Below are 144179 nucleotides of genomic sequence, written 5' to 3'. Positions count from 1 at the left end.
AAGGGATGATTTGATGAGTGCTGTGACACAGTTAGGTGAGGTGACTGGCCCCCAATTGAGGTTCTCTGCAGCTAGGTTAGGCTTGTTACTAACTTGGCAGTCCTCTAATAAAACTTTACTACAAAACAGGTGGCAGATGGGATTTCTCGTGTGGCCTGGAATCTCTGCTATGTAATGTTATTTCCTGGCCTAACACATGAGACTTGCTTTATGAGTCACTGGAGTGATTAGCAAGCATCCAAAGGCAAGGTCTTCACCTCAAATTCCTTAGGAATCCGGGGGCAACCTTTTAGTAATGTGAAGGTACCAGGTTTGGTTTTGCTTTGATTTTTAGGAATAGGAGGAAACTGGGCCTTTCTGGTAGTCTAGAGGGTAAGTCTCAGCACTGTCACCACTGTGGCCTGAGTTGGATTCCTGGCCAAGGAGCTAACCCACATGGCGCAGCAGACCTCTCTTGTCTTCCGTGCTGTTCCCCTCAGCAGTTTATTTCAGTCATTCCACCTGATCTGCTCCCCACTCTGTCTCTGGTGACTTCTCTCACCCCCCCCAGAACCTCTGGCCTACACTGCAGTTCTTTTTTTTTTTAAAGATTTATTTATATAAGAGCCAGGGTACAGTCCAGATGCACGGGAGGGTGAGAGGATTCACCAGAGACAGAGTGGGGAACAGAACAGGCAGACTGACGAAATACACTGCTGAGGGGAGCAGCGGGCGAGACAGGAGAGGTCTGCTGCGCCATGTGGGATTTTCGCCGGCCAGCTGGGATCGAACCAGCGCTGCAGAGGCTGTGGACAGCTTCACAGTGCTGCGCTCAACCACCTGCAGTTCTTGCATGCATAAATAAATAAAAATAAATCTTTAAAACAAATAAGTAAAATAAAAATTATAATTCTACTTTTTCTTTGTATCTTGTTCTTGATTATTTGAAAATATCCTTAGTTAAAGAATCAGTTGTTAGTTGAGAATTCACTGACACATATGAAAATGTCAGACATTTTTATTAATATATTTTATTTTATATAATTCTTACATCCTTTTTCATTTTTGCACAATGTATGCATTTTCATTTTGGTTATATTCCCCATATGGTTCCGCCCCCCTTATTTTGACCCTAATTTTGACCCTAATCCCCCCCACCGCCTGTAGTGTGTCTCTAGTTTATAGTTGATTTTGATTTTTTCTTTATTATAATTAGTCTTTTTCCTGGTCCCTTATTTAGGTTTTCTAAATTTCTGGTATGAGTGAGACCATCCAGTATTTTTCTTTTTCTTTCTGGCTTATTTCACTGAGCATGATCCCTTCCAGTTCCATCCATGAAAAAATGTTCAACATCACTTGTAATGAGGGAAATGCAAATCAAAACCACAATGAGATACCACCTTACACCAGTGAGGATGGCACATATTAAAAAAGACTAACAACAACAATGTTGGCGAGGTTGTGGAGAAAAAGGAACTCTCCTGCACTGCTGGTGGCAGTGCAAACTGGTCCAACCACTATGGAGAGCTGTGTGGAGATTCCTCAACCTACTAAAGATAGAGCTTCCATATGATCCAGCAATTCCACTCCTAGGTATTTACCCAAATGACACAGAAACATTAATTCCAAAGGGCACCTGCACCCCTATGTTTATAGCAGCACTATTTATAATAGCTAAGCTTTGGAAACAACCCAAATGCCCAAAAATAGATGACTGAATCAAGAAGATGTGGTACATATACACAATGGAATATTACTCAGCAATCAAAAAAGATAAACTCATGCAATTTGCAGCAACAGACATATACATTTTTGTACAAATTGTACAAAGTGTCTACCAATATTATAACAGAACACTTTATAAGTAATAAATAAATAGTGTGAATAGATCTACAATCTTAACCTACTTATCTCATGTTAGCATTTTATTATGTATTTGCAGTGAGTGATAGTTGACATATAAGATTCTGTTCATTTCAGGTTTACAACATAATGATTTAAGATTTTTATATGTTGCAAAATGATCAATGCATTTAAGTCAAGTCAATGTCTTCTTTCTCTTGACAGATTCTTTGAAAATTCATTTTCCAACTGTTTTAGTCCCCTGTGTGCTTGCTTATTCAGCTGTAAACCAGGACAGGCAGAGAACCCCTACCCCGAGGAAATCTGATGGGAGAAGGTAAAGGCTGCTACCTGCCTCCCCCTCCACATCCAAGCCCAGTGCATCCCCATCAAGCAAGTGGGGTGGGGCTTTGCAAGGCAGCTCACCCAGGGCTGCAGCCAAGGCTGGGCTTAGCATAGCACCTGCCAGAGGGGCACTTGCCAAGGGACAAGGCAGAGGTTAGCTAATGATTGACCCATCCCAAATAATGGCAGAGCCCTGCCTCTGCCCAGTCAAATCAAATTAGACACACACACACACACACACACACACACACACAGAGGACTTCTTGCCTCCAGCCTGGTTCCATGTCACATAGGACAGAGCAAGGACTTTGGACATCTTAGGGAGACTTCTGATCCCCTCCTCCTAATGAAAATGCAACAGGCTATGAGAAGCCTGCTTGGTCAGTTGCAGTGCAGGTGATCAGCAGCCTCCCCTCAGATGACCTGTGACTGGCCTGTGGTCTCTCCCCTGGAGCCCACCTCCCAAGACAGCCTCTCCTACCCTGACACTTGACCTGTCTATTCTGGACATTTCCCTACCAACTCCTTCCACCCCTGCTGCCTTGCCACCTCCTCCCAGCCCTCTCTGGTCGTGCAGGCCTCAGTTAATTAGCAGCCTCACATCTGTCCTTCCCTGGATGCTCCCCCAAGCTCAGTTGGGGCAAGGCTCCCCCAAGAGGCAAAAGCCCCAGCCCTTGCTTGGAGCCCAGCACAGGGCTTCAAGAGCTGTGCTTCTGCTGAGAACTGAGCTCTTGTCAGGTTGCCGGAGATGTCCCTTCTTTACCAGGTTTCAGAACTGCCACCAGCGGCCTTGGACTTTGCTCAAAGGGATAAGGATAGAAGAGGGAGGAGAAACTTTCTAAGCGCAGCCCTCCAGGCACCAGGCCCTGCTAGGTTTCATTTTGTTTGCCCCTCAGCCACTCAAGCCATAGTTGTGTGGGATCCCAGGTTCTTAGACAAGGAAACAAAGGTTGGGGAAGGTCTGGGGGCCAGCGCCCAGCCCCCAGTGGGGAAGTGACCATGGCAATAAATACAAACAGAGCTGGGAGACTTTTGCTCTGTTTTGTGTTTTTTGTTTGTTTTGCAGCACAAACTTGGTGAAGATGGGAACTGACTGTTCTTTAGAAGTTTTATACAACTCAGCACACAGAGCACAACGTGGTGGAGGCCTGGGGGGAGGGAGAGTGCGGGGAGCAGGAGTGGTTCTCCACTGTCACTTAGATTTTCTTCTAGGGCCATTTTGTATTTTCTCAGGAACACATCTACCCCAGCTACATTTTCAAATATATTAGCTTATAAAACAATTCCTAATCCCTCTATTTTCATTCTTTTTCTTTTTAATCTGCGCTCCCCACTCGTCTTTGCTAGAGGTTTGCCCCCTCCTTAATCTTTTCAAACCAGGAGTTTGGGTTGTTTCTTGTCTCCGTTTCATCACTTCCCCTCCTATTGTTGCACTGATTACTGCCCCTTATTTCCTTCCTTCTTATTTCTTTCGGTTTGTGCTATTTTTCTAGCTTCTTAAGTAAATTATTATGTCACTTGCTGTATACATTTGCTAGAACTGTGACAAAATACCACAAATCTATTGGCTTCCTTTCTCTTGGCTCTGAGAGAGAATCTGTTCTGTGATTTCTATCAGCTTCTGCTGATTTGCTGGTGATCTTTGTGGTCCTCACCTTGATCTCTGACTTCATGTTCACCTGCCATTCTCCCTGTGTGCTCACATCATCTTCCCTCTGGATAATTCTGTGTTCAAAGCTCCCCTTTTTATAGGAACAACAGTAATATTAGGGGCACACCCTACCCCTATATTGCCTTAGCTAACTACATCTGCAATAGCACTATTTCCAAATAGGATCACTTTCTGAGGTTCTGTGAGTTAGGACTTCAACATATGAATTATGGGGGGACACAGTTCAGCCTGTAACATTTTGTTTTGGTTAATTTTATGTGTCAACTTAGCTGACACACATAGTGCCTAGATATTTTGTCAAGCATTATTTTGGATATTTCCTGGAAGAGTATTCTTGGAGGAAATTAATATATATAAATCAGGAGACTGAGTAAAGATGTGGGTGAGCCCCATCCAATCAGTTGAAGACCTTAATAGAAGGAACCTAACCTGACCTGAGCAAGAAGAAATTCTACCAGCAGAAATTCTTTGAACTAAACTCATTCCTGAGTCTCCAGCTAATCCCATCAGATTTTGGACTAATCCAACCCCCACAATCATATGAACCAACCTTAAAATCAGCCTCTTACACACACACACACACACACACACACACACACACAGAGTCACACACACACACACGTTGGTTCTAGTTCTCTGAAGAACCATGATGGATGGATGGATATATATATATATATATATATATATATATCTCTCTTTAAACTTTGTTTTGTTACTCAATAAGTATAGGTAAAGATATAATTTCCTTCTATGCAGGGTTTTAGCTATATTCTACAATTTAACATTCAGCTCTTACTATTTCTTAATTGTATTAATTCCTCTTATGATTTTTTCAATAATATGGTAGTTTGCAAGCATATGAAAAAAACATTTTTTGTGGACCCCCCTGGTGGCACAGAGGTTAAAGTCTCTGCGCTATTAAGCTATTGCCAGCCACTGTGGCATGAGTTCGATCACCAGGCAGGGAGCTGACTCACATATTGCAGCAGACCTCTCCTGTCTCGCCCGCTGCTCCCCTCAGCAGTGTATTTCAGTCAGTTGACCTGTTCTGCTCCCCACTCTATCTCTGGTGAATCCTCTCACCCCCCACATCTGCGGCCTGCACCCCAGAACTTGTATGCATAAATAAATAAAAAATAAATAAAATTGTTTTTAAAAACATTTTTTGTTATTAATTTGTAGTTTCATTGCCTTTGGCTAGAGGACATGTTCCATATCATGTTAAACCCTTGAAATTTATTGAGGCGTCTTTCACAGTCTAGTATATTTTTGTAAATTCTCCCAGTGAGCTAAAATGAAATCACTCAAGCTTATTGACTTTATTGTCCAGATCTTCCATATATCCACTTATTTTTTTAAAAGATTTATTTATGCATACAAGAACTGGGGTATAGGCCAGAGGTATGGGGGGTGAGAGGGTTCACCAGAGACAGAGAGGGGAGCAGAACAGGGGGATCTACTGAAATACACTGCTGAGGGGAGCAGCGGGAAGACAGGAGAGGTCTGCTGTGTCATGTGGGTTGCTCCCTGGCCTGGGATTGAACTCGTGCTGCAGAGGCTGCGGACAGCTTCACAGTGCTGTGCTTAACCCCTTGTGCCACCAGGGAGGCCCATATCCACTAATTTTTTAATGTTTAATTTATTGATTGCTGAAAGAGACTTTTTAAATATCCAAATGTAACTATTTCTCCCTGTCAATCATGGGTTTTTATATTTTGAGGGTATAGTTTAGAAGCACGTTATTTATTTTTCTTACATTGTTGTAGTCCCCATAGTTCTCCCCTTCGCAATATCACCTGTGAACCATCACCATTTCCCCTGAGTTCTTCCCTCCCCTTTTCACCCCCCTTCCTTCCCCTTCCCTTACTGTATGCTTCAGGTCTATGGCCAGCTTGCTAGTTTTGTCTTTTTCTTGACCTTTTGTTTGCTTTCTCTCTAGTCTGCATGTAAGGGAGACCATCCTATATTTATCTTTTACCTTCTGACTTATTTCAGCTAGCATAATCCCATTCAGCTCCATCCATGTTTTGGCAAATGGCATGAGTTTGTCTATTTTGACTGCTGAGTAATATTCCATTGTGTAAATATACCACAACTTTTTTGTACATTTGTTTATTTGGGGGCATTTAGGTTGTTTCCATATCCTGGCTATTATAAATAGAAGGCACATATTATTTTATGATGATTATGTCCTTATAAGTGACTGATTCTTTTATCAGTATTTCATGCCCACCTTGTTCTTTATGATATTCTTTCCTCGATTTCCCTCACTGCTTTAGTTTTTATTCAAATTTGTATGGAATTTCTGGCATTCTTTGTTTTCAAACTTTCAGCATTTTTTTTTTTGTTTGTTTCTAAAATGTCTGGAAATAGTATGGTTGGGTTTATTTATTATTTTGAGTGTTCTAGCTTTTAACTAGTAGATATAACCTAGTTGCATTTATCATTATTATTTCCATCTTATTATATATTTTCCATTAAACTAGAATTTCTTCTTGTTTCATTTTATAGTTTTAAATTTAAGTTCATTTTGCTTTAATTTTTTTATAATGTGTGAAACTTGGACCAAATCTTATTTTTTGGCATATGGACACCTCATTGTGTTTATACCATGTATTGGAAAGTCTCTCCTGCCTTAATTGAATTGCTTTTGTACCTTTATCAGAATTCAGATGGCCTCTCCTGCTGCGCCCGGTTTCCCGTTCTGGCTCTGGTGAATTCTCTCACCCTCCTGTGCTTCTGACTGTACCCAGTGCTTGTATAAATAAATAAATAAATCCTAAAAAAAAAAAAGGGCCTCCCCTGGTGCCACAGTGGTTGAGCGCTGGGCTGTGAAGCTGTCTCCAGCCTCTGCAGTTCTGGTTCCATCCCCAGCCACCTGCAAGGGTCCCACATGGCACACAGACCTCTCCTGCTGCGCCCGCTGCTCCCCTCAGCAGTGTGTTTCGTCAGTTGCCTGTTCTGTTCCCTGCTCTGGCTCTGGTGAATTCTCTCACCCTCCCGTGCTTCTCACTGTACTCAGTGTTTGCATAAATAAATAAACAAATCTTTAAAAAAATAAAAAAAGAATTCAGATGGCCACGGGTGTGTGGGTTTTCTCTTTTATTCCAGTGATCTGTGTGTCCTCACCCAACCAATATCAAAAGACATTTTGACCACCATAACTATAAGTCATAACACTGGGTAGAGTGATTTTTTCCTAATTTCTTCCTTTTCTAAAATATTTAGCAATACATATTTTATAGTAAGTTCATCTATATCTACAACAAAACCTTGCTGGGATTTCGATAGGAATTGTATTAAACCTATAGATAATTTTTGGGAAAAGTGGTATCATTACTGTGTTGAGTCTTTCAGTATGTCTCTCCATACATGTAGATCTTCTTTAATCCCTCTTAGCAGTATTTTATAAATTTTATCATACAGACCTGGTTCATATTTTGTTAAATTTATATCTGAGTACATCATTTTCTTTTTTTTTAGTTTTTTTAAAATTTTTTATTTTTTACATCATTGTTCATTTTTAAGCAATATTTTCTTCCCCCCACCCCCTGAGGTGTAGATCTCATTTTCTTTAGAGTGTTTGCAAGTGCTATTGTCTTGGGTGGTCTTGGTATTAGTGTGTAAGTCGTGTTATCTCTGGTGTCCACATACTCATTTTCAGTACATAGAAATGTAATTGATTTTTGTATGCTACCTATTTGTTTTTATTCTACTTCTTTGCTCTTTGTTGACAGATCATTGCATGAGTTAACTGGCAATAACATAAGAGTAATCAAAATAATATGAACAAATATGTTAGAACTGTATTTTCAACAAAGGACACCTAAAAAACAAGCAATATTGCTTTCTCAATAATTTCTCACTTCATTGATTATTTTTAGTTGGGAGACACTTTGAAGCAGAGTAATTTTATCTCCTTTTAGCATGACCAACCCAGTTGTTTTCTGGATTTTTAGAATGAATCTCATCCGCATCACCTAATACATAATACTTGTATTCATCAAAACCAATGATACAGCCCTCTATCCTTATATTCACTGCTCATAAAGCTGTATCTGAGTCTGAGATCTATTTTGCAAGTATCTGAAGATCAGGTTGATGCTATACTTTTAGGCTACACTTTTAGGCCCTGGCCATGATACAATTTAGGGGTACTTACAAAGACCACATTAACCTCCAAGCTATCCCAAAAGTAACCCTCAAGATTTCTTGTGTTGGTTTAAAGGTTGTATTTTTATTCTTGTTTTCTTTGCCCTTAGGACCATTTCCAGATACTTTATTATTATTTTTTTAATTAACCACACCAGCTCTCCTATGCTTGCTATTATTTATTTCTTTATATTTCAAGTGTTTTTTTTAAGATTTATTTATTCATGCATACAAAAGCTGGGGTATAGGCCAGAGATGTGGGGGGTGAGAGGATCCACCAGAGGGGGGAACAGAACAGGCAGACCGACTGAAATACACTGCTGAGGGGAGCAGCGGGCGAGACAGGAGAGGTCTGCTGCACCATGTGGGTTGCTCCCTGGCTGGCCCGGGATAGAACTCGTGCTGCAGAGGCTGCGGATTGCTTCATAGTGTGGTGCTTAACCCCTTGCGCCACCAGGGAGGCCCCATTTCCAGATACTTTAAATGCTTGTTTTTATAATTTCCACTAGTTGTACTGGGGAGCAGGGCAGTAGATCCCCTTGTATCTCCATGCCAGAAGTTAGCTCACTTATGCTGATTAACCACCTTGACAGGAAATTGGGGGCTTTTGAGTGGGACAAAAACCTCCATCACTCTAATGTGGGGGACACTGGCCTGTGCACTAATCAGTAGATAGCCCCAGTCCAGGGCCTGACTTTTTCTGTCTCCAAGTGGATCCCCTCTTTCCTTTTCCAGGTCCATATAGAGATGGATCAAGTAGGCCCTGTCTCACACAAAGCCCTTGTGTTTGCACCGAGACACCTACCTTAATGGGGCATGGTGTTTCCTCTGGTCTGTAAGCAGCAGCTGTGGCCCTGTCAAGCTGGGTATAATCTTAAGTGAGGCCTCTTTCTATTCACTGACTGTGCTGTCCTTTCTGAGATTGCAAGTCTTTATTCTCTAACACCCCTGAAGGTGTTAGAACTATTACCAACATCAGCAGAAAAGGCCCTTTGAAGTCAATTTTGTCAGTGGCATTCAACAGTCACACATTAAAGTGACCTGGGGCGTTTAGATTATCGGTGCGTAAACAAAAACAAAAAAGCAAATACAAAAGTGGAAATAAAAAGGGAAAAAATTAATAAAATAGCAGTGTCCGGATGCCCAACCCTAAATCAATTAAAGCAGAATTGGTGGGGGTGGGACTAGACAGAGTTCCCAGGGGATTCAATGAACAGCAAGGTTGAGAATCACAGCTCTCCTCCATTTACTGATGTCCAGAGAGGAGAGGCCACTTGCCTGAGGCCACACAGAGAAGCAAACAAATTTTATGACTTCAGACTAATTGTGTTGGCTTTGTCTCACCACCTTCCCTTTTGATCAGGTACAACTTTCCTGTTTTGTCCACCTTTGCCTATCAGGCCAGGTCAAGATGGAGACTCTTGCTCACTGCCATTCAAGGTTGTGTTCATTGTTCTCCAACCACTTTCCCAACTACATTGGGAGCTCATTCTGGCTGCCCTGACCCCCTAGGCCTAATGGTAGCTTCCACACCCAGCAGGTACCCAGAACAGATGCCTTCCTGGAACAGCAGAGAATAGAAAGAAATCCTGGGTTTGTGGATCAATCCCAGATTTGAATCCAAACTCCACTATGTAAACCTCCCTAAATCTCAGCTTCCTTCTCTATGAGTTAAAAATCTCTATCTCCACATCTGGATTTGCCATCAAACTTCAGCTTCAAGTTCCCTGATGCATACAAGCTCCTGCCAAGTACCTGGGATGTGCTCACAGTTTTGTAGTCACATTTTGAAATTCTTTCCATAATAAGAACCCCCACCACAAAATGTTAGCAGCTTCAGACCCTGTGAAATATGTCTCTACTCCTCCCTACCCCACAGAGCTGCTCTAAGATTCTGTTCATAAAGGGTGGACATGCAGTACATGATAAATAAATGTGACTGCCCTCTGGAACAGTGCAAGAAAGGAATGGAAAAACAGAACAGCTCTGCTGTGCTTATGGCATTCCCTTTTAATGTTCCAAACATCACTAACATTTCACAGCCCCCATTCCAAGAGTGGACTCTGGGAAGCAGAGCCCAGCCAGAGGGACACTAAGGTGCCTGGTTCTCTGGGACGGCCTCATTGGCTCTGATGTGGCTATGGATCCAGTCGAGGTAGCGGCTAACTTTGGTGTAGACGCCGTAGTTGTGGAGGCGCCCGCAGCCCTCACCCCAGCTCACCAGGCCCACCAGGAACCAGGTGTCATGGAAGGAGGCAACCATCGGTCCCCCACTGTCACCCTCACAGGCGTCCCGCGGGTCCCCCAGGATGCCGGCACACAGCATGTTCTCTGAGACTAGGTTGTTCATGGCCTGGACACACTCACTGTGCGGGGCCACAGGGATCTTGATGAAGTTGAGGACATAGGTGCGGTTTCTCTTGGTCTCACTACGGTAACCCCAGCCCGTCACCACAGTCTCCTGTCCCACCTTTGTGAGCTCCCGCTCTGACAGGCCACTGTCCGGCAGGCAGATGGGCACAATGGTCTGTGAGAGGGTGGCAGGCCGGTCCAGGCGGAGCAGCGCGATGTCATTGTCAGTGGTGCTCTTGCTGTAGTTGGGGTGAATGAGGACCTCCTTGATGCCCAGGTCCACCTCCGAGTTCTCCCAGCGCCGCAGGTCATATTCCCCTGTGGGGCAGAGGGGCTGTCAGAGGGGGAGGCCAGCACCACTGTTGTGTGTGTGCATGGGCCCTGGTGCAGGGCAGGTTGTGGCCACATGTGTGCCCCATATTTCTATCAGGAGTGTCGACTTGTGGGCATCCCTCCTAAAGAGGCAAAGGTGGTTCTGAATTCAGGAGTCACAGAAGGAGCAATGCCAAGGTCGTAGCCAGGAGTGGGCACCTGGCAGGGAAGCCCGTGCCTTCTGGACACAGGCCAGAGCCACAAAGGGAATGCGGAGCAGCTGCAGCTAGTCAGACAAGGCTCTCCAGCCAGCATGGTCAGAGTGCTGGCTAGACCCCTGGGAGGGACCTGCCAAACAGGGCAAGGCAGGAGCAGCCAGACCCAGCGAGGAAGAACAGCAGCACACAGGCTCTGCCAGGGAGGAAAGATCCGGATCTCACAAAGATCATGGTCCCTCTGTCTAGGCTGATGCTTCCTGGAGGGGGTCCTGGGGTGAAAATTCCCAGGGAGCCCTGCTGAAGGCCACTGGTTGTGCTGGAGGGATTATAGAGAGTGTGGATTTGGTCAATCTCAATATTTCTTTTCTTTCTCTTTTGCATGAAGTGTGGGGAGCCCCTTCCAGAAATTGGTAACGAGTGGGATCTTAGGGACCCCTGGACTATTGCAAGGAAGCAACTGGCTACGGCAGTAGGTGCCAGGGTCCCTGCATCACAGTTCCAGCCCCATTCATGTGCGAAGCCAGGCCCTGATGCCTGAGCACGCTGAGGTCCTACAGAGCCTGCTCTCCACCCGTAGGAGTGCAAAGGCAAGCAGGTGTGTAACCCCTCATTTGTAAGGCAAGGTAACAGCACCCAGGCCCACCTTTGAAGATAGCACCAGACGTCGGCAAAGCAGCAGATGTCAGAGATAAAATCCCACTACAGGAGTGGTGGAGTGGGTGCATATCAGCTTCGTCCCCCAAACACCTTCTGTGGAACCCAAGTGACCTCTTGCCCCAGCACCCCAGAGACAGGGTTCCAAATCTAGCCCCCAGCCCAGCGGCCCCTCCCGCCTGGTTTCAGCCTGTACCCAGCCTGGCAATGAGCTTCTTGGAGTCCTCCATGCAGTGTGCCGCTGTCAGCACCCAGGAGGTGTGGATGAGCACTGCCCCGCATGCCAGCTTCTTCTTGGAGTCTAGCAGGATCACCTGGAGAGGGAGTGGGGGTGACACAAGGCCCCTGGGTCTCAGCAGGGCACCAGGCACTGTCCTCAGACCTGAGCTGCTGGAAGCTTAAGCCGGTCTGTCCTGGGTGCCTCCATCACTTGGGCATGGGCTCAAAAGCCCTTTTTTGGCGTTTTCTATTTCTGCTTGTTAATGGAGTTGGCGCATGCAGGGCATCTCCCCGCTGTTGCCATGACATTCCTGCAGTCATCCTCAGTGCACTCAGAGTTCTCACCTTTGGGGGCTCTGGCTGGGCCTCAAGTCCTCTGCAAAGACTCTGAAGCCCTGGGGATTGCCTTGGGTGTCCCCTCAGAGTCCCCGCAGCCTGTTCTGCTGGCTCTGGTCCCGCTGGGCTGCCATGTGTTAGAGACCTGTCCCTGTCAGAACCCGTGAGCTCCCTATGTGCCAACCCCCAGCACCTGGCAGAAGGGGACCTAGTCGATGTTAGTGCCACGGTGAGGCTGAAGCAGCACCTCGGGGACAACCCTCTCTCCTAGCCCTCTCCCAGGCAAAAATGCCTCTCCTTTAGCTAGCCTCTGCCTCAGATCCCACCAGAGCATTATCCTTCCAGCTCCTTTTTTCCTTCCTGCACATTCCCCCAAGGGCCCCATGTCCACCACACACTGCCCTGGCCAGTTGGTGACTGCCATCTTCCCTCAACTGCCCCCCCAAGCTCCGCCCCCACCAAGAAACGGCAAAACTCTCTCCATGCACCCACCCACCCCTGCCTCCTTTGGACTTCTTGAGCAGTCCAAAGGAAGTCACGTGCTGCTGCCCCTCCTCTCACCTGCCAGGGGCTCTCTCCCCATCCAGTCAACGTCCCCATGACGAGCCGTGGATCTACTTTGTCTTCTTGTTTTGTATCACGTTTCAAGTTCTTGCGCCTCTTCTCTACCTGCTTTCCTGGCCTCCCACAAGGGAACTTCACTGAAGGTAGGGGAGGCAGTGAGGGTCTGCAGGTATGACTCCCAGCTCTGCCCGCTCATCTTTGTCTGTCTCCTACCTGCAAGCCAGTCTGCTGCATTGTGGGCTCAAGGGATAAATTATGCTTAGACACAAAATAGTGATGTCCGAATCCCCTTGTGCTAGTCAGCAAGTCAGTCAACAAACAGTGCCACAAAATGTCAAGAGTAAGACAAAGCAGCATTTCGACCTAGCCATGCCATTGGGCTAACTGTTGAGCTTCTGAGTTTAGCACACCCTGGGGCTGCTAGGTGTAATCCCAGACATTCTTGGAGGGTCCCAGACTAACTCTGAACACGGTATGAGGGCCCCCGCCGAGAGGAGCAGGTGTGTGATGGACACTGAGGGCTGGGGGTCTGCCAGGGTCTGCTCATGAGGCAGATCAGCTGCACTGAGATGACGCTGACTGTGGGAGCCCCAGCAGGGGAAGCACATAGCGGCAGACTGGAGATTGGCCAAGAAGAGAATTCCAGAAGCTAGACAGCAGATGGACCTGGTTTCTGACTTGGCCAAATAAGAAAGCCAAGGGCCTTAGCCCATAACAGGGGGTGGCAGATGCAGATGGTTTTGCACACAGAACCCCGGGAATCTCCGTGCTTCCGAAGGACAAAGTGCAGGTGGGACAGTAGACAGGAGTGTTGAGTTCGTAAAAGAAACTGCTGGAGCTCAAACCCTCTGTGCTGACCCTTATCAGTGGCTTAACTCTCTCCTCTCAGCCCTGGGGATTGTGGGTGTGCTCTCTGCAGAGGGCGGACCCAGACTGTGGCCCAGGGGCTCAGGCACAGCCATGGGGAAGAGTGCCACCGAGCAGACCAGAGGAAGCAGGAGACACCCCACAGTCTGGTGGAGGCCAGCTCCCCCACCCCAGGGACTGGGAGTCAGGGTGGGACAGTCAAGCGCCTGTTTGGAGGATTTCCCCAGAGAACAGCCAAAGGAAGTGACCGAGGCTCTGGGTAGTAGGGCTTCAGGGGGTGACCTGCGCCCAGAGCCAACCGCGCAGGAAAGCCCACAGGCCGTTGGTCCACCAGGCATTACTGGGCAACTTCCTGTGACTCTCCAAGGAGTCATGAAAAAAAAAAAAATTAAAGGAATATGAAATTGTGAAAACTTCCTTGTAAGAATATAAAGTTGATGAGACAGAAAATAGAGGACATGATAAAACCAGCGGATCAATGCAGAACAAAGACGTGATTAGCAAGGGGTCCTAAAGATAACAGAAAATTAGAGGGGCGCTCACCCAAGCGAGCACTAGAGAAGTGTCCCCTGAAATAGAAGACGTGCATTTCCACATGAAAAGGGCCCACCAAGGGCGCCGTGACATGGACGGAAACCTCCACTGGGGAACAACCGACTGCAATTCACTGGAGGAGTGTGAAACTACAGCTTCTTTGTACATCTATAAATTTGATAAAAATCAAAATATATAGAAAGGAAACTGGAAAAAAGGCAGAAGCATGGTTCCCGCCTCTCCTGCAAAGTCAGAGTAAGGTGGACCTGGACCAAGGTTGCTGTGTTTTAAGAAGTGGGGCGCAGGCCAGAGTCGCGGGGGTGAGAGGACTCCCCGGGGGCGCGGGGAGCAGGGGGGGCGGCGGTCCCGCCGTGCGCAGCTGGGTGGGGGTGGGGGTGCGGGCGAGGTGGCCATGCCGGGTCGGGGGCTCGAACTCGCGCCGCAAAGGCCTCCCTGAGCCGTCTCCCCGCTGCGCCCCGCGGAGGCGCCGGCCGGGGCTGGCGGGCACAAGGCCGGCGAGGCAGACGCGGGAGAGGCTGCGCCCCGACGCAGCCCGGCCTGGGTAGGCACCGCCCGCGGGCAGGGCCTGGGCGCCGTGGGCGGGGCGCGAGCCCTCCCCCCTCTCGGGCCGGCCTCATCGGGGTGCGGGGAGGGCCAGCTGCCTCTCCGGGGAGCCCCACGGCCGCCGGGGCCCAGTCGCAGGTGCTCACCCGCGGGCTGGCAGCGCCGGTGGTCGTCCCCCAGGCGGTAGCCGGGCGCGCAGCTGCAGCGCCGTCCGCCGGCCTCCTCCAGGCAGTGGTGCGCGCAGCCGCCGTTGTCCACCGAGCAGTTGGAGAAGCGCGCCTCTGCGGATCCCACGCCCGCAAGGTCAGGCGCCCCCGCGGCCCCCGCGGCCCCCGCGCCCCACCCCGCGGCGCCCCCCCCCCGCTGTCCTGTGGCGCCCCGCGCCCCCCCTCCCCCGGCCCCGCGCCCCCCGCGCCTCACCGTGCAGGCAGTAGCGGCCCTCCCAGCCCTGGCCACAGTCACAGGTGAAGGCGCCCAGGCCATCGATGCACCTGCCGTGCCCGCAGCACGGGCTGTCACAAGGGTGCTCCGGGGGCGCGGTGGAGCACTGGTCCTCGTCTGCGGGGGGTGGGGGGGGGGTTAGGTGGGGGGACAGGGTCTCAGGGCCACCATCCCCTCCCTGTCCCCGCCATCCCCTTCCTGTCCCCACCTGGCCCAGAGACCCCAGGGGCATGCCCTGCCAGAAGTGGAGAGCAAACTCACCGTGGTACTTGTACCAGAAGGCCAGCTGGGGAGAGAAGCGGGAGAGAAGGGGCCATTCGCCACGAGTGCATACGGACACACACGTGCACACACCCTCCCTGTGTGCCCTGGGTGGACAGGGCAGCCTCCAAGCCGGCAGGAGAGGAACGGGCTTCCAACCCCTGCTTGTGGCCTCTGGCAAGTAGAACTGCTGCGCCACCCTGCTCACTGGCATCCTTGTCTTCTGCTGCATGTCTCTGCCTGGCACCCCTTAAAAATGCGCAACCCCGTGTGACTGCAAGACTGCCTTCTGGACTGTGTGCACACAGCAGCGTCTTCATGGGAGGGGACCCACACTCCACCCCAGTATTCCTTCTTTTTCCAGCCCCATCGTTGTTCCTGGCTCTTCCCACCTCTCAGCTCAGACAACTGGGCTTCCTGAAACCAGAATCTCAGTGGAGCCTGCACCGGGACCATGTGGGGACACTGATTGCGGCTTCAGAGGCTCCTCACTGGGGCTGGCAGTGGAGGGAGTGGTCTGGGACCACACCTCAGGCTCCTGGCTGGGTGCCTGGCACATCCAGCTGTCCCCCAGCAGCACTTCTGCTCTGCGGGCAGGGGAGACTTTGGGTGAAGAGGCGGAGTCATTGCAGAGTCTGAAATTCTCTGACTTTGTGCCTGCCCAAAATTATTTGGGCGTCTGATGGAGCGGCCGCTTGGAAAAAGCGGCAGAGCAGATCTAGTCAAGGAGATGGGGGCAAAGGACAAGAGAGGGAGCAGACTGGGGGTTCTGCCTCAGTCTTGAAAGCTGGAACCCAGAGGGGGTCTCTAGAAACAGCCTTGAAGGGGGCTCCAGGGGGCCACACACCTAGGTCTGAGTAGCTGAGGTGAGACCTTGGGTTTAGAGGGGGGTCTGAGCCTCATGTCAGGAAGCTGCTTCCCTTGCCAAGTCCATCCTACCATGCCACGGTCTCCTCCCCAGAGCCCCGGAGGCCAGGACGCACCTGAGCTTAGGAGTTCTATTTCTGGGTCACCTGTGTCCTGACCAAGACCACCCAGCCAGCACCCCATTCGTCCCACGCCTGACGCTCCCCCCACCCCCTCGCCCCCTGCCCTTGGCAAACTGGACGGAAAGAGGCTAGCACGCCGTGCCTTACTGTGTCATCCACATTTTGGAAAACCTCGAGGGCTTCCTCAAAATCACAAATCTCCTCCATGCACTCGCGCTCCAGGCTGCTGGCCCGGAGCTCCTCCAGGAAGGTGTTGGCACGTTTGCGGATCCGCAGCACCTGGTGGGCGTGCTGGCTGCTGGAGAACACCAGGTCTGGAGGGCAGGGAGCAGGAAAGGGGGGCTCACTTTGGTAGAGAGCCCTGAGGTGAGGGAGGGTCTGGGCTGTTTAGGACATACATTCCAGCTTGCAGACTCCACTAGCGCCTCTGGCCTCCCCCTCGGTGCTAAATGGTCAGCGATGAGACTTGGCCGCTTAGACCCGCCTCTGAAACCACCCAACCTCCGTGTGATCTTGAGCCTGTGTCTTTTCCTCTCTAAACCTCGGTTGTTCATCTGAAAATGGGGACCAATCCTTGTGTAAGCACTCACTAGTTCCTGGCACAGAAATGAGCACCGGTGCTGGGGCCTGATGTTGTAGCAAGGCCCTGGCCTTGCTCCTTCTCCTCCCCTCCCTCCTTCCGCCTCAGGCATTGCCCGTCCCTTTCCCATGGGCAGGCACACCTGGAAAAGTGCCCACCTGCCACCTGGTGAGCAGCACCAGACTTTACCTGGCATGTGAGAGGTTGTCTCTTGGGCACAGAGGGAGAGGTAGGATGGCAGGACCATGGAGGGTGGGAGGAGGTAGGCGAGAGAGGCTTGAGTGGAGAGACAAAGGCTGGGGAAGACACCCTCCAGGAAGGAAGGTGTGGGTGGAGGAACCAAGTGCCCACAGGTTGGGGGCGGGGAGGGCACTCCTGGGAGACAGTTGAAGGAGCGCAGACTGCAGAGTGAAAGGCAGCTGTACCTTCTGGGGGCCTCCCTGGGGAACCGGGCCTCCTCTTGGCTGTGGGACCAGAGCTGCCGGCAGGGCAACAGCACTGCATAAGTGCACTTGGCAGGTGAGGCTGCCCCGGGTCGTGTGGGTGTGATGTGGGCTGGAGCCTTTCACAGCGAGGGGGTGAGGGGGTGACAGGAAAGGCCCAGGGGACGGACTCTGTGACCCACTCCCCAGGGTGGAGGAAGGAGCTAGAGGCTGTGACCACCCCCATCATGTAGTTCTCAGCGCCCCCCCTTCCCGTGCTGTGTACCCACAGCTGACCTGCAAGGGGTCTGGGGTTCATTCAGCCGCTTCTCTCTTATCTCACCCCCCCCCCAGGTTCAGAGGAGGTGGTGGAGAGGATTAAGGCCAGGAGGCGTCAGAGATGGCCATGTAAAGGCCCCAGGTGTCCCAGGAAGGGGCAGGTGGCCTTACCAGAAGGAGGTGGTGTGCCGGAAATCCCCCAGGTGGTTGCGAAAAGCAAGAGGCCCATGAGCTGCCACATTCTGGAGTCGCTGACACCTGTCTGAGGGGGACTTCTGAGATTCTGCAGTACCAGCCCCTGTGCCGCCCGCCAGCCCCCTGCCCCCTGATGAAATGAAAGGGCCTCCCCTGTGTGCTATTGTGAGAGCAAAAGCTGGGCTGCGGGTGCCTGTTTACTAGACAGTCACCTGGTGGCTCAGCCTCCTTCACTACACAGGCTGAGGTCACACCGCCCATGGAGTCGGCAGATGGAGGGGCCTGGAATCCTGAGGAGGTTCTAGAGCACTCAGCAGAGAGGTCACAGCAAATGTGCCCATAGTGTCCATACCCTTCCTTCTGCGAGGGGCTGTGATGCCTTTACTGATCTACAGCCAGGCTAAGAGTAATAGCTGATGTCACTGGACACCCGTGGTGCCTTTCCATTTGTGGTTCAGAGGTCAGGCCCTCAAGCAGAATGACCGAGTGAGAACCCCTGCCTCGAAATAACCGCCTTGGGCAGGAAACTGTAGTGCTCCGTGTCTTAGTCGCCTCATTTGTAAAGTAGGTAGAATAATTGCATTTCTACCTCACAGGTAATTGCGAAAACTAAATGAATTAATGCACAGAAATCTCTTAAAATAAGGTCAGCATATAGCAAATGCTAAGTAAACAGTGGCAACTGTTAGTTCAAGGCTTGTAACAACCTTGAACTAATAGATAGGCATGAACGTTGTCACCCCATTTAAGAGCAGGAAATTGAGACTCTGAGTTGTTAAGTGGCTTTTGGAAAAAAAAAAAAAAAAAACCCAAAACCAAACACAACCAGGAGTTAGCATAGCAAAGACTCCAACCCTTACCTTCATGGCTCCAGACCCAGACCCAGACACCCCACCCCAAACCACTGGCTGCCCCTCTAAACCTCAAAAGTAGCCTTGCCACCGGAAACCTAGGGTTCCTGTAGATCTACCTGCCCCATCTGCATCCAGCTCACCTCCTTTTCCACCTTTGCTGACTCCCTCTGAGACAGGTTCTGATGTTTGTTTAAATCAGACAGCCCAAGTGTAGCAGTGGGGGTAGGGTAGGGACAAGAGGGCCCTGGAGTCCAAGCTGCCTCTGGTGATAGCCCAGTGCTAGAGGCCTTCAGACAGCTCTGAAGTTCTTCCCAGCCTCGAAGTCTGAGAAGAAGGAGGCAGATAGGAGCGGGCCCCTTGAAATTGTGGCGCTGGGGTCTGGTGGGTGGCAGAGCCCTGATTTCTCTTTACCCCAAACTCCAAATAGCCTCTTGAAGCCTGGCTGGAGCACCCAACCCTCACCCCTGCTCAGCCCCTGTCACGGACCTACTTTGAAGGGGACTTACTGAGGTGGATCATGGAGAAACTGCAAGGTCGCCCTTCTGCCGCCATGACCGCTGGAACTCAAGTTAATCCATAACCACAAATATTTGCTTGGCCCTCGGTGCTGAGGCCACCCCCTCCACAGATAAACAAACTTGTTCCCAGCTCTGGACAGCTCTTTCTGCCAAAAGCCCACCTCTGCACACCAGTGGTGCCACCTGGGAGGGAGGGTGGTGAGGTACAACTCTCAAAACTGTGGGCAACTGTGGTCTTGTTTGAGGCTTGGACTGGCTGATCAAAGGCAGACAATGTCCCTATTTTGCAAGTGGGATATTTTTACCTAGATCAGGACAACGGACAATACTTCCCATATTTCACCAAATCCGGGAGGTCATTAAGGATAAGATGCACCTATTTTATGTGCCAGAATCAAAGAACACTGTCAGTCACACCCCGACATGCCACCCAATTTCTGCTTTCTTGATGTGAAACACGAGTTCTGCCTCTCAGGGTTTTCACATGCAGTGTCCGGCCCTCGTCGGGCATGGGTCAGGCCCACAGCTCCCATCACATCCCCACCCCCAACACACACAGCTGCATGTGGTTACTCCATGTGCAAATGAATACACTCAGAAATCTTTTGTTATTTGCCCAAATTCACCGAGCAGGTAAGTGGCAGGCCTGGGTCTTCCTCACACCTCCTTGGTGAGCAAATGAGTAAAATACGTAAGATTCTGGAAAGGCTGCCATCAGCTGGTGACAGTGGGGCCAGAAAGGAGAAGGACCGAAGGAAAGGGTCTGACCTGGAGCCTCTGCCTGGGGTGTCTGGCAGTCAGTGTTATTAGGTATATTCTTTCTAGCTTCTCCCTACTGGCGTTTCCTCCACATCCGACCCCTTCTTCGAGGATTTAGCCACACTACTGAAAGTCATAGCCTCACGCCGTCCAGTGACCCTGCCCTGCTGGCCTCTGCTTGCCGCACAGGGATGTTGCCTAACCCCAGGGTCCCACAGATTCTCCCCGTCAGCCCCCAGACCTCAGAGCGCTCAGTCCATGCAGCGCTGGACTTGGAAGACTGACAAGCCGGGGCCTGTACGTGCATGTTTGGCCTGAAAGCAGAGGGAGCTAAGGACGAAAATTCAGACGTGCAGAGAGAGGCTGAGGCTCAAGACTGCAGAGCCCTGGACAGCTCAAGGGGGCAGAGCTGGTGGTCCCTGTCTCAAAATAACGGGCGCATCCCAGCTGCGCGTACTCTGAAGGCATGCACACATGACCTAGGAAGCACCCTCTTTGCTTCCATTTCCTTGTCAGTTGAAGCAACTTGCATTCTTTGAAACCAGATGCCTCCTTCTGAGGCACAACTCTATATCCAGGCAGTGGAGGCACCAGGCCCCGTGCTGCTCACAAAGCCCACTTGAGAAGGCAAGAACAGAGCTAAAGTCTAACAAAGCAGGCCCTGGGCAAAGGTCCTGGCAGGTACAAATGGCGTTGCTTAGGGAATTCAGAGGGGAGGGAAATTAGCACAAGTTGGGGTGGTCAGAGAAGCCTGCCTGGACAAGGTGGATCTTCAGTTGGCACCCCAGGCACGGCTTGAGGCACAGGAGAAAAGTAGGGGTGTCGGTGCTAAGGAGAAGAAGGAGTTGGTAAGAGCTTGGAATGGAGCCCTTGGGAAGCAGGGAGGTCAGTGGGTGTGACCCCATAAGAGGGACGTTACCCCATAAAGGGGTGGCTTGCTTAGTTGAGGAACTTGTCAAACTTCCTCTTGCACCCACCATCGTGTCCAGGGCCCTCCCCACAAGCCCTCATTGCCCAAAGTCTGCCAAGTCACTGTTCTGGGCTCTCCCGACCTCCGCTTTGCTGCCTCCCAGTGCAAGGCGCTCTGTTGCCCTGGGACTGACTCCCCGTTTCCTTCCCCACCAAACCCCACTCGGGCACATCCTCCTCCCCAACCCTCCTAGTCTAGTGCGGGCAGTCATGTCCATGTGCAGTTGACGTAAAGCCACACGTGACTAAAATCTTGAATGAGAGCCTTTGCCTGAGGCATCCACCTCCAAACCTGCCCAGAGGCCCAAAGCCCAGCACCGGTCAGGTCAGGTGCTTTCCTCTGCAAACCTGACAAGGCTTGCTGACCCACTGGGCGCTGCAGTCTGGGCTGGAGCCGCTCATTGACTGGCAGTGCAGGAGACCTGTGTTGCCCTGCCCTCTCGAAGCAGGGGTGGTCCCTGGCATCAGCTTTCCAAATTTCTGCCAGCTTCAGAGGCTGCTGTCACCTGGAAAGTCCCTGCTCACTTGCCACATCTTCCAGCAGGGGGCGCAGCTCTGGCCCTAGGAAGGGTCCAGGCTGCTGCCTCACCGGGCTTGGTGGGAGGGCTGAAAACCTAGTCTAAGTGGGGTGTCCCTTCCCAGATGGGAGTCATGATGCGGGTGACTGAATCCAGTCAGGCCAGAGCAGGACTCTGAGTGGGAGAGAGCAGGTATGTTTGTGTGCGGGAATTCACTGTAAGCAAAGGCTCTTGGGGGAAAAAACAAGGGCAAAACTATCGAGATAACAAGCAGGGGAGGTACAAAAACTTCATCGTTTGGGTCAGTCTTGCATGGAAGTAAACCTGAATTTGGCTCCTTCCTGACTGAGGTATTTAACTTCCCTGAGCCTCAATGTCTGCATCTGTAAAGTGGGGCCAAGAATACCATCCACCCCAGGGAGTGGTTGTGAGGGCTCAATATTTTCTACAAGGTGGACAGGACATGGGACTTCACAGGTGATCAATCAATTTTGTCCCTGAGCTCCCCAAACTTCCTAGAGAGAAGGTGAGGTAGCACCTTTGATTGAATCAAAGTGTGGTATAAATGAGTGTTACCCTTCTACATACCTGTGAAAGTCCACAGAGGTGAATCACAAAGGGGAAGAGAGGAAAGGACAGCTGCCTTCAGTGTGGCAGCACGACAGCTGCCGGCTCACAGCATCCAGTCAGTGCTGATCTCCCGAGTCTGGGTGTTGTCTTACCTGGTATTGGCAGTAGATGCCAGAACCCAACCTGAGCTACCTTTCCTAACTGGAATGGTTGGAGGTGGGCAGGTGTTGGGGCTGCCAGGACTACCTTCTCTCTCCATGTGCCCGCTCTCAAGTGCTATTCTCTGTTCTCTCTGGCATACTCAAGGGTTACCCCAGTTAAGGCAGGTAGAATTCCCTAAGGAATTATATAGTCAAGAAGGAGAGATGGATAATGGCCGTCCAATGTCATCAGCATAAGACACTCTGACTCTTTTTTGGGTATTTTTTTTATCGAGGTAACATTGGTTTATAACACTGTATATGGTTCAGAGGTGCAGGTTCACACCTCTTCAGATACTAGTCACCACAAGATGCCCACCACCAAGGTAATCCAAGTCCTCTTCCATAAGCCACTGGGCCCCATCCACAGTCAGCTCTCCTCCTTCCCCCTTCCCCTTGGTAGCTTCAATTCTACAGGCACTTTTCTAGGGCTTGTTTTTTGTTTGGTTTGGTTTGACCCTTTGTTTTTTCCCTATATTCCATATATGAGTGGAAATAATCTGGTATTTGTCTTTCTTGTTCTGATGTAATCACTTTGAATACTCCCTTCCAGTTCCATTCATGTTGTCAATATGGCAAGAGTTCATCGTTTTTATAGCTGCATAGTATTCCATTGAGTGTGTATACTACATCTTCTTAATCCACTCATCTGCCCTTGGGCACTTAGGTTGTTTCCATAAATTGCTTGTAAATAGTGCTTCAGTGAACATAGGAATGTGTATACCCCTCCAAATTAGTATTTTTATAATCTTCAGATATGTACATAAGAGTGGAAATTCTGGATCATATGGTAGATCTATTTTTAATTTTTTTAGAAAACTCATAGTATTTTCCATATGGACTGGACCAGTCTTACATTCCCACCAACAGAGTATGAAGGTTTCTTTTTCTTCGCACCTCTGCTAACACCTGTTATTTTTGATACAGGCCACACTCAGAGGTGTGAGATGGTATCTTATCTCATTGTGATTTTGATTTTATTTCCCAGGTGATAAGTGCTGGTGAGCATTTTTTCATGTGCTGTTGGCCATCTGTATGTTCTCTTTTAAGTAGCATCTATTTAGTTCTTCTGGCCATTTTTTTAAATTGGGTTTTTATTTTCCTGTTCTTAAGTTCTATGAGTTCTTTATTTTAATAGATCTTAAGTATTACCCCTTTTCAGATGCATTCAACAGGGTGTCCTTTCATTTTGATGATAGTACTTTCACTGTGCAGAAGCTTTTTAATTTTATGTTGTCCCATTTATTTATTTATTTTTTGTTTTGCTTCTGTTGCTGTTGGAGTCAAGTCCCCAAAGTTAATACTGTGTTTTCAGGTCTTATATTCAATATTTAATCAATTTTGAATTAAATTTTGTACATGGTTTAAGATAGTTGTCTAGTTTCATTCTTTGCATGTGGTTGTCCAACACCATTTTGTTGAGACTTTCTTTTCCCCAGTGTATGTGTATACTCTTGGTTCTTTTGTTGTAGAGTAACTGTCCATGAAAGTGTGTACTTTTCCCCTATGCTCTCAATTCTATTTCATTGGTCCATGTGTCTATTTTTATTTCAATACCATACTGTTTTTATTACTATTGGTTTGTAGTGTAGTTTGAAGTCTGAGAGTGTGATGTTTCCATTCTTTTTCTTTTTTTCTTTCTCTTCTAGTAATACAATTGATTTTTGCAAATTGAATTTGTAAATAACAACATTACTGTACTGAATTATTGTTTCTATTTTTTTTTTAGTGGAGGCTTTATGGTTATCTATGTATATTACCAAATAGCGCTAGTCTTACTACTTCTTTCCTAATCTTTTTATATCTTTCTTTTCATTTTTAAAAAAAATTTAAAATGAATTTATGTATGGAAGAATTGGGGTATAGACCAGAGAGGACAAAACAAAGACAGAATGGGGAGTAGAACAGGTGGATTTACTGACATACATTGCTAAGGGAGCAGTGGGCAAGACTAAAGAGGTCTGCTGTGCCATGTGTGGATTAGCAATCTGGCTTGGGACTGAACTCAGGCTGCAGTGGTGATAGTGCTGAGACTTAACCCCTAGGCCACCAGGGAGAACCACTTTTTATCTTTCTTTTACCTAACTGCTCTACCTAGAACTTCCTATATTATGTTGAAAAGTAATGGTGAAAGTGGACATCTTTGTCTTGTACCTGATCTTAGAGGAAAAGCTTTCAGTTTTTCACCATTTAGTGGGATGTTAGCTGTGGGTTTATCATATATGCCATCTATCATGTTTGGGTATATTTCCTGGATCTCCCAGTTTTGAGGGTTTTTATAATAGATGGATATTGATCTAATCAAATGCTTTCTCATCATCTGTGATGTGATCATGTGACTTTTCTCTTCATTTTTGTTGAAGTGTTAAACTACATTGATCAACTTTTGAATGTTGAACCATCTTGTATACCTTAAATAAATCCCACTTGGTCATGATGTATAATCCTTTTAATGTATTGCTGAATTTAATTTCCTAAGATTTGGTTGAGGGTATTTGCATCTATGCTCACCAGTAATATTGGTCTGTAGTTTTCTTTTTTTATGATGTCCCTATCTGTTTTTGGTATAAGAGTAATGTTGACTTCATACATGTGTTTGTAAGAATTCCCTCTGCCTCAATTTTTGGAAAGTGTTTTAGAAGGATAGGTATTAGTTTGCCTTTGAAGGTCTGGTAGAACACACTAGTGAAAGGTATGGGCTTTTGTTTGGGGTGGGGAGAAATTTCAATTACTGTTTCAATTTCCTTGCTTATAATTGGTCTGTTCAGGTTTTTCTTTTTCCTCCTGATTCAGTCTCAGAAGGCTGTGTACTTCTAAGAATTTTTCCATTTTTTATGCTATTCAATTTATTGGCATTTAGATGCTAATAGTAGTCTCTTATGGTCCTCCATATTTCTGAGACGTCCTCTTTCATTTCTGATTCTATTTGTTAGCAATTTTCTTCCCCTTTTTGTGAAGGTTTGTCTATTTTGTTTATTTTTCAAAGAATCAATTTTTTGTTTCATCAGTCTTTTGGAATGTCTTTTTATTATTTCTATTTTGCTTATTTCTGCTTTAATTTTTATTTCCTTCCTTCTACTGACTTTTGGACTCTTTCTTACTCTTAAGGTGGCCTGTATTACCATAAATTTCCCAGTGAGTGCTTCTTTTGCAATGCCCCATAGGCTCTGGTAGTTTGTGTCTTCATTTTTACTCGTCTCCAGGTATGTGATTTTTTTTATTTCTTCATTAATCCCAATAGTCATTCAATAATATGGTGCTCAGGCTCTATATACTAGAGTTTTTTCTTCCTTCCTTTTTTGTGGTTGATTTCTAGTTTGACATCATTGTGATCAAAACTTGATATGATTTCAATCTTTATGAATTTATTGACACTTGTTTTGTGACCCAAGATGTGGCCTATCCTTAAGAATTTTCCCTGTACACTTGTGAAAATGTATACTCAGTTTTTTTGGCCATAACTCCTTGAAGCTTTAATTTTCATTCCCTAATCACTATGATGTTTATCTGCCATTCACATATCTTCTTTATTAATGTCTCTGTATAAATCACTGGCTTATTTATTGGAGTTTTTTTTTAATTGAGTTTTGAGAATTGTTTTATAGTGTTGCTACAAGTTTCTTGTCACATAAATATTTTTCAAATTCTTTCTCTCAGTGTATGACTTGTCTTTTATTAATTTTTTTAAAGATTTATTTATTATTTATACAAGAACTGGTGTACAGGCCAGAGGCATGGGAGGGTGAGAGGATTCACCAGAGACAGAGCGGTGAACAGAACAGGAAGACTAACTGAAATACACTGCTGAGGGGAGCAGCGGGCGAGACAGGAGAGGTCTGCCCGGTCATGTGGGTCTCTCCTTGGCCGACTGGTATCGAACCCGTGCTGCAGTGTCTGAGCACAGCTTCACAGTGCGGCGCTCAACCCGCTGCGCCACCGGGGAGGCCCTGTCTTTTATTAATTAACTGTCTTTTGGTGAGCAAATATTTTTATGAAGTCGTTACCACTAGTTTTTAATTGTTTAAGAAATTTTTGCCTAACCCAAGGTCACAAGGATTTTCTCTTGTGTTTTCTTCTAGTAGCTTGATGGATTTAGTTTTTACAGTTAGATCTCCAAGTTGCTTTGACTTCATTCCTTTTGTATATGGTCTGAGGCAGAGGTCAATTTAGCTTTTTTTTCTTTTTCTATATTGATTCTAAGTTGTTCTAGCACCATTAGTTACAAACATTATATATTCCCACATTGAATTGTTTGGTACTATGTCAAAAAGTAATAGGCTAGGGGCCTCCCCAGTGGCGCAGCGGTTGAGCGCTGGGTTGCGAAGCTGCCTGCAGCCTCTGCAGCGCTGGTTCGATCCCTGACCACTGGGTGAGGGTCCCACATGGCGCGCAGACCTCTCCTGCTGCCCGCTTCTCCCCTCAGCAGTGTACTTCGGTCCTTCTGCCTGCTCTGCTCCCCGCTCTGGCTCTGGTGAATTCTCTCACCCTCCCGCTCTTCTGACTGTACCCAGTGCTTGTATAAATAAATAAATCTTAAAAAAAAAAAAAGTCATAGGCTATATATGCATGTATCTACCTATGTACTCTATTGATCTATTTGTTCAACTGTGTGCCTATCTTACTTGCTTAATTGCTGTTTTAAGAGTGTAGGAAGTAATGTAATAAGATAATGTAAGTCCTTTGATTTTATTCTGTTTCAAAATTGGTTTGGTTCTTTTCATTTCTTTTTTTTTTTTTTTTGGTTCTTTTCATTTCTATACATATTTTAAAACCAGGTTATCAACTCCTGCAAAAAAAAAAAAAAAAAGCTTCTATCTTACTGATTGGGATTGAGTTGATTCTATAGGACAATATCAGGAGAAAAGATGTCTTAATATTGAGTTTTCTCATCCATTAGCATGGTATTTCTATTTAGGGCTAACATTTCTTACCAATGTTTGTTAGTTTTCATTGCAGAAGTCTTGAACATATTTTGTTAAATTTATTCTTACTTATTTTCATGTTTTTAAAAGGCTAATGCATGTGGCATTTTATTATTTACTATTTAGTATTTTTAGCATTTAGTAATAAAATAAATTTTATTGATTTTTTATGACCATCCTTGTTTATTTTTTCACAATATATGATTTCTCCCCTCAGGTGTGGTCAACATAGTTTTCTGACCATGAAAGTACCTCTAGTCCTCCATCATATTCCATCAGGCTCTCTCCTCCTCCCCCTACAACCCCACCCCTTGTTTTCTCATTTTCCTTTCTCCCTCTCTCCTCCCTTTCTGAAAATCTCATATCTGTAGTCTGCTCACAGGTCAATATTAGTTTGTCTTTGTTTGATTCTCTACATTTCACATACTAGTGAAACCATTTGGTGTTTATCTTTCTCTTTCTGACTCATTTCACTAAGAATAATCCCTTTCAGTTCCATCCATGTTGCTGTAAATGGCATGGGTTTATCTGTTTTGATTGCTGAGTAGTATTCCATTGCGCATATGTACCACATCTTCTTGATCCACTCATTTGTTCTGGGCCATTTAGGTTGTTTCCTTAACATGGCTATTGTAAACAGTGCTGCTTAAATGATATTTTAAAGATTTTTTTCTTCTTGTAGAAAGAACTTTCAAGATATGATTTTCAGCAACTTTCAACTATACCATATAGAATTGGTTTTTTTTAAAAGATTTATTTTATTTATGCATACAAGAGCTGGGGTATAGACCAGAGGTGTAGGAGGGAGGGGGGTGGGTAAGAGGTTCACCAGAGACAGAGTGGGGAGCAGAAAGGTGGATCTAAGGAAATACACTGCTGAGGGAGCAGCGGGAGAGACAGGAGAGGTCTGCTGCACCATGTGGGTTAGCTCTCTGGCCAGGAGTCGAACTTGTGGCTACCGATAGCTTCATAGTGCTGAGACTTAACTCCGTGTGCCACCAGGGAGGCCTCCACAACATAGAATTGTTAACCATCATCACCATGTTCTATATTACATCTCCATATTTTAATTTATCTTATAACTGGAAGTTTGTATCTTTTTCCCACGTTCACCCATTTCCCCCCCCCTACTGGGAACCACCAATCTATACTCTATATCTATGAATTTGGCATTTCATCAATTCTGCATATAAGTGAAACCATACAGTATCTATCTTCTTATTTCTACAGGATTATGCTAGGCTGACCAACCATCCCATTGGTCTGGGATTGTCCTGATTTTAGCACTGAAAGTCCTACATATGACAAACTCTTCCCTAGGACGATGACTCCCCGTTTTCATTGATGAGTAAAGAAGGTTAGTGGAAAGGGATAGAATCTATATGGTGATCCCCAAAATAGGGGCTGAAAGTAACAGTGGTTTTAGCAGCAAATGGACACAGCATTTCCCTGGTCTCTGTTGCTGATGACAGCAACCATGACTGGTAGTTTCCTGTAACAGTCACTAGGAGTGATGTGATGTAACATGAACCATGTGCTGGAAAGGAACATCCACTGTGCCTGTGGATCAACTGTTGGGCTTTGTACCAAAAGAGCTCTTGTTTAATTTAACATGGTAAATGTTGTGGCTTTTTTTTTAGGCATTCAGAGAATGAAAATGATAATGATTACAATATCAATGCCAGCATGAAGCAGACAATATGGTCATTTGAAGGCTAAATGACTGTGTTATTTTGCTGGTGGCTGGGATAATAAAGAGGTAAATAATCAAAAGGAATATACAGCACAATATACAGAAAAGAATTTGGGGTTGGCCATAATGGAGAAAGGAATGTAAAAGAACATACAGGAACTGATTCTCACAATCCCCAACAAAATAATCAAGTACTTTAAAATTAATCAAGAAGGTATTTTTTTGGTTTCCTCAAAAAACACCGATTCTCAGTTGAAAATAGTAGCTACTGAGTTAGCTTTGGTATACCACATGAATGAGCTCCCAAGATCATATAGCTCTTTTAACTGTACTATGAAGCTGTACAAAGTTACATTTCCTCATTCAGAGGCTGTAAATGAAATATCCTATAGGTGAACAAATTATGAAATTTTGGTAACAGGTGTATTTGGTTGTTTACAGTGTGGAGCTGTTCTTCAGATCCTGCCCACCATCATGCTTTCAGTCAAGGACTGAGTCAAATCATGGCAATAAAAATGGGTGCCTACCTCTTAAGTACTTTGACTCAAAAGTATAGTTCAAACTGTCATGTTGATTTCGGTGAGGATTTTAATAAAATTTCAGGAAAAAAAGAATGTTAACGAAATCTAATCCAAATACAAAGGGAGGCTTTACTCATCTGGCTGCATATCTGGCAAATAGTGCAAATGTAAAGTTTTACGAATTCCACTCAATCTATGAACTCTTATCAAAGGATAGAAAGGTGATGCCAGCTTAACATCCCGCACCTTGTCCACAACATGGCTAACAGAAAGGGGATTGTTTCCATGCTATTGAGGTTTTCACTATGAAAATCTCAAAACATGCAAAAGCACAAAGTGAAATATTTGACATTCTAGAAATGGAAAATGATCACTTCCTTTAGACAGGAAGTCTACCAGATGACTGGCATTGTTGCCAGTCATAGAGTGATGTCACACAATCAGCCTGCCACAAAAACACACTTTCTATTCAGAGAAGAAAGTCCTTTTCTAATTTAGAGGCACACTGTGAATGACAAAGAGATTACAGTTAAAAGAAATTTATAAGCTGTTTCTCCTAAATTGACAATTTTTAAAAAGGGCATAAGGATCCTAAAAAAAGCTGAACTGCCTACCCCTGATTTCTTCAATGTTTTCTGTAGGTAATAAAAAAGTCATACAATGAAAAATGGCTGTTTTTTAAAAAACAAAATACAAAAAAGAACAGATTTAAGCAGCATTTTTGACTTTTTTGTTAAAACTAGAACAAATCTGTAACCCAACTTTAACTTTCAGAGGCTCAAATATCTCTGTGCTTTAAAACCATTTTGAGAGGGCCTCCCCGGTGGCGCAGCGGTTGAGCGCTGGGCTGCAAAGCTGCCCGGTTCAATCCCCGGCCATCGGAGGAGGGTCCCACATGGCATGCAGACCTCTCCTGCCGCCCGCTGCTCCCCTCAGCAGTGTACTTCGGTCCTTCTGCCTGCTCTGCTCCCTGCTCTGGCTCTGGTGAATTCTCTCACCCTCCCGCGCTTCTGACTGTACCCAGTGCATGTGTAAACAAAACAAACAAACAAACAAACAAATAAATAAATAAAACATGCCTCTATTAAAAAAAAAAAAACATTTTGAGAAAGAAAGGTTTAACTTATGAGGTCCAGCATGCTTTGACATGTTTGAAGAGAATGGATATTTTAGACATAAATATCCTACATAATGAATTTAGAGATGCAAAGTAACTAATTGAGAACCATGTGGTCTACAGCTTGTGAAGATAATTGAGATCAACATTTTGGGAAAACAACAATCTGTTGTTAGTAAGGTACTAAGTATAACATTGCTAACTATTTTGTTGAGAGGATGGATAGTTTGATACCATCACATTAAACCGACTGCAGGAATCTGTAATATGGGCTCAATAAGGGCTACAAGTCAGAGACTTGTACATTCAACTATATTCAGTTTGATCATTACATAAAAGTTGGGTTTCCTAAAGGATGCAGGCAAGAAAACAGAAAGAATAAAAACACGCTTCTGAGTCAAAGGACAAATGCCCGTGTCATTTTTAATTAAACATTGGTGCCTGTCTAATCAGCCCTATTGTGTTTACATTTGCCTAAAGTCTTACAATGGCATTTATCTTTTTTTTAAGTTGATAAAGAGTTGATTTTTTTTTACAGATTTATTTATTTTTACATAAAAGATCTGGGGTGTAGGCAAGAGGTGAAGGGAAGGGGTGAGGGGATTCACCAGAGATGAAGTGGGGAGCAGAACAGGTGGATCTACTGAAATACAACACTGAGGGGAGAATGGGGTGAGACAGGAGAGGTCTGCTGTGCCATGTGGGTCACCTCCTGGCCTCCAGGGAATTGAACTGGAACCACAGTAGAAGCCAACTTGTGCTGCTGTGGCTGACCATAGCTTGATAGTGCTGTCTTTCACCCCTGTGCTACCACCAGGTATCTTCTTTTTATTTATTTATTTATTTATTTATTTATTTATTTATTTATTTATTTATTTATTTATTTATGCAAGCACTGGGTACAGTCAGAAGCACAGGAGGGTGAGAGAATTCACCAGAGCCAGAGGGGAGAGCAGAGCAGGCAGACTGACGAAATACTCTGCTGAGGGGAGCAGTGGGCAGAGCAGTGGGCAGAGCAGGAGAGGTCTGCGCACCATGTGGGACCCTCGCCCGGCGACCGGGGATGGAACCCGGCAGCTTTGCAGCCCAGCGCTCAACCGCTGCGCCACCAGGGGAGGCCCAGGTATCTTTTTAAAAGAGTTTTTTCAGAGTAGTTTAGGTTCATAGCAAAATTGAAGGAAGTTACAAAGATTTCCCATATACCGTAACACACGTGAGAATCCTCCCTTTCAATGTCCTCACCATAGTGGTACATTTGTTACAACTGATGAACATACTTATCACCCAAAGTCCATTGTTTATACGGAGTTCACTTCTGATGTACATTTTATGAGTTTGGACAAATGTATGACTACACGTATGCAGCATTAAAGTGTCATACAGAGTATTTTCACTGTTGTACCAATCCTGTGCTCCACCTTTCATCCCTGCATGCTCCCCTCCCCCAACTACTGATTTTTACTGTCTCTATAGTTCTGCCTTTCCAGAAAGTCATGTAGTTGGAATCATACAGTAGTCTTTTACAAGTTTATATCTTACAAAATAGAAATATCCTGGACCTCCGCAGTGCCTAGGGGTTGGGTCTCAGCCCTGTCACTGCTGAGGCCTGAGTTCCTTCCCTGGCTAGGGAGCTGGCCACAGGGCCCAGCAGACCTCTCCTGTCACCGTGCTGTTCCCCTCAGCAGTGTATTTCAGTAGATCCGCCTGTTCTGCTCCCCACTCTGTCTCTGGTGTGTCCTCTAACACACACCCCCACCTCTGGCCTGCACCCCAGTTCTTCTATGCAAAACTAAGCAAACTAATCTTGAAAAAAAAAAGAAGTACCCAATAATGAGTTTAAATAAGGTGCTGTATCAGAGGACAGAAACATCAAATTATTTTTCTATTTTTTCCCACAAATAATTAGTCCTACTAATTATTGTCATCGATAATAACCCTATTGCTGTCTTCTATATCATCTATGTAACAGAAAAGTAAATAATACAAAATACATAATTTCAAGTAAACACCTTTCATATTTTAAAATACCTGTAATTCTAATATATTTCAAATTGTCCAACATTTTTAAGTTTTAGTCATAACATATGTGTGTAACTATGTTTTACATGTTACACTGAAGGCTCGGGGTCTGGTTTGGCCGCGTGCGGGCTGGATCACCGCAGGCGCCCCGGGGCACCTGCTCCTCCAGCTTCTCCGCGCAGGTCCCGTCGAGCCCGCGGACACAGGGCCGGCCCGCCCGAGTCGCTGCGCTCCAGAGGCGCGCAGGCCGGTGGCTCGGCCGACGCCAAACAAACGGGAAGCCACGTCGGAGACGATCCCTTAAAGGACCGAGGTCTCCCCTGGTGACCCTGGAGCGAGCCCTGACCCAGGCCCGCGGAGGTCCTCTGGGCGCTTCGGAGGAGGCGGGGACGGGACGGGGGCGGGGAAGGGGCCCGGGAAGGGATGGTGGGGCGGGGACGGGACGGGGACCGGGCCCCGATGGGACGAGGACGGGGACGGGACGGGGACGGGATGGGACGAGGACCGAGATGGGGTCGGGGACGGGGTCGGGGAGGTGGTCGGGGTCGGGGACGGGGGACGGGGAGGCGGGACGGGAACAGGGACGAGAACGGGGGCGGGGACGGGGCGGGAGGGGGGAGGGGCCCGGGCTGGCGCGAGAGGGCGGGAGACGGGGCGGGGCCGTGAGAGGGGGCGGAGCCCGCCTCTAGCCTCTCCCGGTAGCAGATTGGCCCAAGCGGCCGCGCTCCCGGCCGGCCCCGCCCCCGCCGCGCCCCGCCGGGTCAGCCGCTGAGTCAGCGCCCGGGACCTTACCGGCCGCCGCGTCTGGGCGGGGGGGCCGCGGGACGGGGGGCCGCGGGGGCGGGCCCCTTCCGGACCCCGGGGCGGCAGGGCTCAGCCAGTCCTGGCCGCTGGGAGACCCCGACGGCGCGTCCGCCCGCGGGAAGCGACGGCTCCGTCAGGTGCGGGCGCCGCGGGGCGGCCCGCTCGGGGGTCCCGGCTCTGACCTTGGGGTGGTTCCGGTCAGGGAGGGCTGTTCAAGCGTAAACACACACACACACACACACTCACACACACTCTCACACTCACTCGCACACTCACAATCACACTCACACCCCAGCAGCCAGCCGCCCGCCGCGCCTCAGCCCTCAGCACCTTTTACGTGGAACAAAGTTTCACGAAACTACCCCGCTGCGGAGCGACGCTTCCAGCCGTCGTCTGTTCTGTTTTTTTCTTTTCTTTCTTTTGTAAATGACGGTTGTGAGACACTAACTCGATGGCGAGGCCTCCTGAGTGGCAACCTGCAGTTTGAACCATGTGCGATGCTGCCTCGGCAGAGCTGCCTTTCTCTTTCCAAAGCGCCGCACAGCAAAAGGGTCTCCTTCCCGCTGCGGCGGCCTGCGGGCGCGGGGGCTCCCTGCTGCCCCTTGGTGCCCTCTGAGGCAGGGCAGCCCCCCCAGTCTCTGGGGGCAATACATTCACGTACGTTTTTGTGCCGGATTTTCCCTGCGTCCTTGTTGGGCGGGCGTGGGGAGGGAGGGAAGAGCCAGGGCGGGAAGGGTCGTCTCAGTGCGCATATATATTCAGTGTACTATTTTTGTTCATTGGAAATGAAGTGTCAGTGATAGACAAAGGGTTTGTTAAGTCATCAAAGTGAGGACCCACACCCGGGAAGCAGTCCAACAGCTCTGAGAGCTTTCAACAAACACAAGTTTGAATTTAGTTTAATATAGGTAGGAGCAAAGAGTCCTTGACATTGAAATATGGTTTTTGGCATGAAGGCTTCTTCTAAGTTGATTGGACCCAAAAACATGCTGCTGCAATCTGTACATAAGGAAGGCAAGACTGGGATTTAATAATCTCTTCCAAAACCTGGATACCAACTGTTAAATCATCTTTATCCGGCTCCTTGATCATTAGTGGAGGGTGAAAAGACTGACTATCCCCACAGGCATCAGCTTTCGTATAGCTTTTTCATACTTCAAGTCTATGCAGATGGCTTCACTCTCCTGTCTGAGCAGAGAGAGCTCATTCCCAAAATATTTTACAGCATTTCACGCTTTAAAAGTTTTTACCTAAAAACACTTTGAACCTGCCCAAAGGTGTCCAGCACAAGTGTAACAGTCCTGTACCTGTCATCAAGTTCACGTGTGCTTCCTTCCATGCCACCATTCCATCCTCCCCACAGATGACTCTACCAGCCTCAGCATTCCCCCCCCCCCAAGAATAGGGGAAGCAGACAGGCATTCTAACATTTGATCAAGTCGAAACATGGAAACCATTTGCCATCCTGTAGACCATCCCCTTGACTTGCAGCATTTATTCTACAGCTGGAAGAGTGACCAGACAGGACATCCTCTCAGAAGATGTGGCTGGGCCATCTCTACAGGGAGACCTTCCTTAGCAGGCATCTCTAGCCTGCGTTCTGGCTGTGTGAAGTCATTTCTTATACCTCTTCACCCTGATTTCAGGGTGCATTTAAGGTCTCTGTAAGGAGATAACAGCAAAACCAAAATGACTAAGATGCAGCTGGTTTCTGTCCTGGAGAATATTCTAAGTTGGTTGGAGAGCAGTTCAAAGCAGCAAAAATGAGATTGCTCATTTGTTGGGAGTAGGTATCTGATAATGTAGGCCTTTGGCTACTATTTATTTTAGTAGCCTTTAGTAGACTTTACTATTTAAAATCTCAGATCCATGGGTTTGGAAGGTCCTGGAAGGTGGAGAGATGGCAGGTACTTCACCAGGATAGGAGACATGACTGCCAACTGTGAATTCCTTTCCATAAAAACTTGACTGTTGTCTAGGCCCCCACATTTGATCTGGTTGGTTCTAAATAAATTCCTGAGAGCCTGCTGAATAAACTAGAATCCACCCTTTGCACATGATACTCCTCAAATGGAACAGCCGGCCCATAATTGTGCCAGAAGAAAATCTGCCAGGCCAGGCAGCTACTGTGAAAGAGAACAATCCTTGGAGTTATGGACACTATTTCCTACCCAGCATCCATATCCCCTCTTTCCTTCTTAGCAGCACCCCAGTTTTGTTCACACATGAGCTTGAGGGTAAGCTTACCCATGCTCAGCATACCTCTCCCCAGCTCCTGAGTGGGGGGGTCTCACAGCATGATTCCCTACTGTCGACAGACATTTGTTCTGGACCCCGGATGAGTCGATCTGTGCATGGTATTTCGTGGCACAAGAATGGGTTTGTAGTCAAATTCAAGCCAATTAAATAGGAGGATAAGTAAAAAGAGCGCGTGAGCCAGCATACCATGCTCGGGAGAGCAGCTTAGCTACTCAGCCCTGGGCCAGGAGCACCTGTAGGAAGCCTGGTCTCCATGCAAATAAAAGGCTGGATTTGGAGGAGGAGTAGCAGCGCCCTTCATCCATGGGGCTCCATGCAGAGCTGCCACTGGGGTGTGACTTGGGTCCTGGGCTTGGCTTTTATTTTCTCCTTTGCATCAGTATTGTTTGACGTTGTTGCTAGGTTTTGTTGTTGTTGTTTTAACCATAAGCATTATTTAAAATACGGTAGAGAAAAGACTATGTGTTCTTCAAGTGTCTATACTTCTTGCTTCCTTTGCTCAAACGGAAGAACAATAGACTGTAGATGGACTGTTGCAGTGGGGTTCACCCATCACAAGTGGGTCTCAGCAGAGGATTCAAATGGCACTCCAGTTCCTAATAACCCAAACCTCAGGACTCAAAGAATGAGATAATTTCAAATTCTCCTAATTGTCACCCACAGTAAAAAACATAGTTTATGTCACAACTACCATACAAATACATATTCAATTAAACAAAAATTCACAGCACAATATTCTCTCTTATTATGTGAGATGCATTCTCTATTCCGGCAGCTTATTTCTTACTAGGTAGATTTCACAGCATACTAATGAATGGATCAGGACTAGTTTGAAAAACACAGGTCGAGCCAGTCTTTTAGTGTGTAATGCACCCCAAAAAGGGAGTGAGAGCTAAAAGGTGGCCTTTTGGGATACATTCACTTATGACCTTTAAAACAGTGCTACATTTTCACAGCTGCTAGAGAGAAATACAATTGAATAATAAGAACAGGCTTTTAAGAAGTGTCCAGGCTTTGGTGACATTAGGCTAACTTGAATCATATTTCCTGCCCTTATTCAACAGCACCATACTCCTAATGGTGGAGGCCTTGGGCGCTTTAAAATAAGTATTTCATCTTTTTTTTTTTTTAAAGATTTATTTATTTATTTATTTATTTATTTATTTATTTATTTATTTATTTATTTATTTATTTATACAAGCACTGGGTACAGTCAGAAGCGCTGGAGGTGAGAGAATTCACCAGAGCCAGAGCGGGGACCAGAACAGGCAGACTGACGAAATATACTGTTCAGGGGAGCAGCGGGCAGCAGGAGAGGTCTGGGCGGCAGGAGAGGTCTGCGGACCATGTGGGACCCTCGCCGGCGGCCAGGGATCGAACCGGCGCTGTAGAGGCTGCGGACAGCTTCACAGCCCAGCGCTCAACCACTGAGCCACCAGGGGAGGCCCAGTATTTCATCTTTTAGGGACCTCCCTGGTAGCTCAGAGGTTAGGCTCAGCACTATCACCTCCAATGCCTGAGTTTGATGCCCAGCCAGGAAGCTGACCCACATGACACAGCAGACCTCTCCTGTCTTCCCGCTGCTCCCCTCAGCAGTGTATTTCAGTAGACCTGCCTGTTCTGCTCCCCACTCTGTCTCTGGTGAATCCTCTCACCCCCTGCACCTCTGGCCTATACCCTAGTATTGTAACAGGGTGGTCCCCAGGAAAGGAGGAGGTTCCAGGTTCCCTGCCCCACCCAAGGGAGGGTGGAGCTGAGCAGGGAGAGAAGAAGCTGCAGAGGAGACTGAGGAAGGAAGCAGGATGGAGCCAGGAGACCTGGAGGAGGCACATGGAGCCTAGAGACACGTGAAGAAACCGCTTGTCATTTGGTCGTGGACTGGGTGACACAGATGTGGGTGAGACCCGTGGGGAGGTGACAGTGGCAGCTTTTATTTTGATTTTGATTTTGCTCTTTTCCTTCAGGACTTGTCTGGTTGTTTTTGACCCTTTTCTATGGGTCCCCACTGAAAGATGCTTTGGACTTGTGGCAGGCTTTGGGGCCTTGCTCTGGGCCAGTCCCATTTGGATGGAGTTTTACCCACGAGGGGACGGGTAACTTTGGGTGCTTGATTTAGAAACTAGATTCTTTGCCTTTCCTGTATTGTTTCCTAATTGTATTAAAATTCCTTCCAAGTAAAGTCTCATATGTTTTGTGTTGATGCGGCGGATGGCAGAACCCATTTAGAGCAGGCAGGTTTTGGGGGGATCTGGGGTGCACCTCTCCCTGCCTTGTAACAGTTCTTGTATCCATAAATAAATAAAAATAAATCTTAAAAAAAAAAGTTTTTCGTCTTTCATCTGACCATTCATCCGCTTTCTCATGAACACTTCCAGATGGAACCAGGCAAGCAAGGTGAAGGTGAGGGCTTTGTCCTTGGGGTGCAGGTATACCCCCAGCCACATGGTACCTTGTAGTAACAGAGGCACACCGTAGGGAGTGGGGGGTACAAAGCCATGTGGCAGGGTGGGAGTATGACCCCAGGAAAGTCATCTTGAGCTTCAGTTTCTGTACCTATAAAATGGGGAGGGTCTCAGGACAGCACTGGTGGAGGCCCCAGAATGACCATGGCAGGAGGTCTCCGTAGCAAACTTGTAGGTGGAGCAGCCCTCAGTGGGGCTGTCTAAGGAATTGGGCCTAGGGAACAAGGAGTGATCAGGAGGGCCTGGAGGCACAGGGGCCCTGTGGCCTTGTCTGCCTGCTACCCTTTGGAGTTTAACCTTTACCTTCTGGGCAATGGGAAGGACTGACAAGCTGAGAAGGGGTGTGACGTGGCCAGATTCTATGACTCAGCCCTACACTGACTAAACATCAGACTCCTGTAGCCATAAGGAAACTGAGGTCAAAATCTGACATTGTGCAGCCTTGGAAAGACACCCCGTCAGGTGACTCATGCATGAAAAAGGGAAGTTGGAGTTTCCAGTGGGTGCCAGCAGGCAGGTCAAGGTAAGGTACACGTGCCCACACACGCGCACACAAACACACACACCCAGGACAGGAACTGCTGGTGCTTTGCAACTGAAAAACATGGACTTGGCACAGGAGGATTCTCCTACCCTCTGTGCTCACTGGGACTGCCCCAGAGAATTACATTCGATTACCTCTCAGATGAGCCCAGCATGTGAGTGCAAGCAGGGGATCACTGGCTCTTTGAATCCTCTCTCTTCCACTTGCAGATAAGGTGACTTTGAGAAAGTTAATTAATGCTGCCCTGGACTGCAGTTTCCTCCTTTTCAAATGGGGGGACGGAAGGTGTGAACAAGTTAATATATTTTATTTATTAACTCCCAGTGAGGAATCACTCACTCCCCATGTGATTGCATATTCTTCTACAGATGAGGCTGAGGTTAGACAGTTCAAGTGACTTTTCCAGGGCTACACAGCTGGTCGAAGCAGGAGCCCAACGGTGGTCTGAGTTGTGGGCTCCACCCATGAGTCCACAGCAAGGAGAGTGCTGTAGCCTGCACCCTGCCTGAAATGACGCGTGTATGTTAGCCTAGCCCCAGGGCCAGTGTGAGCAGCCGTGAGTCACCTCACCCTGCTCCAACAGGGAGACCACCTCCACCCAGCCCACACACAGGCTGAGACCTGGTTGCCTAGCAATCAGACATAACATATATATATACAATGTGAGCTCTTGCTGCCTTTTCCTTGCTTCTCCTTTCAGCCCTAGGGCAGCAGTCTTGCACACCAGAGAAATGTGGATGCCTGGCCTCGCAGAGTGGATGTGGAGCTCAGCTGCTAGGTTCTGCGGGGCAGGAGGAGGGAGGTGTGGCCTGGGGCACACACGTTGACTTTTACCACTCTGGCTGGGGTAGTGAGCTGGTGCCAGGGTATGACTTTCTGAGACTGCATCAGGAGGAAGACTTCTGCCAGTGGAATGCATGTCCATGGCAAGAGGGGCTTCTGTTGCTCTTGTCCCGAGGGGATGTCCAGTGGACCTCTGGAGCACCTCTCCTGGAACCTCTCCTTTTCTGACTCTACCCAGCATGACATGGTTACTCAGATTAGCTGCAGAAGATCTTGAAAGGGTCACTCTCCCAGATGGGTCTCTGAGCACTTGCCCGTCAAGCTCCACAGTGACGCTAATATAGGTGGTATTTTGTATCAGCTTTATTAGACTTATTTTATATACAACTAAATTCACCAACTTTAGGTGTATAATTTGATGAATTTCTACCAAAGTGTAGTCTTGTAACCACCACTGCAATGTTTATGATATAGAACATTTCCATCACGCCAGGAAGTTCCTGCTGCATCCCTGCAGACAGTCCTCCTCCCATGGCACCTGGAAGCCACTGACCACTATAGTTTTACCTTTTCTAGATTTTCTTATGAAAGAATCATGTAATGTATAATGATTTGTCTTTCTCTTACCATCATGCTGAAATTGAAATTCATTCATGTTATTGGTGTGGTCCTTTCTTTTATTTTCTTATTTTTGCATATTAGAACTGGGGTGTAGGCCAGAGGTGCAGGGGGTGGTGAGAGAATTCACCAGAGACAGAGCAGGGAGCAGAACAAGCAGACTGACGAAATATACTGCTGAGGGGAGCAGCGGGCGGCAGGAGAGGACTGCACGCCATGTGGGACCCTCGCCAGTGGCCGGGGATCGAACTTGTGCTGCAGAGGCTGCGGGCAGCTTTGCAGCCCAGTGCTCAACTTCTGCACCACCGGGGAGGCCCACCTTCATTATTTTTAAGGAAATATCAAGGAGTAGAATTGCTGGTTCATGTATGAGGAATTATCTTCATTTTACAGATGAATGATTAAAGCTCAGAAAGGTTAAGAGCTTGCCTGAGCTCACACAGCTTAGCAGAAGCCAATGGCAAGACTGTTTTCTATACCAGGTGGTCCCCCATAGGAAATAGGTGTTTTTGAGTTGAAAGTGATGGAGATTAAGAGTAGAAAAGTTGGAAAGGAGGTACCACAAGACCAGAAACCTGGCTCACACAATGCCAGGAACTGGAGGTGAGGGTAGAAGTGATTAACATAGTCTTTAAACCAGCTATAGGAACTAAAAAGCCTTAAGCACCAACTGCTGTAGCAAGTATCAGATGTTATATATAAAGTATCGTGAGGCTCAAACCAGAGGTGGGGATATGGAGGTTGGAGGCCATTGTAGAGAATCACTGGTCCTTACAAAATAACTTAGTCACACCCTAGAAGTAATTAATTTAACAAAAGTTGGCTCTGCAAAGGAATGAACCCCTCCCACTGCTTCTCTCCACTGACCTTCTCCCCTCACAAAGCAGCAGAGGCAGCTCTCCTCCCAAGGCTGTGACCATGCAGGCCTCATTTTTAATGAAACTGTCCCTTTTGGGGCAGCTCGCTCTGCCTGCTTGTGTCTGTGCAAGCATTTTTTTTATCCTTCCCCCTTTCATAATAAACCTGGCTTTTTGGATACAACTAACGCCTCTGTCCTGTGGAGGAACTTTCCTGTGCCACTGAAAGGGGAGCTCTGGTGAAGCTTTTCCCAGTGTGAACCCAAAGACCCCGCTCTCCAAACCCAACACCTCTCCACAACCAACTTCTCCAGGAGCTGTTGGCATTCAGAGGTGTGGCTGCAGAATTCTCTCCCAGAGGGGGAAGGTCAGGACCATGCTCAGTGGGATTCACACAGGGATGTGCTGCCAGAGAGCTATGGAACCTGTCTCCTTGGGTCTTGCTGTCTCAAAGCCAGAACTGTCCTCTTTTTGGGATGTGGAGGTGTGACAGGGTGGTGCTCAGGAAAAAGGGGTGGCTCCAGGTTCCCTGCCCCACCCAAGGGAGTGTGGAACTAAGCAAGCAGCTGGACAGGAGATTGGAGAAGAAGGAAGCAGGAAGGAGGTCTGGAGGAGGCAGGTGGAGCAGAGATGAGTAAAGAAGCTGCTGTTGCTTCTTGGTCATGGACTGGGTGACACAGATGTGGGTGGCTTCATTGCACTAAGACTTAACCCCTTGTGCCACCAGGTAGGCCCTAAAAATTCATGTTAATTAAAAACTCCAAAGCTGCCAAAAAAAAAAAAGAGGCGCGGGAGAGAAAAAAAAATCTATAGGATAGATGGCAGCCTTTAAATTTTGTGTAAGAATAGCAGCAATATATTAGTAATATGATCCCTCTAATGTCATTTAGAATTTATTATTATTATTATTTTTTTTTGTGGGACCCTAGCTGGTGGCGGGGGAACAAACCGGCGCTGCAGAGGCTACGGGCAGCCTCGCAGCCCAGCACTCAACCGCTGCACCACCAGGGGAGGCCCTAGAATTTATTATTTTGTGTAGAAGAACTGGAGCACAGGCCAGAGGTGTGGGGGTGGTAGTGGTGGTGGTGGTGAAAGGATTCACTAGAGACAGAGTGGGGAGCAGAAGAGGCAGATCCACTGAAATACACTGCCAACGGGAGCAGTGGGCCAGATAGGAGAGGTCTGCTGTGCCATGTGGGTAGCTCCCTGGCCTGGGACCAAACTCAGGCCACAGTGGCTACTGATAGCACTGAGACTTTAACCCCTGTGCCACCAAGGAGGTACCCTGTTTTTCAATATTTCAAGTTGTGTTTATTCTATGTATGAATTGTTCTGAACAAACTCATGTAATTTTATTAGCAATAGACATATAGTCAATTCACATTTAGCTTAAACCCTACGTTTCTTAAAATGTACTAAATTGTAAATTATCACCCACAATCATAATATATAGGTAAAAACAAAAAAATTAAAGTTGTGGCATTTACCATTAAAAAGAAACACATTTTTTTCTAGGCCTCCTTCGTGGTTAAGGGGTTGTTTCAGCACTATCAAGCCAATGGCAGCCACTGCAGCACAAGCTTGATCCCGGCCAGGGAGCTGACCCACATGACACAGCAGACCTCTCTTGACTCACCCACCACTCCCCTCAGCAGTATATTTCAGTAGATCTGCTGTTCTGCTCCCAGCTCTGTCTCAGGTAAATCCTCTCACCGTCCTCCCCACCTCTGGCCTACATCCCAGCTCTTGCATGCATGCATAAATAAAAATAAATCTTAAAAAATGCCAGCACAACAAAGATATATGTTATGCATAGAGCAACGATTGGATAGAAATAGAGCTACAAAAGGAATAAGGGGTTTTTCCCTTGTGCTTTCTACGATCAATCCCCCTAGCCCACAACCCTAGTCTGAACATGTGAAAACTACCAGGCAAACCCAATAGAGGAATATTCCACAAAAATTCCTGACCAGTACTTCTCATAGTTCCTGGATGGGATTCTGAAGCAGACCTAAGATAAAAACCATCTGAATAAAGTGTGGACTTTATTAGTTAGTGATAACACTGGTTCAAAAATTGTCACATATACTGATGTAAGCTATTAATAATAGGAGAAATTGGGTTTAGGGTTTATGGCAACTCTGTACTCAATTGTTCTGTAAATCTAAAACTTCTAGGGCCTCCCCGGTGGCGCAGCGGTTGAGAGCTGGGTTGCGAAGCTGCCCGCAGCCTCTGCAGCGCCGGTTAGATCCCCGGCTGCTCCCCGGCCACCGGAGGAGGGTCCCACGTGGCGCGCAGACCTCTCCTGCCGCCCGCTGCTCCCCTCAGCAGTGTACTTCGGTCCTTCTGCCTGCTCTGCTCCCCGCTCTGGCTCTGGTGAATTCTCTCACCCTCCCGCGCTTCTGACTGTACCCAGTGCATGAATAAACAAAACAAACAAACAAATAAAAAAAAAAAATAAAACTTCTAAATTTAAAAGTTTATTAAAAAGAGGACCTCCCTGGTGGCACAGGGGTTAAATTCTTAGCACTATCAAGATATGGCCAGCCACTGTGGCTTGAGTTCCATCCCGGTGGCCAGGGAGCTACCCATATATGGTGCAGCAGACCTCTCCTATCTCGCCCCCCTGCTCCCCTCAGCAGTGAATTTCAGTAAATCTGTCTGTTCTGCTCCCCACTCTGTCTCTGGTGAATCCTCTCACCCCTGCCCTGTACCTCTGGCCTATACCCCAGTTCTTGTAAGTATAAATAAATAAAATAAATCTTTTTTTTTTTTAAAAGATCTCCTTCTGAAAAAAAAAGTTTATTAAAAAGAGAGGGGATCCTTCCCCTATTTCCTGTGTGGGAGATCAGATGACAACTCATAGCCCTAATCAACTTGGGGAACCATAAATTGTATTTTTGTTGCATGAGAAAATAAACTTCCCTGCCTGGGCTTACGTGTCTTGTGTCTGCAGCCAAATGCATCCCAACTGACACTCCTCATATCACTTTGGCAGTCAATTCATCTTCTTTCCAAACTCCTTAGACTGCTACCATCCCTTCCTTTCTAATTTCCTGGCTTTATCTCCTGTCTGCTTCTCCCCTGACATCCAGAAGCCAGTGCCTCTTGCCATCCCCAGAACAGGGCAGGTTCCTCACACTTCGCACTCAATTCCCTCTGACTGGGATGCCCAGTCTCCATCAGCAAGTAACTACCCCTGCTTCAGGTTTCAGTTCCCGGTATGTGGTAGGTAGGCAGGACTCACATATGTCCCTGATTTCTGCCACCATGGTATATGGCCTGCATGAGCCTGGGTACAGTGAGCAGAATGAATTGTACTCTTATGAATAGTTTATATTATACGACTTTAAGAACAGATTTCTGGGCAGGCCTGCTCTCGTCATATGAAATCTTTGAAAGCAGAGTTTTCTCCAGCTGGTAGAAGTCTCACAGAGATTTAACATGTGGGGTTTGATGTGCAAGAAATTCTGTTGTTGGCTTTGAGCATGGTGGGGGTCCTGTGGCAAGGAATGTGGGTAACCTCTAGAAGCCAACAGCAGAGACTGGCTGACTGTCAGCAAGGAAACAGGGACCTTAACCCTCAGGTCCTCACTAGGTCCTCACTAGGTCCTGAGTTCTGCCAACAAGAATGAGGTTGGCAGCAGAGCTTCTCCAGGGCTTCCAGATGAGAACTCAGCTGGAACTTAGATTTCAGCCTTGTGACTCAGATCAGAGAACCCAGCCAGGTGCCCATGCTGTGCAAACTAACCTACAGAATCATAAACTAAGAAATAGGTGTTTTAAGCCACTAAGGCGTAGGCAGATTGTTATGCAGCAACAGAAAACTGATACAATGTGCCTCCTCCTCCAAAGTCTTCCCTCATTCTCTGGTACACCTGTGACTCATCTCTGCTGCTGCAGCACCTCACATACATTCACTGCAGGGCGAATCCCTTAGCTCTATCATGATCCACTTACCTGTGTGCCCTCCTCACTAAGTCTGAGTCCCTGGGAGGTGGGGAGGCCTACCACTCTATCATTGCAATCCCATTGCAGGGAAAGAAGGCAAAAAATTTTTGTTGAATGAAGGTTTTATTTAAAAAAAAATCCCAAGATATGATTACTAATTTGTAATCACGTATATTAAAACAAGAATACTTAAGATCTGATGCCTGAGCAAGAGGAAGTCAGCAATGCAGAGTGAAGGAAAAAATATACTCATGCGGTGTTTCTAAGGAACCACAAATGAATAAATCCCTCAAGTGTGGCAGGTGAGGGAAAGAAAAAGTGAGCAGAGGTGTGAGAAATCCATCTCGGGATGACTTAATCAACAACCATTTATCAATTGAATGCCTGTGATGTGGTCAGGCCAGGAACTGTGGAAAACGATATATGTTTAAGATTTAAAATCTGCCCTTGATCTTCCTTGCTGTATCACATCAGACTTAGAATGTTAGTAAAAAAAAAGAAGTCGTAAAACTTCCACTTTATGGGTTTTTTTAAAAAGATTTATTTATTTATGCATACAAGAGCTGGGGTACAGGACAGAGGTGTGCGGGTGGTGAGAGGATTCACCAGAGACAGAGTGGGGAGCAGAACAGGTGGACTGACTGAAATACACTGCTGAGGGGAGCAGCAGGGAGACAGAAGTCTGCCGTGCCATGTGGGTAGCTCCCTGGCCCCCGGGCAATCCACCTCCCTGGCAGGGGATGCAACTGTGCTGCAGAGGCAGGAGATAGCTTGATAGCGCTGCTTTGACCCCTGCGCCACCAGGAAGGCCCTATTTTTTTGTTTTTTGAGGGTTGGCCTTCCTGTGTGTTGGCTACCTAGTTTGCCCCCGCACAGATGAAACCATGAGGGTGATACTGGAATTGTCAGACCTAGTCTCCCAGCCAGGAACAGATCCCAGGCTGCAGGGGCAGCGCTGAGTCCCGGCCACTAGACCACCATGGGTTGGTGTCTCAGAAGCCGCAGGCAGGAACTTCGTAGACTCTCAGGCAAGCAAACGAGAAAAGGCAGGTTTGTGTAGAGAAAGAAAAAGTTTATTGAGGAGAAAAGGAACAGAAATAAAGTAGGACTCCCAGGCCATGAAACAAGGCCAGGGAGGGGCAAGGAAGCCAAAGTGGAGTCCGGTCTCAGGGAATATAGACCTTTTTTCCCTCATTATCCTAAAGCTTCACCAATCTCTTTGTGATTGGTTAGTTCTCGCCTGTCTCACTTAAACTGCTACTGAGCAGGGGATCATCACATTCCTTATCTAACAGGTTTGTCTTTCCCCATTTGGTGCAGCTTCCCCCTTGTTTGATAGATTTATCTTTATGGCCCAGTCTCCCAGATGAGCACCCCTGCATTTTAGGGAAGAGAAAGTTAAACATGAGCTATTGAAGAAAAACAGGCTGGCGCCCACCCGTCTCAGTGCTGACCCCTTCTCATCTCCCCCTTGCATAAATATCCCTGCACTCTGACAAAGGGCAGCACGGTGGGCCACCAGATATGAGTCTGCTGCCCTAATTAAACCACTCTCCCCAAACTCCACCTCCCTTTATCACCTGAGGGAAACCAAGGCCAGCGTTAACAGTGTTGTCCTTGGTCCTGGGATGTTTGTTTTTCCCAGTGGAATTAGTTACATTCCTCTAGTTGTCCTAATCTCTGAAGCCTTCCTAAACTCTTCAGAGGTCCCCTCCTGCAATGTCCCTAAAACTGCCCAATTACCCTAACTTGCCCTATGTCTCAAGGGCATTTGTAAGCTCGTTCTGCCAGTTATTCAGGTGGGTTTAAAACGTTCACCACTACAAGTTGCTGGTTCTTTTTATTTTTCCCCCAACCCTTACAAATGACCTATTGATGAATCCCTCTCTCCTGGCCTTACTGGGGCTGTGCTACTGGGGCTGTAATAAAAATTCCAGGCAGGGAACCCAGGTATTTTGCTACTGTGAGCTGCCACCACAGGAGCGGCGCCGTCCCTACCGGCAGCCCCGTCGCCCAACCCCGCGGGGCAGCAGCGGCTCAGCCCAGGCGCGGGGGCGAAAAGTGGCCCGAACAGGCGGTGTGTGCGTGGGGTGCACACGTGCCCTCCAATGGGGGCCGCGATGGCGTGGGTAATTGTAAGGGGGGGTTGAGGCAAGAAAACTGTGGAGGAACAGGCTGAGCACGCGGCCGCGCGGGTTGAAGACCTGGCAGGCAGGTGGGCTCCTCCGGGGCCGCCCGGCCTTTCCACCCGGCCGGGCGGGCGGCGGCGGGGACGTCGGCGGCGGGGCGGGGCGGGGGGCGTCAGGCGTCGGGGGGCGCGGGGGGCGGCGGGCCCCTCAGCGGCGAGATTCGCGCGGCCGCCAGCGCTGAGGAGGCGTCGCCCCTTCCCGGCCGCGAGGTCCGGCTGCGGCCGCGGGCGGCGCCGGCGTCCGGGCGGGCGACCCGCCGAGGAGCCCGAGGCGCCTCCTAAACCCGGAAGCGAGACCCCCGCCCCGCCCCGCCCCGCGGACGCGCAGGGCGTTCGGGCCGCCCGCCCGGCGCCGCGCCCGCGGCCCTCCTCGCGAGCGGCCCTAAAGGCCGGGCACCGGCGGCCGGAGCGGGCGGGGCCGCGGGGGGCGGCGGGTGACTGCGCAGGCGCGACCCCGCGAGCGCTCCCGGCGGCGCGCGCCCGAGGCGGCTCCGTGCAGGCGCGCGCCCGGGCGGGCGGCCCATGACGTGCGCGGCGCGGCGCCCGACGTCACGACCCGACTGTGGTGGCGGCCGGCGGCCTCCGCGGCGGCGCTGAGCGGGCGGTGCGGCCGCAGGGAGCTGCGCTGGGGTCCCGGCCCGCGCGGCGACGACGAGGACGACCCCGGGAGGCCCGGCCGCCCGGCTGCGGAGTCGTCGCCCCCCGCTCGGCCTCGAGGCGCTCGGCCGCGGCTTCCTCCTTTCCGGCCCCGTGCCCCGGCCTCCGGGAGGGCGGCGAGACGCGCCGAGGGACGCCGGGGCCCTCAGGCCGGCCGGCCTCCATGTGACGGGGCCGGGCCGGCACCCGAGTCCTCGCGCGCCCCGGGGCCCGCGCTTCCCCATCGGGCGAGGGGCAGGCCGCGCGGGGCGGAGGGCCGGGCTCGGCGGCGGCGGCGGCGGCCGCTCCTCGGGCTGCAGCGCCCGCGTCCCAGCTGCGCGCCGGTACGTGCTGGTGTGGCTGCGCGTGTGCGCGCGTGTGCTGTGGGGGGGGTGGTGAGGGGGGCGGGGGTCTGGGGCCGGGACTTGCGTGCGCGCGTGTGCGCGCGTGTGCCTGCGCGTGTGCGCGCGCGCGCGCAGCGGGCTGTGGGGCGGGAGGGGCGCGGGATGCGGGCCGCGGGCCGGCGGGCGGCGGGAGTGCGGCTCTCGGGGCCGGGGCTGCTGCGTGGGCGCCTCGGGCTCCTCGCGGGGCACCTGGCGGGGGTCCCTGCGCCGGGACTCGCGGTGACCGCGCCGCCTTTCCGGCCAGGGAGGCGGCTCCCGCTCCCCTCCACAGATGAGGACGCTGAGGCTCAGCGAGATTAGAGTGAGGAGCGCCCATGGAGCCCGTCAAGGTCAAATACGGTGTCTTTTCCGTAGGGCTGTATTCCTCGTCTTGCACAGATAATACGAGGAAAATGAGAATAGCTGTACGGCTTTTTCTGAGAGTAAATTCGAAACGCATAGGTAGATACATAGTTCACGTTCCCCAAAAGTAGGCTGCTCGATGTGTTTTTCTGCAGCCTAACTAGATCATTTTGTTGGCATTTAAAATGATTTATTTTTAAAAGGTGTCTTTGGACACCTTTACCATTTTTGCAGTAAAATTGAGCAGAAAAAAATAGCCTCCCATGACTAAAATTATATTTATCAAGTTTATTTTGGCAATACTGCATTTCTTGAAAGTACGATTTTACTTACGTAGTTCATTCTTGTTGCATGCAGGGAACTCACAGTTGGGTTATTTACTTGAGTTTCCTTATTGCAAAATCTGTGGTTGGTGTATGTGGCAATGGCTACACAGTGCACTGTCTTAAGCAATATTTTTGAGTTTGGCAAAATTTAATATGTAGAATTCTTTAGAAAGTTATATTTTAATGGTGTTTTTCATTAATGTGCAGCGACTAATCAGTGTTTATAAACTAGCTGAAAGATTGTCATTTTGGCATTCATGTGAACTGTTTCATTCGTCATGGTTAATGAAAAAATAAAAATTTTTCATTAATAAAATTTTTCATTTCAAAACTTTCTCCTTACGGAAAAATTTTGATAAATTCCTTTGAGTAATTGAAGCTTTCATGAATAGTTGTAAATGTTTAAGAAATCTATAAGATGCCTGATTTTTGCAATCTATAATTTTCTCTAGTATTGGGTTTAAGAAAATTTGTAGTTGATTGTCTTTGTAATGTTTGCAGCAAAAGTTCAGATAGTGGTGAATGGTTCACAGGTTGATTGTTGTTTGGTTAAACTACACGCATTTTCTTCTTAAATATGATACTGTTATAGAATGGTTATCTAGTCACACACTCTGTTTCTCTCTTGAGAGAACTAGCTGTTAAAGGCCCATCTTAAATAAAATGATTGGGCTACATTATAGACACATCTTTTAAGTAGTATTGTAAGTGGCACTTTCATTCCTAGTTTATTGCTGCCAAAGGCGTAAATGATATTTAATAAATGCTGTGCTAAAATATAGTTGTTTGCTTCCCAGCATTTCCCACAGTTTTGCTTTTAGGTCCCCCTCCCCCCCCATTGGAACTCTCTTGGCCCTCCCCCATCGTTTTTTTATTATGAAACAGTTTCAAACATACCGAAAATTGATAATGAACTTAATATAATGTTTTTTTTTAAAGATTATTTATGCATACAAGAGCTGGGGTACAGGCCAGAGGTGTGTGTGTGTGGGGGGGAGTGAGAGGATTCACCAGAGTCAGAGTGGGGCACAGAACAGGCGGATCCACTGAAATCCACTGCTGAGGGAGCAGCGGATGAGTTAGGAGGGGTCTGCTGGGCCATGTGGGTTGCTCCCTGTCAGGGGATTCGATTGTGTGCTGCACAGGCTGCAGATAACTTCACAGTGCTGTGCTTAATCCCTTGGGCCACCAGGGAGGCCCTATGTGTATATATATATATATATTTTTTTAAGATTTATTAGGTACAGACCAGAGGTGAGGGAGGGTGAGAGGATTCACCAGAGACAGAGCGGGGAACAGAACAGGCAGACTGACGAAACACGCTGCTGAGGGGATCAGTGGGCGAGACAGGAGAGGTCTGCTGAGCCGTGTGGGATCCTCGCTGGCCGGCATCGAACCCACATTGCAGAGGCTGCGAACAGTCTCACAGTGCTGCGCTCAACCGCCTGGGCCACCAGGGGAGGCCCTGTATATTGTTTTTGAAGTATTTGAAACTAAGCTGTAGACATTATGATAACTTTACTTATAAATATGTCAGCATTCCTCTTCAGAGATAAGAGCATTTTGTTACATAGCTAAAGCATTATTGTTAATTTTCTTGATTTGCCTGATTTTCCTCCTCATTGGCATCCTTTATGGTGTTCCTCTATTTCTTCTGTATTATTAGCTAACTGTAAGCCAAGTTTAAAGGGTAGATTAGTTTCTACTAAATGATACTGTGTCCTTCATACTGCTTTCCATCTGGAGACATACACTGTCAAGTCCTATTACTTCTGATGCTGAGTTTGATTGCTTGATTATGGGGTTTAAGGTAAAGTATGTTTTTCCCACTACAATTAGCCACTCATCAGTGGCACGATAATTAGAATTGTAGGGTTAACCTATTCTCCAGTAATGTTTTACCTAATATTTTAGTATCTATTGCTGGTGCTTGTCAGGTTTACTTTTGAATTTCAGTGTTCGCAATCTTGTTGGTCTGTAGGTAGAAACAAAGTCACAGGAATTGTAAAATATCCTTTGCAGTTAAATCAATTAGATTCTGATTTAGCGCATCTTTAAGATTTTAAATTATGAATTCAAGGTATCTCCTGTTATGAACTGTAAAAAACCTGGCTTGAGAAAATTGGGGAAAACTCAGTGCCTCTCTTTTCCGGTAGTCCCACTTATGAGATATATTTCTTTAAAGTTTTTCTTACCTGGCATATGTTACACAGGAATATTCAGAAATACAACGAATGATGGACTCACTAAAAAAAAGGAGAAAATTGCCTATTATCTGGTGTAAAGTAAAATATCTAAATTCTGGTCCTGATTCTATCACTATGTGAAGTTCAAGAATTATTTATTTTTTTTTGAACTTCACTTGTGCTCTCATTTCATTATGATTGTTAGTACACATTTATGAATTTCTGATTGAGTTTTCTTACATTTTGATGTGAACCTCATTTAAATTAAGTTAAATATAAATCAAATATGTAATATAAAATTGAATTTATTTTCCATCTAATTAACTGACATTTAGTAGGTGATTTAAAGAAGGGTTGATAATAGGGTTTGCTTAAGTAACACATTCTTATTAGAAATAAAATTAAATTCATGAAACAGTTTACATGAAGCTTTTTACACATCTCTTGTAAATCAGGATGAACTATATATATGGAAATAAAAATCCTTTTTCCTTATTCTCAAGAATTGTATAACATATATATTTGTATGTAAATACTCAGACATACATTTACAAGAAACTTATCTGTATACTTTTGTCTTTTGTTTTGGATAGCCCTTGGATTTATTGGGAGAGTGGTTTTTCATGGTGGTTAAACACACGTATCTAACATCTTTTGTATTGTTGCCTTTATTGTTACTTAACTCTTAGGTTGATTAATTTTTTGTTATACTTTGTCTTCCCAACTGAGAGGAGGACAGGGATTGAATCTTGTAAGAGTCCCTTCTGCAGTTCACTCACTCCCTTTCTTGTAAATGCTCAAGAGTTACTTGAGAATCGTAGTACCATAACTTAAACACTCTGGTTTATAAACTTTGGAAGTTTTTTCTAAAGAAAATCCTCTCCCCCAACCCCCATTTAATGTGGACTTTAATAATACTAACAAATAAAACAATAGTTTAAGATATTATTAACATTCTTCTGCTAATTCCCAGCTTGGGTCTCTTCACTGTCACTGTCTCAGGCAGAATGCTGTCAGCCCTCTGCACCTACCTTTACCATCTTACCTACCACATTGTGCTATTGTCAGCTGTGTCCTCCACTAGGAAGTAAGCTCTTTAAGGGCAGAGGCATTATTTTTGTTGATTTTGGTGTGCTAACACCTAGCACAATGACTGGAGCCAAATGTTTATGAAATAAATAAAGAATTGGCAGGTAGCAGTGACCTTAATGATAATTTTCAAAAGTTCTCTTCTGAATTTACTGTATTTGTTTTTTTCTCTCATATAGCATTTTGTTTTACTTAACAATCCTAATTTCTACATTCTAGGCATTGATTCTTTTTTTCATTTTATTAGAACTGGGGTGTAGGCCAGAGGGGCATGGAATGAGAGGTTTCACCAGAGACAGTGGGGAGCAGAATAGGCAGATCTACCGACATACACTGCTGAGGGGAGCAGGGGGCCAGCCAGGAGAGGTCTACCCCACCACATGTTAGCTCCCTGGCTGGGGACCCAACTCAGGCCATAGGGGTGACAGGGAGGCCCTCCAGGCATTGATTTAATGACCACTTCAAAATACTCATTTAGGGCAGGTTCGATTCCCAGCCGGCCAGGGAGTAACCCACATGGAGGGACAGACCTCTCCTGCCTGGCCCACTGCTCCCCTCAGCAGTGTCTTTGCTCCCTAAGCCTGTCCCCCCCACCCCCCTGCTGTCTCTGGTGAATTCTCTCACCCACCCGCGCACCTCTGACCTGTACCCCAGTTCTTGTATAAATAAATAAATCTTAAAAAAAAAAAAATCCCTGTAACAACTCAATGAATTAGTTAACTGTTATTACTGGATGATTTAGTTACTGTTATGATATCCTTGTTACAGATGAGAACTGAAGCACAGAGACACTAAGTAACTTGCCCATGGTCTCAATTTTTGTTTGTGGTGAAGTTGGGAATTGAATGCAGGCAATTTGGCTCCAGAATTTGTGCAGGTAACAAGTGTACCATGCTGTTTTCAAGGACAACAAGAAAATTGGGTTTACTTTACTAAACTATCATTATTATCCTTGGAGTACCTGCTATGTACGCCCTAGGGAGAGGCTTCCAGAGTTTTTTAAGAGACAATAGTTGACCTAGATTAGCAAATCCTACACTTCAACTGATTGTGATATAATGTTTATTGGAAAAAATTATAGAAAAGATAAAGAAGAAAAGAAGTAAGTTGAAAGTATGAACTTGAGAGACCTAAATGTGAGTCCTGGCTCTACTGGTAAACCTTACTTTCCTTATCAATAACTGAGATATTGGTACCTAACTTAGGTTTGTTATGAGTGTATGTTTAGTAGAGTGCCTAGCATATAATTAAAGTTCAGAAAATATTATCACTTATTGTAAAAAGCTCACATAGGCCACACAGGTCACATCTATTTTAATGTACATAAAACTCCTCTTATTTAATGGGATTGGAATGAATAGTGTTTAATTTAAAAAAAAATGGATATAAGGGGAATAAAAGTGATGTATTTTTACCTCAAGTCATTTCATTTAAAAAAGAAACAGATGTAAAACAGTCTGAGTCTATAATCCATCTAGAATTGTATGATTTTTTTCCCTCTGGCCATTTTATAGTTTATTCATCTATATTTCTTTAGCAGTATTTTTTTTTTTTTTTGAGTCTTTGAGTCTTTCTAACTCAACTTCATTTTCATAGAAACAATAACTGTTCAACATTCACAGTTTCGTTGACATATGTATAAGTTCTATAATTATTGTGAGAAGTGTATAAATATATGTAATTCTTGGCAAGTTGATGGGAACAGAAGTGTACCTGTTTTGTGAAAATTAAGCTCAACGGTGAAAATACAGAAGTTTATTAGAAATCTTTATAGAGAGAACAAGAGTGTTGGTTAATTTGCCATACTGATCTCTATTAAGGAGATTGGATAAGAGTAAATAGTGTTTCCTTACCTTTCAGTATCTGATTATATGGATGTATGTGTTATACAGACATTTAAACAAAGGTTTCAAAGCTACATAGTTGTAGTAGCTCAATTTTATTTCAGCTCCATCAGGATTTTTCATTTATGCCTTTAATTTTTCTTTGTATTCTGGTTCCTTGGCAGTTTTTAGATTCAATTTCCCATTCTCCTTCCATATTTGTTATTGTCTCCCAATATTCCCAATATTTTCATCTCTTTGTTGTTTTACTTTGCATTCTAGGAGAGCTCATGTTTTACCTTTATAGCTTTTTTTTTTTTTTTTTGAGAGTTCTCTTCATTATACTGTTCAGTGTCTGTTACAAACATTTTTCATCTCATGAGGTTTTAATTCTGCAGTTGAATCTTGGCAGTCCTCTTTCACCCCTTTCCTTTTTCCTTTCATCCTTGTTTTGCATCTCAGCCTGCTCTCTACTTTGGCTTTTTGTTCTTGTTTTATAAAGCCATATGTTCTGGCTTTGGGGGTGATATGATGCAAGTTGCAAACTGTATCTTGGAAGAAAAGTAATATTTGAGTGTCTATTACGTGCCAGCAACTTTACTCATGTTATTTAATTTCCCAGTAACTGTGGTAGATCATGTTCTGATGTTACAAGTGAGGAAACTGAGGCTGAAAGTTGCATAGTAGAGTTGGAATTTTGTGTGGGTCTTCCGGTTAGAGCTACGGTTTCCTAGCCTCTGTATCCATGTTGCTTGCATGCTCTCATTACATGCAACATTCTCTATAGCAATATGCGCCTTAGACCCTTCTGGTGGCTGAGAAATATGGTTTAAAGAACCCAGACACTCAAATTCAGATGTTATACTCATCTCTTATCCTTTGTAATTGCTAAGTCAAAGAGTTCTGATAAATACTTGGGTAAACCTAAATGGTTTCTTTATTTGTGTTGTGTATACTTTCCAATGAGATGAGAATAACTGGTCTGTTTTAAATAAATGGTATGGGAAGTGTGTTCATTTTTCTGATACCTGGAAATTGTATAGGAGAGTTGAATGTACTTGGTTAGAGAATTGATGATAAAATTTCTTGGAATTTCTTGAAATTAATGAAGTGAACATTAGTAATATGATTTCTTTTTGGTGGGGAGTTAATTTTAGAGTCATTCTGAATCAGGGCTGAACAATAACCCCCACATCTCAGTGGGTTAAAAAACAAGTTTTGTTTTCGCTCATGCTTTGTGTTTTCTAAGGTGGGGGAGAGAGGGGAGAAGGCCCCCTTCCATTCAACGTTGTTGTCTTTCCTTTGGGTCCTTCTTCGGTGCCTCACTCAGGAGCAGCCACTGTCTGGAGCACTATTGGTTGTCAGGTGTCATGAATAAGAACACACTATTTTTCTTTCATATTGCACCTCATACTTTTAATAATTCTGGTCATTAGATTGTGTGTGTTTTCCACACATTAGTTTTGTGATGCCTGCTGAGTGTGCTATAATTTAACTCAGTTCTGACACTGTCTGCCTGAAGATAGGGTCAGATTCTGCAGGTTAAGAGCTCAGCTGCATCAGACTGTTCTACCCTTTCAGACCAGTGGCAAGGCTTCTGATGCATTGAGGGTCTCATCAACTCCTTTTTGGGTTAGATTAATTTGCTAGAGTGATTTGCAGAACTCAGGAAAACATTTTTACTATTAGATAAAATAGTTTATTATAAAAGGATATGACTCAGGGACAATTGGAAGAGATGTGTAGGCCAAAGTGTGGGGAAAGGGAGGTGCAGCTTCCATGTTCTCCTCCAATGTAACAATTTCCCCAGTCCCTCCCTACTCTGCCACCCGGGAAGTTCTATGTGCCCTGTCTTTGTAGGTTTTTAATGGAGGCTTAATTATCTAGGCATGATTAAATTATCAGCCATTTGTGGTTGGACTCAGTCTCTACGCTCTTGCTTTCCCAGAGGTCAGGGGATAAGGCTGAAAGTTCCAAATCTGATCACGTGGTTAGTGCCCCATAGTAACAAACCTTTATCCCATGATACTTTCCAAAAATCATCTCATTAACATAAAATCAGTTTAACGGAATGTAGCTTAATGGAATATGTTATGAAAATCAAAAGTGACCTACATTGTTCTTCTAACTTTTGAAATTCCAAGGGTTTCTGTGCCAGAAATGGTGACAAAGACCAATATGTATTTTTTTTTAAAGATTTATTTATTTATACAAGAACTGGGGTACAGGCCAGATGCGTGGAAGTGTGAGAGGATTCACCAGAGACAGAGCGGGGAACAGAACAGGCAGACTGAGGAAATACACTGCTGAGAGGAGCAGCGGGCGAGACAGGAGAGGTCTGCTGAGCCATGTGGGATTCTCGCTGGCTGGGATCGAACCGGCGCTGCAGAGGCTGCGGACAGCTTCACAGTGCAGCGCCCAACCGCCTGCACCACCAGGGAGGCCCCCGCCAATATGTATTTATAATAGCTAATATTTCTTAGAATATATATTTCTGATTATGAATCACAGTATCACACCAGAAAAAAAGGGAAAGTAGAGCATGTCATAACACACTCTGACTTTTAAAGTTTTTACCTGGAAGAAACATTCACTTCTATCACATGTATTGACCAAAGGAAATTTCATGGCTGTGCCTAAGCTGAACAGGGTGAGGATCTTCAGTATTTCTGTGAGTTCAGAAGGAGAAAATCAGTTCTTTGTGAATAGCCCTCCCACAGAGGCAATGCTGTGGGAAAAACTGTTTTTTTAAAGATTTATTTTATTTTGTTTATTTATGCATACAAGAGCTGCCATGTAGGCCAGAGGTGTGTGTGTGGGGGGGGTGGGGGCGGGCGTGAGAGGATTCACCAGAGACAGAACAGGCGGATCTACTGAAATACACTGCTGAGGCGAGCAGCTGGCAAGATAGGAGAGGTCTGATAGCTCGATAGCTCTGTGTCTTTAACCTCTGCACCACCAGGGAAGCCTGTTCTGGGCATTTTTGAGTGCCTGTTGACTCCTTTTCAAAATTAGTAATATTGTATAATGTGACAAAATGTATAAGAACTCTGTCAAAAAATATTTTTAAATCTTATGTTTGTCAGACACTATAAGGAAACAAAAGTAGAAGGTAGCTCAACTTTAGTGTTGATTTAAAAAAAGCTGCTTTGACCCAAATCTGCTTTAGGTGGGGGGGTATGGTAAGGGGTGGTGAAGGTGTGTGCTGACTCTGTTTCTGGTGGGCATATTCATTGTGTACATTGGGTCACTACAGAGAATGTTGAGTGAAACATTGAAATAGAGGGAGTTCCAAGTCCCAGAAGGAGTTGGGATCTTAGATAACAGCATTTTAAAATGGAAACTTAGTGTATATACCACAGAATGCATGCTTTTAAAGTTTATAGTTCATTGGGCTTTTATATATTCACACAGTTGTGTTATCACCCCCAAAGTCAATTTCAGGACATTTTCATCAGCCTGTACCCCTTAGCCAGCACTGACCACCCCCCACCCCGCATCTCCCCCTTCTCTTTCTCTTCTCCTTCCCCCCGCCCCCCAACAAGAAGTCTGCTTTCTGTCTCTATGGATTTGCTCTTCTGGATAGTTCTTATAAATGAAATCATACATCATGTGGCCTTTATATCTGGCTTCTTCCACTCAGGATAAGTTTTTCATTCATGATGTAGTACATGTTGGTATTTTGTTGCTTTTCATAGCTAAATGTTTCATTTTGTGGATTGATTACAGCTACGTAATTTTCTTAGAGCTATGAACATTATCAGTTGATGAATGTTTCTCTTTTTTGGGCTATTATGGACAGTGCTATCATGAATTCGTGTATGGATTTTTGTGTGGGCCTGCCTTTCATTCTTGTATCTATAACTAGAAATAAACTATTGGGCCATATGGTCACTCTGTTTAACTTTTGGAAAGTTTTTCATACTGGCGGAAACATTTTACACCAACAGTGCGTGAAGATTTGGGCTCTCCACATCCTTTTGTTGATTTTTTTTTTTTTTTTAATAGCCATCCTTATTTGGTATGAAGTGCTATCTCTTTGTGGTTTTGGTTTGCATTTCCTTAATAATTAATAATTCCCTAATGATGGCATTGAGCATCTTTTCATGTTTATTAACCAATTATATGTCTTTGGAGAGCCATCTGTTCATGTCCTTTGTGCATTCAGACAGCAGTGTTTCAGCCATGCCTCATATTAGAGCTCTGCTAGCAAGTTTCAGAAGCCATTGTAAGTTAGTGTAAATAAAATTGAGGCCATCCAAGAGCAAGAATTCACCTCCTGGCCATCTGTGGAACTGGGATGTGAAAGCTGTTTAAAGGTAGACTGAGGGAACAGACTGTTCTGACTCTCTCTGTCCCTCAGGGTAGTCTGTCTTTCTCAGCTTTCTTGCTTTCCCGCCTTTCTAGTGGAGAGGTATGGCCTCACAGATCAGACTAGATCACATTGGAATCGTTAAGTTCCAATCCAAATTCCTGAAGGATAGACATGCACACCCCCACCAGGGTCAGATGTCCACTGTTTATCCTCTCAGCAGTTTGTGATTTTACCATCACATGGTTCAGTCTGGCCAGAACTATTGATTGAACCGTCATGCCACCCAAGGGTAGGAGAGACACCCCTCTTGGACGTCACGTCTTTTTATTAAGATGGGTCCGTTTTTGCTAAAATTGACTCTGGTTTATGTTGTTACTTGAGAAAAGTCATTGGTACTTTGAGGAACAGGATGGAAGATGGGGTGTCTCGCAGAAAAAATAAAAATTACTTTGAGAGATGAGGTGACATTAACCATCCAGTCTGTGAGTAGTATCGTGGCTACATAGTAAGGACTTCACCCTCAAATCACCATTATCCCTGCATATGTAATCTTTTTTTTTTTAAAGATTTATTTATTTATTTATACAAGCACTGGGTACAGTCAGAAGCGCGGGAGGGCGAGAGAATTCACCAGAGCCAGAGAGGGGAGCAGAGCAGGCAGAAGGACCGAAGCACACTGCTGAGGGGAGCAGTGGGCGGCAGGAGAGGTCTGCGCACCATGTGGGACCCTCCTCCCGTGGCCGGGGAGCAGCCGGGGATCGAACCGGCGCTGCAGAGGCTGCGGGCAGCTTCGCAACCCAGCGCTCAACTGCTGCGCCACCTGGGAGGCCCTGCATATGTAATCTTATGCTATGTTAACTGGAGATACTGCAAGTTAACAGCAGCTCCAGTGTGTCATGACTGCAGTCTGGTGGAGATAGACACATGTGCTTGCGCAGGATGCTAAGGGAACATGGGATGTGCTTTTCTAGGCAAAAGGGGCTGGAATTGCTTTGCTTTATGTAACAAGTTTTCAGACAGTACAGTTCTTACTGGTGGAAAGCTTGTTAATTGCAGATGGTCGGATTTCAGCCTGTACTGACTTGCAGGTGTGGTTTTACTTTCTTCTCAGCAGTTGCCTTGTCTGGGTACGCCCAAATATGCAAGCGCCTGGGTGCTTCTGGCTGTGGCTGTTACCCAGATCTGGGATGGCTCCATGTTAATTTTTCTTTATCACCTCTGTGTTTAATTATGTTGGCTCCATGTTAATTTTTCTTTATCACCTCTGTGTTTAATTGTGTTCTGTGATGAATTGTGTTCTGAGATCATGTATATTAATCAGCATCACAAAGTTCTATCATAGTCATGGCCTGTTACAATTCTGCCTTAGGATTGAAGGATTTACTCATGGATGCATATGCTTAGAGTTTTCTTGAAGAGAGTACCATCAACTTTTCCATATAGTTTGTTGAACTTGGATACGAAACCTGCATTCAGTCTTAAATCTTTCTTTAATTAGAAGTAGGCTATGATGGTGACTTCAACATTTCTGAACTTGAAAAAATTTCCCTAGTTGTTTTCTTTCTTTCTTTTTTTTTTTAAGATTTATTTATTTATTTATACAAGCACTGGGTACAGTCAGAAGTGCAGGAGGGTGAGAGAATTCACCAGAGCCAGAGCAGGAAACAGAACAGGTAGCAGGCGGCAGGAGAGGTCTGCGCGCCCTGTGGGATCCTCGCCCAGTGGCCAGGTATTGAACCAGTGCTGCAGAGGCTGCAGGCAGCTTCCCAACCCAGCGCTCAACCACTGTGCCACCGGGGAGGCCCCCTAGTTGTTTTCTTAAGGGTGCTGTCTACCCTGTGATTTTGTGAGACCCATAATGTTTCCAAGTTTTGGGATTCCTAGATGTTCTTGGGTGTTAGCATTGCCAGCCTTGACTATGGCCATGAAGGATTTCAAAGCCATGTCTATAGCAGAAGCAAAAGCAAAATTTATTTAGAGACTAATAAAAATAAGTAATAAAATAATAAATAATAATAAATAAAAAAGCACACTCAGGGAGTAGTCTGGGTGGACAGAGCCCAGGGTCGAGGGGAAGAGGGGTACGGGAAAGTCTTGGCTTCAGTGGGGTGTAAGAGGCTACTTACCTATCCCTTCCTGGGGTGTACTGCATGGGCACTCCCAGGGTGTTGATTTGTCAGTCCACATGGCAGTTTCTAAGTCACACTCCTTTGCACCGTGTTCCCTGGAAGTAGTTTAGCACTGGCAGTAGGTAGTATAGGGGTCTATTTCCCACCCTTTGCTGCTGCTTGCTCTCCTCCAACTTTATAGGCCTATCTATAAGTCGGGACGGGGGATCGCCTTCTTCCCTCTAGGCATTTCTTGGTCCTCCCCTGGCTTTATCAACTCTGACAAGCTTTTCTTGAGGATCCTGGGTATTTTGACCATTAATTTTTGTTGAGGCATCACCCTCCCTGCTCTAAACTGTTCAACAATAATTTATAGACAATAGTAGAGTCAAAAAAGATTTGACTCTTCTTGCTTGGAAGGTTGTTGAGATGACATCAGCTCAGGGAAGATTTATTATAAGGTAGCATTTGGAAAGAAGATAGGTTTGTTCAAATGTGATTAATTTTTCAAAATGAGATCTCTTAAAGGTATTTCCTAGCCAGATTTTCTAGCCAGACACTTTGCATTGAACTGTGCTTTACATATAGTAAGCTCCTAAATAAATATTTGTTAAGGAATGAATAACTTCAGGACCAATATGATAGAAATCATAATCACCTATGGAATAGTTTGGTGTTAAAATCCAGGACATAGGCATTGAGCCCTAGAAAATATCACAGAAGAACAGAAGACTAGTGAAGTCTGTTTTTCTGAAGTACCTTAACCAAAAAGGAAGGGAAGATCTGTTTAGAAAAGGAAGGAAAAAAGTATTGGAAAACTACATATAGTCTTCTTTTATGCGTACTAGAAATGTTAAAAAAAATTTAGGGATATACTTGGATAGCCCAAAATCATTACTTTTTAAAAAAAATGGAACTTACCCACTTTGCAGAAGAAAAAAATTACAAAAAAGAAAAATTTGGCAACAAACCACACATTAACAAATATTTCTTTTTTCAGAATCTTTGGGTCCTTGTTCTTCCTTTCTTCAGCTTCACAAAATAGAAGCATAGAAGTACTCTAAATGTTCTTAACTACTTTTGTTCTTAGTTAATAAATTGATATTGATATTTGTTAATCTGATATCCACTCTAGTGTTTTCTTTGTTAAATCTTACTTTTTATTTTTTTTGCAAATGGGAAGACCAAGTAGGGCAATATGGCTTCTTTAAAATTAGAGACACTTCAGCTCTTTTGGAAACAGAAATGGGCAATGCAGAACTGATAAAAGAAGATTAGAATGGAGGCTGTGAAAGAACTAGCAGCCTAGATTTGGTTATGCAGGAAGACCTCAGAAGAAAAAATTGTGGCGATTTCTTGGTTAGTAGTTTAGGCTGAGACTCTAATAGTTGCATTAGTTAAGGTTCAATCAGGAGAACAGCTGCTATGATATTATGAATAAGGGATTTATTAAAGGAGTAAAATCTCACACATTTGCAGGAGAAACTTGGAAATTTGAGTCTGTATGAAGAAATTGGGCAGATAAGAGCACCGTCACTAATCAGTCTTTTTGAAGCAGTGATTCAGCATTGCTTCTGGAGTGGGACCACACAGCAGCACTGGTGGAAAGTCTAAGAAAAGCTGTTGTCTCTGTCTCTCTCTCTCTCTCTCTTCTGCGTTCTGAAGTTTGGCTTTTGGTAGTGGACTCAAGATTGCTATTTGGGCAAGAGGGTTGACAATGAGGAAAAAGAGCTGCAGGTAGAACAGGGGAGTGCCAAGACACAGTGAAATCCACCAACAACTCTGTGTCTGGCTATGATCTTCTGAGAATAATTTCCTCTTTGGTCAGCTCTAACCGAGAACCATTTGGGAAGAGGATTCTGGGAAGTTGTACAAACTGCCATACCAGGTGAGGACCAGGAGTGTGGAACCACAGTGGGGGACATTATCATTATGAGAATCCAGAGTGATAGTTTATATATCTGAGTTCATCCTACTGTGTGAGAGTAAGTTCTTTAAATTCTCCAAGTATGGGTCTCCCTGGTGGCCTGGGGGTTAAATCTCAGTGTTACCATGCTTTCACAGCTGCAGCCTGAGTTTGATCCCCATCCACAGCGCTAACACACATATGGCACAGCAGTCCTTTCCTGTCTCACCTGCTGCTCCCTTTAGCAGTGTATTTCAGTAGATCTGCCTGTTCTGATCCCCGCTCTGTTTCTGGTGAATCCTCTCATGCCCCACACCTCTGGCCTATACCCCAGTTCTTGTATGCATAAATAAATAAATCTTTAAGAAAGCCAAATTCTCTGGCCTCCCCGGTGGTGCAGCGGTTGAGCGCTGGGTTGCGAAGCTGCCCGCAGCCTCTGCGGCGCCGGTTGGATCCCTGGCCGCCGGGGGACCACATGGCGCGCAGACCTCTCCTGCTGCCCGCTGCTCCCCTCATCAGTGTACTTCGTCAGTCTGCCTGTTTTGCTCCCCGCTCTGGCTCTGGTGAATTCTCTTACTCTTCCGTTCTTCTGACTGTACCCAGTGCTTGTATAAAAAAAAAAAAAAAAAAAAAAAGCCAGATTCTCCAAGCCTCATTCCCTTTCTGTAAAATGGAGAGATAAATACTTACCGTATGCTATTGTTGTGAGGATTAAATAAAATGCTTATAAAGCATTTAGCAGAATATCAGCATAATGCAAAGTATAATAAATATTAACATTTATTATTTGTAGTAATTGTGGTAGTAAGAATCAGTTGAGAAATCGAAAGGATGTATTTTGAAAGGGCATGAAATAGACGGAAGAGAGAAGATAAATGAGAGAAGGATAAAGTAGATGAGGTAGTTCCTATATTTGAGAATGTTGTAATCTAGCAGCAGAGAACACATGTAAACATAGAATCGTTAGGAAGCTATTATATATGGTGATATCCTTTAAGAGAGATGACTCTTTGTTAATCATGAAGGGAGAGAGAGCAGGTACTGTCATTCCAGTGTAGTAATGTCTAAGAAATGCCACTGGCATCAACAGAGGGCAATTATTTTCCACTTCTATCTCTTAGAGAGGGAAAGATGACCAAGTAAAGGGGATAGGGAGGGCTCAACCTGAGTCCTTTGGATAGGGAGAAATAAGGGAGGAATGTTTTAGACAGAGAGCAAACATAAAAGTTGGGAATTAACAGTGCGTACAGTGCTTTATTAGCACCACTCAGTATCTATTGACTCCTACTCTTTGCTTTTGGAAACCTACTTGTAATTTCTAGAGATTGTTTTTGCTTCTGTTTGTCAGTTGTCCATCTCTCTACCATTAGTTATGGGTACCACACTGTGCTAATTTGATGATGAAGTAGGTGGTTAGAAATGGTAGTGGTAGAAGGGACAAGTTTCCAGAAGGCCTCTATGAGTGAATAACTTCAATCACTCCCTCCTATCATATGTTATAATTACTTAGCATTATAATGAATTAAGCATTTTATACAATTGATATTTGTTTATATTTACCATGCTTGCCAATTCCTTGATAATTTTTGTTCTCCTGGAATCACTTTCTTTCTTGAAGTATGTCCTTAAGAAATTCTTTAAGGATCTGGTGGAGGTAAATTATGATTTTTGTTTGTCTTAAGTCTTTACCTCTTGTTCGTTTGTTTGATTTTTAGCTCTTTTTTAAAAATGACATTTAAGTTGTGTATGAAAATCTAGAATGCTTGTTATTTCCCTTAGCATTTTGAGGATATTATTCCATTCTATTTTCAGCCATGCAGTCAGTGGTGGAAAATGATTTGTAGATATTTTATTAATGATAATTTTTTATTGAGTCGGTAGAGGATATATCATTGGCTTTTAACAGGAAATACTCATTGGTTTTTCTGTTTTCTTCCTATTTTAATTTTAAAATTCCCTGACTATTTATTGAAAATCCTAGGCATGTGCAAGGAAACCAGTGAAAAGTAAGCCTTTTGAGAAATTTGTAACCTAGTTTTAGTTGTTCACATGCACAATTATTACTAAAATGTTTGACTACCTTCTCTATGTTAACACTGAAGATAAACAGATAAATTAGTTATAATTTCTGAAATCACAGAACTTCATTCTAGTAGGGGAGAGACAGACATATTAAGGTGACTGTGTAATTTATTATCCAAACCGGGCTGCCACTGAGAGTGTGAGGAGGATGTTTTAATAATTATCCTGGACCAACAAAAATAAACTGGAACTGTCTTTAGCAAACTGGGATGTATGGTTTGCCCTTTCGTATGTGTAAATAAATATGATTGAAATATATACAAAGTACCATGATATTTGATATCATGGGCATGTGATGAATAATATTATAAAATACAAAAGTAACATTAAATGCAAAGGTATAGGTAATAGTATAATCAAATCATAAAGCTTAATTAATGATAGTAATGGGACTTTTGATCTCATAGGAATGAAGCGTATCTGTTGATAAATGTCAGCTCAGCCTAATGAAAACATGACAGAAGCCACAGTTGTCAAAAGGTGTTAAGAAATTCCGTATTGGTATTTAGAAGACTGTCCCCAGAAATGGGAGAAATAAGAGTGGCAGTTAGAGGTTTCCTGAATAAGTTGTTTTGAGATGGATGTTCAGAGTGAGTATTCCTACAGAGGGAAGGGTGGGCATTCAAGGACCAGCAGGAGCTCTACCCCAAGAAGTGAGATCTAGCAATTCCTTTGGGAAAGGCAAGTAAGGTGGGTTGACTGCAACAGATGTGTGTGCTTGTATTGTGGTTGTAAGGACAGTTTCATATTTGTTTATGTAAGGTATTTGTCACAGGGCTACCTATATACAAAATACATTAGGTGCTGTGGGTGATACAAACATTTATGATGTTTGTACCCTCAGGGAACTCGCTTTATAATGAAGATGAAACAAGCTACACAGATAATCTTTCTGTAATGCAAGGAATGAAAGGGATTATGATTGGATATGATAAGAAATGGCAAACCTTGGATTTTATGTTCGAGTTTGAGATTCTGGCAATGATATACTGACTAAAGAGTTCAATTGAGAGTAGTAATATGTTTGATATTATTTGGGAGTTTTTTTTTTTTTTAAAGATTTATGTATTCACCCGTGGGGGTGGTGGGGTGGTGAGAGGATTCACCAGAGACAGAGTGGGGAGCAGAACAGGCAGACAGACTGAAATACACTGCAGAGGGGAGCGGCGAGCGAGCCAGGAGAGGTCTGCTGCACCATATGTGGGTTAGTTCCCTGGCTGGGGATTGAACTCATACTGCAGTGGCTGCCATGGCTGCTGATAGCTTCATTGTGCTTCATTCTTGGGCCACCAGGGAGGCCCTTGTTTGGGAGTTTTGATTTGTAGAATGTGCAGTAGAAAATGTTTAACTCCTACCTGAGGTGTACTCAGTATAAACTTTGATTATAACCTTGTTCATAGTTTTATTTTACTGGTACTAACTGGTACTAACTAGTACCGTTGAGGTGTAGTGTATATAAAAGAGGACTGGAGCAGTAGGCCACCAAAGAATTGCTTCCAGTAGATTCGGGAGTTTGTGCTCTGGGTGCCAGAGTCATGTGATGGGGATCCACAGGCTGGTTTCTTGGTCATAGCGTCTCTTACAGTCTTGTGTCCACTTCTACCCTACACTTAATGTAGTGCTGGGCACAGAATGTAGTTGATAGGGGAGAAGGTCGGGAGTTGGTTTCCTTTTCCAGCACAGCCTTATTCTAGGTGTTTGTTTGCTCCTGTTATTGGTAGGTGCTTGAGCTCTTTTTTTTTTTTTTTTTTTTTTATGCCTGCCTTTGTTTCGGTTTTAGCTCACTGGTGGGGACTTGCAGGTGTTTTGGATATCTCAGCCTCAGCCAGTAGTCTTCTCTTTGTGCCCTCAACCCCACAGTTCTCCAACAGTGCACCTCCATCCAGGGTGCCAGCTCGAACACCCCCTTAACCAGTGCAGTACTGGTAACCTTTTTGTTGGTATGTGCCCAAGTCAGTAGCTGTAGACGGGTTACAGCAGCTTCTTTTTCCTCTTGTGCATTGTACTGCCCTGTTACCGCTTTGAACAAGTTCACTTAAAGTTTTCCCTACCCCGTTCAGCTGTACTGATGCTCCTAGTGTGTGCTGGTCATCTGTTTCTCCCTGAGGGTTATTTGACTTTATTTTACAGCAGTTTAGTTGTGAGTATCTGGAGGTAAGCCTGCCTCTATCTTGACTGACCTTTTTTATTTTTTAAGCTCTTTAAGCTTATTAGACTAGTTTTAAATTCTCTATCTTGTAACTTCATTGTTTTTGTGTTTCCAGGGCTGGTTTCTGCCAGTTTATTTTCTTCATTTGAATGGGACGTGTTTTCCTGTTTTTTTTTTTTGTTTTTTTTTTGGCAGGATGTATATGTTACAATTTTTTGTTGGAAATTGACAATTTGAAAAACAACCACTCTTCCCATCTTTGTAGGCTGGCTCTGTGTTGGGCCAGATTTTCCCTAATTAACTTAGGATCAACTTAACATGAAGATAGGGTCTTTACAGGCATTTTCTGAACATCCCTCTTCCCAAATCTCTTTATATCTTTTTAATTTCCCCTTGCTTTTAAAGTTGTAAATTTCTTAAGGAATCTTGTCCTCCCAGCTTACCCCTACCTTGGGGGTCCTAGAAGTTCTCTTGTTTGTGTCTCTACCCATAATTTCTTGTCCCAGACATCTGCAGGTCTGTATGCCCACTGCAGTTTGCCCAAGTACCACTGGTCTCTCTGCCATCTGAACTCCAAGTTAGTCATACCAGAGAGTAGTCCTTTTAGGAACTCCAGCTGCTTAGAACATTGCAAATAAATATTTCTCTGTTCCTTCTAGTTTGAGAGAAAGAATTAGGAGCTGGGCTGCCATTTCCGTTCGACTGAGACTGAACTGGAAGATATTTGCGCAAGATCAAGTAAAAATGCCACAAAATTTCTTGCTATTTTTTAAAAGATTTATTTGTTATGCATACAAGAACTGGGGTACAGGCCAGAGGTATGGGGGGGTGAGAGGATTCACCAGACAGTGGGGAGCAGAACAGGCAGATCTACTGCGGGCGAGACAGGAGAGGTCTGCTGCGCCCTGTGGGTTGCTCTGGCCAGCTGGGGGATCGAAGTTGTGCTTCAGTGGCTGGTGATAGCGTGATAGCTCTGTGTCCTTAACCCCTGTGCCACTGAGAGGCCCCTTTCTTACTATTTTGAATGAAGCTTTTACTTGTTGCATATTCCATTGATTTTGTGGTTATTTGACTATTTTCCAGAGATTCTATAAAATTGAAATTATTTCTGTTAGCCTCTAGTTATTTTTAAATGATTGTGTGAGGAATGAGGGTTTGGAACGTCATAATCGATCACACTGCTCAGTATCTCATTTATATTGCCTTGTAACCCACCATATATCTATACCACATTTTTTCTTATCAGTTTCTTGGTTGATGGACATTTGAGTTGGTTCAAGTTTTTGGCTCTTATAAATAGTGCCGCAATGAATTCATTTGGTTTCATGGGAAAGATATATGTCCTCTCTGTTTTATGATGCTTTAATAATCTGTGTGTGTATGTATTGAGCAGCATATTGGCAGAAGGACATTTGTATTGTTAGAATTACATCACTTTATAATATACATTTCTCTCTCTCTCTCTTTTTTAAAGATTTATTTATGCATACAAGAACTGGGATACAGGCTAGAGTTGCAAGGGGGTGGTGGTGAGAGGATTCACCAGAGAGAGAGAGTGAGTGGGGAACAGAACAGGCAGACTGACTGAAACACACTGCTGAGGGGAGCAGCAAGCGAGACAGGAGTGGTCTCTGTGCTTCTCCCTGGCTGAGGATCGAACTCGTGCTGCCTAGGCTTCAGATTGCTTCACAGTGCAGTGCTTAACCCATTGCGCCACCAGGGAGGCCCTATACATCTCTTTTTAGTCTGTAAGAAAATAAACTGTGAGAAAATGAACTTTTAAAACCCTGTGTTTTAGGAAATTTGTTACGTAGTAGTAGACTGACTAAATTAGTCCATACTTTAATTTTGTCTGGAAACAATCAAAGTTTATAGATAAATGAAAAGTTAATTTGTTGCCCTCTGTACAGATTGTCTACTGCTATGTAACAAGTTTCCTAAAACACAGGGTTTTAAAACTTTATTTTCTCACAGTTTATTTTCTTAAAGCTTACCTGGGTACCTTTGGGTCACTATTTTTATGAAATTGCAGTGAAGTTGTTGGCCAGGTTTTTTTTTTTTTTTTTTAAGGCTCAACTAGGGGATGACTTGTTTCCTAGTTTATTCATTTGCTATTGGCAGGCCTTACATTCCTACTGGGTGTTGACTGAGAGGCCCATTCTTTGCTGTGTGAGCTTTTCCATGGGCACTTTACCCCATTCTGTCCTGCTTTCTTGAGAGTATCAATGAGAGAGAGAGAGAGAGAGAGAGAGAGAGCGCGCGCGCTCGTGAGCGCATGCGTGCTAGGTAGAAGTCAGTGTTGTAACCTAATCTCAGAAATGAGATGTTCTCCCCTCCTCCTCCCTCCATATTCTTTTCTTTAGAAATAAGACAGACCATGAATACCGGGATAGGGGATCATTTGGTGCCATTCCAGAAGCTATCTACCATGCCCTCTAATAAGTTTTCAATATGCTGAAATTGAAACGAATGCTTATAATTGAGGCTCTGAAACCTCAGTTATGCTGTAGAGGCTTTTTCTTAATCTAAGTTTGAATGATTTTTTTTTTTTTTTTTAAAAGAGGCACGTATTTTATTTATTTATTTATTTGTGTGTTTGTTTATACATGCACTGGGTACAGTCAGAAGCACGGGAGGGTGAGAGAATTCACCAGAGCCAGAGCGGGGAGCAGAGCAGGCAGAAGGACCGAAGCACACTGCTGAGGGGAGCAGCGGGCGGCAGGAGAGGTCTGCGCGCCACGTGGGACCCTCCTCCGGTGGCCGGGGAGCAGCCGGGGATTGAACCAGCGCCGTGGAGGTCGCGGGGAGCTTCGCAACCCAGCGCTCAACCGCTGCGCCACCGGGGAGGCCCTGAATGATTTTTTTAAAGATTTATGCATATGAGATTAAATGTTACAGATCATGAGTTATTGGTTAGTGTAAATTTTTTCTTTTGAAAACTTCAAAAGATAATGGAGTGTTAATGACATTTTGCTATATTATTCTAATTTTTAGCTTATGTTTTGGTGAGTTCATTGTTTAGAAAGTTTGAATTACTGAATTTCAGGAATGGACTGCTTTAAGTGTTTTGGTTAGATCTTGGAATGAGAATGTAGACAAAGGATACATTCAGGAAATAAAACCACATTTAATCAAAAAATTTAAAAAATTTTTCTTACATGATACATAGTATGTTGGAAATCTTTGCTGTACATTGAATTTTTATAGGTAGAAATGTCATGAGATGTTTTCCATTTACTACTGATTTCTCGTGGAGCACTTTCATAGATCTCTTAACTTGTAATCTGTTCATATTAATAAAATGAAATGAATCTTATCATTATTAGCTTCTTATAAACCTGAAAGTTAGTATCTTGTTAGAACAGGTTAATAAATTTAGATTGAATACTAGTTTTGATTGTCATTTGTCGGTGAAGAAAAAGATTAATAAAATGTGTTTGAACTTAGTGACTTCATGATCTACTTATGGAGGATGCTTAATTATAATAAAATATATTTCTACTATCACTTCCTTCTCTTGTTTCCTCCCTCCTTGTCTTTCTCTCTGTAATTCATACGAAATTAGTCTTTTAAAAAGTATACAATTCAGTTTTTAATATTTACAAAATTGTGCAGACATTACCACTATCCCAGAACATTGCAGTACCCCAAAGCATACTTTGTGTACTTGTTTTTTGTCATTCCTATTTCCCATATTCCAACTCTAGGAAACCACTAATCTCCTTTCTGTCTCTAAAAACTTGCCAGTTCTGAACATTTCATCTAAATGCAGCCATATAACATGTGACCTTTTGTGTCTGACACTTCACTTAGCATGGTATTTTCAGTGTCCGTGTTGGGACATGTATCATTACCTTCATTCTTTTTAATGACTGAAGAATAATCTGTTGTGTAGATATATATTACTAGTTGTTTATTCATTAATTGATGGACATTTGAATTTTTACTCCTTGGTTTTTATAAATAATGCTGCATTGAATGTTAGTATACAAGTTTTTGTCTGGTTTTATATTTTCAATTCTCTTGGGTATATTCCTAGGAGTGGAAATGAATGACTCATATGGTTTAAGTTTCTCCACTTCCTCGATACTTGCCATTGTCTTTCTTTTTTATTATGGCTAACCTAGTTCGTATGAAGTGGTGTGTCATTGGGGTTTTTATTTGCATTTCCCTGATGACTGATGCTACCAAGTATTTTCTCAAGTGCTTATTGGTCACTTGTGAAGAAATGTCTCCATTTACCTGTTCTGTAGTTGGAATACTTGTTTTATTTGAGTTGTAATAGTTCTTTGTACATACTGGACAGTTATCAGACATATGATTTGGAAATGTTTCTCCCATCCTGTGGCTTGTGTGTTCACTATTTTCATAGTCTCCTTTAAGGCACAAAAATATTTAATTTTGATTAAGTCCAAATTATTTTTCCATTTGTTGCTTGTTTTTTCTTAAAATTTTTATATTCCCCATACAATTGCAACCCCCTGATTTTGACCTCAATCACTCCTTTCTCCGCCCCCCACAAAGTGTGTCTCTGGTTCATAGTTGTTTGTTGATTTTGATTTTTTTCTTTATTATAGTTAGTCTTTTTCCTGGTCCCTTATTTAGGTTTTCTAGATTACTGTTATGAGTGAGACCATCCGGTATTTTTCTTTTTCTTTCTGGCTTATTTCGCTGAGCGTGATCCCTTCCAGCTCCATCCATGTTGCTGCAAATTGCATGTGCTTATCTTTTTTGAATGCTGAGTAGTATTCCATTATGTATATGTACCACATCTTCTTGATCCAGTCATCTATTTTTGGGCATTTGGGTTGTTTCCAAAGCTTAGCTATTATAAATTGTGCTGCTATAAACATAGGGGTGCAGGTGCTCTTTGGAATTAATGTTTCTGTGTCCTTTGGGTAAATACCTAGGAGTGGAATTGCTGGATCATATGGGAGCTCTATCTTCAGTAGGTTGAGGAATCTCCACACAGCTCTCCATAGTGGTTGGACCAGTTTGCACTCCCACCAGCAGTGCAGGAGAGTTCCTTTCTCTCCACATCCTCGCCAACATTTGTTGTTGCTAGTTTTTTTAATATGTGCCATCCTCACTGGTGTGAGGTGGTATCTCATTGTAGGTTTGATTTGCATTTCCCTGATTACAAGTGATGTTGAACATTTTTTCATATGCCTGTTGGCCATTTGTATTTCCTCTTCAGAGAAGTTTCTTTTTAGCTCTTCTGCCCATTTATTGACTGGATTATTTTCTTTGTTTTTGTTGAGTCTCATCAGCTCTTTGTAGATTTTTGTGATCAGTCCTTTATCGTTAGTGTTGTGTGCAAAATTTTTCTCCCAGTCAGTAGGGTTTCTCTTTGTTTTGGTTATTGTTTCTCTTGCTATGCAGAAGCTCTTTAATTTGATGTAGTCCCAGCTGTTTATCTTTGCCTTCACTATCACTGCTTTGGGTGATGTGTCTGTAAAGATGTCTTTGAGGTGCATGTCATGTAGTGTTTCACCTATATTTCCTTCTATATATTTTGTGGTTTCTGGTTTTGTGTCTAGTTTAATCCATTTTTTTAATAATATTCTTCTTTTTTCAGATTTATTTATTTATTTATTTATTTATTTATTTATTTATTTATTTATTTATTTATATAAGCACTGAGTACAGTCAGAAGCACAGGAGGGTGAGAGAATTCACCAGAGCCAGAGTGGGGAACAGAACAGGCACACTGTCTGAAATACACTGCTGAGGGGAGCAGCGGGTGTGGCAGGAGAAGTCTGTCACGCCATGTGGGACCCTTGCCAGCGGCCGGGGATTGAACTGGCGCAGCAGAGGTTGCGGGCAGCTTCGCAGCGCAGTGCTCAACCACTGTGCCACTAGGGAAGGCCCTCTTTAATACATTTTGAGTTGGTTTTTGTGCATGGTGTGAAGTAGTAGTCAAGTTTCATTCTTTTGCATGTAGTTTTCCCAGCACCATTTATTGAAGAAACTTTCTTTGCTCCAGTGCATATTCTTTGCTCCTTTGTCAAAGATTAAATCTGTGGGTTTACTTCTGGATTTTCTATTTGGTTCCATTGGTCCATGTGTCTGTTCTGGTTCCAATACCATGCAGTTTTGATGATTATGGTTTTGTAGTCTAGTTTGAAATCTGGGAGTGTGATGCCTCCGTTCCCTTCTTTTTTTTTTTCAGGAGGGTTTTGGCTATTTGGGGGTTTTGGTGGCTCCATATGAATTTCATCAATATTTGTTCTATTTCTTTGAAGAATGACATTGAAAGTTTTATTGGAATAGCATTGAATCTGTGGATTGCTTTTGGTAGGATGGCCGTTTTCTTAATGTTAATTCTTCCAATCCATGAGCAGGGGATGTCTTTCCATTTCTTTGTATCATCTTTTATTTCTTTTAACAGTGTTTTGTAGTTTTCTTTGTTTAAGACTAGTAATTTTTTGTTAAATATGTTCCTGTGTAGTTTTATTCCTTTGATACTATTATAAATGGAGTTTGTTTCTTAATTTCATTTCCATATTGTTCATTGATAGTGTATAGAAATACAACTGACTTTTGAGTGTTGATCTTGTATCCTGCAGCTGTGCTGAACTCATTCACTAGCTCTGATAGTGTTTTTGTGAATTTCTAAGGTTTTCCATGTATAGTATTGTTACCTGCAATAGGAATAATTTTATTGCGTTATCTTCTTATTAGAACCTCAAGTAAATATTAAATAGTAAAGTGGAGATCCATCTTTGTTTTGATCCTGATCTTATGGGGTATGCATTCAGTTTAAACCCTTAAGGGTAATGATTAGCTGTGGGTTTTTCATGGATAGCCTTCATCAGCTTGAGGAAGTTCCCCTATATTCCTAGTCTTTTGAGTATTAAAGGCACCTGGATTTTGGCACATGCATTTTCTGTGTCGAGATGATCATAAGGTTTTTGTCCCTCATTCTACCAATATAACATTTTTTGATTTTTGTGTGCTCAACCTACTTTGCTTTTGTGGCATATGCCCTGTATGTTCATAGTGTATAATACCCCCTTTCACGTTGTGGATTAGTTTTGCTAATTAGTTTTGTTGAGGATTTTTTTAAAATTAGTATTCACAAGGGCATCATGAAGTTTCCTTGGTAATTCCACCTTAAGTATGTGAAGCCATCTGGCCAGGACTTTTGTTTGTGGAAAATTTTTCATTTCTCATTCAGTCTCTTTACTTGCAGGTTGTTTAGATTTTTTATTTCGTTTTAGTTGACTTAGTAATTTCTTTCTAATAATTTGTTTCATCTAGGTCACCCGATTTGTTCATATAGACGTTTTCATGTTTTTCTTTTTCATTTTTATAAGATTGCTAGTAATGCTTCTTTAATTCCTGAATTTAGTTATTTCTATATTCCTTCTTTTTTCCCCCTTGGTTAGTATGGCTAAAATCTTGTCATTTCTGTACCTAGCATGTATCAAAATTCTTTGCATGTAACAGAATTTTTTTATTAATTTTTTTATTTTTTTACATCATTGTTCATTTTTAAACAATATTTGCTTCTTCCCATCCCCTCAGGTGTAGTCCCCATAGAGTTTCCTACCCCCAAGGCACCTGTGCACCATCACCTCAGTCCCCTGTGCTCCTCCCTCCCTCCGTCTGATCCCTCTCCCTCCTCCTCCCCCACAGGATGGCTCTCATTTATAATTGTCTGATTTTTCTGTGTTGTGTTTTGTACTGTTTTTTTTTTTTTATGGCTGCCTTATTTGGTTCCCCTATATCCCTGCTATAAGTGAAACTATCCTTTATTTGTCTGGCTTATTTCACTGAGCATAATTCCTTCTAGTTCCATCCATGTTGCTGCGAATGGCATGAGTTTATCTTTTTTCGATTGCTGAGTAATATTCCATTGTGTATATGTACCACTTCCTGATCCAGTCATCTATTTTCGGCATTTGGCTTGCTTCTATAGCTTACCTATTGTAAATAGTGCTGCAATAAACATAGGGGTACAGGTGTTCTTTTTTTTTTTTTAAATAATAAATTTTATTGTTATATTCCCCATACAATTGCAGCCCCCCCATTCTGACCCCAATCCCTCCCCTCCCGCCCCCTAAAAGTGTCTCTGGTTCATAGTTTTTTGTTGATTTTGATTTTCACTTTCTTATAGTTATTCATTTTCCTGGTCCCTTATTTAAGTTTTCTAGATTCCTGTTATGAGTGAGACCATCCGGTATTTTTCTTTTTCTTTTTGGGTTATTTCGCTGAGCATGATCCCTTCCAGCGCCATCCATGTTGCTGCAAATTGCATGTGTTTATCTTTTTTGAATGCTGAGTAATATTCCATGGTATAGATGTACCACATCTTCTTGATCCAGTCATCTATTTTTGGGCATTTGGGTTGTTTCCAAAGCTTAGCTATTGTAAACAGTGCTGCTGTAAACATAGGGGTGCAGGTGTTCTTTGGAATTGATGTTTCTGTGTCTTTTGGGTAAATACCTAGGAGTGGAATTGCTGGATCATATGGAAGTTCTATGTTTAGTAGGTCCAGAAATCTCCACACAGCTTTCCATAGTGGTTGGACCAGTTTGCACTCCCACCAACAGTGCAGAAGAGTTCCTTTTTCTCCACACCCTCGCCAACATTTGTTGTTGCTAGTTTTTTTAATATGTGCCATTCTCACTGGTGTGAGATGGCATCTCATGGTAGTTTTGATTTGCATTTCCCTGATGACAAGTGATGTTGAACATTTTTTCATATGCCTGTTGGCCATTTGCATTTCCTCTTCAGAGAAGTTTCTTTTTAGCTCTTCTGCCCATTTTTTGACTGGATTATTTTCTTTGTTGTTGTTGAGTCTCGTCAGCTCATTGCAGATTTTTGTGATCAGTCCTTTATCATTAGTGTTGGGTGCAAAAATGTTCTCCCAGTTGGTGGGGTTTCTCTTTGTTTTTGTTATTGTCTCTTTTGCTGTGCAGAAGCTCTTTAATTTGATGTAGTCCCAGCTGCTGATCTTTGCCTTCACTATCACTGCTTTGGGTAATGTGTCTGTAAAGATGTCTTTGATGTGCAAATCACGTAGTGTTTCGCCTATATTTCCTTCTATATATTTTATGGTTTCAGGTCTTATGTCTAGTTCTTTAATCCATTTTGAGTTGATTTTTGTGTATGGTGTGAGGTAGTGGTCAAGCTTCATTCTTTTGCATGTAGTGACCCAGTTTTCCCAGCACCATTTATTGAACAAACTTTCTTTGCTCCAATGCATAGTCTTTGCTCCTTTGTCAAAGATTAGTTGACCATAAATCTGTGGGTTTATTTCTGGATTTTCTATTCGATTCCATTGGTCTGTATGTCTGTTCTTGTTCCAATACCATGCAGTTTTGATGATTATGGCTTTGTAGTATAGTTTGAAGTCTGGGAGTGTGATGCCTCCATTCCCTTCTTTTTTTTTCAGGAGAGCTTTGGCTATTCGGGGTTTTTTGTGATTCCATATGAATTTCATCAATAATTGTTCTATTTCTTTGAAGAATGACATTGAAATTTTGATTGGAATAGCATTGAATCTGTATATTGCTTTTGGAAGGATGGCCATTTTAATAATGTTTATTCTTCCAATCCATGAGCAGGGGATGTCTTTCCATTTCTTTGTGTCTTCTTCTATTTCTTTTAACAGTGTTTTATAGTTTTCTTTGTTTAGGTCTTTTACCTCTTTTGTTAGATTTATTCCCAAATATTTGATTTTTTTTGTTTCAATAACAAAAGGGATGGTTTTTTTGATTTCTTCTTCTTCAGATTTATTGTTTGTGTATAGGAAGGCTACTGACTTGTGTGTGTTGATTTTGTATCCTGCCACTTTACTGAACTGACTGATGAGTTGAATTAGTTTTTCTGTGGAGTTTTTGGGGTTCTCTATGTATAATATCATATCATCTGCAAATAGTGATAGTTTGACTTCTTCTTTTCCTATTTGGATTCCTTGGATGTCTTTCTCTTGTCTTATTGCTCTGGCTAGGACTTCCAGTATTATATTGAAAAGCAGTGGTGAGAGTGGGCATCCTTGTCTTGTTCCAGATCTTAATGGAATTGCTTTCAGCTTTTCACCATTGAGAATGATACTGGCTGTTGGCTTGTCATAGATGGCCTTTATGATGTTGAGGTATGTTCCTTGTATCCCAAGAATTTCAAGGGCTTTTATCATGAATGGGTGTTGCACTTTGTCGAAAGCTTTCTCAGCATCTATTGATATTATCATATGGTTTTTATATTTCTTTTTGTTGATGTGTTGGATAACGTTGATTGATTTTCGGATGTTAAACCATCCTTGTGTCCCTGGAATGAATCCTACTTGGTCGTGGTGAATTATCTTATGGATACATTGTTGGATTCTGATAGCTAAAATTTTATTGAGGATTTTTGCATCAGTGTTCATTAGGGAGATTGGCCTGTAGTTTTCCACAGGTGTTCTTTTGAATCAATGTTTTTGTCCTTTGGGTAGATCCCTAGGAGTGGAATTGCTGGGTCAGCATATAACAGAATTGGTCTTTTCATAGAACCAGTTTTTGTTTCATTGATTTAAAAAATTTCTTTATTCTTATTTTCTAGTTGATTTCCACTTTCTTCTTGTTTCCTTTCTTCTACTTGTTAAAAGTGTTTTTCTTTCTCCAGTGTCTGAAGGTAGAAGGTTAGGTTATTGGTTTGAGAGCTTTAAACATTTATAATTATAAATTTCTCTCAAGGTTGGTTGTATTTTAGAAGCATCTAATAAGTTTCAGTATGTTTTGTTTTCATTTTTATTTTTCTCAAAGTTATTTCCTAGGTTCCTTTGTGACTTCTTTTTTAACCTGATGGTTCTTTAGGGATATGTTCCTTAATATACTTGTGAAATTTCCTTTTGTAATTCATTTCTAATTTCATTGAATTGCTGTCAGGGAACATACTTTGTATAATTTCATCCATTTATATTTACTGAGATTAGTTTTGTTGCCTAAAATAGAGTCTGTTCTGGGACATGTTCTCCATGCATTTGAGAAGAATGTGTATGCTGCTCTTTGGAAGTTAAGTGTTCTGTAGATGCCTGTTAAGTTTAGCAGTTTTATATTGTTTGAGTCTACAGTTTACAGTTTGATTTTCTATCTACTTTTTTTATTCATTCTGAAAATGGGACACTGAAATCTATTATTTTGGCATTGTCTTTCTCCTTTTAATTCTATAAATTTTTTTTCTTAAGGTATTTTGAGAGTGTTTATAATTACATCTTATTGATGAGTTGTTCATATTTTTGTTGTAAATGTCCTTTGTGTCTAGGGCAGCAAGGGCCACTAAAACTAGCCAGGGACACTGCCCAAATTTATTAGTCACTGTCTTGAGTTCTCCACCTGCACACATGATTGTAAGACTACCAGGCTCAGAGAACAAGAATGGGGTTTATTTAACAAACCAGGGAAAAACAGTTATGGAGGCCAAAATGGCAATTTACCTCACCCGAAGCAGTGTCCAGTGTTTTCAAGTTCTAAACAAAAAGCAGCTGAGATGGTGTCTTCCTGCCACTGAGGACACAGAGCTCCTTCCCCGAACAATAGGCCGTGTGCCCTATATGGCATCTTCCTGGAGCACACGCAGGCAGATGATAGGCCAGGCTCCAGCTTACGAAAACAGCGGAAGACACAACAGGAGATGCTCCCAGAGCTGCTAAGATGCCCCAGCACAGCACCGGACAAGCGACACTCAAAACAGCAGCTGCAAAAGGCCACACTCGGGCATCTCAGCAAGGCACCTACCTGCTCTGGGTCTTTGCCTTCTCTGTCAGGCTGCAACAGCAGCAAAACCGGACCAGTTTTAGTGGCTTGGCTACTTGCAAAGCCTCAGAACTTTTCCTCTCTGAGGTTGGCTGCTGAAGATCTCTCTACATTCAGAGGCCCACAGAAGCCTTCTGGAAGATGGGCATGGTGGGGGCTGAAATCTACTGACCCCCTAAAACGCTGAATCTTCAAACCCTGAATCCCAAGCAGGCTTTTTCTGCACTCCCTTATATTTCTTATCAGTGGCTCCACCCCAAAATTTGATACTTTTTAGCATTTTCCCTGGAGCTAATCATCCCTACCAGCTACCCCCTCCAGGGTGCACCACCTGCACAGCCCTTGGCTTCAGCCACTGGTTGCAGTAACAGTTTTGTACTATATTCGATTTTGTCCGTGATTAGCATAGACAATTGCACATCTTTTTTGGCTATTGTCTGCAGGGTATTTTTTTATACTTTTATGTTAACCTATTTTTTTAAAATCTAAAATATGTCTTTTGTAGACTGTGTTTAGTTGGATCATGTTTTTAATTTAGTCTATTAGTGTCTGCCTTATAAGTTCATGCCACATATTTATCATGTAATCACACATAACATTGAATGATACCTGCCATTTTCTGTTTGCTTGAAGTGTGTTTTGTCTTTTATTCTGAGTTCATTTACTGCTGCCTTTTGTGCTAAGTAGACATTTTCTAGCATGCTACTGTAATTCTCGTTTCTTCTGTTGTTTTTTAAAATTCATTTTTTGTGGTTGACCTGGGGGTTAAAATTAGCCTCTCAACTTAAACACGTTAATACCAACTCAATTGAGGCAGTTTACCAACAGTTTTATGAACTCCATCCCCTCCGCCCTTTGTGCTATTGTTGTTATGAATACTGTGTCATTATATATTGTATCCCCAGCTTCACATTTATGATTATTTTGTAGTTTTTCTTTAAGCCTGTGTATTAGTTTTCTGTTGCTGTTTATGTAGAAGAAAATTAACCTAGCAGGCCTCACTGTTTATTTTTAGAATGAACTGTTTATGAAGTGTACTTTAGACTGGCCTCTGAGAATTTGATTTTCAGGAAGGTTCCCACCTGAGTAACTAGTAAGAATGGTTCACTGTGCCTAAGCTGCTTATATAAACAATACAGGTTATACTGAACACCTGCTTTTTTCCGCTGGGAGGCTGAAATTTTGTTATATACTTAGTAGAGGATGCCTATATGATCAGCCCCCAGTAAAACCTGCATGCTGAGCCACTCTAATGAGCTTTGCTGTTTGGTGATGTTTACTTATTTATTTATTTTTTAAAGATTTATTTATTTATTTATACAAGCACTGGGTACAGTCAGAAGCACGGGAGGGTGAGAGAATTCACCAGAGCCAGAGTGGGGAGCAGAACAGGCAGACTGAAGAAATACACTGCTGAGGGGAGCAGCGGGCAGCAGGAGAGGTCTGCGCGCCATGTGGGACCCTCGCTGGTGGCCGGGGATCAAGCAAGCGCTGCAGAGGCTGTGGGCAGCTTCGTAGCCCAGCGCTCAACCGCTGCGCCACCAGGGGAGGCCCTGTTTGGTGATATTTCATATGTAGTGTCCGAACCCATTGCTGGGGAGAGATGGGAGGGGGTGTCTTGAAGAATGTGTGTCCTCAGTGACTACTAAAAAAATGAACTCATCCTGGACTCCCTAGGACTTTTCCCCTTCTGCCTTTTCCTTTTGCTGATCTTGCTTTGTGTTCTTTCACTCTAATAAATCATAGTTGTCAATAAGACTGTATTGCTGAATCCACTGAGTCCTCTAGCAAGTCACTGAAACTGGGGGTTGTCTTGAATACTCCCCACAAGCTACTCTTAAGAGATTACCACATACTTGGTGGCTTTAAACCATATAAGTTTATTATCTTTAAGTTTTTGAAGTCAATAGTCTGAAATGAGTTTTAATGGGCTCAAATCCAGGTCTCCACATTTAACGGGGACAGTCTGTTTGTTTGTTTATTTATTCATACAAGCACTGGCTACAGTCAGAAGCATGGGAGGGTGAGAGAATTCACCAGAGCCAGAGCGGGGAGCAGAACAGAAATACACTGCTGAGGGGAGCAGCCGGCTGCAGGAGAGGCCTGTGCGCCATGTGGGACCCTCGCCCAGCGGCCTGGGATCGAACCAGTGCTGCAGAAACTGGGGGCAGCTTCGCAGCCCAGCGCTCAATCGCTGCGCCCCTGGGGAGACCCTGTTTTCTTGCCTTTTTCTATTTCTTTGCAGCTTCCTGCATTCATTGCCTCATGGCCACTTAAGCAGTTCTTTTGCTGTATCACTCTCACTTTTTTTTTTTTTGTTTGATTTATAAGGACCCCTGTGGTTATGCTGGGCCCAACCAAATAATCCAGGAATATCTTCCCGTTTTACATTTCTTAATTTATCTTATCTGCAAAATCCTTCTTGCCGTATAAGGTAATTTATGTGCAAGAGTTATAGAACTTGAGACATGGACGTCTCTGGGTAGATAGGACATCGCCTATCTGCCACAGTCAGATAGGAGAAATAAATAGTTTGGAGCAAAAAATAAATTTAAGCTGTCTTTTATTTTTATTTACATAATTACCATTACTGGTACTATTTACTATTCATCTGGATTGGATTTACTGTCTAGTGTTCTTTCATTTCAGCCTGAAGGACTCCTTTAGTATTTCTTTCTTTTTTTTTTAAAGATTTATCCATTTATTTACACAAGCACTGGGTACAATCAGAGGCACGGGAGGGTGAGAGAATTCACCAGAGCCAGAGCAGAGTAACGAAGTACACTGCCCAGGGGAGCAGCGGGCGGCAGGAGAGGTCTGCGTGCCATGTGGGACCCTCGCCAGTGGCCGGGGATCGAACCGGCGCTGCAGACTGCACCAGAGGCCCTCTTTTTTTTTTTTTTTTAAAGATTGATTTATTTATGCATACAAGAGCTGGGGTACATACAGGCCAGAGATACGGGGAGTGAGAGGATTCACCAGAGACAGAGTGGGGAACAGAACAGGCAAATTGACAGAAGTACACTGCTGAGGGGAGCAGCAGGCAAGTCAGGAGAGGTCTGCTGCGCCATGTGGGATGTTCCCTGGCCGGCAAGGGATTGAACTGGTGCTGCAGAGGCTGCAGATTTCTTCATAGTGCAGTGCTTAACCCCTTGCACCACCAGGGAGTCCCTTCTTTAGTATTTCTTATAAGGCAAGTCTGGTTTTATTGAAGTATTTGTTTGTTTAAGTGGGAATATCTTAGTTTTTTCCTTCAGTTTTGTAAGATGGTCTTGCTGGATAGGAGTCTTGGTGGACAGTCTCTTTTAGCACTTTGAATATGTCATCCTGTTGTTTCCTGGTGTCCTAAGTTAATAAGGAAAAATTAGTTGAACATCCTGTGATGTGATACATTTTTTCTCTTTTGTGGCTTTCAAGATTTTTTTGTCTTTCAGTAGTTTGACTATGATACCTCTAGGTGTGGGTCACTTTGATTTTATCTTCCTTAAAGTTTGTAGAACTTAGGTATGCAGGTTTGTTTGCCACAAAATGTGGGAAGTTTTTTGCATTATTTCTTGAAATAGTCTTTCTCTTTTTCTCCTCTTCTGGGACTCTCTTTGTGCATTTGTTGGTATACTATATGACTTTTGTTAATTTACTTTCCAACTCCAAAATGTCTCTGTTTCCAGTTCATAAGTTTTTTTTCTTTGTTGGTACTCTGTATGATGAGACATGTTTCATATGCATTCTTCTTTAGTCATCTTTACTGTTTGAATGTATTTAAAATAGCTAATTTAGTGTCTTTGTCTACTTAGTTTAACATTTGGGTTTCCTAGTTTCTGTTTGCATTTTTTCTGGTGTGTGAATCATATTGTCTTTGTATGTCTCATAATAGTTTCTTGAAAACTGGACATTTTAAGTATTATATAGTATTCTACCTCTGGAAATCAGATTCTTCTCCCTCCCTGTTATTTTTTTGTTGTTGTTTTTATTTACTTGTTTAGAGACTTTTGAGAATTTTTTCAAGTCTGTAATGATTCACAGGGATTTCTTTTAATGTCTATAACCAATAAGTATCCTAGTTTTTTTTGAGAGGTTCTCTTTGTTTATGGTGAGACTGGTCTTTAACATTCTCCCTGACGTTTACTTCTCTGCCATAATTTCCACTTATTGCTTACACAGAGCCTCAGGATTAAGCAAAGATGAAAACCAAGGGCCTTCTCAGGCCTTTCTTGAGTATGCAGCAGTACTGGGCATTTGTGTGACTTCTAGATTCCCAGAAATCTATTGGAGCTTTTCAAAGGTGCCCATTGATATCAGCTTTTTCTAAAAAAACAAACAAAAACTGGGCCTCCCCTGGTGGTGCAGGTGGTTTAGCGCCGCACTAAGAAGCTGTCCGCAGCCTCTGTAGTGCCGGTTTGATCCCGGCCGGCCGGCGAGGGTCCCACCTGGCACGGCAGACCTCTCCTGTCACATCTGCTGCTCCCCTCAGCAGTGTATTTCGTCAGTCTGCCTGTTGTGTTCCCCGCTCTGTCTCTGGTGAATTCTCTCACCCTCCCGTGAATCTGGCCTGTACCCCAGTTCTTGTACAAACAAACAAACAAACAAATAAATAAGTAAGTAAATCTTAAAAAAAACTTTTTAAAAAGAACTATTTTTGTGTAGAAGAATTGGGGTGCAGGTCAGAGGTGGGGTGGTGAGAGGATTCATCAGAGAGACACAGTGGGCAGCAGAACAGGCAGATCCACTAAAATACACTGCTAAGGGGAGCAATGGGGGAGACAGGAGAGGTCTACTGTGCTGTATGTGGGTTATCTCCTTGGCCAGGGATCAAACTCAGGCTGTCACGGTGATAGTGCTGAGATTTAACCCTTACACCATCACGGAGGCCCTTAAAAAAACTGTTTAATCTGTTGTTTGCCCCAGCTGTTCCCTCTTTCTTTAGCCAGTTGAAATATGCAACAATTGGCCCTGATTGGCCTCAACAAATATCCCAGCCTCTTGCACTGGAAATGCTTTGAGTCAGGTTAAGATAGCTTTCAAGAGTGGTTTGCCAGCAAACCCCTAGACAGGTCAAGTAATGACAGTGTTTGGGGAATCGGACATTGAAGGCCATTTAATTCCATTTTCTACTCTCTAGTGACTGCTAGGCTGCTCATTTTCAGTGTTTGTGGGCTGTTGGTTTATGTTGCTACTTTGGAGCTGGGGGGAGGGTATGGGGAGATAGAAACAGAGGTCAGAACACCACAAAGCTCTCTTTTTTACCAAGATTCTGAAATAAGCAGCAGATTGCTGCTTAGCCTTTGGTTAATTCCAGAGTTCTGAAAAGTTGATTCTGACAATTTTTTCTTTTATGGGAGAAAATTTGTGTAGATCTTTACAACTTTGCTGACATCCTTCCTTTTGTTTCTAAACATTATGACTTTTTTCACTTATATTTATATTTGTCATTGCAAATTATTATTTCATTAGTCCATATTCCCTCAAAATCTCTCCCTCTCTGTAGTTCATTCTCATTAACTGAATAGCTAAAAAAAACCTCTCCCTAGCAAGATGTGGTAAGTATTATTACTGTATATTTCTCATTAGTGTTGTTTATACTGACTTTTTTCTTTTGTAGATGCTGCTTTTGTCTCTCCTTAATTAATGCATTAATCTTTTTACCTTCCAAGGCATTAAAGAATGCTGATGGGAGAACCATTTCCTTAATTTTCAGATTGTGGAGCTGGTTACCATGATGGGTGAGTTCAAACTGAATGTGTTCTCATTTATAATTAAAGGATAAAATGGGGGAAGAAGAAATTTTCTCTGTGTATGGTAAACTTTTTGATAGACATGTAGTAGATTTATGTAATATTTATTAGTGGATTTTTAGTTAAAGCACTTTTGTACTTGTTACAATTTGGGGATAATTGTTTTGTGCAAGACATAGTAGGGATATTCAGAATAACTGTTAAGCTGGGCTGTGATTTTTCTTAGAGACCAATAGCAGTGAGACTATTTGATAAACCTGACTTTTAAATGTTGAATGGATGCTGAGGAATAAGTTGTTATAATTACCCAACAATGTAATAATATAGATAGATTAAGGAAAATAGCAACATAAAAATAATTGTAAATTGTTACACGAGTCGGAAATCATCGATGCTTGAGGAGGGTATGCTTTACAACTCTTGTGAATGTTCTATGATACCATGTTAATGGAAAGGGAGACTGAGGTATGGGAGTGGGTTGTAGGTATTCAGTTTACATGCCATTTGTATTCTTCTTTATCTCCTTTTTCTTTTCTCCTTGGAGTTTAGGATTCCACTGTAAGGCAAGCACTGGACAGGGAAACACTAAGAAAGAAAGGAAAGGATCAATGGCCTGCCCTTTCGTAAATGGGGAAAAGGTGGCTGTTTTTAAACTTAGACTGTTCCTGATATCTTATTTTTTTTTTCCCCAAGCGATTTTTAAATTTTTTTTGCATATCAGAACTGGGGTGTATGCCAGAGGTGCAGGGGGTGGGAGGATTCACCAGAGACAGAGTGGGGAGCAGAACAGATGGATCCACTGAAATACACTGCCGAGGGGAGCAGTGGGTGAGACAGGAGAGGTCTGCTGCTTCATGTGGGTTGCTTCCTGGCCAGGGATCAAACTCAGGCTGTAGCAGTGATAGCTCTGAAACTTAACCTCTAGGCCGCCAGGGAGGCCCCATGTTCCTGATGCCTTACCTGATGTGTACTTGCCAGTGTCTGTCTTTGTCCTGCTGCTCCTGCCCCTCACACATATTCTTAGATGTATATATGTGACATTGTAGGCCAAAGCATTTGAATTTGTCTGTGTTCTTTTTTTTTTTTAAAGATTTATTTTATTATGCATACAAGAACTGGGGTACAGGCCAGAGGTGTGGGGGTGGTGGTGAGAGGATTCACCAGAGACAGAGTAGGGAACAGAACAGGAAGACTGACTGAAATACATTGCTGAGGGGAGTAGCGGGCAAGACAGGAGAGGTCTGTTGCGCCATGTGGGTAGCTCCCTGGCCGGGGATCGAACTCGTGCTGCAGTGGCTGTGGATAGCTTCATAGGTTGCGTCTTAACCCTTTGTGCCACCAGGGAGGCCCCATCCGTGTTCTGTAGTGAAAGATCTAGCACATTTTCAATGTGTGTCTACTTGTGGCAAGTGTATAAACCGAAGTGTCACATTCAACTTTAAAAATTTCTCTTTCACACTCTTTTGTAGCCATAGTGCAGTGTCCTCTTGTAGTTCAAATTCTCCACCCTGTTCAGTTTTAACCCCAGTTCCAAATTGGATATCCGTTAACTGAACTCCTATCAACTTTTCAGTTTTATTTCTGTCACTTGCCATCTGAGCCTCATTACCATCCCTGTCAGACGGTACTTCACTATAGTAAGCAACAAAACAAAGAACAGTCATTGCTTAATAGCATATACAAAGATTCTCAAGAAAACCTCCCTGGTGGCGTAGGGGTTAAGTCTCAGCACTATGGAGCTATCACTGCTGTGGCCTGAGTTTGTTCCCAGCCAGGGAGCTAACCCACATATGGCACAGCATACTGCTCCTATCTTGCCCACTGCTCCCCTCAGCAGTGTATTTCAGTACATCTGCCTGTTCTGCCCCTCACTCTGTCTCTGGTGAATCCTCTCATGCCCCACACCGCTGGCCTACATCCCAGTTCTTGAATGTATAAACAAATAAAAATAAATCTTTAAAAATGTAAATGATAGATAATTGAATTTTTTGATTAAGAATGCTGTATACATGTTCAAGTATATCTAAGTAAACATTTTTAGTAAAAAATTTTACCAAAAAATGCTTACCAAATATTTCAGGTTTTATGTTAAAATACAAGTCCTTTTAACATGTGTCAGAAACGTACTTCTTCTATGTGACTATTAGACTTTCAGACTCTCTGGGGTTTGTCTCTGCCTATTGTGTCATCTTATGATCCTTATGACATTTATAACCTGTCCAATCTGCCTGTGACTGCTATGGGGATTCGTAGAGTAAAACAGTTTAAGAATTTTGTAACAGTGCTTATAGTGTGACTACGTATGTTCACCACTTCGCTTGATGTTTTGTGGATTTGTTAGCTTACCTCTTGGCAGCTGCTTAAAGTAAGTTTCCTACTGGGTTTTCATCTATCCTATGATTCTTCTTCAAGCCAGAAAAAGAAGGAAGTCAAAAGTTTCCCTTTGTGTTATCTCCCTAGGAGGTAAATGTTACTCAAATCATTCACTTTAGTTTTTTTACATCTGCAATGAAAAATGGTACTCTTTATTTTTAAGTAAGGAAATAAGTATATGTAAATACGTTAAGAGACTTACCAAAGCCTTCCCAGGCATTTATTTACTTTGGTTTTGTGATACTGAATATGTGAAAATGTGTAAATTCGAGTGTTTAAAGTTGTTTTTTCATTTTTGTAATCTGGGAGGTAATACACAGAGTGATAGTTTCATCCAGTCTTCAACTTTAGCCCATGTTTTAGTGTTCCAAGTTTAATTGCCAGAACAGGGAAGCTGCCCTGAACTGAATAGTGGAGTTTCATGTTTTAAGGTTTTTTTAATGAAAATAATTAGAAGATAAATTTAATTATTAGTTTCCTTCTCATCAATGTAGAATTAAGGATCTTAATCTTTTTCAGAAAATTTACATCAGATAATTTTATTTCAATTTAGATGATTCAGTTTATTTTTTGTATTTTAATTTTTTTAAAGATTTATTTATACAAGCACTGGGTACAGTCAGAAGTGCGAGAGGGTGAGAGAATTCACCAGAGCCAGAGCAGGGAGCAGAACAGGCAGAAGAACCGAAGTACACTGCTGAGGGGAGCAGCGGGCGGCAGGAGAGGTCTGCACGCCATGTGGGACCCTCCTCCGGTGGCCGGGAGGGGAGCAGCCGGGGATCGAACCTGGGCTGCAGAGGCTGCAGGCAGCTTCGCAACCCAGCGCTCAACCGCTGTGCCACCGGGGAGGCCCTAGATGATTCAGTTTAGATGATATGCAGCTTATTCTTCTCCTAAGGGAAGATTTTTTTTTTTTTAATCAATAAATAACATAGTCTGACTTGGACCATTAATTTTAAGTTTTAATATGCAATAGTTTCACAGTAAAACAGAATATATTGAGTATTATTAAAAGTTAATACATTAGAGGAGTCTGCTGTTTGTGTTTTTGAGACTGATGAAGCCATTGAATTGCCACATTCTTTTTAATGGTTTCCCCTTAGTAGGTAAAACATGTTTTAGTTATTAACTACTCTGTAACAAATTATTGCTCAATAAAATGGTTGCATTTTATTTTTTTGCGTAGGAGAGCTGGGATGTAGGCCAGAGGTATAGGGGATTAGAGGGCTCACCAGAGAGAGCAGGGAGCAGAACAGGTGGATTTACTGAAATACACTGCTAAATGGAGCAGTGAGCAAGACAGGAGAGGTCTGCTGCACCATATGTGGGTTGAACTGGAGGCCCCTAGAATGGTTACATTTTAAATGTAAGCTGTGAGGTTTCTTGATTCTTTTGTTTACCAGTTGTTGATTATCATTAGTAGAATTGATTTAGTAGTGAAAATTCTCTAGGTTGTTCCTTGAAGTTTCCCAGAAAGCATATAAAGGCATATGAGGAAGCCCATGCTTAGTCTTAGAAAGAAATCTCTGTATTTCAAAGACTAAAAATTCATAGTTCATGATCCTTTCACTCAGTTTTATGGGCCCAGAGCTCTTTCCTAAGGAATAGATTTTCCTTGTTTTGTTACCTTTTAAATTGTGCTTGCTAAGATCATTAAATAGTCTATTAAATATTTTTGTTGTACTGATTCTTATGGTGAATAAGTTCAAGAAAACACTTTCAAATATTAGCAGACCATAATCCAGAGATTAAGCTTTTCTTTGTTTCTAACTTGAAGTACTGATGAAAGAGAAAAAATCTACCTAAGAGGAGAAAGTATACATTGTACAAAAATGAACAATGATGTAAAAAATATGTATTTAAATAAAAAAAGTCTAAAAGGAATTCTGTATTTTGAATATAAATGCTAAATGATAATATATAAAGAAAGTTCCCTCCCCCACTTGTTTTAATTAAGATTTTAGATGTTTTGTTTAGGAGTCACAGAAAAGGATTTATTCTAATAAGTCTGTTTTGACCCATATCCTAAGATGTTACATCATTAGAAGAATGATCCTCATGTGTGGATACCTAGTATGATGCCAGTGCTTGAGTCTTGTGCAATTTTAATATTACTTGCTTTAGTTTAAAAAAATAAGATTTTATTTCACAAAAATAGCAGAAGTGTAAGCATTTGAAAATATTCTAGATGTAGTTTTGCCTTAATTTAACACATTTCACACTGTTTTATTATAAATCTTATGTTTGGTGTTATGATAAATACATACTGAGATTACAGTTTTGTATATATTATTTTTAAATACCTAGATGATCAGCAAGCTTTGAACTCAATCATGCAAGATTTGGCTGTTCTTCATAAGGCCAGTCGACCTGCATTATCATTACAGGAAAACAGAAAAACAAAATCTTTATCTCCCAAAAAACAGGTATTTGTTTCAATATATTTCATTAACATATAGTTGTTTTATGAATTATTTTCCTTGACTATTCTGATCTTACAGAGAATTTGTTTAAACTGTTTTGCTTTCCCTTCTTTATTTTTTTATTTTTTATTTTTTTGAAGATTCATTTATTTATTTATACAAGCACTGGGTTTAGTCAGAAGTGCGGGGATGGTGAGAGAATTCACCAGAGCCAGAGTGGGGAAGAGAACAGGCAGACTGACTGACATACACTGCTGAGGGGAGCAGCGGGTGCGGCAGAAGAGGTCTGCGCGCCATGTGGGGCCCTCACCAGTGGCCGGGGATTGAACCGGCTCTGCAGAGGCTGCAGGCAGCTTCGCAGCCCAGCGCTCAACCACTGTGCCACCAGGGGAGGCCCTGCTTTCCCTTTTTTTAAATGTAGCATTTTGTTGTTCGCTATATATTTTTCCAGAAGGGTATGTGTTTTTCAAAAATGACAGTTTCCTTCAATGTGGTAGCTGTTCCCCAAGCTGAAACTTCATCCATTAAAGCTCTTAAAATTAGGCAGATTGTTTTATTTAAAACAATCTGTTCTGTATATTTACAAATCAGAGTTGGTTTAATATTTAAAAATAAAATTTGTTAGGCATGGCCAACATGACAAGTGTAAATAAATTTTTCTGTACTCCCTTCTAACAGGGTTAGCAATGTCTCATACCCACAGTGCCCTCACTAATAGATCTCGGTACTCTTTCCAGTTGGGCCCAGATTCAGCAACATAAATAACAATTCAGCTCTTTGGCAGACACTGTAAATTGATTGGCGTTGACACTGCAAACGAAACCTCATACCCACTCTGCTCTATTTTAAATAGACAACCAAGAGAAAAATGATTTAGAAATTTTATCTTAGTTCTGAAGTGATGATGTATTATTTCTTTACAGAATGATGTCCGAGTCAAATTTGAACATAGAGGAGAAAAACGGTAAGGAAGGAAACAGTACATTGCAGTGTGTTGATATAACCAAATGGGTGTCCTAGTTTTAAACCATTAGAGATTCTTTATAGATATAATGAAGGTTCATGGCTTTTATATTGAGAATGGAGTAGTCTTTGGTAATGTGAAACATCTACTTAGACTTAAGATAGAATCTGTCAAAATTAGGCTAGATATTAGAAATGATTAATACTTTCACTTTGCAATATTAGGAAATAATATTACATAATGCAATCTTTAAATGTTACCATTTCCTTTTATTTTTAATATACTCAATTGAAATTCAGTATATTTCTCCTTATCACAGTTGTATCACTCCTTTTTTTTTTATTAAAGATTTATTTACTTATGCATACAAGACCTGGGGTACATACAAGGCCACCTTACATATGCTACTTCTGGCATACAAGGCCAGAGGTGTGGGGGCGAGGGTGAAAGTATCCACCAGAGACAGAGTGGGGATCAGAACAGGCAGACTGACTGACATACACTGCTGAGGGTAGCAGCAGAATAGACAGGAGAGGTCTGCTGCACCATGTGGGTAGCTCCCTGGCTGGGCATTGAACTCGTGCTGCAGTGGCTGCAGATAGCTTCATAGTGCTGCTACTTAACCCCTAGCACCATGAGAGAGGCCCTCACTCCTTTAGATACTATACAGAATTTAGGTATGTGGACTTATTCTTGATTTTGATTATTTTCAAGAGACCTCAGTCATATGATATAGGTTTAATTAGTAACATTGAGGGAGGGGAGCTTGAAAGGTAGCGGTCAGTTATTTAGCAGAGATGTAAATTTAACCATCAGGATCTCAGTGCAATGGTGGAGGTGGAAGTGGTTAGTTCCAGCAGCTAGCACTGAGACTTAACCCCTAGGCCACCAAGGAGGCTCAGATTTTTTTGAGCTTTGTTGAGAATATACTTTATTAAAAATGATCCATTGTAGAGTTCAAGTGCATATTTGTTTACTTAATTTTGTGTTTTTCCTATCTAAGAAGTAACTGTCCAAGTTATGGTATTTATGCTTAAGAAAATAAAATATCTTAAAATCTCTCTCTATAGAATCCTTCAGTTCCCCAGGCCAGTTAAATTAGAAGACCTGAGGTCTAAAGCTAAAATTGCTTTTGGACAGTCCATGGATCTACATTATACCAATAACGAGGTAAACCTATACAGCTTAACTTTAAGTAGCTCTGATTTTGGAAAGTAATGTGTTCATTTAAGAGATGGTTTTAGGACTGCTGTACTTTTACTTGGGGCTTGATAAAGGATATGATATGTTTGAGGAGTAAACTATGTGTAAATTTGTAAATTTTGACTGATTAAAATTGATTTTTTTCCATTGTGGAAATATTAAAAGGTGCTATCTGCAAATAATTAAATGAGAACCTATGAAAAGGGGAAACGTATGTATTATTTAGAAGTTTTTTTTCCCCTCAAGTTTCCAATATTTACTAATCAGTGTAAATCCGAACACATTGCACCAATATGCAGTTAGAGAGCAAGTATTTCCTGGCTAGGTGGAAAATTGCATAGATGGCTTCTGGAAGACCTTCATTTTTAGTAGCTTATAGTGAAATACTTCATTTAGAAGTCTGACCTTCTTCCTTCAATTTGCTATCATCTGTATTGACTGAGTAGAACTTGTATTGCTCATTGGAACTCAGTGCGTTCCAGGTTCTGGGTTATTCTTTTTGTCTCAGCTGATACCTGGGTTGAACAAAGACAGACACATGACATCTAGCACTGTTGTAATACCTCTGGCTTCAATAAATACAAAGAGGGGGATCAGGGTAGGCAGCTTCTTGGCCTGCTTTATGATCTGGCAGAGAAGTTTGCTACTTATTTATAATTTATTTTTACTCTATGTAGTATGTCAATTAACTGTTTTTTCTTCCCATACTCTACTTGTATACAGAGACAGTAGAACTTTGTAGTCAGAAAGTTTAGTTAAAACTTAAAGGATTATTTTTGTTGGTTAGGGCATAATTAGATTATTATGTATATTTGACAGTCATATGAGATAGTAAGGACTTGCTCCGGCACTGAGGAACTAGGTGTTCTGGAGAAACCCTTTTTGAACCTGTAAAATTTGGATTGTATTACATGATCTGAGGTTTCTTTTGGATACTATGGGGTTTCAAGAACTTGAGATCTTAAAATTTTCAGGGGTAATTCATTGAATTCATTAATATGTTGGGTTTTTTCCCTTTAGAAAATACTTTTGTATTTGCCAGACATAATGTTTAAGTTTCATTACATTAAGTTTCATTACCAGACATAATGTTTAAGTTTCATTACTGAAACTTAAAAAGTACAAAAAACCAACTGTGAAAATAATTTGAGGGAAGAATATTTCTGGTAGAGCAGCTTGAGAGCAATAAATCCAAAGATCCTAAGATAGAAAAGAGTTCTCTTTTTCAGAAATAGGAAAGGTACCAGTGGAAACACAGTGACGGTGGAGAGCTTAGTAAAAATTTGAGAAAATACGTGAAAGTGCTTTGCATAGATAAAGCATTGTACTAATAAAAATGTTTGGAAAAAAGTAAATTATAATTTAAAGAAAAAGAATATGCTAATATAGCTTGTTTAAAGAAACAACTTGCAGCTGAAACAGAAAATATTGTGAGAGAAGTGAAAATCCATATCTGAACAATTACTATCCCTGAACAAACTGATGAGCACTATACTGTTACAGCACCTTCAGCTTTTATTTTTTAATACAACTGTGGTTCTCACTTAACCATCAGTATCTCTTATTGTTCAGTTCTATGCCCTATGTTGGCACTTTTTTCTGTTTGTACTGGCCTGATTTCCAACTGCCAGCACCTGAAACTGAGGCCTTTTCAGAGATAAACTGGGGTAGGAGTGAAGGAGACCAAAATGAGTCTCCAGGATGGGATACCTCTTACTGACAGTGGTAATTTGCTGGGTAATACATTCTTATGGACCACCTTTCCCCCTACCTGTGTTTTCCTAGTATCTTTTCTGTATGAACCAACTCGAACTTGAATCTTTATCTCATGATGAGTCTAGGGAAACCCAGGCATATCTTAAATATTTTTGTTTGAAGTTGTATCATAAAAAACTTTTAAATGCCAAGATACATTGAGACTACAGTATTGTCTTGATAGGTCTATCAAAAATCTAGTAGGTCTACCGAAAGAAATGAGGTTAGTTTTTCATAATTTGTTATGTTGTATCTGTTCTAACACCCAGAATTGCGGTTTGAGTTCTGCCAATTTGTTTAATAATTTTATCTAGAGTTTTCTTGAGGATTGGCATTACATTAACTGATCTGTAGTTTTAGGAACTTTCTCCTGTTTTCTAAAATAAGAAATTTTCAGTTTCTTTTTCTTAGACTTTCTGAAGGATTTCTGGGAGTGGTCTGTCATATCTGGGTGGCCTTTTTTGGCAGGAATGTGGTAGAGGAGGCATTAGGGTAAGATTACATTGTTTAAAATTTCTTGCAACTCAGAGATTCTTTGAGAATCTGTGATTCTGTGAGTTAACCATGTCCTGATTCGTATCATGACAACCCAGTCCATGCTTTAAGATATTGGGGGTATGAGGGAAAAAAATTAGAAGGGATGTTAGTTTGGTGGACCTGTGGAAAAACAAAAAAACTTGTGCTGGTTATTATTGTGGTTCTATAAATATTATTTATCTAGTGTAATGTAAATTCCTCTGTTCTGAAAGAACCATTCCATAAATTTCTAGTTTTCCAGAATCAAAACAACCAGGAAATTTAAGCTGGGATTGGTTGGATTTGCCAGTTGATCTTTTCTTCATCCAATAAAGTGTCAGGGGTGTGCGTGTTGTCATGGGGGCATAGATGTGGGATGTGGGTGTAAGTTAAGCGGGGTTTCTAAGGTCTTTCCCAGTTTTACATGGACGAGAGGAAAACCTTTTTAGAAACTATTATAGTTTTTCACTGTGGAAAGTCAAGAAAATCTCTTTTTAAGTTTAGGTTCTAATTGATGGTTTGGGAACTTGGTTTTTGGCTTCCTTTCTAGAAAGGATTTATAGTTACATACAACTGATTCACCCATAATAAGTGAGAGGGAAATAGATTTAATGAAATCTGAAATAAATTCACCAAGCAGGAAAATATTCTGTGATTTATTTAGTATAATTTAGACAGTCAGGGACTTGTTCTTGGCTCTTAACCCTCATGTTACATCTGTAATAGGTGACCCTAGAACATGCATGGCATCACATTAGAACCACAGCCCTGGCTGCTGCTCCAGGCACTTCTCTAGAATGTTTAAAATTCACAGGAGCAAACTGGAGATAAGCAGAATCATATACATTATTTTCTTTTTTAGATTTATTTTATTTATGTACACAGAACTGGGATATAGTCCAGAGGTGGGGGTGGGGTGGGGTGGGGGGAAGGATTTATCAGAGACAGAGTGAGGAGCAGGACAGATGGATTCACTGAAATACACTGCTGGGGGGGGGGGGGGAAGTAGGCAAGACAGGAGAGGTCTGCTGCACCATGTGGGTAGCTCCCTGGCCTGGGATCAAACTCGTGTGTTGCAGTGGCTGGTGATAGCTTCATAGTGCTGAGACTTAACCCCTTGTGCCACCAGGGAGGCCCTATATTGTTTGTTACTGTGATTTAAAGTAGTGTTTTCCCCCCAAAAGCAACAAAATCTTGGTGAAGTAAACAATCCAATTATAAATAAATGTGTAAGTAAAATTAAATACTCAGGTAAGCCCCTCAAATGAAAAAATTGGCAGAACAACCCTTGTCATTGCTTTACAATATTTACTAGTGCTTAATGTGTAATAATAAATAATGTTGATGATAAGAAAAAGATGTTCTTTTTTTTAAGATTTATTTATTTATTTATACAAGCACTGGGTACAGTCGGAAGTGCGGGAGGGTGAGAGAATTCACCAGAGCCAGAGCGGGGAGCAGAGCAGACAGAAGGACCGAAGTACACTGCTGAGGGGAGCAGCGGGCGGCAGGAGAGGTCTGTGCACCATGTGGGACCCTCCTCCGGTGGCCGGGGAGCAGCCGGGGATCGAACCGGTGCTGCAGAGGCTGCAGGCAGCTTCGCAACCCAGCCCTCAAATGCTGCGCCACCAGGGAGGCTCCAGGAAAAAGATGTTCTTGATAGGAAATCAAAAGGATTTAATTAAGTAAATCAGGTTATTCTAGTTAATGTTCCTTCTTTTTATTAGAAGAGATTTCTCACAGAAAAAAAATGTCCTGGTTATTAGATAATTTGTGGTCGTAGATACAAAAAAATTAGCTACAATTTGGGACTGTATTTTCAAGTACAGAGGAAATAAATGTAAGCGGATTGTATGATGAAATTCACATTAGTCTTGTTTTTTGTTTGTGTCTGGTAGCCTTTCTTAAAATAAGGAAGTTTTTTCATAAAGAAATCTGCAGAGAATGAATGCATACTATGTCATCTAGTGAGTTTGGATATGTAGGTAGCTTTCCCCTATGCTACTTGTTCAACAGTATTTTCCTAGTGTTTGCTCTTTGCCATATGCTTTGTATTAATTGCTGGTGTGAGGTGTTCTTGTTCTATAGGAATTTATATATCCGAGGACGCAGAACTAAGTAGACATTTTGCATTTGTATGACTTTATCAGATAATGTGCTTTATTAATTAAGAGCAGACTAACAAGGGTGGAATATGTTCTTCTGTTTTTATTCCATCCATTTTTTAATGAAATGGAATATCCTTGGAAGGTTATTGACAGTCATTTTAAGCTACATTTTTCTTTAAAAAAAAAAGGAAAGAGGTTTTAATTTACTTCAATTGTGTGAGTTATCCTTTCTCTTTTCTCAGGTGCTTTTGTCCTCTTTAATGTCTGATCCATGAGAGGATTAATAAAAGCAGATTTCCACATTCAGGTTTACTCTGAGATGAATGACTCATTTAGCTTATTTGTTTTAGAATGTAATGGTCAAGTCACAGGGTCATAGATAGGAGCCCCCAGTGGAATGTAGATTGCGAGTGCATGCGCCCTCCCATGGCAGCTGTCACTTAAGCTCATTGTGCTTAGATGTTGATTAGCACACTTGGTAAGAATGTAAATCTGTGGTTACTAGTGAATAAAAACTGAAAGTTGTATCAATGCAGATGCGAGAATATACCTTTATTTCATACAGTTATTGTGTGTACTCATTTCATGCTGTTTTGGAGTAAAGATACTGTAACTTAAGTTTAGCAATATTATAGCGATATCCTAGAAAATTAATTTTTTTTAAAGATTCGTTTATTTCTATACAAGAGCTGGGGTATAGGCCAGAGGTGTGGGAGCGTGAGAGGATTCACCAGAGACAGTGCAGGGAGCAGAACAGGCAGACGACTGAAATACCCTGCTCGGGGGAGCAGCGGGCGCAACAGGAGAGGTCTGCTTGCCATGTGGGATTCTTGCCGGTTGTGGGGATTGAACCCACACTCCAGAGGCTGCAGACAGCTTCACAGTGCGGCGCTCAACCCACTGTGCCACCGGGGAAGCCCTAGAAAATTAATTTTAATCTTTGTGTTTTCTAGAGGAATTTAATGATTATTAAAGCAAAAAATATTGTCCATATTGGTTCTATAATCTTAGTGGTGGTAGGGTGGGGAAAACAAAACAATAGATAACATTTATTGATTCAGAATTTCATTATATTAATAAATCAAAGAGTGGTATCTTGAGTTTTATAATTCTGCATATATAATAGAGATTTTATATATATATAAATAATCTCTTGGAAGGAGTTGACCTGGTGAGATGGTTGCATGACTCCCTGTGTTCCTTTTTTGTCTAGTTGGTAATTCCATTAACAACCCAAGACGACTTGGACAAAGCTGTGGAACTACTGGATCGTAGTGTTCATATGAAAAGTCTCAAGATATTACTTGTAATAAATGGAAGTACACAGGTATGAGTCAGGTATTTTTCAGTAAGGATTATAGGACTTACACCTGTAAGTCAGTATATAAAACAGTTATGTTCTAGAATCATTTATGTATTTTCAATATGATTAAATTTAAACTTATACATTGTAATAGCTATATTTTAATTTTCTCAAAACTATATAGCCAAAATAAGTATAATGTACATATAAAACTATTAGAAACTAAAAACTTAGGAAGAATTACTTTAGAATTAAAGTTTCAAAGAGTAAATTAGACCTACAAACAATATAGACTATCTAGGTTGTATTTGGTAGGGGGAGGATTCCGTTTAAAGACGTGAGGGGAAAGAATATCATTAATCATCTTTTTCCCTTTGCAGGCTAGTAATTTAGAACCATTGTCATCACTGGAAGATTTGGATAACACAGTATTTGGAGCAGAGAGGAAAAAACGGCTTTCTATAATAGGTAAGAAAACTAGTGTCTGAATCATATTATGGATGGTTTTTCAGTTTCTTCTCCACCCTTTAATGTAGGATAACACCCAACTATAACCCTGATATATAGTGGCCTGTCTTTGTACTTGATCTCAGTTAACTGTGCTCTAGTATCTGCGATCCCTTGGAAAGTTATTCAGTTGTTACAGAATTTGTAATCTCAACTTCAAAATTTCTTTCTTTATATAACCAGGGTATTTTACTGTTTAACAAACTCAAACACAGCCTCAAAGAGGTTTTAATTGTACAAATAAACTGAAGGGGAAAATTAAAAGGTCTAATTGTAATATGTTAAGATTAACAGATGGAGTAAGTTCATATGTCTTTTTCTTAAGTTTTAGTTTTTACCAGTAATGTTATAAAAATAGTTGCTTTATTATTTATTATGCTGTTATAACTTTATTAGTAGCTAGTTTTTGTCACTAAGAATTATGATGTAATTAAGCTTATGATATAAAGGAAAATGGATCTTGTGTGCTGGGTTTCCTCGCCTAATAGAGAAGCATGGATTGGACAGAGGTGCTCTCAGCTATCCAGTTTCTGTGTACCTTCAATTTGTATAAAACCTTGATCACCTACATTGTATTATGTAGTTCAAAAACCACTGGAAAAAATTTTTTTTTTTTTTTAAGATTTATTTATTTATACAACAACCGGGGTACAGGCCAGATGCACGGGAGGGTGAGAGGATTCACCAGAGACAGAGCAGGGTACAGAACAGGCAGACTGAGGAAATAAACTGCTGAGGGGAGCAGCGGGCGAGACAGGAGAGGTCTGCCACGCCATGTGGGATTCTCGCCAGCTGGGATCGAACTGGCGCTGCGGAGGCTGCGGATAGCTTCACAGCACAGCACTCAACCGCCTGTGCCACCAGGCACGGCAGACCTCTCCTGCCATGCCCGCTGCTCCCCTCAGCAGTGTATTTCGTCAGTTTGCCTGTTCTGTTCCCCACTCTATCTCTGGTGAATCCTCTCACCCTCCCGCGCATCTGGCCTGTACCCCGGTTCTTGTTTAAATAAATAAATAAATAAATAAATAAATAAATAAGTGAATGAATGAATGAATAAATAAATCTTTAAAAAAAGATTTATTTATTTATGCATACAAGAACTGGGGTGTAAGCCAGAGGTGCAGGGGGTGAGCGAATTCACCATACAGAGTGGGGAGCAGAACAGGCAGATGTACAGAAATACACTGCTGAGGGGAATAGCTGGCAAGACAGGAGGCACCATATGGGTTAGCTCCCTGGCCATTCCGGGATCGAACTCGTGTTGCAGTGGCTGCCGATTCCTTGATAGAGCTATCTTTAACCCCTGTGCTACCAGGGAGGCCCTGGTATAAATGTTCTTAACAGATAAGATAGTGGACATGGTCAGTGAAAATATCATGAAAACGTGCAAAGGAAGGGGAAAAGTGGAAGAATAGGTAAGAATGAATAGAGGTGAAGCAGGGGAATGGGACAAAATGAGAGATGTGGTTGAGAATCTAAGATGGCTGGCAACAGAAGAGGAATGCATTAACATTCCTTAAACAAAAGATTAAGTTGGCATGTGAACCACCAAAAAAGATTTGTTATTTATCTTCTTTTGGTCTCCAGAAGAAGCTGTTTTATGACTGCTTACTTGTAAATGTCTGTCTTACGTAAGTCCTGCTTTCGATTTCAGAAATGCTGGAAATGTGAGCAGCAAAGATGACATTTTGATGTATATTTTCATTTGTATACATTTTGATATCATTTAAAATTTGGGTGAAATAACATTAGGAATACCTGGATTCAAATTCTAGCTCGGTAACGTTACCAAGACTAGCAACTTTGTCCTCATATTTAAGTCATGGAATTGTTAGAGCAATAAATTAGGACAACACTTATAAACTACATTTTCCTTTTCAAAGTAGAAAGCATGTCTTTTTAATCATACATTTCTTTTTTATTTCCTTATCACCTTGTAGTACCTATAATTTTAAAGTAATAGATTGCCAATTCACTTTTATAGCATTGGACAGAACAAGCTTTAAATATATTAAATTGGTGCTTTAAAAATTGAAACTATTGAGGGCCTCCCCGGTGGCTCAGCAGTTGAGCACTCGGCTGCGAAGCTGCCTGCAGCCTCTGCAGCGCCGGTTCTATCCCCGGCCGGCCAGCCAGCGAGGGTCCCACATGGTGCGCAGACCTCTCCTGCCTCACCTGCTGCTCCCCTCAGCAGTGTATTTCGTCTGTCTGTCTGTTCTGCTCCCTGCTCTGGCTTTGGTAAGTTCTCTCACTCTTCCGTGCTTGTGACTGTACCCAGTGCTTGTATAAATAAATAAATTAATCTTTAAAAAAAATTAAAATTATTGAATATCTCACTTTTATTCTAGTTCTAAGTATTGTTGTTTGACTTCAGTGCTAGCATAAAAAGAGACTGGATATTATAATGTAAAAAATTACTGGTCTTTTATTGGCACCTCTTTATACTTGGAATGGCTTTGGTATACATTACCATTATATTTTTCCCTTAATTATTTTCATAAAAATAATTAAATGCTAGAGGAAAAACTTCTTTTGGGATAAAAATATTTGCAGGTATGGCAGTCTTGACCAAGAATGCATGAAAACTGGCTTATAAAGTAAGGAGATGAAGAAATTTTTTATAACCCTTTTTACTCCTTATCTCCTTTAAGTAAAGAGTAAAACAGTGCATAGGGAAGGAATTATAATATTAGGGACAAAGAGTCAAGCATAGGAAATTATCTCTGTTATACACATCTCTTGGTATCATTTTGTTCTCTTTCTCCCTATTTCATCACCAGCAAATGCTGGCATATAAATACAAGAATTCCTTTACATGAAGCAAAACTTTTCTTTTTTGCTTTAAATTTGACAAGAATTTAAATGCCCACATAACTTCCCCATTTTTTACTTTAAAGAATTAGGAGGAATGGGGAGAAACTGTTACTAAACATAGCAGTTATAGTCTCATAAGAAATGATGTGATTAATTAGATGTACTACATACTAGGGTCCCTCATTTTCTAAACTATGAAGAAATTTAAATTCCAGGAGTATAGCTTGAAAGAAACCTAATTTTAAATACCCAAGAATAGAATCCAGGATTCCAAATTCATTAAGCTGTAATATGAGTTAAATGACTAATGTGCGTAGCCTGTGTTCATTATGAATAATTTGACCATCACAGTGTCCTTGCAAATGTGGGATTTAGTCCCATATTTGCAGATGAGGAAACAGCTTTATGGAGATTGTGTAACTTTTTCAAAGATACACAACTGGTAAATAATTAGAACTGGGTTTTAAACTGAGGTCTGACATTACATGTAGTTCCAGTAATTTTGTACAGTTAATTTGAATGTATAGTTAATTAAAACATATAGTTCCCTGCTGATATTTATATTTATAAAATGGTATATTTTTTTCTCTTGAGGTCCCATTACTAGGGATAGAAGCTCCCCTCCACCCGGATACATTCCAGATGAATTACACCAGGTTGCCCGGAATGGGTCATTCACCAGTATCAATAGTGAAGGAGAGTTCATTCCAGAGAGCATGGACCAAGTAAGCAAGCAAAAATTGAATATGGTTTTTTACTTTTTGTCAAGGGCTGTTATCGGGTCAGTGTTGTTTGGCAAGTATCAAGGCTGTTGATACTTGATACTGTTTATCTCTTTCCTAACCCCATGTTGTGCTTCTTGAGTGAACAGAATAGTAAAAGATGTAAGAAAATGTGTGTGTGCGTACATGCATAATGAAAGTTGTAGTAAGACATTTTCTTACATTGCTCATTTGTAAATGGATAAATGCAGTTTGTAATCCTAGGATTAATATTAGGGTTTTCACATTAACGTTTAAAAGATAAGAGTGTAACTTGAGATAATTAACTTTGTGAAACTGAGGTTTGTCAACTTTCTAAAACATTTAAGCATTTTTAAAAGTTTTATAGTATTGAAGTGTTAGGGAATTGCTGTTTCCTTAACATTACACTGGCTGCTTGTATTATTGCGGGAGGTTACATTTTCTGATAACACTGCAGTCATAGTGCCTTTAGTCTCAGTTCTTTAGTTTTCAGTAAGGAAAATCATGTAAAATATTTTAAATTTTAATTACTTGACAATCGATAGCAAAATAATTTTTCTCTTAGGAAATTTTGAAGTTGTATGTTTTTTTTTTTACTTTATGTAAAGGGATGTTATCAGGGCCAGTGTAGTCTACCTGCAAGGACAAATAAATTTAAAAATAAGTAATATTGAGAGTGACTGCTATTGATAATGGGTTTCTTTTTTGGGGTACTAAAAGTGTTCTGAGTTTGTAGTGAGGGTTGAATAACTCAGTGTACTGAAAATCATTTAACTGTATGCTTTAGATTGATGAATTTTATGTTACATATGAAATATATCTCAACAAAGCTGTTATTTTAAAAAACAGTAACTTTTGGTATGTCACATAGAAACATAATGGAAATCTTTGTTTTTCTAGATGCTGGACCCGTTATCTTTAAGCAGCCCAGAAAATTCTGGCTCAGGAAGTTGTCCATCACTTGATAGTCCTTTGGATGGGTAATGTTGATTCTGGTTTTGTTTTAATATATGTGGATAAATATATCATGTGAATTATCACCTTTTTTAATGTTTTATTCAGAGGAATGTAATGGATACTTGTCTATGAGATTTTTGTTTGTTTTTACAGTTTGGACAAATGCTTCACTTCATGTGGGATAGCTGATTATATTCTTTTCATATAACATAAAAATATAAGCAGGAATTGCTTATCAAAATTGTGTGTTTGAAGATAAATGCAAACTTAATTTATGTACATTTATTTTTAAAACTGTTGGTGAAATTGTTACCAGATTTTGCATTAATATGTTTCTTGAATTGTTTCATCTGTTGAGAATTACATTCATTTTGGCACCGACTTCCAAGTAGCTTACATTCTTGTGTTTGTTATTTAAAATTTAAAGATTTTGTTCTATGAAGTGGTTGTTTAGGAATATAAGTGGGGACAAATTGCAGCTGTGAATATTTTGTCATAAGTGCTTCCTTCCTCTTCTGGTCTCAGTAGGACAATGTTCATCTGTCACTGTCTCCTCTGGGATTGATTTATAAAAGCAAATTCTGAAAATACAGTTAATTGTCTCTATAGTATACTTAATTTTTTGTTATCTGTATACATGAAGCCATTCTCTGCCCATGTCTATCTCAAGATAGAAATTTAATACATAAGAAAGTCAGGGAAATACTGAGAGTAATGAGAAAGCTATATATTGAGTACATTATATTTGAAAGACATATCCTGAGCTATTTCCATATATCTATATATGTATACACACACTCACTCACATGCACTTTCTTTTAGTGACTTAGAAATTATTATCTTCTTTTTATATATATGTGGAAATGTCTTAATAAAAATGATTTGCTGAGGTTGCATTGCTAGTTAAGTGGCAGGACTAGCATTGAAGTACAGATGTTTCCAACCTCTGTGATTCCAAAATATATCACTTAACCACTGTACTCTTTGGATTAATTTTATTTACTTGTTTATTTTACATGTTATTAAAAAAAATAATTGCAATGACATCAGTGATCATCACCTGTACTCCCCCTATTGGTAGGAGGAAAATCTACATATGGTTGAGCCTCAAAGGAAAATCAAGACAGTATCATCAGGCACTCAATAGCCAGAAATAACTGTTGGTCTAGTGGTATAGAAACTGACATGTTCAGGGCCTCCCTGGTGGCACAGGGGGTTAAACACATCACTGTGAAACTATCCGCAGCCTCTGCAGCACAAGTTCGATCCCCAGCCGGCCAGGAAGCTACCCACATGGCGCAGCAGACCTTTTCTGTCTTGCCTGCTGCTCCTCTCAGCAGTGTCCTTCGGTCAATCTGCCTGTTCTGTTCCCTGCTCTGTCTCTGGTGAATCCGCTCACGCACATTCCCCTCTTCCCCCCGTACCTCTGGCCTTGTACCCCAGTTCTTGTATGCATAAACAAATAAATCTTAAAAAGAAAAAAGAAACTGACATGTTCAGTGCATCAATGAAATTATATACATTTATAATTATCCTGCAAAAACATTCAAGAAATGAAGTAACTATGTATTAAACAATTATTCTCTTATCCATTCATTTTTTTTCTCCATCTGTGAAGTCATCACTATAGCCATAAGAACAAATGAATAAAAGAACTTTAGTAACAAAGAAAATGAATTAATTTTAAAAGCCAGGATTTTTGCCTGCAAGTAGCATCTAAGTACTTAAAAAGAACGTTCTCTGTTTTTAATTACATTAACATTTCAAAGTGAATTCCTTTATAGGGTGGTAGGCAGGTAGATACATACATAGATATTTCTACATCTAAAAAAATCTTTAAAATGTATAAATATTTTTTCATGTGTTATTTACATACTTTATATTAATTAATGTGCCTTTTTCTACTTTTAGAGAGAGCTATCCAAAATCACGAATGCCTAGGGCACAGAGCTATCCAGATAATCATCAGGAATTTTCAGGTTAGAGTATGCACATTCTAAATGTTTAAATGTTTGTCACTGACTACTGTTTTGATTGGGAGAGAAAGGAAATCTAAAATCTGTTCCCACTCTCGGGCATCTATCCACATAACATAAAATCATTAATGGAAAAAACTGTATGCTCTACAGTGTTTATTGCAGCACTATTTACAATAGCTGTAACATGGAAGCAACCTAAGTACCCATCAGTGGGCAATTAGATCATGAAGATGTGGTATATACACACTGGAAAACTATACAGCCATTGGGAAAGATGAAATGCTACTATTTACACTAAAATGGAGGGAGTTTGAAGTGATTATATGTAGTAAAGCAAGTCAAAATGATAAAAGCAAATATTGGACATTTACAGAACACTATGGGACAAAGTAAAATATTGAGTTGTTAGAAAAATCATGATGTAGGGCCTCCCCTGGTGGCGCAGTGGTTGAGCGCTGGGCTGCGAAGCTGCCCGCATCCTCTGCAGCGCCGGTTCGATCCCTGGCCACCGGTGAGGGTCCCACATGGCGCAACAGGCCTCTCCTGCTGCCTGCTGCTCCCCTCAGCAGTGTATTTTGTCGTTCTGCCTGTTCTGCTCCCCACTCTGGCTCTGGTGAATTCTCTCACCCTCCTGCGCTTCTGACTGTACCCAGTGCTTGTATAAATAAATAAATAAATCTTTTTTTTTAAAAAAAAGAAAGAAAAATCATGATGTATTTTTTTATATTTTACAAGCAAAAGTGTGTCATGACTTTCCAACAACCCAATACTTACCAGTGAAAATTAATAAACTGGGGAGGCTCTGAGGGAAAGGGACAAGGGGATGTAACAGATGGTAGTGGGGAGAAAATAAATTTGTAAATGTGTTTTTCATCATTAGAAATGCTGACTTTTTAGTAACATTTAATTTCTTAAATAGACTATGATAACCCCATCTTTGAGAAATTTGGTAAAGGAGGAACGTATCCAAGAAGATACCATGTTTCATATCACCATCAAGACTATAATGATGGTATGTATCTGGCAATTAGAACATAACAGTTTGTTAATAATCTCAAAATAATCAAAATAAAAATGAATTTTAAAAAATTCATATTGAGGGCCTCCCCGGTGGCGCAGCGGTTGAGCGCTGGGTTCCGAAGCTGCCCGCAGCCTCTGCAGCGCCAGTTCGATCCCCGGCTGCTCCCCGGCCACCGGAGGAGGGTCCCACATGGTGCGCAGACCTCTCCTGCCGCCCGCTGCCCCCCTCAGCAGTGTACTTTGGTCCTTCTGCCTGCTCTGCTCCCCGCTCTGGCTCTGGTGAATTCTCTCACCCTCCCGCGCTTCTGACTGTACCCAGTGCTTGTATAAATAAATAAATAAATATTAAAGAAAAAAAAAGAGATAAACACTTATCTGTTGACCTTCTTGTATTTAAAAAAAAAAAAATTCATATTGATACCATTAGAAGTATATTTGTTCCTGAATTACAGTTTTCTGCTTAAAGTTTTTTAAAGAAAATTGGATCATAACTAACAGATAACATCTTAGCTTTGTGCCATCTACCTTAATATTTAAAATATGAATTCAAACTTTATTTCTTGATGATGACATTTGTACTTGCATCATCCATTTAAGGAAAAAATATTATTGTCAATAAATCCTCTAACTTTTTTTTGTATTTTAAATCATTATTGGAAATGAGAATAAAATATTTTTTCTTTTTTATCCAAACGTAAGGGAGTTTTATTCTATGATTGTGTGTGTGTGTATATATGTGTTCATATAAGAGCTTATTTGAATTTGTACTCAGATCCTGTTTCTTCCCCCCTCCCCCTTCATATCTGCTTTTCTTTTTCTTTGTAGTTTTGTATGATTTAATGTTAAAACTTAAAAATCAAATAGTCATTGTAATTTTAGTTTCTTAGTCTAGTCACCGGACAAATTTCTGTTCCTTGTGTTACAAATTGTAAATACTTTCAATTGCAACGTGTTATAAAAGATACAAGATAATTCGGTTTGCATTTTTTTTAGGTCGTAAAACTTTTCCAAGAGCTAGAAGAACCCAGGGGACCAGCTTTCGGTCTCCTGTGAGTTTCAGTCCTACTGATCACTCCTTAAGCACTAGTAGTGGAAGCAGTATCTTTACCCCAGAGTATGATGATAGTCGAATCAGAAGAAGGGGAAGTGACATAGACAATCCTACTTTGACTGTAATGGACATCAGTCCTCCCAGCCGCTGTAAGTAATGGAAATTGGCACAGTGAGATGTATAGCAGAACTTTGTAATATTGAAAGGAGTAAGTATCAAGCCTGTCCTACAGATAAGACCAACTTCTCCAAAAAAATAAAGGTGGTGTTTGTAAAGGAGATTGGAGTGTTATTAGTGCTTGGTATTATTCCTAACTACCTTAGATAATACTGTCCTCAGATTTTATTATAAAAATTGTTACTATTCATTTATTTCCTCATTCATTCATTCCACATACTACATTGCTGCTAATTTTTGCTTTATATAGCTGTCTTTTAAAGTGTTTAAAAACAAGAGTTTATTTATGCCTATTTATCTGTTTCTGTAGATCTTTGTTTATGTATATCCAAGATTGTGAACTATCAAATTCCTTCTACCTGAAGAATTGCAAGAATCTTTCTTGATTCTTGCATTCCACTTTTTTTGTTTATTTGAAAAAGGTGTATATTTCTCATTTATTCTTGAAAGATACATTTTCTGGATATAGAATTCTGGGCATTTTTTTTATTCTTTCAGCACTTTAAAATTATTTCTCGTTTGCTCCCTGGTTTATATACTTTCTGAACAGAAGTCTGCTGTGTCTTATCTTTGTTCCTCTGTATGCCCTTTAACTTGTGGCTGCTTTCAAGATTTTCTCTTGTCAGAATGAAAGTGATATTCTTTCCAGCTCTCAGCATCATAGCGGAAGATGAGAAACTAATTATTACAAATATTGCTGCAAAAGATTAGAAAACAGTGCATCTTAAAAACAGTGGTATCTTAGATTGTGTGAAAGATGCTATTATATTTGTAATCAGAAAAAATAATAGTCTTAACTAAAAAAATGATTTATGGGGATATGAGCCATATGTGGGTTTAGAATTCTTAGAAAAATGACTGAGGGAAAAAAATTTTGAAAGACAATGGTTATGTATTTGGATGATGATGACTTTCTCTTTTATCCAAGAATATTCCATTAGGGATATCATTAATGCAGTGTACTCATTTAGTCCTTCATCCTTTGTGTGACATCTGAATATTCCATTTTAAGAAAATATTCCTTTTTTTAGCACCTCGTGCTCCCACCAACTGGAGACTGGGCAAACTGCTTGGCCAGGGAGCATTTGGCAGGGTCTACCTCTGTTATGATGTTGATACAGGAAGAGAATTGGCTGTTAAGCAAGTTCAGTTTGACCCTGATAGCCCTGAGACCAGCAAGGTAAGAATCACTGCACAAGCTACTTTGTCACATGATAAGCATTTTTACTAAAATAAAATATAACACACAATAGGATATTTTGTTTTCCCTTAACATAAGTTATTGGCCAAAAAAAAGTAACTAGTTATGTTCATTTACTTTGTACTATGGATATTTTTCTTTCAGTACTGTTACAGTCCTCTGATTTAGTGTTTGACATACCATCCAGGACTATTATAAAAGTTGTTGTTTAGAAATTTTAAAATGTTTATTCAGAAAGATTTCAAAATGAAATCACCAAGTTGGTCAATGAAGTTAGAAGTTTTTGCTTTTACTAGCAATACTGTAAAGACGTAACAATGAGTTCTGTCTTTCAGGAAGTAAATGCACTTGAGTGTGAAATTCAGTTGTTGAAAAACTTGCTGCATGAGCGAATTGTTCAGTATTATGGCTGTTTGAGAGATCCCCAGGAAAAAACACTTTCCATATTTATGGAATATATGCCAGGGGTAAGTTAGTAACATTCTTTGAAGAACAGTAAAACTTTGATTATAAAATGTTAACCCTAGATAAGGACATTCTGGAATAGATTTAATTTAGACTTGGTAATAGAATTTTATGTTTTATCTTCTTATATTTTTGTGTTTTCAGACTCATTTTTTAAAAATGCTGAACTCTCCTAAAATAGGTACATATATTATAACAGTTCATAGGTAGGTTTCTTGCAATAGCCCAGAAGTATCTGTAATAAGTGGTTATGCAAACAGTGATCCAGTCTAGGACCACACGATACATTTTACTATTACATCTCTTTATTCCTCTTTTAATCTAGAACTGTTAATTTTTACATGACATAGAATGTGGCAAAGAGACTGACCTAGTTATTCTGTTGTCAATCTTGCCTTAGAAATTTCTCTAATTGAGTGCTCATGGTGTTGTTTAATTTGCTCTTTTATCCTCTTATTTACTATAAACCCCAATTTAGATAAATCTAAAAGTCAGAATCAAATTTAGTATTTTTTGTTTTAGCATGCACTATAGATGATGCTATGTGCTTCTTGTTGCTTCCCATCAGGACATGTAGTTTCTTGTTCCACTATTAATGATGCTAAGATTGACTGTTAGATTAGGGTCATCATCATCCTGATTCCTCCATTGTTTTTTTTTTTCCTGAAGACTAGAAGATAATCTCAGTTATAGCAGTGGCACACAAATATGAATATCCAGTTTCTTTTCAACCACCCAGCTAATGATTTTGATACAGATTGATAGTAATTGCCTGAGTCAGTAATTTCCTTAGGAGTTGCAAAATGTGATTTGCAAACTCTGTTATTCCTTCTGTATTATCTTTAGCATTTGTAGAGTATATTCTAATACTAATGGTTTTCAGAATGGTGTTGTATTTAATCATTTTTAATCATTTCTACATTAGAAAAAGGATTGGATTTTTGAATCTTTAAAGGAGTAGCTTATTAGAATTATATATAGAATATGCACAGTTTTACTTTAAGCACATGGATCAATAAAACTGTGGATCAGTATCCTGTAGTAGTGATCTGAACCATCCTCAGTCTCAGAAGAGCAACAGTAAAACCTCATGTTTTTTCTGTAGCATTTTGAATATTTAATTGATTACAGTGACACCATTGTTACTTCTCTTTGCCACTTTTTTAGTCAAGGAATCTTTTGGCAATGTAAATTAGTTTTTAAAAAAACCACCTCTGGGAAAAATGTTAGTGGAATATACGAAAAACCATAAAAGCCTTTTGACTTGGTAATTTCATAGAAATTCATTCTACAGAAGTAATTCAAAAGAAGAAAAAAGCTGTGTATATTTGCTACTATTATCTGTGATGAGAAAAAAAATGGAAAGTGCCCACAGTGGAAGTACTGGCATTCTCTTAAGAGAATGTATGTTAAAAATTAAAATTATGAAAGCCATATAGCACAGTTGGAGGAAATACCTATAAAAGAGAGAGAAAAATAATATGAACTATTTTTAATAATGATTATGATGTTTAAAAAATAATTTATTTAAATAAAGACAGAAGAAACTTAGAAAAATGAAGATGTGTCATATTGGGATTGGGATTGATTTTTTTAAATTCAGATTTCCATTACTCTTCATGCAATAAGTATTTAAATTTAAAATAGGAAATAGTTATGCATAAGGGTGACTGTAAGGTTGAAGGTAAAACTAGTCAAAATGTTTAATTGGGGCCTCCCTGGTGGTGCAAGGGGAGTTAAGCACAGCTCTGTGAAGCTATCTGCAGCCTCTGTGGCACAAGTTCAATCCCTGGTCTGTCAGGGAACAACCCACATGGCACAGCAGACCTCTTCTGTCTCAATCGCTGCTCCCCTCAGCAGTTATTTCAGTGGATCTGCCTGTTCTCTTCCCCACTCTGTCTCTGGTGAATCCTCTCACCCCCACACCTCTGGCCTATACCCCAGTTCTTGTATGCATAAATAAGTCTTTAAAAGTTTAATTGGCTAGAAGTGTTTTATATCACAAGTGGTGGAGATGGGTAATCTTTATATATTTAAGTTATTAGGTCATGTTTCTTATTTAGCTACCCTTGACTTTTTAAAGACAGCTATCTCCTTTAAAGCCCAAGTTATTCCTTGAATCTGAAAAGCATGTTATTAAACTGTAATAGTTCATTGACCGTCTTAAGTAAATTATAAATATGGCAAGCCCATGGCATATATGGGGTAGGCATATATGTTCCTAGACTTTCTGAATCACCATTTTGTGAATGATGCTGTTTAATTTTCCTCATTAAATTTTATATATCAGACCCTTTTATACCCTAGCTTCAGGTTTTGCCAATATTATTCCATTCTACAGTTTTTCCAAACATAGCATTCCGTTCCTTACTTTATTAGGAAATTTTCAGACTAGAACCAAAGATTTTATTTTTAGTAGTAGCACTAACAGTTGATTTCTCTGTTAATGTTACAGACACACACACACACACACACACACAATTTTTAGTGGCACAATGTATCCCTATCTATTCCAGTTGTTCACATCGAAAAAGATAATATTTTATATGGTACAGAGTTAGGATAAGCAGACTATACCAGTGGAGCTAGTTAGTAGCCATAGGCCACTGGCCCAGAGGCCTGAGATCCAGAGGGTCCTTAATTTCATCATTCATTGGCTGTGTACAAGTATTTGGGGGCTTCTTGTTTGGAAAGCTCAGTTCTAGCTGTGTTATTTTGTTTATTATTACTATTACAGACACAATAAGTAGACAATAAACAAACCACATTGAACTATAGGACGGTGCTTTGCTGGGTTCTCTAATTGCCTAAGGCTTTCCACATGTGTTTGCAAGTCTTCATCAGCAGAACTGTATCTTATAGCCCTTCGAGAATTGCTCATGCACAGTGGAAACAGCAAAGGTAAAACCTATAAAATGCAAGAATCAACAGTTTTACCAAAGCATGCAATTTACCAAAATTGAAGGAAAGGCAGGATTTGTTTGGGAATATTACTTGTATAAAAGAAAATATTTTGTCCCTCAGGAAACATTTTATCCCTACCTTAAATGTGGTGATTATTCATCAGGATTCCACATTGGAATAAGTAGGGATATTTTTTCAAAATTCAAATACCTGTGTTTTACCTCAGACTGATTCAGCATTCACAAAGATGGTACCTCATCTTCCCTTTAAAAGCAATTAAGAAATTTTGAAATTTCTTTCTAATATATCTTCTCATGTCTTGAACTGGAATGCTAAGTAAAGGAAAAATTTTAAGATCTCATACATGTTCCAATTTTCTAATCATATTCATTCTCTTGAGAAGTAAATTAGAAGGTACAGTAAAACACTTTGAAAAAAAAAAGAATAAGAAAAATATAAAATTTAAGTTGGACATATATAGAAGAGCAAGTCGAAAAATAAAAAATATTCAGGGCAAAAAACCAAGATTAAAGTACTGGGAAAAATTTAAAAAACATGGTTGAAAGGAATAGGAGATAGACCCATGATAATTCTAGAAGCAAGGATATCATGCAAAAAAAAAAGTTTCAAGAGTTTCCTTTAGCTTTATATACAGTCTCCCTCAGGAACTTTTGTGTTAAATCAGGGGGCATACAATGTCCTTAACTGAGAATTTCTGTGCTCTCTGGCTAAAACCTCCCAGTCATGATCTAGAATTGTTTAAAAAAATAAAGATTTAATATTGGTTTTCATTTCAAGCTATCACTTTTTTTTTTTTAATCTCAGAGTTCAATTAAGGACCAATTAAAAGCTTATGGAGCTCTTACTGAGAATGTGACTAGGAAATATACCCGTCAGATTCTGGAGGGCGTCCATTATTTGCACAGTAATATGATTGTTCATAGAGATATCAAAGGTAAGCAATGAAGTATTTTTTATTTTTAATACACAGTTTCTTCCTTGTGAATGTGAATGAAACAAGTGATATGGTTAGAAATTGATATTTAATATGTCCACCTTTAAAATGCTATAGGATAACTATTCTGCTTTCTCACTGACTTTTCAGTGTTCAGACTATTCCCGATTCCTCCACAAATGGGAAACTGCCCTGTGGGGTTCACAGAATCAGTGAAGTCCAAATGATTATAAAAATTACCATGTTTTCATTTTTAGAGCATAAGCACTAGACGAATACAGTGTTTTAGGAGTAGGGGCTTTGACACCAGGTGACCTTGTTAAAATTGGGGCTTTATCTATCAATGTGTGACCTTGGGCAAGACTTTTTTTTCTTTGTATGCCTTAGTTACTAATTTTTAAGGAGGGTGATAATAGTATCTAACTCAAAGGATTCTTGTGAGGATTAAATGACAATATATATAATGTACCAAAATAGTAATTGGTACCTAAAAAAGCACTCAAAAGTTAGCTATGATGATGACCTACTTTGTGTTGAGATCTTATTTAAAGTCATAATGGGAGTCATCACCTAGGAGAGAAGTAGAAGAGAGAAGGAGAGAGCCCAAGACTTAGCTTTCATAAACTTCAGCTAAGTTAAACTCACTTTCAAAAACTCAAAACTGTTTTTTTCAGTGATTAGGTACACAGGATAAATGCATAAAGTGAGCCAAAGCAAAAGGTGATGTGTAAAATTTGAAAGTGCTTTTAAACTCTCTACTGTAAAGGGTACCTGGAGACTTGATTCTGTAAAACCTTGGTTGTCACCCCAAATTTAAATATCATTTTATTCAGCCAATAAGAAGAAGCAATAACTACATACCCTGAGCCAGATTACGTGTACTATAATGGAGCCTACTATAAGTCTGTGAGAATGGGAATTTCTCTCATATTAAGGAAAAACAAAATAGGAACCTGTCTTTTACTTCAGGATCTTTCCAATTTAGGCAGACCTCAGTTACCAGTACAAAATTGGATAGTTTAAAGGAAATTATTCAATTACTCTACTAGAAATAATCTCTTTATAAGCCAGTTTTTCTGACTTTGCCAGAAAGAGTGATAAATCATTGTGGTAAAATGAGAAAGTTGGAAGCAAGCTGATTTAACAGCATTTGCGGGGCAAATGTAATAGATAAAAGTAAGATGTCAAATTGGATATGTAGTAGGATTTTAAGTTTCTAAAATTAAAGTATGGCTTAGAAGAAACATTTCCATGTGATTAACAGTTGGCTATTTCCTTTTTTCTTCTGCATCACTTTTACTTCTTTTGTATTTCCCAATTTTTTAACTGGTGCATTATTTAAATGGGGAGTGGGAGGGAGAGACAATTGATTAATTTTAAGTTTAAACCTATGAGTTTGTAGTGAAACTTAGGCTAAAATCTAATTGGTTGTTGCCAGGAAACCAACTCATTTCATAATAGGGTTCCTTAATTCTGCCTTTCTTTTATGAATACATGTGTGTATATGTATATATTGATTTAGCTACTGATTTATAGAATTATAATTTAGGTACTGAATTATAGAAAATATGTATGGGTATGTATGGGATGTACATATAAAATGACCCCCTTGGAAGGAGTTAGCAAAATCTAGACCATAAGAGAACGATAGGCAAACAACTTAGATTCTTTATAGATTGCAAAGGAAAAAAAGATTAGAAGTAACTTTAGGTCAGTAAAGATTTAAAAGATAGTAAGTCTCAGTGTATGAACTTTACTTGGACTCTGACTTTATTTTACCTATAAAAAACACTGAATATATTTAATATAATAATTTAAGGGGTTATTATCCATCCTCGTAGGTGTGATAAGAGTTATCTTTTAAAGATATATACTGAACTATTTATTGATCATGATGTCTTGAATTTGCTTCAAATAATTTGAGCGGGAAAGAAGGAGTGGCTGGAAGTGTGGTTGGGGAGATTGTCTAGATGACTGTTGGCACTGGGTGATGGGTACGTATTTGTTATCCTGTCTGCTTTTGTGTATGTTTGAAGTCTCCTTAATAACTTACATTTAATGTATCCAAAATAGAATTTTCAAAAACTAGAAAGCTGTACTGAGGACCTGGCTATACATTTCCTCCTCAACTGCTTTTATGGATGGGCATTGGCTTTGCACAGGTGATCCCTCCCTAGAGACTGGGAGGGAGCTCACCCTGTCTGTGACCTGCCTGAGTCTGTTCTTCCTAACACAAAGCTTACTTGTTTATTGTCCTCCTCTAGTTTAATAATTTAGAGGTAGTGACTTTTTTGACAGTGTCCTTTCTTAAGTATTGGATGGTGGGAGATGGTAAATGGGCAGTCCCTGATTTAGAGGATCACTAATACTGTGGCATACTTCAGTGTATGGCACAGAGAGAGTGGATCCCAAACTTTCTCCTGGGGAGAGCCTTTGGAGAGCCATTATTAACTAGCTTGGGCAATAGTCTTGGCACAAAAAAACAAATGCAGATGCTCACAGTGGAGATAGTCTATATTCTCCCCAGTCTGTAATATAGATTTCCCCTAAGCATTTCTCTAAGCATTCAGTTGTTCATGAAGTACATGCTTAATGAGCACTGCCTGAGTGACTGGCTTTATGCCAGTACTGCTCAGAAGATGAAAAGCAGCCTAATTTTGGAGACAGATTGAAGAGTCTACTAAGTAATTCTCTGCCATTGTTTTTTTCATATTCCAAACAACCAGTAAGATAACAAAATGAGGATATAATTGCTTATTTTCAGGTGCAAATATTCTGCGAGATTCAACAGGCAATGTCAAATTAGGAGATTTTGGGGCTAGCAAACGGCTTCAAACCATCTGTCTTTCGGGGACAGGAATGAAATCTGTCACAGGCACACCATACTGGATGAGCCCTGAAGTAATTAGTGGAGAAGGCTATGGCAGAAAAGCAGATATCTGGTAGGTTTTGATGTGTTTGCCTGAAATCACCTGCCGCCTTAGGTATTTCCACCCAGGATGGAAGTTAAATGATCTCTTGTACTTTTGAAATCAGGGTTACTAGAATTAGTATTTTAGTTATGCCTCTTTGAGACTTATAATTAACTAAATAAATATAGTCCTTGAAATTGTTCTTCATTTGTGTGTGTGTGTGTTCTTCATTCTTTAGGGAGGATTTTGTCTTAATCAAACTTCAGATTAGAAAACTATCTTTGTTTTCTTTCCCTGAAGAACTTTAAAAGTAATTAATCTTTATTGTTAGTCTCTTATAATTCAGTTTTGAATCTTTGTTTAATAATTTTAAGATAGAATGTAAAATGACCATTTTCTGTTTGCCATCCAAATAAATTTTATTTTTTTATTTTTTTTAAATTTTATTGTTATATTCCCCATACAATTGCAGCCCCCCCATTCTGACCCCAATCCCTCCCCTCCCGCCCCCGCCACCCTAAAAGTGTCTCTGGTTCATAGTTTTTTGTTGATTTTGATTTTCACTTTGTTAAAGTTATTCATTTTCCTGGTCCCTTATTTAAGTTTTCTAGATTCCTGTTATGAGTGAGACCATCCGGTATTTTTCTTTTTCTTTTTGGGTTATTTCGCTGAGCATGATCCCTTCCAGCGCCATCCATGTTGCTGCAAATTGCATGTGTTTATCTTTTTGAATGCTGAGTAATATTCCATGGTATATATGTACCACATCTTCTTGATTCAGTCATCTATTTTTGGGCATTTGGGTTGTTTCCAAAGCTTAGCTATTGTAAACAGTGCTGCTGTAAACATAGGGGTGCAGGTGTTCTTTGGAATTGATGTTTCTGTGTCTTTTGGGTAAATACCTACGAGTGGAATTGCTGGATCATATGGAAGTTCTATGTTTAGTAGGTCCAGAAATCTCCACACAGCTTTCCATAGTGGTTGGACCAGTTTTGCACTCCCACCAACAGTGCAGAAGAGTTCCTTTTTCTCCACACCCTCGCCAACATTTGTTGTTGCTAGTTTTTTTAATATGTGCCATTCTCACTGGTGTAAGATGGTATCTCATGGTAGTTTTGATTTGCATTTCCCTGATGACAAGTGATGTTGAACATTTTTTCATATGCCTGTTGGCCATTTGCATTTCCTCTTCAGAGAAGTTTCTTTTTAGCTCTTCTGCCCATTTTTTGACTGGATTATTTTTCTTTGTTGTTGTTGAGTCTCGTCAGCTCATTGCAGATTTTTGTGATCAGTCCTTTATCATTAGTGTTGGGTGCAAAAATGTTCTCCCAGTTGGTGGGGTTTCTCTTTGTTTTTGTTATTGTCTCTTTTGCTGTGCAGAAGCTCTTTAATTTGATGTAGTCCCAGCTGTTTATCTTTGCCTTCACTATCACTGCTTTGGGTGATGTGTCTGTAAAGATGTCTTTGATGTGCAAATCACGTAGTGTTTCGCCTATATTTCCTTCTATATATTTTATGGTTTCAGGTCTTATGTCTAGTTCTTTAATCCATTTTGAGTTGATTTTTGTGTATGGTGTGAGGTAGTGGTCAAGCTTCATTCTTTTGCATGTAGTGACCCAGTTTTCCCAGCACCATTTATTGAACAAACTTTCTTTGCTCCAATGCATAGTCTTTGCTCCTTTGTCAAAGATTAGTTGACCATAAATCTGTGGGTTTATTTCTGGATTTTCTATTCGATTCCATTGGTCTGTATGTCTGTTCTTGTTCCAATACCATGCAGTTTTGATGATTATGGCTTTGTAGTATAGTTTGAAGTCTGGGAGTGTGATGCCTCCATTCCCTTCTTTTTTTTTCAGGAGAGCTTTGGCTATTCGGGGTTTTTTGTGATTCCATATGAATTTCATCAATAATTGTTCTATTTCTTTGAAGAATGACATTGAAATTTTGATTGGAATAGCATTGAATCTGTATATTGCTTTTGGAAGGATGGCCATTTTAATAATGTTTATTCTTCCAATCCATGAGCAGGGGATGTCTTTCCATTTCTTTGTGTCTTCTTCTATTTCTTTTAACAGTGTTTTATAGTTTTCTTTGTTTAGGTCTTTTACCTCTTTTGTTAGATTTATTCCCAAATATTTGATTTTTTTTGTTTCAATAACAAAAGGGATGGTTTTTTTGATTTCTTCTTCTTCAGATTTATTGTTTGTGTATAGGAAGGCTACTGACTTTTGCGTGTTGATTTTGTATCCTGCCACTTTACTGAACTGACTGATGAGTTGAATTAGTTTTTCTGTGGAGTTTTTGGGGTTCTCTATGTATAATATCATATCATCTGCAAATAGTGATAGTTTGACTTCTTCTTTTCCTATTTGGATTCCTTGGATGTCTTTCTCTTGTCTTATTGCTCTGGCTAGGACTTCCAGTATTATATTGAAAAGCAGTGGTGAGAGTGGGCATCCTTGTCTTGTTCCAGATCTTAATGGAATTGCTTTCAGCTTTTCACCATTGAGAATGATACTGGCTGTTGGCTTGTCATAGATGGCCTTTATGATGTTGAGGTATGTTCCTTGTATCCCAAGAATTTCAAGGGCTTTTATCATGAATGGGTGTTGCACTTTGTCGAAAGCTTTCTCAGCATCTATTGATATTATCATATGGTTTTTATATTTCTTTTTGTTGATGTGCTGGATAACGTTGATTGATTTTCGGATGTTAAACCATCCTTGTGTCCCTGGAATGAATCCTACTTGGTCGTGGTGAATTATCTTATGGATCCATTGTTGGATTCTGATAGCTAAAATTTTATTGAGGATTTTTGCATCAGTGTTCATTAGGGAGATTGGCCTGTAGTTTTCCTTTTTTGTGTTGTCCTTGTTCGGTTTTGGTATTAGTGTAATGTTGGCTTCATAGAACGTGTTTGGTATTGTCCCTTCCTTCTCAATTTTTTGGAAGAGTTTGTGAAGGATAGGCACTAATTCGTCTCTGAATGTTTGGTAGAATTCATTTGTAAATCCATCAGGTCCTGGGCTTTTGTTTTTGGGGAGGTTTTTGATTACCATTTCAATTTCGCTGCTTGTAATTGGTCTGTTTAGGTGTTCTATTTCTTCTTTATCTAGCTTTGGGTGATTGTAGAGTTGTAGGAATTTGTCCATCTCCTCTAGATTGTTAAACTTGTTTCCATATAACTGTTCATAGTAGTTACTGATTATTCTTTTGATTTCTGCTGTGTCCGTTGTGATTTCTCCTCTTTCATTGATGATCCTGTTTATTTGTGCTTTCTCCCTTTTTTCCTTTGTGAGCCTGGCTAGGGGTTTGTCTATTTTATTGATTTTTTCAAAGAACCAGCTCTTGGTTTCATTGATCTTTTGGATTGTTTTTTTAGTTTCAATTTCATTTATTTCTGCTTTGGTTTTTATTATTTCTTTTCTTCTACTGGTTTTGGGGTTTTTTTATTGTTCTTTTTCTAGATCTTTGAGCTTCGAGATTAGGTTGTTTCTTTGAGTTCTTTCTTGTTTCTTGATGTGAGCTTCTATTGCTATATATTTTCCTCTTATTACTGCTTTTGCTGCATCCCATACATTTAGGATATTGGTGTCCTCCTTGTCGTTCAATTCAAAAAATTTTTTAATTTCTCCTTTGATCTCCTCATTAGTCCAGTGGTCTTCCAGTAGTGTGGTTTTTAATCTCCATGAGGTAGGAAAATTCCTTGCCTTCTTTTTATGGTTTATTTCTAGTTTGACGCCTTCATGGTCAGAAAAGATGGTTGATATGATTTCAATCTTGGTGTATCTGTTGATGTTTGTCTTGTGTCCCAGTATGTGATCGATCCTGGAGAATGATCCGTGTGCGCTTGAGAAAAATGTGTACTCCGTTTTTTTGGGGTTTAGTGTTCTATAGATGTCTGTTAAGCCCAATTGCTCTAGGTCCTTATTTAGAGCTTTGGTTTCTTTACTTATTTTTTGTCTTGTTGATCTATCCATTGTTGATAGTGGTGTGTTGAAGTCTCCCACTACATATGTGTTTTCTCTGATGTCTGTTTTCAGAGAGGACAACAGTTGTCTGATATATTTTGGTGCTCCTTCGTTTGGTGAGTATATGTTAATGAGTGTTATTTCTTCTTGAAGTATTGTCCCCTTGATCATAATGTAGTGACCATTGGGGTCTCTTTTTATCTTTTTGAGTTTGAAATCTGTTTTATCTGATATAAGTATAGCTGTTCCTGCTTTCTTTTTTGGTCCATTTGCTTGTAGGATTGTTTTCCATCCTTTAACTTTGAGCCTATTTTTATCTTTTGTAGCTAAATGTGTTTCCTGGAGACAGCAAAAGGTTGGGTTTTGTTTCTTAATCCAGGCTGCAACTCTGTGTCTTTTTATTGAAGAGTTTAGTCCATTTACATTTAGAGTTAATATTGATATGTTAACATCTGTATTTGCCATTGTGTTTGTCTTTCCTTTGATTTTATTTATTTATTCTTTTAATAACCTTTTTTTTTTTGGCCTTCTTTCATTGTTATTCATCCCTCTGAGGTTCTGGCTTTAGGACTCCTTGTAGTATTTTTTGGAGTGGGGGTTTAGTTGTAATGAAATTACGGAGTTTCTGTTTGTCTGAGAAGGTCCATATTCTTTCTTCAAAGAGGAAGGAGAGCTTTGTGGGATAGAGTATTCTTGGTTGGCATCTGTTTTCTTGGAGTCTGTTGACTATGTCCCTCCACTCTCTCCTTGCCCGTAGTGTTTCTTCGGAGAAGTCTGATGTCAGCCTGATTGGTTTTCCTTTGAATGTTATCTGTTTCTTCCCTCTTGTCAGCTTCATTATTTTTTCCTTGTCCTGGATTCTTGGGAGCTTTACTATTATGTGTCTTGCTGTATTTTTCTTTTCGTCGTGGAAGTTTGGTGTTCTTCTTGCTTCTTGTATATCAATTTTCAGCTCCTTCTTCACATTTGGGAAGTTCTCTTCAATTATCTCTTTGAAAATTTTCTCTGTTCCTACTTCTCTCTCCTCTCCTTCTGGTATTCCTATAACTCTTATATTTCCTTTCCTCATGGAGTCAGATAGTTCCCGTAGTCTTTCTTCGTTCTTTTTCCTTCGTACTTCTCTTTCCTTTTCTGTTTTGGTTCTTTTTATTTCTGTGTCTTCAAGAGAACTTATTCGTTCTTCCATTTCATCTATTCTGCTTTCATTGCTTTTCCCAGAATTCTTTAGTTCTTCCATTAATTCTTTGATCTCCTGCATTTCTTTTACTTCCCTCTTTAGGGACTCAATTTCATTCTTCTGATCGTTGATTATTTTTCCCTTATCATTGTTTTCCTTTATGACTTCTGTCAGTTTTTTAATCATGGCAATTTTAAATTCTCTTTCTGGAAGGCTCAGAAGTTCTTCCAAGTTACTGTCGTTGCAATCTGGGGGCTGGTTTTCTTTTTGTGGTGTGCTTTTTCCCTGGGGAGTAGCTAGGTTGCGTGTGGTTCTTCTCCTCCCTACTGTCTGTTTTCTAATTTGCCGTATGCGTTGGGACACTGTGTAGTTGGGACTGGCCGGCATCTTGGGTGAGCTTCTCTGCTCCCCTCTGGTTCCTCCAGGAGTCATCTGTCAGTTTCAAGCAGTTTTTACTGGAGAAAGGTCCCTGTTCTAAAATGCCGATGTGGGGACACACTCCCCTGTGCGCCTGGTCTGCCCCGGCGGTGAGTTCCTGCTCCCCCTCTGGGCTTGGACTGCAGGCCAGAGGGGGTCTGGCGTGGGCGAACTTCCCCCCGCTCACCTCTGGCTCCTGAGGAAGCCTTCTGTAGGTAGTCTTTACTGAAGAAATGTTCCTGTTCTAAAATGGTGATGTGGGACACACTCCCTGCGCGTCCAGTCTCAGGCACACTCTTCTGCGCGCCTGGTCTGCCCCGGCTGTGGGTGCTCGCTCCCCCTGTGCGCTCAAACTACTGGTCGGAAGGGGCCCGGCGTGGGCTAACTCCCCAGCTGGCCACTAGCTCCTTCAGGAGCCTCTGCTGGTTTCAAGTCGCTAGGTGGCGCCAGAGATCTTTCCTAGAGCCCTTGGGGAGCTGATTATCCACCCCGTGGGACAGGGAACAGAGCGGGGATGGTAGGGTACACCTCAACGGCTTTGGGGTGCTGTGTCTGCTTTGTGCCCCACCATCGTGGGGAGCGCACGCCCCTAATTTCGTGCCCCGAGTCTCAGTTCCAAAGCCCTCAGTTCCAGGACGTGGGCTGTAGCCCAGTTCAGTGGCGCGGGAATGTCGCCTTTTGAATCCCGCTCCCGTGCCTGGGCGCCTGGTTCCTGCTCACAAGGTGAGGGCCTCCGCGCGTCTCCCCGCAAGCCTAGGTCGCAGGCGCGGGGACCTGGGCAGTTGCGATCCGATCCGGATCCGCGTTTGCTTTTCAACTGCACTGCTTTTTCTTTTTTTTTTTTTTAAAGATTTATTTATTTTATACAAGCATTGGGTACAGTCAGAAGCGCGGGAGGGTGAGAGAATTCACCAGAGCCAGAGCGGGGAGCAGAGCAGGCAGAAGGACCAAAGTACACTGCTGAGGGGAGCAGCGGGCGGCAGGAGAGGTCTGCACGCCATGTGGGACCCTCGCCCGGTGGCCGGGGAGCAGCCGGGGATCGAACCGGCGCTACAGAGGCTGCTGGCAGCTTCGCAACCCAGCGCTCAACCGCTGCACCACCGGGGAAGCCCTGCACTGCTTTTTCAACTGCTCTGCTTTTTCGCGTGATCCCGTTTCCGCTCCGCGCCGCCTTTCCGCGCAATCCCGATCCCGCTCCACGTCAGCTTTTCCAGCGCGCCGCTTTGCGCAAGTTACCGGCGGCCCTGGGCTGTGTGCTGGTCCTGGCCTCCTCCCCGGGGGCGGAGTCTCTCTTCAATGGCGCCTGGAGCTCACCTCCTCTGCGAATCCTGCAGAATTCTCCTCAGCTCCCGTTCACGGGGTGTGGTGGCTGCAGTAGTTCCTTTCCACTCACAGTCCCGCTTGCTGCGTCGTTTGTTCTTGTTGGTCGTTTTAGTTTGTTGTTTTCCTCCTCTCTGCTGGTCGGAGAGTGCCGCCTCTGTGGGCGGGGGAGGGGAGCAGGGTTCTGCGCTTCCCTCCCTTCTGGTCCTCTTTTATGGCAACTTTCTTCTTCGGCCGTTTGCTGGAGTCGTCCGTTTATCTTCCGTGTCCCGGTTCTGACTGGGACCTGCCGCTTTTCCTCCCTATTCACTTTTTTTAATGGGAGATCTTACTCGCAGCGTCTCCTCGCCGCCATGTTGCTCCGCCCCTCCCCAAATAAATTTTAATATTGATTTTAGGTACCTATGTTTATATTCTTTTTATTTAGTGAGATACAAAAAAATTATAATGTGGTGCTCAGCAAGATAAGTTAGAAAGAAAAAGAAAAATACCGGATGGTCTCACTCCTAGCAGGAATCTAGAAAACCTAAATAAGGGACCAGGAAAAAGACTAATTAATACAAAGTAAAAATCAAAATCAACAAGCAACTATAAACCAGAGACACATTATGTTGGGGGGGTGGGGTGAGGAGAGGAAGGATTAGGGTCAAAATCAAAATAAGGGGGTGGTGCAGTTGTATGGGGAATATAACCAAAATGAAAATGCATACATTGTGCAAAAATGAAAAATGATGTAAGAATTATATAAAATAAAATATTAAAAAAATTATAATGTGGGGTTAGAGAATTAAATATAGCAAAAATTATATGATAAAGTTCTTTCTCTAATTATTTGAGTCCATCCCTAAATTGTGGTTATTTTCATTCATTTTTATATTGAAGTATGGATTTATATAATTACAACCTTTTAAAAATATATATATATATATATATTTTACATTATTGTTCCATTTTTGTAGTCTGTGTAAAATGTCCGCCACCAATTCACCCATGAACCATTACCATGGTCTCTCTTCCCACCCCATTTTGATTCCTCTCCCATTCCCTCCCCTGCATAATGTCTTTGATTTATAGTTACCTGCTAGTTTTTTTTTTTTTTTTCCTGATCTCTTATTTGGTTTCCTGTATTCCTCCTATAAGTGAAACCATCTGATCTTTTTCTTTTTCCTTCTGACTTATTTCGCTGAGCATGATCCCTTCCAGCTCCATCCATGTTGCTGCAAATGGCATGAGTTTATCTTTTTTGATTGCTGAGTAATATTGCATTGTGTATATGTACAACATCTTGATCCAGTCATCTATATTTGGGAGTTCGGGTTGTTTCCATATCTTACCTACTGTAAATAGTACTGCAATAAACATAAGGGTGCAGTTGTCCTTTTGAGTTATGTTTTTGTATAATTACAACTTTTTGATAAAAGTTTACATTTGAAGTCAAGTCATATTTAAATATATATGGACTTCATTTCTCTTTCACATTTTGTAGGTAATTGACTTCTGTGATTATATTGTTTGAGTAATATATATTTTTAATTTCATTTTAGGAGTGTGGGCTGTACTGTGGTAGAAATGCTGACTGAAAAGCCTCCTTGGGCAGAATTTGAAGCAATGGCTGCCATCTTTAAAATCGCCACTCAGCCAACAAACCCAAAGCTGCCACCTCATGTCTCAGACTATACTCGAGATTTTCTCAAACGAATCTTTGTAGAGGCCAAACTGAGACCTTCAGCTGATGAACTCCTAAGGCACATGTTTGTGCACTATCACTAGCACCAGTAACCTCTCCTGTGCCTCTACCAGCTCCCATCTATTCATTCACCTTCTCTCTGACTGCACTTTTCTTTTTTTATAAAAAAGAGAGATGGGGAGAAAAAAAAGACAAGAGGGAAAGTATTTCTCTTGATTCTTGTTTAAATTTGCTTAATAATAGTAACCTAAATTTTTTATATTTAATCTTTTTTTCCCTTACAAGAACTTGAAACTTTTTTTTTTAATTTTTATAATATACTGATGTTGTTCAGAGAGATAAAGCACTTTAGTACATAGTCACTCTTTGTAGTACAAACAAATCATGTGGAATACCTAAAGATTGTAGAGTCTTTTCCTGTGTCACTGACAGATTGGTGGTGATGGGAAGACATGGAAAACAAGGAAAAGAAAATGATGTATAATTTGTAGTTTTTAGCGGTAGTATTTAAATAGATCCTCATTTGATTTGTGGGATTGAGCTCTAAACTTGAGTTTAGGGTAGGTACTCAATTTAAAGAATATGGGCTCCTTCTTATATCTGTATTCTTTAGATCCTAACCTCTGTCTACCAAGCTTTTTGCTCAGTAGGAATCTTGATAGAAAATATGAATTTTCAAGAGGTATGTTTGTTAAACCTACCAGTATAATAAGCAAATACACTATCGTAGATCCATGTTACTGGAATCTATAAACCTTGAGGGATAACTTTCTGCTTAAATATATATATATATATGTATGTGTGTGTGTGTGTGTATATATATATATATCTTAAAGCCGATATGGTAAACCAATAAGTAAATGCAAATTAAAAGACAAGCAGATATTGTGTGAGCAAAGGAGACCATATTTGCCAATCAACAGAAATAGTGGGGGGAAGAAAAAGAACTAAGAACTTATAAGCAATGTTCTTTAATTGAGGGGGGAAGTCTCATAATTAAGGGAAAGGAGAAATAATCAAAATCATGTATACTATCTTCCTATTCTTAGTTCCTGATTCCCCCACAGGTAACATCTAGGAACTAAGAATTTAACTTGGAGTATCCATGAGATAAAACCATTGTTCTTGGAATCACAGAATACTATAGCATCTCAAAAACCAATTATGTGAAACTGGTTGTCAAGGGCGGTGTGGGTATGATTTCACTTGGTGTTTGGCAATGTCCCATGGACATTTTTGGTTTCCATGTTATGAAGATGCTGTTAGCATCTAGTGGAGAGAGACCAGGGATGCTGCTGAAAAAACTAGAATATACAAGGACAGCACCCCCTACTGCCCACAAAGAATTACCCTGCCCAAAATGTCAAAAGTGCCAAAGTTGAAAAATCCTGTTGCAAAGAGCAGCCCCAGTTATAAAATGAAAACAGCCATTCTCATGGCAGGTTCCTTAGGAAAAGTAAATATCAAGTGATATAATGCAAAATGAGGGTTTTTACAAGAGCAGATATACCTTTACTTCTTATCAAAGGTGAATAATCTCAACAAATAGCAAATAGCAATCCTTTCCTTACCAGCTGCACTTGTACCCAAATCAGTAACTTCCTTTTTAGAAACAAAATGAATTTAAACATACAGCCTGTTGACCTCAACCATCTGTATCTATTCTTTCCTCAAAAGTCATTTCTAACTATGGTAAAAGGAAGCATATTAAAACAGAGTATTAACTACTACACAGGAAGACTAAAATCCCCAGGTATCTCTAGGATAATAATTAAGAGCAAGGCCATTCGATGGAAGGCAGCAACCAGGAAACCCCAGTATTTCTCATGGGATTGTGCTACTGGAAAACCTGAGTGACAGCAGTAATTTGACCACTTGCAGTTTTTCAAGCATGTCAGAGCAAGTGCTAAGTACTTTATTTTAAAGGTCTGGAAAGTAGTAGTCTTCCTGGAGGCCCTAAATATTATGCCTTTCATGAGATTCTTAAGGCACGTGGGTATTTTTATTTCCTATTAGTTATGCTCTCTTATGGACGCTCTTAAAATACTTTGTTTTTTTAAGTTAGGATAGATCTTGGTTTACTCTGTCAAGGTCCAATCTGGCACTCCCTGTAGGGAATTTGAAATTCCACTAACTGTTTGAAAAGAAGTCACGGCACAAATAGAGTTGTTAAAGCATTTTGCAGATCCTTAAAATCAAAGGAAGCAGCTTGCAAGGAAGAAGGTGGACTAGTGGCCCCTCCCCTAAGGAAATCAGTTGCCATACTTGTGCTATAAATATACTCCCCAAGGATGTGGATCTGTTATAATTTATCTTTCGTGAGTGAGGGCATCTCTTCTACTTGAGCAAGAGAATTGTATTTAGGCCAGTGGGATTTTTCTTCATTTCTTTGTCGTGTGTGGTTGTGGGTTTCTGTTTGGCTTATTTTTGGTCTGTCAGGGTAACTAGCAATGCAGAATATGAGACAAATGCTCTTTAGAGATAAATTTTGGGAGACTGTAAGACCCAAAGCAAACTGTTTGCTTTTCAGTCTCTTTTTCTCTCTTCTAATGCTATAGAAAATAAAATCACCTGAAATGAAACTACTAATTTAACACTGCTGCAGAAGACCTTTGTTTTATAGGAAAAATATTATTAGCTGTGGGAAAGTATTGTTCTTTATGTAAGGACTTTTAAAATAGACTTTTAGAGAGTTACTATATAAAATGTGATGTGAATTTATTTCAAATGAGTTGTGAAGGTACCAAAAAACTACAATAAAAGTTAATATATTTAAAAACTACAAGAACAGAAAAGCTTGAAGTGGGTGGGGGTTATGAAAGACCAAAAGTAAATTTAATAAAGAAAATTTTGAAACGAAATACCTTTATCAGGGACAGTTAAATATAACACTCCAGTTTTTCTTTCTAATAATGGTGTGGATTTACAAACAAAATTTCAACTTTTTGAGATGACTCTAAATGTATTTTGTTTTTCAAATGCACAACTGATTCTACTATACTGTAATGTTTCTTTGCTAAGGCTGGAAAATGACCAGACTGCTGACTTTGTGCCTTTAAAATGCATTCTGCTTTGAATAGTGGCAGATTTTTTGGTGCTGGAGGAGATTCACTCGCAGTCTTACATGTGCTTTTCAGGAAATATCTTTCTATTTAGGCCTTGAGAGATTCAAAATGGCATGACTTGGGCTTGGACCAAAATATAAGATCTTCTACATTGCAAACAAGGTGTACTGAATAAAAGGATTGAAAAATACTGTAATGACTAATGGAAATTATGATGGTTGGAAATTCTTTAAACTGTCTACAGACTGAAATTTTCAGTATGAATATCTTGAAAACCTTCCAAGTTTCCTCATTTACAAAACAAGTTTCTAACTTGAAAAATGGCTAAAGACTACTGCCTTAGAAAGTTTTCAAAGGCACAGTCAAAAAATACTTAATTTATGAGATTGAAATGTAAATACATGTGCTGAAGTTAAAATTTATTTCCAAGTAAATTGAAGTGGCTTTCACTTAAGAGAATCTTTCTCTTATTCCCTATAGAAACTACATTTAAAAGATGGAATTGTATCTTAAGCCTTTTGCTACTTCAGCTCGTACACATGTTGGGTCTGGTCTGTAGTGTTTCTGAGACACATGAACTAAGAAAGTCAAATCTGAATAGTTAATAGGAATTACCAAGCTTGGATGCAAAAGCCAAGATATTTACCAGATCCAGTCTCCTTGACCCCTGGCAGAGTTCTGTGCCAATGATTTCATTTGGGGTTTAGAGACCAAGTTTAATATAAAATCACCTGGTGTAAATCAAGTATAGCAATGTAACAGGGGTTTTTGTTTTGTTTTGTTTTGTTTTTTTTTAAATAGGATGAGTCTTTCATTTGCCTACTCATAATTATGGCTTATTGTATCAGGTACTAAATTAACTTATCCTTAAGAAGGTCACAGTCTAGGAGGAAGCATAAGCAAACAAATAGTTATAAAGTAAGGGGAAAGTAATTTCGGTAATCATTGGCTCATATATACTAAAGTGGTATTCACAATAGAGATTAAAAAAATTCCCAAATTGGAGGATCCCCCCGCCCCCCGCCAGCCCCGCATAAGTCTGACAGCCTCTCTTCTCAAGATGCTCTCTTAAAAGAACCCTACTAGTCCCAGTGAAGGGGACATTTATTCCATACTATGGTGGGTTTTTTCCTGCTGTTTCTTTTGAAGAAAAGAATATTTTATTTTGGTCCCAATTGTTAAAATACCCAAAACATTTGATAGAAATGAATTCTGTCAACAGCATTATTTAAGTTTGGTCTTTATTACAAATAAAATGTTCGTATTTATTTGAGTTTTAAGATTAGTTAAACATTAATGAAAAGAAAATTATTAATTTCTGGTAGTGCCTTTTTCTCTTTATGCCTTAATTTTATTTTATATCAAGAATAATTCAAGTTGCCCACTGAAATGAAGGTTTTCCCCAAATCAGTAGGTTTCAAAAGTTCATTTGGCCTTAGACTGTGTATTGATTCTTAAACTCTTATGTCTGTTTCCTCCTCTTCCCTTTACTACCTCTTCTTTTTTATGTTAGAAGAGAAAAATTTGCATTAGTCTGTGATAGACACACTTCAGTTTCTACTAGATGTGAACTTCTAAGATAAATATAAGAGGTATTCTAGTTCTGAAGAGACATAGAAAATTGTTTTTTAGGTTGATTACTTGATTTTCAATCACATTGGCGCTGTCCAAATTCTTTGTATATCATGATTCAATTATGATTTTTATAGCAGAGCTAGAATGGTGGTTTTTGCCCTGAGCTTGTTTAAATGTTTTACAAATGTTAAGGCCATGTGAGTTAGGGTAATGAGCAAGAAATCCAGGGGTAGTGAATTCTAATCCTTTCTAAGTAACATTTTGACTAAAACTCTAGCTTGCTTTTTTCTGTGAAGAGTGTGTGTGTGTGTTTGGGGCAGGGGTGGGAAGGAAGAAAAGGTATGAATGTTTCATTATATTAGACTGTTCTTGGAAGAACAACTCAAATGTGTATGACCTACTGATGATGGATGAGTGTAAACTGGCCTCTGCTAGGAAAGCCAGCACATTTTCTGCAAGTAGCTAGTACAAATGATTGTTTAACAGAGGTATTTATTGTAAATTGCCAAGCTCTTGTTTGCTAAAAGTAGATTAAAATTGAACTTGTGTGTATAATTGTGAGCATATATGTAAATCTTAAATAGAAAGTAACTGATTTTGCGTAGTTCTTTATGAACTTTGGAATAGAAATTCTGTCATCAAAACAAGCTTCCTTAGCTTACCAAGTATTCAAAAGGAAATTGTCTCATACCTCTTTTTGGTTGGCTAGGGAAGGTGTGCTGTGAAGCCACTGTTCTTACTTCATAGTTGTCTTTAGATTTGCTTTGACTTCTGCCATGGTCTGGACAGTATGCCACGAGAGGTGTAGGAGTGTTGTGGCCAGTTTTTCCTTCACACTCACTTGTCAGAGCTATAGTAATGGGCTCTCTGGAGAGTCTACAGAATCTTCTCTCAGTGATATTATGGTCGTGGTTTGGTTCCAGAAAATTGAAGGAGGGGGTCATAGCTATAGTAAAGAAAAGAATAAATTTTATTTGTTGCCTGTACACAGTTTCTTCTGTAATTCTTCATGTTTTTCATAATTGTGCATTTAAACTTATAACCATCTTTTTGTTAATAACTGCAAAGGCATTAAATCAGTGAGTACTATTATTCCTTATGCCTGATGACTTCTTGTTTGTATTCACAATCTGTATTATCAGAATCACTCTAAACCAAAGCTTTTATATTCCCAGCTCACATAGCCAAAATAATTAGCACTGTTACTTCTGCCCACTTGTAAGCTGATTGTGTAAAAATGATAAAGCAGGTACTAGTAGAATTTATATCTCAGTCTATCCTTCAAGTAAAAGGACAGGTGCTCAGTGTTTCCAATTAGACATGCGGAATTTACTTCATCTATTAAGGAACTATGTAGACATTACAAACTTGAGTTTGTGTGTGTGCCAATCTTAGTAACGTCACTTGACCATAGACGAACATACATATACAGTGGCATATGATGCCTCAGGTTGGTGGTGTATTCTTCCTAGTGTCTTGCTTGACATTTATGAACTTGTGTTTGACTTAAGGGGCATTTGAGGAAAGCTGTGAAGAAAAGGAGGTTATAGACTGACGTCTGATTTGTGCCATAAACATTTTGGAACGTAAGGAAGAGTCAGCTCTTCAGTATACATGCAGAATTTGTCTCCAAATAAGGATTTCTGAGTCTCTTAATGCCATTAACAGTCAAGTTTGTGACTATACTGAAAAGCACTTTTGTCTTCACTTATTTATATATTCTTAGAATTTATTTTTTAAAACCATGTGGTTAGAGGTGATTTTTAGCATTACTTGGAGGGGAGAAATAAGTAACAAAATTGCATCTTAAATTCTATTAGATACTGAGGATCCAAATAGATTTGACATAATCTCATTTTTCCAAAGACATTTTTCCCACCTGGAGTAAGAAGACAGTACTAGTGCAAACATTAGAGCTGGGATGGCTCACGGGCAAAGAAAATGGGCCAATACCTTGCCATAGTCCCTGCCCAGTTGAAGGTGCAGTGTCTGAGGATAAGAGTACTTACTTAAAAACAATTGTCTATAGTACAATCTTAATTAGCAAGTGAAGGTTTACATTTTTTTTATTGCTGTTCGTTCTAAAATTTGCTATCCTGTGTTCTGAAATATTATAAACGAGTTAATACCAAAAATACTTCTGTCTGACATCTCTTACATTTCACATGGTTCTCTTTATTCAGCTATCATTGTAAATAAAAGTAAACTTGGATAAATTTGAACATAAACATTTAACATTTGCAATTTGCAGATTTACCCGTTGACCTGATGGACACTTTTAAATGTAGCCATTAAATTCCCTGTATTTCACCTATGAGTTTCTCTCTAAACATTTTTATCAGTTGAATGCTGGGCAGTTTATAATTATGTACAGAGGTGTTCTTTTCCTATCAAGATTGACTTTTTTGCACATTTTTGGAAATGTTTCATTTGTACACTGATTTACTACTCTGACCAATAATTGTTGATGAGTGTATGAGCATCTTGAATGGGTGCATTAAACTACTGTCTGTGTCTCTACATTGTAACTTCTTTCAAGATGTAGCCATCAGTAACTGCTATTACTGACTTACTTGGACCTTGTTGCTTTTACAGAGTTTACTTACCTATGGTTCTATCTTTGTTGAAGAACTCAGGAGTTCACCATCACTTTCTGGTTTTATATGTATTTTAAAATTCACAACTAGATTGAAAGTATGCTTGTAACTCTGTGTATGAGGGTGTGTGTGTGTGTGTGTGTGTATGTCTTTTTCTGTCTGTAGGCACATGTATATATCCCAGTAATTTCTTACTTTCTTTCCATTCCTACATTTTTATGAACTTGTTTTATAAGGGTACTGTTTAGTTAGAATAATTAAATATATATAAAAGCTTTCTGAGAGATTATTTACTATATGAATATATTTTCAGCTGGCTGATCAAAAATATTTTTTTAATTTTCTTTTTAACCATTCAAAATGTATTTGTATTTCCAGAATTGGATGCAGATATTACTTAGCTATCAATTAAAATACTCTTGCTAGGAAAAGCAATGAATTTCAAGAATTTTATGATGTGCAAATTCAGAGGAAAAATAGAAACAGCAGCAAAAACAGTCTGTCCACTAAAATGGCCTTTGAGTTCTCAGAGCTATGAAAAAATGTGAGCAACTAAATTACCTTGAAGAGATGTCAAGGTTTTTATATATCCAGTTGTTGTTGGCCTGTCCTACTGTTGTTTTTTTTAATATTTCCTTCGTTCTATCCTAAAATATTTCAACTTCTCCTTTTTCTCCTACTGGGCAAGGTCAGGCTGCATTTATAAAACAATACATTGACATTTGTAATTCTCTGTAATTGGTGATAAATTGATTTAGAAATGTCCAAACATGCATTGCTGTGTCTTTATACTGTACTGTGTATTTTAAGTAACTGGCAGAAAAAGAATTGGAAATGAAATTTCCAATCCGACAATGTTATTGTACTGATGGAAGACCTTGTTTTTACTATGCGGTACCATGTAAAATTACTTGTGTTAGAAATAAAGTCCACTGTTGAAGTTGAATGTCCCTAATTATGTTACAAGGAGCCAATATGATTAGAAAAACTACCAGAAGCCAGATACAGTGTGGTATGTGCCACATTTCATGCACATTTTGACTTTGTGTTGTTCATTTATAATTGTGCTTGTAAAAAATGTATATAATTTGAGTTTTATAATTTTTATGTATTTGTTTTTTTCTTGCTCGTAAATAGCTTTTTTTAATGTAAAACAATCCATGTTTATATTTTGTTAGTGATCAAAGACTTTGTTTATATGGAAATTTGTATATTGTTGGCACATATCTTTGTTTAGATTTATCGTGCATGAAGGCTTGCAATAATTAGCACAATGAAAATTGCTTTTTCTTACATGTTAGTTCATCTTTTGGAAGATTGTGGTGCAAAGGCTTACTCTAAGTAACCTTCTGGACTAAGGAATGAACATAAATGAATGGCACTTTGAGTGTTAATAAAGCTGATATTTATTTCCACTGTGATTGACTTGTTCTGATCTGTTCTTGGGCACAAGGCATTCACAGTTGTCTCTCTTTTGCCTAGGTTGATCACTTTCTAGAAGACCAAGCGCAAACTAATCTAGAAACATTGACATAAATCTTTCCAGAATATAAGTATATAATGTCCTGCCCAACATGCTTTGTCATATGTTTCTTGATGCATTAATTTCCCAAATCATAAATTAACAGTGATTAAAAATGAACCATACTGTTAGAATGGAAGGAGTGGATGTTCTCACAGTATTGGAAATCATTCCAATTAATACCTTCATACACTGGGGCAATGCAAGTTCAAAGCCTCAGAAATGTCTATTATTTTCCTACCCAGCATTTCTCTCTCTAGGAATTAGTCCTCTGGAAATGCTTGCAATTGTGCTAAGGTATCTCTATAAAACCCCCAACTGAGATTCAACAATAGGGGCTATTGTAACAGAGTCCCACAAACTGGGTGGCTTATAACAATGGAAATTGATTGTCTCAGCTGGGACACTCAAGTCCCAAATGAACGTGTTAGCAGGTGTCTGAAAACTGTAGGTAAATCCTTCCTTGCATCTTCCTAATTTCTGGTAGCCCCAGGCATTCCTTGGCTTGTGGCAATATAATTAACATTCTTTGTCTCTCATCTTCGGGCTGTTCTATGTGTCTGTTCCATGTGTATTTCCCTTTTCTGCAAGGAATCCTGTCCTGTTGGATTAGGGCCCACCCTAGTGATTTTACCTGTTTCCAAATAAGGCACATTCTGAAGTACTGGGGATTAGGACTTCATAATGCTTTTTTTGAGGGGGGGCAATCTGCCTTATGGCCCCTAAAAATTCATATCCTTCCCTCCTGCAAATTAAATTCACTCCATTCCAGCATCCCTAAAATCATTCTAACATTAAGTCCAATATCTAAACACCATTAGTTTAGATCTCACCTAAGTTATCCAAATAAGTTAAACCTAAGAATCATGCTGGAGAAAATTCCTTTCCATCTGTGAATCTGTGACGACTAGTTACCTGTTCCAAAGTGTAATACAATGATAGGACAGGTGATACAGCAGTGAGATGCGTCCCTCCCTGGCTTAGAGAGAGAGAGAGAGCCCCTTCCTCTAAATTTAGCAAATCTTGACTTACATAAGTTATTATAAACTAATGTCTTGTTTTCCTTTTCCTTGTGTTCTGAGGGCAAAAAAGCCTTACTTGAAAACAAGCCCAGGGCGGAACCTTGTAAACATAATGTCAGAATAACCGCCAGATTGTGACGAAAACAAGTTGTCAACAATCACCGGATGCCTGTTGCAAGGAAGGCTGTGCTGATCCTTGTCCATGCGCCTCTTTTTAACTCCAGTCAAACACCTCCTACACTCTGCTAGTGAGCAGGAAGTGGTCTTTCAGACTCCAGTCTGCTGCCCTTCTTGTTTGTTGACAACACATTGACTTTCCTTCTTCTCAAACTCTGTTGTTTTATTGGCTAAGGGGAATTCCAGTATCACAAGAGGCAAAAATTGGAAGGTAAAAAGAGTACAGATCCCAAACTAGTCTGAAAACCTACCAGGACAAATACCATTAGATTTTAAGACTTGAGAATGACCCTCATTGGCTTCATCCTCTATCAGAAACTCACCGGAGCCCTCAGAATGAAGGGGGTGGCCCAAAGAGATAAGGGACCTCCCCCTGGCCCTATCCCTTCAAGGTCCACAGTGGTAACCACAACACTGCTGACCTCTGAGTTGCCCTCAAGTCATTCACTTATCTTGAAAGATGACCCGTTTGCAGTTGCTAAGTCTGTCGGTTTCTTTCCTGCCCACAGAATTTCTGAAATCTCACTGCCTGCCTTCATTTTGTCCCATCTCTGTTCCTCTTTATTTATTGTAGAAGAACTAGGCAGCAAGCCAGAGGTGCAGGGGGTGACAGGATTCACCAGAGACAGAGTGAGGAGCAGAACAGGTGGATCTACTGAAATCTACTGCTGAGGGGAGCAGCAGGCGAGGCAGGAGAGGTCTGCTGTGCCATGTGGGTTGCTCCCTGGTGGGGGATTGAACTCAGGCCGTAGTAGTGATAGTGCTGAGACTTAACTCCTAGGCCACCAGGGAGGCCCTCTGTTCCTTTTTAAACTCAGGATTTCTGCTGAGAGTTGACTGGATCCACAAGTCACATGCCTACTCTAGCAAATGGTTCTTCAACCACACCCTCTGTGCTTTCTCCTTATTTACAATATGGGCAGGCTAAGAACTTTCTAAATCCTCAAATTCTAATTTTTTGTTTAACAATTCCTTCTTCAGCTTCTCTCTTTTCACTTTCTCTCTTTCCTCCCAGCCTATGATAACCCCACCCTATTCACTTTCTCTGTTAGTTCAGCATTTATTAGATTCCACATTTTACTGTTTAACATTTTACTGTTACTAGCAACAAGGAGAAACCAGACTGGACTTTCAGGCTTTGCTTAAAAGTGTTAGCTGAATATCCATTTTACTGCTTACAGGTTCTGCTTTCCACCTAACAGAAAAAAATTCAGCCAAGTTCTCTGCCAATGTATAACAAAAATCACTTTTCCTCTCATTTTCAATAGCATATTTCTCATTTCCAAGCACTTAGTAGAATCACCTTTAATGTGCCTGTTTATACTAATAGTCTATTCGAGACAATCTAGACTTTATCTGTCATGCATCTCAGAATTCTTCCATCCTTTTCCTATTGCCAATTATGAAACCACTCATAGTTTTAGGTGTTGTTACAGCAGTACTGCACTTCCTTTATCAAACTCTGTTAGTCAGGGTCTTGAGATGGGCAGAACTTCTCTGGTACACAGGAGGAAGAATTCTTCCTCTGGGAAACTTCTCTTTGCTCTTGTATTCTTCAAAATTGATTGGATGAGACTTGCCCACCCACATTATTGAGGGCAATCTCCTTAACTTAAAAAATCTACCAGTTGTAGGGCCTCCCTGGTAGCGCAAAGGGTTAAGATGCAGCACTATGAAGCTACCCACAGCCACTGCAGCATGAGTTTGATCCCCAGTCAGGGAGTTAACCCACGTGGCACAGCAGACCTCTCCTGTCTCCCCGCTGCTCCTCTCAGCAGTGTATTTCAGTGGATCCATCGGTTCTGCTCCCCACTCTGTCTCTGGTGAATCCTCTCACCCCCCACACTTCTGGCCTGTACCCCAGTTCTTGTATGCATAAATAAATAAATAAATAAATCTTAAAAAAAAAAAAAAAAAGGTCTTTGACATCTAAATGGTCTTTGAGCAAACAATGGACTCTGTAGCCTAACTGATACAAGGATTAGCTATTAGGGTTGGAGCAAATAAATCATAGCTGAAATTCTCCAAAATATAAGATTGACTGAAAGAAAGGCGGGTAAGTGAGCTATACAGAATACCTATTTGTGATATACGTGTCACTTATGTGGTGGGACGGAATTGTGAGTGGTTATTACTTTTGCTTATCTGTAATTTTTAAATATTTGTGATCAGTAGGGACATTTTTATTACAAAGTATTTCCTCCAGCTTTATTGAGATATAAGTAACATATAACATAGTATAAGTTTGAGGTGTACAAAGTATTGATTTACTGTTAGGGGGAAAGGATGTGCTGAGCAAACTCCATACAGGCTTTGTGGACTCCACCCCCACTCCATCAAGACACTGGGAACTACAAATCCCTTGATCCCCAAAGGGAGAGTTGCGAGGACCAGCCATGTGGGTGGGGTCGGCTCACTTGGCTCCTGCTCTCGGCCAGGCAGGTTTGGTCTCGGCCGGTCATTGGGATTCCAGGTCAGCGGAATGGGTAGGACGCATTTAAGACTTTATCTCCCTTTTCTCTCTGAGCCGTTCATTTCCTCATTCTCCTTCCCTTGTAAATAAACTTTTGTTAGCAGTTTGTGGGTGCCTGCAGTGTGAGTCCCTTTGAAGCGGGCAGGTGAGGACCACAGTCAGGCAACCTGTTTTATATCGGGGTTGTCCTGTAACATTACTACATTTGGGTTTTGCAGTATGATTACTACCATAGCGTTATCCATCATATAATTATTATTCCTTCTGTGTTTCTTAGCCACTTTTTTAAAAGATTTATTTATCTTGCATACAAGAACTGGGGTACAGTCCAGAGGTGTTGGGGGTGACCTCTTTACCAGAGAGAGAGTGGGAAAAAGAACAGGCAGACTGACTGAAATACACTGCTGAGGGGAGCCGTAGGCGAGTCAGGAGAAGTCTGCTACGCCTGAGCAACTTTCATGTATGTAATATACTGGTAACTATAATCATCATCCTGTACATTAGATTTCCAGAACTTACTCATCTTCTAACTTCTAAAGAAATTTACTCTTTGACCAATATCTCCTGATTTCCCCCACCTCCCAGCCTATGATAACCCCACTCTATTCACTTTCTCTGTTAGTTCAACATTTATTAGATTCCACATGTAAGCAATCTCATACAGTGTCTTTCTCTGTCTGACTTAACACAGTGCTTTCAAGGTCCATCCATGTCATTGCCTATGGCAGGATTTCTTTGTTTTTCAGAGGGAACACCTTTATCCATTCATCTGCCAGTACATACTTATGTTGTTTCCAAATCTTGGCTACAGTGACTAATGCCACAATAAATATGGAAGTTCTGGTGCTGTTTTCATCTCCTTTGGATATATATGCCCAGGGTGGATCGCTGAATAATTTTCTAGTTATATTTTTAATTTTTTGAAGGACCCCAATACTGTTTTTCATAGTTGCTGTACCAATTTACATTCTCATTAACAGTAAACCAGAGTTTGCCTTTTTCCACATCCTCACTGACACTTATCTTTTCATTGATATCCATTCTTACAGGTGTGAGGTGATATTTCATTGTGATTTTTATTTTTTTTTGCAGTTCCCTAATGATCTGTGAGCATCTTTTTCAAATGTACCCATTGGCCATTTGTAAATCTTCATTGGAGAATTTCTTTTCCGTTCCTCTGCCCATTTTTAAATCAGATTTTTAAATTTTGTATTGAGTTGTATAAATTCTTTATATATTTTGGATATTAGTCCTTTATCAGATATATGGTTTGCAAATATTTTCTCCCATTCAGTAGATTGCCTTTGCATTTTCTTTGATGGTATCTTTTGCTGCGTAGTAGCTTTTTAGTTTGTTGTATTCCTACTTATTTATTTTTTTCCTTTATTGCTTATGCTTTTGCATAAAAATCATTGCCAAGCATCGATGTCATCAACATGGTGGTGAAGGGACACTAGGATCTAGTTCTCCCATAAAAAGTCCGATAGGGAGAAATAACAGTGAGTTCCTGATGGGACCTGGATGTGTTAGATGAACTTGGCAACCCTGGTGATTCACTCAGATGCAGAGGAAATTTGGAAAGACAGGGGAAGGGAAGAGAGAAAACCACCTGAGGGCTTGCGGTACCTTATCCCCAACCCTACCCACAAAGCCGGCCCACTTTGTCTAAAAGAAACAGAGGAAAAGCTTGGAGACAATGATGCCTGGAGAGTCCTGAGACATCTGAGAAGTGTGGACTGTGACAGGTAGGCAAACAGGGTCTTGGCACGGTGTAGGGTAAATGATTGTATATGGCTTTTCTGCCCTTGTCCCATCAGGATTGATGATGGATCCCTGCCGTCCTGAATGCATGCCGGATGGCGGGCAACAGGATTTTGTTACATTATTATATTCAGTTGTAATTTTTATTCTTATGGGCCATGGCTGCAGTATTTATATTTGCCAAGGGAAACTTGTAGAACACAAGAGAGCCCAATAAAGAGTGAAGATTCACCAGGGGCTGGAAGCCTGTGGCCTCCAGGCCGCGCCCTCCCCCCACCACCCCCACACCCCTGACTGCCATGTACCTGGTTGCTGCACTACATGCAAAACCTAATAAAAGCCTGAAAAAGTCACCGAGGGCTCCAGGACTCTCCTTTACCTGTCTGCTCTGCTCAGATCATAGAGAACCAGCTCTGTGCCTTCCTGGCACTACACACAGGCACACAGTGCCAGGTGTGAACCCTTTTGTTGTGGCACTTCCTCCCAGTCCCCCCCTCGAAGAGATCAGCAGAACCATTTAACCGGTCCCACTTACTAGCAGGCAGGACATCAGGGGGCACTTCATAGGGCTGGTACCTACAGTGGGGGCCTCTCGGTACCCCAAGCCCTCAGGTGAAGGAGGCCAGAGGAGCCCCATCACCCACCCAACCACCTCATGGGCCCAGAAGGAGTGCCGACCCACCCTCACCCACACCCACACTTCATTCCCTGCCTTTCTGTGCTTGTTTCTTTTACCCCTGGGAAGACCATCATACTCAGCCTAGGGCACCCCCAGGGGATGAGGCAGAACAGCAAGGACTTCAGAGGCCTGAGAAGCTACTCTCCCCTGTCTGTGCCTGTCTGCTCACTGGTCAGTGGGTTGTCTGCTGTTCCTTTCCGCCTTTCTTATTTCTATTTTTCAATTCTCCTTTCTTCTTTCTCCCCTTTAGCATCACCGCCACCGCGTCCTCTTCTCTGTTACAGTCTCTCCTCTCCCCGCATCTAGCCCTTTCTTTCTTCTCTCACCTTCATTCCTTTTACATTTCCTGGTCACCCGCCCCTTTCCTCTTCTCCCTTCTTTCACTCCTTATTCCCTTTCCATCCTGGTCTTCTGAGACATGCCTTGAGGGACCCAGCAGCTCAGCAGAGAAGCGCATCGCACCTCCGAGTGGACCTGGCCTCAGCATGTGTCTGCAGGTGGAGCACTCCACATGCGGCTCTCGACTACCACAGGCTGAGACGTCAGGTCCCATCCTACATAGTGGGGGCTGGAAAAGCAGGGGCTCCTGGAGCAAAGCAGAGCTCAGAACAGCACCTACCTTAATAGAAGAGTCCAGACTTATAGGTGGGAACTGCAGGAACCCCCAACTCCCAAGTCTGGTAACCCCCAACACCCTGGGAAGAGCGACGGGAACTACCACCTGCCTGGAGCAGGGGTACAGCTAACGAGAGAGGAAGGGGCAGCTACAAGAGCCCTCACCTACACCTCTACCCACCAGCCACAGCAGCTCAGACACTAGGCAGACACATCCACGCCTCAGCAAGAGAAATCAGAAGTCATGCCCACCAGCACCAGCAGTACAGGAGCACTACAAACAGAGCAAAGCCAAAGGCTAACAATGAGAAGAAAGAAATATACAAATGATCAAGCAGGCCCTTGTGGGAACAATACAACACAGAAAGAAAGTCAACCTCCAGAACCCGATAATACCCACATGGAAGACTGTCTCCACCTAACAGAAAAAGAATTCAAAAAGGCCATAATGAAAACAAAGAGTTAAGAGCAAAAACAGAAAGAGATAAGATGTAATCAATGAACTGAGGAAGAAAGTGAAAGAACTGGAGGATATCCAGAGATTAGCAGAGGAGCTCAAAAATTCTGGGAAAAGCCATGAAAATAGAAGAAATGGAAGAATGAATCAGTACTCTCAAAGATACAAACAAAAAGAACCAAGAAAGTAAAGTAAATTGAAGTACAGAGGAAAAAGAATGAAGGCACACTTTGAGAACTACCTGACACATTGAGGAAAGGAAATATAAGAGTCATAGGAATCCCAGAAGGTGAGGAGAGAGACTAAGGAACCGAGAAACTATTCAAGGAGATAATTGAAGAGAACTTCCCAAGCATGAAGAAGGAAATGAAAATAGACATACAGGCAGTGAGAAGAACACCAAATTACCAAAATGAAAGGAAAACTACAGTAAGACACATAATAGTAAAGTTTCCAAAGGTCCAAGACAAGTTAAAAATAATGAAACTGATGAGGGCAAAGAAACAGTTAACCTATAAAGGAAAACCAATCAGGCTGACATCAGACTTCTCTGAAGAAACAATGTGGGCAAGAAGAGAATAGAGCGACATATTCAACAAATTCCAAGACAACAAATGCCAACCAAGAATACTCTACCACACAAAGCTCTCCTTCCTCTATGAAGGAAAAATAAAAACCTTCTAAGACAAACAAAACCTCCAGAAATTCATTAAAACTAAATCCCCACTCCAATAAATATTACAAGAAACCCTAAAGCCAAAACCAATAGAGGGATGAATAGGAAGAACAGAATAAAGCAAGGAATAAAATCACAAAAAGGCAGATAAAATGGCAAATACGGATGCCAATGTATCAGTTTTAACTCTAAATGGAAATGGACTAAATTTATGAATAAAAAGACACAGAATAAGCAGGCTGGATTAAAAAACAGAACCCAACCATTTGCTGTTTCCTAGAAGGACATTTAACTACAAAATATAAACATAGAGTGAAAGTAAAGGGATGGAGAACAATCTTACAAGCAAATGGAGCAAAAAAGAAGGCAGAAGCAGCTATGATTATATCAGATGAAATAGACTTCAAACTAAAAACGGTAAAAAGAGACATAGGCGGTCACTACTTATGATTAAGAGGACACACATCAAGAAAACATAACACCCATCAATATGTACTCACCAAATGAAGGAGCAACAAAATGTGTCAGACAAGTATTATCATCTCTGAAAATAGACATTAGCGAAAATACAAATAAATAGGATCATAAATGAAAGAGGAGAAATCACAACAGACACAGCAGAAATCAAAGAATAATCAGAAATTACTATGAACAGTTATATGCAAACAAGTTCAACAATCTAGAAGAGATGGACAAATTTCTACCACTTTACAATCACCCAACGCTAGATAAAGAAGAAATAGAACACATAAACAGACCAATTACAAGCAGTGAAATTGAAATGGCAATCAAAACCCTCCTCAAAAACAAAAGCACAGGACCAGATAGATTTACAAATGAATTCTACCAAACATTCAGAAAAGAACTGGTGCCTATCCCTCACAAACTCTTTCAAAAAATAGAGAAGGAAGGGATAATACCAAGCACATTCTGTGAGGCCAACATTACACTAATACCAAAATCAAACAAGGACAATGCAAAAAAAGGAAACTACAGGCCAATCTCTCTAATGAATATTGATGCAAAAATCCTCAATAAAATTTTAGCTATCAGAATCCAACAATGGATCCATAAGATAATTCACCACGACCAAGTAGGATTTATTCCAGGGACACAAGGATGGTTCAACATCTGAAAATCAATCAAAGTTATCCAACACATCAACAGAAAGAAATATAAAAATCATATGATAATATCCATAGATGCAGAGAAACTTTCAACAAAGTACAACACCCATTTATATGAAGGCCCTGGAAATTCTCGGGATACAAGGAACATACCTCAACATCATAAAGGCCATATTTGCAAGCCCATAGACAATATCATTCTTAATGGTGAAAAGCTGAAAGCATTTCCATTAAGATCTGGAACAAGACAAGGATATCCACTTTCACCCCTGCTTTTCAATATAATACTGGAAGTCCTAGCAATAAGACAAGAGAAAGACATACGAGGAATCCAAATAGGGAAGGAAGAAGTAAAACTATCACAATTTGCAGATGATATCGTAACATACATAGAGAACCCCAAAAACTCCACAGAAAAACCAAACTAATCAATCAGTTTAGTAAAGTGGCAGGATACAAAATCAACATGCAAAAGTTAGTAGCCTTCCTATGCACAAATAATAAATCTGAAGAAGAAATCAAGAAAACCATCACTTTCATTATTGAAAAAAAATACTTGGGAATAAACCTAACAAAAGAGGTAAAGGACCTATACAAAGAAAACTATAAAACAATGTTAAAAGATATAGAAGATGACACAAAGAAATAGAAAGACATCCCTTGCGCATGGATTGGAATAATTAACATTATCAAAATGGCCATCCTCCCAAAAGCAATTTACAGATTCAATACTATTCCAATAAAAATTTCAATGATATTTTTCAAAGAAATAGAGCAAATATTGATGCAATTCATATGGAGCCACCAAAACCCCCAAATAGCCAAAGCTCTCCTGAAAAAAAAAGAAGGAAATGGAGGTATCACACATATTACAAACTATATTACAAAGCCATAATAATCTATATTTCAAACTATATTACAAAGCCATAATAATCAAAACTGCATGGTATTGGAACAAGAACAGACACACAGACCAGTGGAACTAAAGAGAAATTCCAGAAATAAACCCACAAATTTATGGTCAACTAATCTTTGACAAAGGAGCAAAGAATATGCACTGGAGCAAAGAAAGCTTGTTCAATAAATGGTGCTGGGAAAAGTGGGTCGCTACATGCAAAAGAATGAAGCTTGACCACTACCTCACACCATGCACAAAAACCAATTCAAAATGGATTAAAGAACAAGACATAAGACCTGAAACCATAAAATACATAGAAGGAAATATAGGCGAAACACTACATGACATGAACCTCAAAGACATCTTTACAGACGCATCGCCCAAAGCAGTGATAGTGAAGGCAAAGATAAACAGCTGGGACTACATCAAATTAAAGAGCTTCTGCACAGCAAGAGAAACAATAACCAAAACAAAGAAAACCCCCCCTGATTGGGAGAAAATTTTTGCATCCAACACTAATGATAAAGGACTAATCACAAAAATCTACAAAGAGCTGACGAGATTTAACAAAATCAAAGTAAATAACCCTGTCAAAAAATGGGCAGAAGAGCTAAAAAGAAACTTCTCCAAAGAGGAAATGCAAATGGCCAACAGGCATATGAAAAAATGTTCAACATCACTTGTAATTAGGGAAATGCAAATCAAAACTACCATGAGATACCATCTTACACTAGTGAGAATGGCACATATTAAAAAAACTAGCAACAACAAATGTTGGCGAGGTTGTGGAGAAAAAGGAACTCTCCTGCATTGCTGGTGGGAGTGCAACTGGTCCAATCACTATGGAAAGCTGTCTGGAGGCTCCTCAGTCTACTAAAAGTAGAGCTACCATACAACCTGGCAATTCCACTCCTAGGGATCTACCCAAAGGACACAAAATCATTGATTCAAAAGAACACCTGTACACCTATGTTTATTACAGCACTATTTAAAACAGGTAAAACCTGGAAACAACCCAGATGCCCAAAAATAGATGACTGGATCAGGAAGATGTGGTACATATACACAATGGAATATTATTCAGCAATCAAGAAAGATAAACTCATGTCATTCGCATGAGTTTATGGAGCTCAAAGGAATTATGCTCAGTAAAATAAGCCAGAAGGAAAAAGAAAAATATTGAATGGTTTCACTTATTGGAGGATATAGGGGAACCAAATAAGGGATCAGGGTAAAAAGCAGTAACAATAAAAAAAAAAAAAAACAAAACCAGACAACAATACAGAGACAACTATAAATCAGAGTCATTCTGCAGGGGAGGGGTACGGAGAGGGAGAAGGATCAAAATGAGGGCGGGAAGAACACAAGGGACTGTGGTGATGGTGCACAGGTGAATTGGTGGTGGAAATTCTATGGGAACTACACCTGAGAAAAGAAAGCAAGCATTGTAAACAAATGAACAATGATGAAAGATATATTTAAATATGTCTTGTTAGGCCGTGTGGCAGTGGGATGAAAAGGACTACTCAGAGTCCATGTGCAGAACAAGGAGAAGACTAGGGGGACTGCACCAAAAAAATGCAGCCATAACACTTGCTGTTTCTGCACATGCTGTTTTCAGCATGTATAAATCCTCACACCAGGACTTTTGCCCTAGGAGGTTTCTTATCAACTTTCACTGTTTCCGCGCACTGAGAAGCACAGAATAATCAAAGCAAAGAATAATCAAGGCAATGACACAGAATATTTGAGGCACACAATAATCCAAGCTCCCACATTTCCCCCTTTTTTGTTTTATGACAGGTCAAAATCAGGAGAGTCCAGAGAAGGCACAGGAAGGGGTTGATATTATGATGGTTGTAGAAGGGTGAGCATGTCCTTGACGTTCACAGTCCTACAGAGCGTGAGACAGAGGGCCTTTAGCACTAAAAAAACCACAGAAGACATAATAAACCCAATCCTGTCATAACCCATATTCTGATATTGGGACCTGAAAACCAATTTGTTGGATTTAGCCTAGATCATTGGGCTGGATCATTTAGATGGCTTAAGGTGACATTTTTTGTTGTTTCTGAGATCTAGCATATCTTTGTCCTAGATGGTCATGGAAGACAACATGAAGGTGCTGTTGAATGTCTTCCCAAGAGGAAGTGGTGTTAAAAGGAACAGAAGTAACACACACAGAGCCGTACTCAGCATCACAACTAAGTTTGGTGCGGGTGCAGAGGGCTTGTTGATGTTCTCCAAGCCAGGGCACTATGCCTTGAGGGCATCTAATCGCGGTAAGTTTCCTGATCAATGGCGGTTTGAGTCAGGAGTTCAGAAGTAACATTTTGAAAATACTGATTCATCTGCTGTGCAGTTTGATGGAATGTGATAGGGCCACTATAGCAGGAGCAGCAGTCGCGGCCACAGTAGTGGCAGCAATAATGGCAGCTCTGAGGACACCCAAAATCTTTTTGGTCGAGTATGTTCTCAATCATGGGTAATTTGTTCAAGAGCAGATTCTCCAGTCCACTCACGGGTAAGATTAACTGGCAGCCAGGCCTCAGCTCTTTGTTTTAGAATGAACACATGCATAATGTTAAGACTAGTGATGTTATGGTGAGTGCAAGGGGTTAACCATGTGGCATTGGCATGAAAGGTGGTATTAAAACCTTTAACCTTTTGTTGGCTAGAATCAGAATCAATAGTCACTGTAATATTAGGGGTTCTGGAGGTCATAATAAAAATACAGGGTCTAGAAGTACAGATCATGACCTGTGCTATGACGTCATTACTGGTCCATACAAGGCGTCCAGCCTGTTTTTGATAAGATCCTTTACAGATCACTTGGGGGGAAAAGTTTAAGGTGATGTGCCAAAATGCTTTTTTAAGGGAGACATTTG

General features: G+C 41.5%; 2 protein-coding genes across 6 annotated transcripts; one reads left to right on the top strand and one right to left on the bottom strand.

Annotated features, from left to right (window-relative positions):
- Positions 1-9882: 9882 nt before the first annotated feature.
- Positions 9883-19176, bottom strand: PROC (protein C, inactivator of coagulation factors Va and VIIIa). Of its 4 annotated transcripts, none has more exons than XM_054699605.1 (9): positions 19138-19176; positions 17754-17844; positions 16449-16615; positions 15313-15337; positions 15031-15168; positions 14757-14891; positions 12643-12782; positions 11723-11840; positions 9883-10660 (listed from the first exon to the last, which is right to left on the bottom strand). In XM_054699605.1, exons 2-9 carry the CDS (start codon positions 17821-17823, stop codon positions 10083-10085), a joined length of 1371 nt encoding a protein of 456 aa, XP_054555580.1. In that variant the 5' UTR covers positions 17824-17844; positions 19138-19176; the 3' UTR covers positions 9883-10082. The 4 variants fall into 4 exon arrangements, with proteins under 4 accessions (XP_054555580.1, XP_054555579.1, XP_054555581.1 ...); XM_054699604.1 differs by having other exon boundaries at positions 17754-17840; positions 19138-19169; XM_054699606.1 differs by lacking the exon at positions 19138-19176 and adding an exon at positions 18772-18896.
- Positions 19177-47846: 28670 nt separating this feature from the next.
- Positions 47847-131325, top strand: MAP3K2 (mitogen-activated protein kinase kinase kinase 2). 2 transcript variants are annotated; one of them, XM_037523123.2, is made up of 17 exons: positions 47847-47883; positions 83665-83733; positions 88426-88544; positions 89465-89505; positions 90576-90675; positions 96301-96414; positions 96771-96858; positions 100306-100436; positions 101355-101434; positions 103323-103390; positions 104310-104402; positions 105404-105610; positions 106670-106818; positions 107175-107306; positions 111034-111163; positions 113928-114105; positions 122505-131325. In XM_037523123.2, exons 2-17 carry the CDS (start codon positions 83727-83729, stop codon positions 122728-122730), a joined length of 1863 nt encoding a protein of 620 aa, XP_037379020.1. In that variant the 5' UTR covers positions 47847-47883; positions 83665-83726; the 3' UTR covers positions 122731-131325. The 2 variants fall into 2 exon arrangements, with proteins under 2 accessions (XP_037379020.1, XP_037379022.1); XM_037523125.2 differs by lacking the exon at positions 47847-47883 and adding an exon at positions 48176-48272.
- Positions 131326-144179: the final 12854 nt, after the last annotated feature.

This window comes from Talpa occidentalis, unplaced genomic scaffold (genome assembly GCF_014898055.3).
Source record: "Talpa occidentalis isolate TD23 unplaced genomic scaffold, MPIMG_talOcc4v2.1 talOcc4.3, whole genome shotgun sequence".
NCBI lineage: Eukaryota > Metazoa > Chordata > Mammalia > Eulipotyphla > Talpidae > Talpa > Talpa occidentalis.
Note: the sequence above shows the minus strand (reverse complement) of the source record. Positions and strands in the feature narration are given on the sequence as shown.

Coding starts and splice junctions, on each gene's coding strand:
- PROC (XM_037523126.1), bottom strand. CDS start 18,038: ATGGGCGGTGTGACCTCAGCCTGTGTAGTGAAGGAGGCTGAGCCACCA. Junction 15,338..16,448: donor TCCAAAATGTGGATGACACA/GTAAGGCACGGC, acceptor TTCTCTCCCCAG/CTGGCCTTCTGGTACAAGTA. Junction 15,169..15,312: donor CTTCTGGTACAAGTACCACG/GTGAGTTTGCTC, acceptor CACCCCCCGCAG/ACGAGGACCAGTGCTCCACC.
- MAP3K2 (XM_037523123.2), top strand. Junction 105,611..106,669: donor CATCAGTCCTCCCAGCCGCT/GTAAGTAATGGA, acceptor TCCTTTTTTTAG/CACCTCGTGCTCCCACCAAC. Junction 107,307..111,033: donor TTATGGAATATATGCCAGGG/GTAAGTTAGTAA, acceptor TTTTAATCTCAG/AGTTCAATTAAGGACCAATT.